This window comes from Molossus molossus, unplaced genomic scaffold (genome assembly GCF_014108415.1).
Source record: "Molossus molossus isolate mMolMol1 unplaced genomic scaffold, mMolMol1.p scaffold_m16_p_13, whole genome shotgun sequence".
Taxonomy (NCBI): domain Eukaryota; kingdom Metazoa; phylum Chordata; class Mammalia; order Chiroptera; family Molossidae; genus Molossus; species Molossus molossus.
In genome coordinates this window covers 70,478,440-70,622,618 of record NW_023425348.1, presented here as the reverse complement: position 1 = coordinate 70,622,618, position 144,179 = coordinate 70,478,440, and the positions used below count along the sequence as shown (strand labels likewise).

The 144,179-nt window shown below is 37.2% G+C and overlaps 2 protein-coding genes and 1 long non-coding RNA gene across 4 annotated transcripts in view; 1 reads left to right on the top strand and 2 right to left on the bottom strand.

Moving 5' to 3' along the window:
* The window catches only part of DNAJC24 (DnaJ heat shock protein family (Hsp40) member C24), a 52,360-nt gene extending 10,978 nt beyond the window's left edge, over nt 1-41,382 (bottom strand). The window contains exons 1-3 of the mRNA XM_036259400.1: nt 41,315-41,382; nt 39,992-40,135; nt 11,236-11,374 (exon numbers count right to left, since the gene is read on the bottom strand). Coding sequence (XP_036115293.1) covers nt 11,236-11,374; nt 39,992-40,102 — 250 coding nt within the window. The 5' untranslated portion in view covers nt 40,103-40,135; nt 41,315-41,382. The remainder of the gene's footprint in view (nt 1-11,235; nt 11,375-39,991; nt 40,136-41,314) is intronic.
* Nucleotides 41,383-62,975: 21,593 nt separating this feature from the next.
* LOC118628250 lies at nt 62,976-81,170 on the bottom strand. Its single transcript, XR_004959271.1, has 5 exons — nt 81,081-81,170; nt 78,931-79,196; nt 76,007-76,158; nt 70,979-71,086; nt 62,976-63,143 (listed from the first exon to the last, which is right to left on the bottom strand). It is a non-coding gene; the product is annotated as an uncharacterized LOC118628250 (long non-coding RNA).
* LOC118628249 (doublecortin domain-containing protein 1-like) lies at nt 65,528-140,207 on the top strand. Of its 2 annotated transcripts, none has more exons than XM_036259087.1 (7): nt 65,528-65,696; nt 78,689-78,958; nt 80,468-80,624; nt 81,098-81,260; nt 100,009-100,214; nt 116,840-116,933; nt 121,362-121,809. In XM_036259087.1, the coding sequence occupies exons 1-7, from the start codon at nt 65,533-65,535 to the stop codon at nt 121,370-121,372; spliced, it is 1,065 nt and encodes a 354-aa protein (XP_036114980.1). In that variant the 5' UTR covers nt 65,528-65,532; the 3' UTR covers nt 121,373-121,809. The 2 variants fall into 2 exon arrangements, with proteins under 2 accessions (XP_036114980.1, XP_036114979.1); XM_036259086.1 differs by lacking the exon at nt 121,362-121,809 and adding an exon at nt 139,987-140,207 and having other exon boundaries at nt 65,533-65,696.
* Nucleotides 140,208-144,179: the final 3,972 nt, after the last annotated feature.

The window sequence follows — 144,179 nt, the reverse complement described above, 5'->3', positions numbered from 1 at the left end:
GGTCATCTCTTTTTGTTGATGAGTCTGGTTAAAATTTTGTCAATCTTGTTTATCATCAAAGAACCAGCTCTTGGTTTCATTTATCTTTTCTATTGCCTTTTTTTTTTTTAAGACTATTTTAGTATTTCTGCTCTGATCTTTATTACTTCCTTTCTTCTACTCACTTTGGGTTCTGTTTGTTTTTCATTTTCAAGTTCCTTTAAGTGTAAAGTTAGATCTGAGATAAAAGTTAGATAAAGTTAGATTCTTGTTTCTTGAGATAAGCCTATAATGCCATGAATTTCCCTTTAGAGTGTTTTCACCGTGTCCTCTAGATTTTGGGTTGTTGTGTTCTCATTTTCACTTGTTTCAAGGTACCTTTTGATTTCTTCCTTGATTTCCTTGTTACCCAATTCATTGTTTAGTAACATTATTTAGCCTCCATGTCTTTGTGTGTTTATCAGTGTTTTTCTTGTGACTGATGTCTAGTTTCATACCATTATGGTCAAAGAAGATACTTGCCTCCACTTCATTTAGCTCTTTTTTCCTGGGGATTTCTCTAGTTCTTTCATTTGGGGAATGTTTCTTTGTATCCCATTTGGCTGCCTCTGTTTGTTTCTAGGTATTAGGTGGATCAGCTATGACTCCCTGTCTTGTAGGGTGGCCTTATGTAGTATATGTCCCATGGGATCCAGTGGCACCGTTTCCTTGATCACTTGAACTGGGTGCTCCAAGAATGTCCCTTGGTTGGGTTATGTGGGCCTCCTGTTGTAAGAGTCTTGATTGCTATTGGCCCATTCGTGCATGGGGTCGACCCTTAGCCTGGCTGAATGTGAGAATCAACCCAATCACAGTAAGAGCTGCTGGGCAGGTGCTGAGCACACAAAGCAGCATTCCCCTCAGCAGGGTCTGGTGCCTGCCGAGACCGCTCTTTGGACATGCTGCTTGTGAAAGCAATTGGATCCTGCTCTGGTGTGGCCTGAAGATGTCCACTGGGTGTGTTGGTTCTGGGGCCTCTTGCAGGCCAGTGTCAGATAGTGCCTGTGACTGGCTCTGGGCAACCAGTTTGGAGCTACAGAGTTTGGATCTTCTGGGCCTGTGTGTTTGCGCCAAGGACCAAGCTGTACATCACAACTGGCTCTTACCAGAACAGCACCCGGGGGCCAGTCAGCTCAAGTCCCAAGGCACCTCGAGATCTGCCTCTGCCTACTGGCTGCCTGTTAGGCTTAGTCACTGAAAGAGCCTCTGGTGGTACTTGAGTAGCATGAGGTAAATTCTCAGTGAGTCACCAGGTAGGAGTGAGTGGTGTTTACCAGACTGATAAAGATTTAACCTCACTGCCAGTGTGGGTCTGAGGCCACTCAGCAAATGTCCCAGGGTATACCCAGGCTAGCTGCCACCTCTGGGTGCTCACACACCCGCTGAGGCAGGGTCTCAGGAAGTCATCAGGGTGAGGCCCCAGAGTTTATCGGCCCAAACAGACCAAGATTTGACTAAGTGAAGGTAGGGCTCTGTACCAGTGTGAGGGGAAATGCCCCCTTCTAGAGCCACATGACTCAGTCTGTCCCAGATTCTGCCAGGAGCTGGATCTTATCAGGGCACAGTTGCCAAGAGTTGGGCGGGTGGGGCTGGTGAGTCTCCAATGAGGGGGAGACGCCAGTCAGGCTTGGGGTAAGGTAGGTGGAGTGGCCCTCACCCCAGAGCCACAAAAGTCAGTCTGTCTGAGATTCTGCCCAGACCTAGGCAGGCAGAGCCACCAGGAGTTGAGAGGGTAGGGAAACTCAAGAGTGGGGCTAGCAGATCTCCTATGAGGGGGAGGTGTTAGTCAGTTTTGGGGGGAAAGTGGGAAGAGTAGCCTCTGCCCCAAAGCTATACCACTCAGTCACTGAGACCCCCGAGTCTTCCCAGACTTCAGCCCAGGCAGCTGTTTCCTCAGCAGGGTGCAAGTTCCATGTGGTGGGGCCAGGGAGTCCAGAGGATGAGGCTCCACATTCCCCCAGGCTCATGCCATATAAAGGGAGTACGCCCCCCAGCAAAGATGGCATCTGCAGTGTGGGAACAGAATTCAGCTCAGGGATCCTGGTGGCTGTCCCTTCAACCGCCTCCCCAGAGCCACAAATCCCAGTCTCTCCTTACGTAACTCAAGCCCACTCTGCCCTCCCTCCGAGGAGCCCAGAGTACATGGCTGTGAACGAGATTCTGTGTGCTGCGCTCTAAGGGGGCACCTGTGTTTCTTGCAGACTTCCCTCTCTCCCTGGTGGACAGAACTCGCACTGATTCCCACAGCCAAATATTGTGTGGCCACCTCTTCTCAGCTCTGGTGCTCTGGGCTGGGGAGCCTTGGTGGAGACCGCGCTCTTCTAGGGGGATCTTTGCAGCTGAGACATCCCTCTGGAATCTCAGCTGCCACGCGTGGGAGTGGGGCCAGTCCTTTCACTTCACCCTTCCTATCAGTCTCACTACGTGGCTGCTTCTGTAAACCACTGGTTATAAGACTTCTATGCAGCTAGTCCTCAGTTGCTTATTCAGGTTGATTGATCTGTATTTTAGTTGTAATTCCAGTTTGATCTCTGTTTGTCCACCACTGTAGCTATAGTTAGAACATTTAATTCACCCCAGTCCCTTAAAGTAACTCACAGGAACCCTGTGATAATTACCTATAATTAGGTAATTACCTATATTGATAGGTAATGATTATTACCTATAAGGAATGGCATTTGCAAAACAATTCTTTTTGGTATTACATGTTATAATATTTTTGCTTGTTATAATGAAATATTTTAAGTCTGAAAATATAAATCCTATCTCAAAGATCTCCTGTTAACATGACACTACTAAAAGTATTGAGAAAACATAAACTGACTTAGAAAGTAATTTAATTAAAGAAACAGAGCATTAGATTTAAGTCTAGAATCTTGGCTACAGAATGGTAATAATACAAACAAACAAACAAAAAACCCAGCCATTGGAAAGAAAATGCATTGCCTGGCATTTGGCCTACTCTATATCGAGACCAATGACATTACATGATTCGTAATTCTTTTGAAGTGAACAGATTCATCTTTTTCTAAGGTATCAAGGAACATTTAAGGTCTGTTCACCCCTGTGCAATGTGACATGCTTAACCAAATATGGGGACAAGAAAAACTTCCAAATTTATTTACATATAGAAAGCAATGTACTATGATTAAAGAGAGATTCCCGAGGAATATAATAATAAAATCAAATAATTTATGTGGTTACTTGAAAAAGAATCTTTAAACCTTTAGAAGCATAGGCCCTTCTGACCCTGTGTTCTATTGGATTTGTCTGACAACAAGAGGTGAAAGAATTCTGTGGCTCCATTGTCTCAACAGTGGGATCTAAGAAAACACTGGCAGGACTCATCAGAGAGGTTTATGAGCCTGCAATTCAAAGAGATTAAAAGGAAAATCTACGGAGATTCTTTCACACTGAAGAATAACATTAAATAACTATTAGCAGCTTGGTTCAGTAAAGCTTACTAGAGCTCTCGCTGGGTCATTCACAACTTTCTAAAAGAGGAAAGGTTTTTTTTCAGCTCCATTTGGGAATCAATAAATATTTCTTACTTCTTATAAGACAATGGAATTCCAGTCTTTTTAAACTTCCTCCTAATGATACTAAAATTTCTAAAACAACTCTTTGTTTGCTGCCTAAATAATTACACATCCTACTCCCAGGAAACTTTCTAACTGTTAGATGTAGTTACAATTTAAATAAATAAATATAAATAAATAAATATCAGCAACAAAAAGCTACAGAGGAATTCATTATGGTTGAGGTAGCTAAGTCTCTATCAATCCAATATTGGCCAAAAGATTGAATCCATCTGCCGTTCCGTCCCAACTATTCATGTGTAGCAATGTCATGTTACTCAAGTGACCAAGTCCCCAAAATGCTTTCAATTGGCAGTAGTCCACTGTATTTATCTTTATGCAATTTACAATCTTTAAAGTTCATTTCAAACTTAAAGAAGTAATCTGTGTATGTTAAAGCAAATAGTAGTATTTTCCTTTAGGTCTTAGTAGCTTTCTGTTTTAAAACTAAGTAATTTAATTCTAAACAATCACTTTAGTCTTAAAAATCATTTCACTATACATAATTATAATTTTCATATAGGAAATGACTTTGAAGGAAATCAGTGTCCTTGTCCTTAACAATCTCTGTACCTGGAATAGCCTCTACCTTGATAAGAGATTCAGAATCAGCCCACGTTCAACTTGAAGCCTGCTAATTAAATTATAAAGCTCTGTAATCCTTTCCCAGATAGAACTACAGAATCACAATTGCAAGGCTTTCTGTATCAAAGAAAAACGACGAAATGTGGAGTTTAACTATGGACTTGAAGAACTGCAGAGCTTTTATAAACTAAGCCTAAAGCTAGTGCTAAAAGCCTGAAACTGGATTTCATGTTTCACTACAGAACAGGTAGAACAGCAGCAGATGTAGGCCTGGCCTCCCATTCTGACCCTCAAATATGCCTCATTCTTGACTATTTGGAACTAAAAAGAGTAGGTGATACACACCTATTCAAAACTTGGCAGCCAGCACAATGATTACGAGTCACAGGATGGCTTTGAATTCCCCCTCTATCAATTACTAGCTACGTAACCTTAGTCAAATTAGTTAACCCCTCTGAGCTGCAGATGCTGTCTTTGGAAAATATTATTTAAAAGACAATTATCATAGTTCTGGGGCTCAATAAATGGCAGTTATTTTAACTCTTACTATTTCATAATGTTTGTGTTGACCTATCTATACCAAGACCACAACAAAATGACTAAACACCCATCATTACTGAGGAGGTGTGGGGGTGTCTTGGTGTAGGAAGGCAGTACCTGTTGACTGTGTCTGGATTTGTAAGTGTTAAGAAGTTCGATGTACTTTGCTATTGTCAGTCCCATTAAATTCGACCCATTATTATCAAAGCCGCATCCATATCATTATTTAGTTCTTCTGAAGTATCAAACAGAACTGAAAGATGGGAAACAGAAAAAAATTCAAAATAATTAATTTGTGGATTAAATTCCGAGGTTAGAAGTGACAGTGGATTAGAACGTCAGAGAAGCTTTTATTGGCAGGTGGGGAGGGAGACAGGAGGACCTGAGTTGGAACTTGAATAAAGAATACTGTGAAGAATCAGAATTGGGAGGGTGTTCGGAGTAATGAAAAACAGCATAAGCAGATGTGTCTGGACGCCCCTAAATCACCTAGGGGAGAATATTCACATTAGGTTTCTGATTGGTGATAAGGTTAGAAAATGTAATTAGGGACAAATGTAAACTCTCCTGTCCCATTTAAAGTCCAGGTGAACCGGTAAATGTTTAATTGGGGAGGGGTGGTTATAAAAGTTCTTAGAGGAGTTAAGAATAAAGAAAACTAGACCAATCAAAATGTAAAAGGCCAGTCAGCAGCTATGGCAATGATCTGGGTATGCGTTACAATCTGGGTATGGTCTACTGTGGTAGCTGTGAGAATAAGATCACATAGGAAAAAAATTTCAAAGAAGTGTCAACACGCTCATTTCTAATTCACTGGCTGTGTAGTGAGCAAAGCAGAAGTAATCAGAGTGTAATACGAACCAGTTTTAAGCCTGGGAAAGAACAAGCAATGAGAAAGGTGACCTAACCTTGGTTTTGGACCCACTGGTTTCAATGGGGTCAAGTACCCAAGGAGAAATTGGAAGACAGGTTAAAGTTGGAAACACAAACTTCCTACTAAAATCCTACATTTTCTCTGTTATTAAATCAGAACCCCCAATTATGTCCAAGTATACCAGAATTATGACTATAATATTGCCCATGGGTTTCCAAAGCCAAATTTTACTCAAAATCATTGGAAAATGATCTTAAAATATGTTTTCATTGGAAAAAAAACCCCCATTTATCTGCATTTATGTAAAAGTAACAAATAATGTGAGTAGTCACCTTCTCGTGACAAATAAAATGGAGTGGGAGGATCCTCATAGAAAGTTTTATCTACACTCTCTTCTCCCTCTGAAGAAAATGCCAATCTCTGTCTGGATGGATTTTCTGCATCGTTTCACATACTTTTCCCAGAAACAATCACCAAAAAAAAAAGCCCCATGCCCCTTGATGCTTATCTTCAACTTTTACCTCAAGCACATTTTTATAGTCAATTTTCAAATTCCTAAAATCAAGTGGAAATACTGATATGACCATAAATGGAAACCCTAATCTAACTACAATAAAATAAGGATTTTGTAAGGGTCAGTTTTAGCACATAATTTACACAAATATCATTCCTAACAGCTAACCCAAATACATATTATTTACAACTACAAGTATTATTTCCCTTCTTATGAAGTTAATCCATCTCTAGCATTAACTTGGTTTTCAGGAAGAATTTTTATTTTGAGCTTAAGAAATTACATATTGATTCAGTTATCTGACATAAATGTTGTTGGGATTTTAAGATCTGTTCCTATTTGGCCAAGATTTATTTGCTTACCTTCCATTCTCAGATATTGACCCTATTACAGAGATGGGGTGAACTGTATAATACAGCACCAGAAACGACCTTTTATATCTCGCTAAGGAGGGGCAGCTGATCAGCCCCGAGTAATCTAGCCCAATCTCCTTCTGAGCCAGGCTGTTTTTGGTATCCAAGTACTTGGCCAATTGTATAGAGTAAAAGCTCCACATTATCATAATAATTCACTAACAGAAAACCAAGATACATCTTAATACAAAATAATATACCACCAAGGGTTCCAAACACAATTCCTTAGTTGTTTAAAATATTTAATTTGAATGATTTCGGGTGAAGATTTGTTCTTCTTCAGGTCGCAGAGAAGTAACCTAACTCATAAACTGTGTCACTCTATAGAGCCACCGAGACGTCAGAGATCTGTGTGACTGTCACATTACAAAGCTACTGAATCAGGATCCCTATTATTTTACTATGATATACTTCTGATGTGTTTTAATGTGCTTAACATATACGAAAACTCTCCATAAGATTTATAAAGGCACCAAAATCTATTCAACAGATATTATTCATGTGAACATTTTATAAATATTGAAAAGATTTTCCAAAAGTGTTCATCTGGTTGTCTAAAATGCAAAGCCTAATCTTGAATAACTACATGCCTTTCAAGGGAACATGGGAAACATCCTTAGAAACAATACGGTAAATATGCCAACTGGAACTAATTGATTAAATTCACTAGTTAACACTGCTTTCAAAATGTATATTATCTGGGAACTGGATATTACTCATCCTATTTTAGATCTGCTATTCTTCAGCCTGGCCAACATTGCCCTAAAATGTCAACTAGGAACATAGAAGTGGAAATAAAGGAGAAAAAAATATATATTTTACTTTAGGTTATCTACCCTGGACTTCTTCCTTTATTAGAACTCATTTTGTAATTTCTTTTGTGAAGCAAAGAAATATGGATGTCAAGGGTTCCTTTAAATGATCTTTTAGAGAAATAAATGATTGTGGGCAATATTGATGAGGCTTTCCTTACAACAGAGCACCATGAACTGTGAAATATGAGAACGTATTCAAGATCAGCCAATAAAACATCTCCTGTCTCCTTTCCAAGTATTACTAAGCTCAAATTTATTTTATGCTCCCAGTTAATGAGGGCAGGAAACAAACATATTTAAAGCACACCCTAAGAAAAGAAAGTTCTACAATGAACTATCACCACATGCAAAAAGAGTTCTGTATAACAAAGCTATTTCCATGTCCTCAGGGGGTGACCCAGGGAAAAAAGAGTGCTCTGACCTGGTTATAACAAATTCTCTCTCTCTTGGTAACCTATCCTGGTCTTTAACAAATTATCACTCTCAAAGGTTTTCCTTCTATCAAGTCTAAATCCTCACTGTTAGAAGTTCAAGTTCATTTCCTTGAGAAGCCACAATGAAAATGGGTCAGGGAGGAAAAATTGATGCCAAAAGAAATGACAGTACAAAACTAGGTTTATTATGAGATTTTAAAAAATAGCTCTAGTATGAAACTTCAAAACAGCAAGTTATATTTGGGTAAGATACTATTCTATTTCTTATCTAAATTTCAATTTGAAAATGAAATAAAGCATTCTCATTATTTGGAACCTCTGGTAACAAAGAAAATATTTAGTACTTAGATCTAAGGTATTTATACTGTTCTTCTAGAACAGTTCAATTCTGCCTGAAAAACTTGCAAAGTAAACTGGCATTATATAAATTCCAAACAGAAGATCTGCTTATTTATCTGAATAATGAATCATGCCCAACTCTCACTTGGATTTGATTTGTATAAACTTTACTGTGACCTTACCAATGACCTAGTCCCCTATGATAGAGCAGGCCACAGTTGCTCCCATTAAAAACTCAAAGCCAAGGACTCAAAGCTCAAAACAAATCCACATTTCCAAGGACTTCTCAGAGGCAATGAGAAAGGCCTAAAGATGTTATTTGTTCTTCCAACATCTCTTTAAGTCTTTCTTCATGCAATTCTATTACCCCTTTAAACTCGTTTCCTATTTCTCTCCATTTCCGGTCTACCCCACCCTATACTATAGTAATAGAAAATATTTCTTGATTCTTGATCTCTCTCTACCTTTTTTCTTCTAAGACAGCAAGCATCTAGTCAGTTTTATTAATAGGTTCTTAGTAGAATATAGGCAGTGAGTGGCAAAGATGCAGAGTGACTATGCCAGTACACACCCCTCACGCCTTAAGGAACAGTTTTGTGGATTATCCTTCTCTTAAGCAAATAAGCACCCCACAGAGTAAAAGACTGATAAAGATGTGCAAAAGCATCCTGAGAGAATAATCACATCCAGTACAGCTTGGCTGCTTTAGGAACACAGGTAACTTCTCACACATAACACCTTCATGTGTATTAGTTTCAACACTTTCATAGAAATTGTACCATGTGAGCCACGGTTAAAAAGATGTATGTATGGATAGAATTCATCCTTGCCCTGGCCAGTTTGGCTCAGCGGTTAGAGTGTCGGCCTGCGGTCCTGAGAGACCCGGGTTCGGTTCCTGCTAAGGGCGCGTACCTCGGTTGCAGTTTGTCCCCGGCCCTGGACAGTCGTGCGGGTGGCAGCTACTCGATGTGTTCCTTTCACATCGATGTTTCTCTCTCTCTCTCTGTTCCTCTCTCTCCCTCCCACTCTACCTGAACAAAAAAATGGGAAAATGTCCTCGGGTGAGGATTAAAAAAAAAAAAAGAAAAAAAGAATTCATCCTTAAAAGGAGCACCTGTGCATTCTTTTGCCAGAAGTGTTACCTGTGTTGAGGTTCTTGGGTTCCTGGCCACCTGGTATTTTCTATTACCAGGCCCAAGTCCCTGTGCTGTCTCAAAAGTACAACACATCTACAAAAGAAATACAATATTTGAAAGCTGCCTACATATGTAGGCACAGAAACAGGACAAAATATCCAAGCCATATTTTAAAATTAATCTTAGTTCGTTGCAAAGATATAGTCATAAATTTCTTTTTTTCATCCTCACCCAAGGACATTTTTCCATTTTTTGTTCAGATAGAGTGGGAGGGAGAGAGAGGAAGAAAGAGAGAGAGACAGAAACATTGACGTGAAAGAGACACATCGAGTGGCTGCCACCCGCACGCCCTAATCAGGGCAAGGGACAAACTGCAACCGAGGTACGTGCCCTTAGTGAGAACCAAACCTGGGTCTCTCTGGACCGCAGGCCAACACTCTTAACCTCTGAACCAAACCAGCCAGGGCTAGTCATCAATTTCTTAACATTAAGAAAAATAAGCTTATCAGTCTTAAAAAAGGCAGAAGGGCCTTAGAGTTAGTATTATGAAAGTCACTATTAAAAACAAATTGCCCCAGCCCTGGCCGGTTTGGCCCAGCGGTTGGAGTGCCGGCCTGCGGTACAGAGAGACCCGGGTTCGGTTCTCGCTAAGGGCACGTACCTCGGTTGCAGTTTGTCCCCGGCCCTGGTTGGTCGTGCGGGTGGCAGCCACTCGATGTGTCCCTTCACATCAATGTTTCACTCTCTCTCTCTTCCTTTCTCTCCCTCCCGCTCTATCTGAACAAAAAATGGAAAAATGTCCTCGGGTGAGGATAAAAAAAAATAAAAAATAAAAAAAAAATAAAAAAATAAATAAATAAATAAAAACAAATTGCCCCAATACATAAACGAATAGCTCATGGAGTCTTTATACACAAAGGTATCACACACTATAAGAAATACTTAATTTTATTGGGACAGCTCCCTCTGGAAATAAATATGGATAGTCTATACTTATTTCATACTGGCTTTATCCTATAATGATGTGTTTTAGCAGTACAGCCTTCGTTTTCTGATCAAATTTTCAAAAACCATAGTCATATACATCTTAAAATCACTTTGTAAGGTCTGATGGTGTGCCAGTGTAGGACATGGAAGGGGATTCAATAATCAACTACGGAGTCAGTGAGCTTTTATCAACACGGCGAGTCAATGCTGAGCCTGGTACACTATTGCAGAGTGCAACTGAGTGTTTTCCCCACAGGCTGTAACTGATTATTGACTCCCCCCATTAACATGTAGGATGTATACTGAAGGTTCAAAGAGAAGGCTGAGGGACTCCTGTCCCAAGGCCAGTGCTGAAAGACCGCCTATCACTTTGTGTAACTGCATTCCATGTGTGACAAATCTGACCTACATTTCTCCCTTTCTTTCTCACAAGAGCTTGTCACTGTTTTAAGAAGCTATTTTCTAAAATGCATAAAAGAAATGACTTTTAAAACTGCTTGGGAAATGTTCATTCCCAAAATATCATTTATAGCAATCTTATAAGGAATCGTTTATCCAAGAGAAAATCATGAAACCTAGCCTAAAACAAGCTCAGGGACTGCTTTATGTGACCTCATACAGTATCTTCTTTGAGACTGTCATTTATACAGTTTACAGTCTTAAAAGTACTATAATTAAAATTTTCATCAGTACATAATTAAATTTAATAAAAGTAAGTTTTTAAACATATAGAACGTATTAATTAGGAATGTGTAAACATTTTTTGTTGTTATAAAAAGTAGCTTTCACAGATTCACAAGAAGCCACATCTTAGTAGTTTTGTTAAGTTCTCAGTGGATGCACGATAATCACTACTAAGAATAGGACATCCTTACAAACCATGATAAGGGAGTAAAAAGGCAATAATCACTTGGCACGTGCTGGCGAGCGCTCCCTGGAATGGCTGCAGACTGTGCCCCAGAGAGGTGCCATGTGCTGTGGCTCCGCACTGCAAGTACCTACCATGCCGCTGCAGGTCATACTCTTTCTTTGTCTCTTCGTTCCCTAGGATTTTCCATGCCTGGTCAATTTCGATGAACTTCTGTATACATTCCTCCAATGTTCCTGCTGGCACATCTGCACTTTGTTTATCTGGATGATACTGTCAATCAAAAATAAAGAGGGTGGTGAATAGAGAGGGTTAGCAGGGGTAAGTTAAAAAAAAAAGTAAATCTGAGCTTTAGTTAAGAGAGAAGGTAATGAGAAGATGAAACGAAGATGCCAAGGCAACGGGACAACAGTGTTGGGCACAGGAGACAACTTGCCAGGGTAATTAGACCACTGGAGTAGCTATAAATCCACCAGTGACATGACCTGTCACAACGTGCAAAGACAGCATTTTCTGGCTAATTTGCTGATGGATGGAATCACTGGTCTCATGGACAGTTTACCTAGAGAGGATGACTAACACAAACAGAAATAGGTACATGCAGCCGAACAGGACATGGCAAAGGAAGAACACAAACCATGCAGAGAATAAACCTTCCTTATACAATGTGCATGGCTATACATACCAACAAGAATGGAGAATTAGCTTTTTCTCATGAAATTAGATTGTACAATCATACTGTAAAGTAAAACACTTTCATCTTCCAACTCAGTTCTGAAGATTTTAGTTATAAATCCCCATACATACTTTTTATTGAAAAATGATTATTCTAGGGCAGATTTATAAGAAACTTTAAAGAACTCAATAAAACACTTGAATATGAATTAATTCATTAGTAAATGTTTCTAACGTGTGTTTTCTAAGAAAGTTTTAAGAGTGTTTTCAATATGCAGTAATTTCTTTACTCAATTTGGTAAAAAACAGAACGTTTTATGTCAATTCAATTCTGAAATGATAATGTAAATGTGGCTCACTGGATACCTCACTTATATCATCCCCTTTTTCCTATGCTCTCTGTGGTTATCCCTTCTCTTTTTATCTATCAGTTCTTCTGAAAGAATAAATATGTCATTTGCTTTTTGGCAATCTCTCGACAAACAAGTAAGGAAAACTTATCTAAATTTAGAGACATCTCACTTGAATAATCTGAGAATAGCAGCAGCAGATATTGAGATATGTAATTTTTCACTCTCAAGTAAATAAGGAACCACGTGGTAGTATTCATCCAGAATTTTCAGCCAGCAATTACTCTTAATGTTTTATCAAATATATTACAGAACAAATTTTAATTTTAAAAATTCTCTTAAGAATTTCCTTTGAGCCCTGGCCGGTTTGGCTCAGCAGTTAGAGCGTTGGCCTGCGGTCCAGAGAAACCCGGGTTCGGTTCCTGCTAGGGGTGCGTACCTCGGTTGCAGTTTGTCCCTGGCCCTGTTTGGTCGTGCGTGTAGCAGCCACTTGATGTGTCCCTTTCACATCGATGTTCCTCTCTCTCTTCCTCTCTTCCCTCCCACTCTGTCAGAACAAAAAATGGAAAAAAAAAAATGTCCTCGGGTGAGGATAAAAAAAAAAAAAAATTTCCTTTGAACTAACAGATTTACAGATTTTTTCCCTTTAGTTCTTACTTTTTCTTATCCTTTTTTATAATAAAATAGGCAAATGGACATATTCACATTTCATGACACTAATGTGATTAGTTCACATGCTCATCAATTAATGATATAGTCATTTAAATTCTTTCATTAACTGCTTTACAGACACTGAGAGAACATGAAAAACTTACACGTACCATGTCATTAGTTATCCAAATCACTAAAGCCAAAGCCACTCAGTGAGTTGTGACAAATAACATGAAGTCAAATGACTTCAATCCTCAATGCAGAATTCAGAAAGTATGTAAGTTTTCAATCATAATGTTGACTATTGGCTTTTACAGTCAATTTGTCTTCATGCTGAACTTCTTCACACTGCTAATGTCCTCAACTAGCAGGGCAAAAGCAGTAGTGATATTTGGTTGCACAGAAGAACTAATGAACATCAAGCACGCTAGGAAAGATTATAGAACAAAGAGAATTAGGATTCCATTTTCCCTTTGGCAATTATTTCACCTCCTATGCCAAATCTATCAGTTATCAACATTTAAATATTCAAGCTAATTAATATAATGACTGAAGACAAGGAAAGTACAACTTTATTGTTTAATCTTTTTTTGGCCATGATTTATCAAATGCTCACAGAAGTTATTCCCATACTGAGGTTAAGGCAACCCCTAAAGGTAGAATATTTAAGTAATATTCCAAAGCCAAAATAGAATTGGCTACATTAGAGTGCTCTAGCTGACCCATTCGTCTAACACTATGTGAAAAAGATTTGTGTAGCATGCTTAGTGTGATTCACTATTATTACATGCAACATGGTCAAATATGCCACTAGTACACATTAAGATATACTTACATGCGAAAACTCAATCTCAATATGCTAAAAGCATTAAGGCCCCAGAGGAATCATTCTGAACTAGTGGCTATAATAAAAAAGTACAATAAAAGATAGGTAATTTCGCCCTGGCCGGTTTGGCTCAGTGGTTAGAGTGTCGGCCTACGGTCCTGAGAGACCCAGGTTCGGTTCCCGCTAAGGGCGCGTACCTCGGTTGCAGTTTGTCCCCGGCCCTGGTCGGTCGTGCGGGTGGCAGCCACTCAATGTGTTCCTTTCACATCGATGTTTCTCTCTCTCTCTCTGTTCCCCTTTCTACCTCCCACTCTACCTGAACAAAAAAAAATGGGAAAATGTCCTCGGGTGAGGATAAAAAAAAAAAAAAGATAGGTAATTTCTGCCCTGGCTGGTTTGGCTCAGTGGTTGGAGTGTCGGCCTGCGGACCAGAGAGTCCCGGGTTCGGTTCCCGCTAAGGGCACGTGCCAAAAAAAAAAAAAAAAAGATAGGTAATTTCTAATAGGCCCCCATAGAAGACCTGGTGGTACAATAAAAGAGCAGATGGGACGTGATCATGCACCAACCTGACCAAGCAAGCCCTACAAAACCAAGGCTGCCTCAAACTAAAAGCTATCATTAAATTTTATTGAATTATATGTAAGTTTCATGAGAGTCAAAGAACAATTCAATCCATCTCTTTCACCAATTTGGTATTTTCCTGATTGCTACTTTAACTCACCATCTTAGGCTTTTAAAGTCTATTCTATTGTGCTATTAGAATGCAATACATTTTAGTCCACGATAAAGGGTTCAATTGAAAAATGGTAGTTATAGCAAGAAAATAAGTATGTTATTTGGGGTGCTAAAAGCCTCAGTCCACTCTGTTCTGACATTAAGTTCTGGAACAAAATAAAGGTCTGAAAAACAAACAAAAAATACATTCTGTGGTAGGCTGATAATGGCCCCCAAAAATACTGGGTCCTAATTTTTGGTACCTGTAAATCTTACCTCATTTGGGATGGGGGGAAGGTCTTTGCAAATATGATTAAATATCTTGAAATAGAAAAATTATCCAGGTGGGATAAATACAAAGTATTCGTATACGAAAGAGGCAGAGGGAGATTTGACACACAGAGAAGGTGATATGAAGACTGTACAGAGAGATTTGAAAGACTGATCTTAAAGCCTGGAGTGATCAGGCCACAAGCCAAGGGACACTGGCAGCTACCAGAAGCTGGAAGAGACAAGAAATGGACTCTCCCCCCATAGCTTCTAGACTCTAGAATCTAGAGGAAGCGCAGCTAGGCCAACACCTTGATTTCAGCCCAGTTATACTGATTTTGAACTTCTGGCCTCCAGAATTATGAAAGAATAAGTTTCTGTTGCTTTAAGCCACTCAGTTTGTGGTCATTTATTTCAGCAGCCATCATAGTCTAATGATGTCTATAGTTTAAAACTGCAATACAACAGACACTACAAGTTTTTAAGATGTTTCATTTACAAGGTCTATTAATAAAATGGTGTCATTATTGTACACATTCTTAACTTTAAAATCTGTGGTGATTCCTTACTGGACACGAGAATCCAAACCCCTAATACTAAGTTTCAAGATTTTCTGATCCCAAGGTGAATGCTAATTACTTTCTTGCTATTTCTATATCTAATGGGAGCGCTCACCATCACTCTAAGAGACCAAAGTCACTTTCCTCTTGTCAAAGCTTATTTCAATCTTTGCCCTTCTTCTTCTTTGATCCCCACTAACCAAACCTTCTCACTACTGAGAGCTCTAAGCTATTCCTACTTTGTTCATCCACGGATCAAATAAAAGATAAAATCTAAAGCACCCTGTGTTCTAGGAACAGCCACAAAAAGATAGCATGGACTTCCTTATATTAGAAAAATGCTGGCAAAATCATACAAACAACAGAGTTCTGAGAAAAACACTCACTAGTCAAATAGAGAACATACTGATAGCTTTAACAGAATAGGTATGTACTAAAATTGGTGTTGCAAAGTTCATTTATTTTAACTAACTTCTATTTGTTTTCATTGAAAATTGAAATGAATATTCCTGGAACTGGAAGAACTTAGTCACCTGGAAGCAAAGAACTCAAAATGAAGAAATCAGCAAATCTTGTACAAATAAATGGAAATGAAAGTTTAGGAACTTACCAATGACAACAGCATTAAGAAAAAATAATGGAAATACTATGAAATAAACCAAATTGACAATGTGTAAGACTTCTACACTAAAAACTACAAAATGCCACTCATAGAAATCAAAGACCTAAACAAATAGAAAGAAATAATATGTTCATGGAGGGGAAGATCATGCCAATTTTCCCTGAACCAATATACAAATTTAATGCTCCTATCAAAATTTCAATGAACTTCTTTGATGTAGACAAGATTATTATAATATTTATATAAATCTAGAACAGGCAAAAGAATCTTGAAAAAGAACAAAGTTAAAGAACTTACATTACCTATTTCAAGACTTATTATAGCTATCATAATCAACACTGTATACTGACATAAATATATACAAATAGATCAGTGGAATAAAGAGTCTAGAAATAGACCATACATATACGGTCAATTCATTTTCAAAAAAGTGCCAAAACAATTCAATATGGAAAGAATAGTCTACAACAAAAGATGTTGATAGTTCAACTGGAAAAAAAATTAACCTCAATCCCTATCTCCAGGCAATTATTATGCCTGCTCAAGTCTGAGAAGCACACTGTTAGACTCTACTATTTAAAACATGGAATTAGTGGCAAATCAGAAAATTAGTGTTTCATAAAAATTTCCTCCTGACAGATGCACTCCTCCAAGGATGTATCCTACCCCCCCCAAAAAATGCCGAATGACATTCCTCCATTTTTAACCTATTACACCACAGTGAAATTTACATTTAGTGTTCTGAGTCAGAAATTTTTTGTTGATACCTTTTGTTCCCTAATCATAAATGCCAACCTCTTTATTTCATTGTTTGCACAATTGCCAACTTAATTCAGTAATAAAGAAGCTAATGAAATCTGAACAATATGCCAGTGGTATTTTAACCTGTTATTTTTTTAAAGAGGGGGGTTATAATTTGTATCAGACTTCAGCTGTTGAATACTACAATAGTTTCCACCAATAGGTTTAACACAGAGACAAATGTTTTTCCACTAGAAAAAAAAAAAAAAAATTGAAGCATGTGTAAGCTGTGAAAAGAGCATAATATGTAATACATGTTTAAAATTCTAGCAATTTCTAAAAGTTTTTAGTGAAAATTTATATATTCATTAGTTCCAAATGACCCTTTGTATTGGCTCACCAACATATAAAATTGAAATGAAATGGTATTTATTCAAAGCAAATGCCAAGACAGTTTTATGGTAAATTGCCTACTATACAATAAATAATATTTCAGATCACCTAAATAGAGGTTCATCTGCTTTCATGCCTTTCTTACCTGCCATTTAAAACAAATATATATTGCTTTATTTACTAGTAGCTTGCAACTTAAATCTTAAATCAAATAAAGAGTTAGGAAGGTCACACATTAATCCTTTACTACACATCTGTGATTATTCAGTTTTGATTTACAAAATATTAACTGCAAATAGGAAGTAACAATCAACTATGAAAAGGACTCTGGGCAAATTTGATTAAACAAAAATTCCCAAATTGTTATGCTGATATTATTTTATATACCAGTGTGGTCCCTGAGGATATAGCACTTTGTTTTTTCTCTATCTACTAATAGTTGAGTTTAGTGGCTTTAATAGGATACTAGCTCTCTATCTCTAGCTTCAAACCTCCTTGAATTCTAGAATCAAAATTTAAAATACCTTCTAAAAACTATCTTATCAGCATTACAAGTTCATCCACCTGCTTCCAAATGCACTTGGTTTAACTTACCACCCTATCATTCTCCAGCTGAACATTTTAATTGGCAACCTAATGCATACTAATTTGCAGTTGTATTCCAAGGAAAAGGGGTAAAAGAGGAGGAGAAAAAGAAAGAAGAGGAAGGAGGAAGAGGGACATAGGAGGTTGGGAGAAGATAGTGAAAGAGAAAAAGGAGACTACAAGAGAAGGTGGACAGCGAACAGAAGAGAAACAGGAGGAACAGGAAGAAGAAAAGGAAGGGTAAAGAAAAGTGAAGGAAGAGAACTAAAAAACATTGCAGGCAAACAAAGCCATGCAATATTTATGGTAGGTATTGATCTTTTTCAAATAATTAAAAGGTATATTATATGTTGGACTCAAGAAAATGAAGAAATATAAAAAGTAAAAGAAATGTGGCTGAGTAATCCAATCTGTGGCAAAACCTTTTCAAAACCAGGACCGACCTCTGTAATATACTTTGAACTGTGAGATTTACTAACTCTAAAATATAATCTTGCACCAATTCCTTTTGCTAGTCACATGCTTTTTCTTTGTTGTTGACTATAGGCAAGTATAACACAACCTCTGCTTCTTTGATTGTACATAAACTATGAAAAAAATTAAATCTTAAATTGGGTTACCTTATATCCAATTTAAGGGTAAATTCAGACTCCTCTCCCACCCCCACATCATATCTAACAAGTCTCTGATGACATTCTCAACATGAACTACACAGAGAACTCCAAGATCAACATTCTGCCTCTGCTATCCCCCAGTGATAATTAGCAGCAGTGCACTGGCTAACTTCTCCTACTCTCTGAGTTCAGGGAAGACATGGTTTTGTATAATTAAAGACTTTTAAAGTTATCCCTGCTGAACAAGGGTGGTGATGTACATCTAATCCTACAGGGCTGCTCTCCTGCAGCAACTCTGAGCTCTTCTCTGTGGCCATCAAGGCCATCAGGTACTAATTAGGTAGTATGTTCTGTCAACACTTTCATGCTCTTCCTTTATTAATTGATCATTCTGCCACATTAATGATACCTAGTACACTGGCTTTGAATTCCCTCAAGTGCTTTATCCCTGAGACAGAAAAAAAAGAAGACATGAGAAAGAGAATGTGCCAGATTTACGTTATCTACATCATATTTAAATCAACACTAATACTGTTTCCTCTAAAAGTTACTTATCTCTTTTATTTGCAGGAATGCCCCCGTGGACCTTAAATATATACACCTAACCTAAATAAAATGCAAATGCTATCAAATTAACTTTAAAAACCACAGAGAACTACAATGGGATGAAATTTATACTAAAAGCATTTTCATATGAGTGTTCAAAAACTAACGGTGGGACTAAAGGCATAATGCTGGAGAGGTGGTCGCAATGTTGCTTCATTCCAACTACCTAATGATGAGGGAAATTCACCTGAAATGAAACTCAATAAACCAGAGAAGTGACCTTAGTACTGAGAGAAATTGAGTAAAATGCAAAGCATTTAATAACTGTAGTTAAAATCAATGAACTCAGTACACTATTTTTGAGATAAAGACTGAAGTAAGCTTCTTTGGATGCTGTGAAAACACAGATCCTCTGCGATAATTTTTGGTTTTCCTTATTGCAAATCACTGTTATCATAAACCAGCCGTTAAATGGTCGGTGAGGAGGTGCAGTTAAGATGGTGCAGTAGTAATTCTCCGATGACTCTGAGCACAACTTGGGTAGACAGGGAAAGATCCACACTGGCTGACACTGCTAGGTTTTATTGTTGTTTTGTTTCATTTTCTGTCAGATGCCTACTAGCTTAAACAAGATCGTGTTACAAAAAGTTAGGTATAAAAGACCACAACTGTGTCCTTTACACTTGGACACCACATTAAGATTATGAAAGCTTGAAAAAAAAATTCCAAAGGTAAAGTCAAGTACAACACACTACTGCCACCTAATGCTTAGGAAAATATTGCCCAAAGAGGAAGTGAACAACTCATGTATTGTTTCATGCAACAGCTAACAGTGGAAACATGATTTTTAAAATATACTTGAACATTTTTAAGGTTTTCTGATTCATAAAGAAAAACATAACTCATATGCAAGAATGGTAGTCCAAACGTGTGTTTATCCATTCAAAAAGGCATATTAACTACCTTACTACAAGTCATATGTGCTAGCCAATGAGCACCCAATGATGAATAAAACAGGATCCCTGCTCTTGAGGGACTCAGTCTTCTGGGGGAGATCAGACATATGAACAATTAATTATAATACATAGGGAAGGTTGAGGGAGTTAGAAAAGATGACATCGTAAAAAAGCGGTTAACTTAGAATAAATTAAGGAAGGTTTCTTAATAAAGGTGACATCTGACTGGGTTTTGAAGGATGAAGAGGAGTCAACCTATGGAGACTGTGGAAGGGTGAGAGGGGAAAAGGTATTCCAGACAGTGAGAAATGGCAAATACAAGACAGGAAAGTACCAAGATGGATATCAGAGTTATAAACAGTAGAACTGCAAGCTATACTGGAAATGAGTAAAAGTAATAAAAGATGAAGTTGAAAAGCAAGGCGGGGTTTGAACGGAAAGAAACTTTTTAGCATGTTAAGAAACATGGACTTACCCCTACTGAAAACTCCACATTATTTGCATGATAGAAACATAATCATATTTTTGTCTCAAAGACCAAAAAAAAAAGTGACCTGGTAGTCGGATGGAATGCATAGGGAAGACAGGTAGAGGGACTAGCAATAGGAAAACTACTGCTCTCCCGAGGAACTATGGTAGGGATGGAGGATCAAAGGCAGGAGGAGTCATCAGACAGGGGAAGGTGGGAGGCTGGGGACATGAATTTGGGAGTCACCTGTGAAGCAGATAAAACTACAGGAATATACAGAAAGCAGTCCACCACAACTTGTCTGAGCTATGAACACCTCCAAGATTATGATAAAGAGCTGGAGGAAGAAGATACACACAATTTTGCAAACAACTGAGAGATTAACAGACTTACAAAAGCACCAGGGCCTCCGATTAAGAGTCTGACTTGGTGACAAGTGGAGAAAGGCAAAGATAAAACTCTGAAGGACAGTAATATTTACATCAGATAGAGAGAAAGATGCTAGAAAAGAAAACAGAGCAGTGCGCACCAAGATAATCAGGAAACAGGATCCGCAGAAGCCGTAGGAGGAAAGTTGCAAGGCAGAAGGAAGATCTGTGACAGTAGCAAATGTCACATTAAATCCACTGAATGTGACAAGTAGGGGACACTGGTCACTTTAGTAGGCACTATTTAGAAGAATGGCAGTAATGAAAGAGGGTGGGTTGAGAAGCAAATGGATGGTAATCAAGTAATGTTTGGCAAGAAGAGAGGAGTGATGGCCATAGTAACCAAAGCCAAAGGAGAATGACTTCGAAAGACATTTCACTGGGTGAGGGGGGTAGGCTAATGGAAAAGGAAAATTCAAGATAGAGAGGAGAAGAGAGAACTGGAGCAGCACTGACCATAAAACATGAAAAATTAAGTTTTTATTCTGGCTCGGTTATGATTCGTTATGTGACCCTAGAAAAGTTCTTCAACTGTACAAAATTTCCTCACCTGAAAAACAGAAAGAATACTGGCTAAACTATAAGGTACTCATGAAATTAAGGACCTTTATCCTTCATATTACCACTAACTACATCCCCAGCACCCAACACAATGCCGGCACATCCAAGACAACACATACTTAACTAATGAATACATTACCTATCTATAAAGCTCAGTGTTTTGTAAAAATCAAATGATATAATGTGGATAAACATATTCTGATACAATTTAATTTTTTTAAATGGGTATGGCAGGAGAGGCGGGCCATAGCAAGCTGTAACATAAAGATAGTATAAATACAATAGATCTTCTTTATTCACACATTCTATATTTGCAAATTCACCTACTTGCTAAAATTATTTGTAACCCAAGTCATCACCTGTGATTACTTTGCAGTGACTCACAGACATACACAGTGGCATGTTCCCAGGTGAGGTCAAACAAGGCTTTTATGCTTTAGCTTTATTCTACATGTAAGGAAGTGACCTTTTCAGTCTATTGAGTGCCATGTTTTCCTCATTTTGTGTTCTGCTGTAATTTTGCTGTTTAAAAAGTTCCCCACACATAGTGCACTAACTGCAATGTAGGGTTCCTAAGCAAAAACAGCCCGTGATATGCCTTTTAAGGGAAAACCAGTTTTAAATAAGGTTCTCCCTTCAGGCATGAGTTACAGTGCTGTTGACCCTGAGTTCCATGTTAATAAATTAACAATATATATTAAAGTATCTTTCAACAGAAACACATAAAACAAGGTTATGTACTAATCACTTAATGAAAATGTTGTGACCAGAGGCTCATAGGAGTCTAACCCTCTATTTCCCCCAGGAGCCATGGTTCAGAATTTGCTAATTCAGTATTTGTGGCAACTTTATAGGAGATGACTACAGCAAATAATAAGAATCGACTATATAATAATATACATACACGTACACACACATATATAAAACAATTAGTTTATGCCATATCCCCTTTACAGAGCTCCATGTCCCTTCTCTCCTGCCACCCCATGATCTGCCCATGAAGATCCGATGCTTCTCTTCCAACCATGCCCTACCCCCTTTGTTTCAAGGGAGCAGGACAATGAATTCCCTGAGCAAACAGCCTCAAGTCAGGGGACGCTTACACTACAGCGAGGCCTCTGGCTGAGGCTGGAAGAGAAGGAAAGCAGGACAAGTGGTGGTTTTCTCTGTCCTGCTGCATTCCGGCACAAAACTCCAAGGACTCGAAACTTGATCCTGGATTTCCAGGTCAACATAAAGGTGTATTTGTCATGAAAATATATTTTTTAAGACAACATTAAATAACATATATTCTGTTTGTTAGTTTGATTTACTACTCTTAAATACTTAAGCACCTGGTACGTATTTGTATTCTTTCTCAGAGCCTAAAAATATTAGGTGTGGGCATTATTAATAATACATTATTATTAGTGTTTTTTCAAAGTCTTATCAAAAGAGGGAGGAATAAAAAAATTCAAGAAACTAGCTCAGGTCTTAAGTGACCTCAGCGGTAGTTTATTTAACTTGGAAAAGGAAGAGCTCTTTCCATGGTAATTAAACTTACAAGATGTACCTTACTTAGCTCCCAGGGAAATCTAAACCATGAGTGATTTAACTTTTACATGTCTAACACCTTCATACATTTAACACAAAACAAACCAACAGTTATCTTTAAGATATAATATATTTCAGATTCTTTTTTGGTATATTCGTTCAGTATGCGCATAAAATGGCATTCAGGGAACATCTAGAGACATTGAGATAGTCATCAGAGTTTGAGGGAGTTCTATTTATTTTATTTTTTTATCATCCTCACCCGAGGACATTTTTCCATTCTTTGTTCAGATAGAGTGGGAGGGAGAGAGAGGAAGAGAGAGAGAGAGAAACATCGACATGAAAGGGACACATCGAGTGGTCGCCACCCGCACAACCAACCAGGGCCGGGGACAAACTGCAACCGAGGTACATGCCCTTAGCGGGAACCGAACCCGGGTCTCTCCGGACCGCAGGCCAATGCTCTAACCGCTGAGCCGAACCGGCCAGGGCATTGAGGGAGTTCTAGATGGTTCTAGATCATAGCTCTTACAAAACATGATTAAATAACCAGCTTTTCCTGCCATTTTTATTATACAACAATAAACTGCTCCAGCTGAGTACTTCACCATCTGAAGCTCATTTTATTATTATTTTGTTGCTGTTGTTAATCCTCATTCAAGGATATTTTTCCATTAATTTTTTTTCCTTTATTTATTTTTAGAGAGAAAGGGAGAGGGAGAGAGAGATATAAACATCGATGAGAGAGAACATTGATTGGCTGTCTCCTGCATGTCCATTACTGGGGGTTTGGCCCACAACCTGGGCACGTGCCCTGACTGGGAATCGAACTGGCAACCTCTTGGTCAATGCTCAACCACTGAGCCACATTGGCCGGGCGGCAGGGGTGACCTTATTTTGACTAGCTAAAGGAAAGCTTCAGGAAGGAGTCACTGAGTATACCTCAGTGAGAAGTTAAAAACTCCAGGAAGGAGTTACTGAGTTGTACCTAAATGGAAAGTGGACTTCCTTCCATTGAATGGAAAGGAATGGGGTGAATAGGAAGAGGACTTCCTGTTTCTAATGGTGGTGAGGCCAGGTTATTCAAACTAACCTTCCCATTGAAAACGACTAAAAAACCTGAATAAAGTATGTGTTTTAAAACTTGTGAAAGCATCAATGACAAGACAGTAAAGAATCCCAGGCCAAAACTAAAGGGAAAACATAATCAAGAACAAAGGATGACAGGTGCTTTTGCTCCAAGGGTATTTCATCTATTCTAGAGAGTATCCTGGAAATGAACTTTCATTTTGATAACCCCACTTGGCTTAAGGTGGTTACACACATCAGAGAGGGGCTGACTAGAAGAAGAAAGAACAGGTTATTAGAACGAACATGAAAGCTGAAACTAAGTCTAATATCTAGCTGTGCTGAGAGACCAATTCTGTTACATTACAATGAGAAGCTAAATCCACTGTGGGCAGGGTATGTTCCCACACTTACTGGCCCTTGTCCTTTATAGCAACCCAGGGAGTATTTCTCTTCCACAAACTACAAGCAAAGTTTGCTATGCAACCTAGCTCTTCCATTCCTGCAAGCCAGTAACACTGATTTCCCATCTGACACTAATATCCCTAAATGAACACTTATAGAGGAGGATGAGTTTTCATAGGTGTCAAGGTCCAAAAGCAATGTGAAAATACCATTTAATCAAAACTACTCTTGAAAATCATTAATTTTTTCATTAAGTATAGTACTTGAAGTTTCATGAATACAACTCTAAACAGCAATATGTGTATATAAATGTATAAAGCATACAGCAATAAATACCCAATACATCTGAAATATAATTTTATCATTTTAACTTTTTTTTTGCTCAACACACAATTTTGCATAATACCACTATGTGTATTTTTATATGGCCCTGCATAATTTTCTAACTGCATCTTATGCATAATTTCTAGTGGTGATGATCAATTGTAATAAGGTACCACATGCAAGACATTGGCCCAAATGCTTCCCATTCATTATTTCATTTAATCTTTATGAAAAAAATCAAAGAATAAAAAAAATATTTATCTGCATTTTTCCATGTAAAGAAACAGGCACAGAGAGGTTAAGTCACTCCTGCTGAATCACATAGATCATAAATGACACAGGTGAGATTCAAAACCAGGGCAAAGTAATACAAAGTCAGGACTTTTTTTTTTTATCCTCACCCAAGGACATTTTTCCATTTTTTGTTCAGATAGAGTGGGAGGGAGAGAGAGGAACAGAGAGAGAGAGAAACATCGACATGAAATGTACACATCAAGTGGTTGCCATCCGCATGACCCAACCAGGGCCGGGGACAAACTGCAACCGAGATACATGCCCTTAGCGGGACCCAAACCCGGGTCTCTCTGGACCGCAGGCCGACACTCTAACCGCTGAGCCAAACCGGCCAGGGCCAAAGTCAGGATTTTTAATCACTATGCTATACATAGGCTTCCCTATGAAACCACATGTTAGAGTTTATTTGATGTATACACAATAATGTTTATTACACTAGATACTAGAATTTAAACATCTGTGTCTTCCCCCTAACAATAAACTCCGTTATATCCACAGCATCCAGAACAGTGTCTAGAAATATAGTAGGTACTAACCCTAACAGATGTTGAGTGAATAACTGAAGACAAACTCAGATTGTTTTAATTTCCATAAATAGATCTGAGTCCACACATTTAACTAATTTAAAGATTATCATTCTCAAACACAAAGTTTCGAATGACCTTCAAGGATTTTAAGAATTGTATCGTTTTGAGATAGCTAAAAGGTAATGGCTAGTTTAAGTTGCTTCAGGAAAGAAGACACATCTTTTCTGAGCTATCTTATCCCATACACTGAACCAAGGATAAATGCTCATTTTACAATCAATACTTCAAAAAGCCTAACAGAATGAGAAGGGGTTTTATTTTTCATTACTGAGTGTAAGAATCTATTCAATCTTTAATTAGAAGATAATATGGGCACAATAGAATGTATTTTATTTGTGATATAGAAAATAATTCAAGGATACACATATGTAATATAAAGTATTCTAATTAAGAATAAATTAATTTAAAAATAATGAAAAAATAAGTCAAAACACAAATAACCTTAACAAGCAAAATGTGATTAATGAGCAAAAGTCTATGATGTACTTGAAGGTAAATTTTAAAGTTGTTTTATATTACAGATGGCACAGTTTTATGAATACCTTGCAAATTGATCATTACTTTTTTTTTATCCTGACCCGAGGACATTTTTCCGTTTTTTGTTCAGATAAAGTGGGAGGGAGGGAGAGAGGGAGGTGGGACAGGGAGAGAGAGAGAGAGAAACGTGGATGTGAAAGGGACACATCGAGTGGCTGCCACCCCCACGACCCAACCAGGGCTGGGGACAAACTACAACCGAGGTACATGCCCTTAGCGGGAACCAAACCCGGGTCTCTTCTGGACCGCAGGCCGACGCTCTAACCGCTGAGCCAAACCAGCCAGGGCAATAATTACTATCTTTAAATCATGTAAAATCATGCAATTCATTTATAATATTCACAAAATATGCTAACTAGACATCTTATATAACATTATTGTTGAAAGCATATTATGTAAAAACAAGGTTTACTCTTCAGGAATAGGTAAAGGAATAAACTCATCTCTCTTTAAAAATCATAACTAATTCATTAAAGGCCACATAAAACATCAAGAAATTTTTAGAGTTTAAATCCACGACTAAAGGAATTCACAGTGACAGTGAAAGAAGATCCATGGTTGCCCAGGGAAGAAGGCAGAGCATGTATCTTGAAATCGTGGTGGTTATACATGCACATTCAATCAAAACTTGTCAAAATGACTAAAATAAGTGCATTTTATTGTATATAAATTATTCAATAGGGTTAATGTAAAAAAAAAAAAATACCTAAGAGAAATATATCCTAAGAAACACAATAAAGTTCTAGCTCTTATATATCGATTTTTAAAAAAGTGGAACAATACTCTAGTGAAGTCCAACACTTAACAAAAGTGTGATATTAATTCCTCTGGGAAGCACTGGGCAAAATGTCTTTTTGTTTTTGTTCTTTTGAATCTTGGCATACTAAAAATAATGTGCACCAAATCATAAGAAAATTCGAAATGTAAATGTACCTTAAAACAAAACATTCACTTTTCCCATTTCAATTATTATTTAGCATTATTATTTTACACAAGTTATTTTAAAACTTTTAAAATATTTTATTCTTATAGTAAATGTATTGGAGTGATATTGGCTAATAAGATTATATAGTTTCAAGTGTACATTTCTACAATACATGACCTGTATACTGCATTGTGTGCCCACCACCCAAAGTCAAATCATCTGCCACCATAGACAAGCTTTTAAGATGATTTCCGGTCTATAACTTCATCATATTATTTGATTTTGACTATTTTGTATGTATCTTTGGTCCACCTGTCTGTGCTTGATAATTTCATTACCCAATTTAACAGTCTTCTGCAATAAAGGTTCCTTTATGTTCTTCCATTCTATAATTCTTTTAGTTACAGGCTCTGAAATTCTGATTCTTTTAAGCCAGACTATGAGATAAATATAACAATGCTTTAAATCACCCCTTCATGGATTTTCTATCAGCTTAGCCATAATTAGATCATAATTAGAAAGTCATGCTGAGATTTCTTTCTTTCACTTTCTGCAAAAGCAAATTGTGAGGCATTTGTACCCAGATGAAACTGTAAAAAGAACTGTCAGTGATGGAATTTTAGGAAAGCCCCTGAAGGGAATAATCTTTGTCTTAAACACATGGCACACTGGAGAGGGACTACCATGGCAGCCTCAATCAGCACAATTCGTTCTGTCCAGAGCACACGCACTGAGTCAACCAATCCTGTATCACCAAAAGAGAGTTACTTCCAGTATGGTAAACTAAGAAAAACATTTCAGATTTGGGGAGTCAACTAGATGATATCTGAAGACATAAATAAGAGAGGGGAAAATAGGAGAAACACATTCTAGACCTGGCTTTAGAAAGTAACACAGTATAAGCATCTCATTTTTACAGATGAAACTCAGGCCTATAGAGTTTATGTGACTTAACACAAATCATAGTTGGTCCAGCACAATGTTAGTAGAAATGCGGAGGGTGAAAGATGAACATCTTTTTCTCCCAGTTTTATTGAGATATAATTGACATATAACATTGTGTAAGTTGAAGATGTACATGATTTATGTATAAACTGTGAAATGATTACCAGAATACGATAGTTAACACTTCCATTACTTCACATCATAACCTTTTTTGTGTGTATATGGTTAAGAACTTTTATAATCTAATCTCTTAGCAATTTTCAAGTATGCAATCCACTGCTGTTAACTGTCACCACACATTGCATCCCAGAACTTACTCATCATCTAAGTCTGTACCCTCTGACCACCTTCACCAGTTTTGCTCCCCCCTCCCCTTACCTCTAGCAACCATCAATCTACTGTCTGTTTCTATGACTATGAGTTTTGGGGGGTTTTATATGCTTTTTTTTAGATTCCACAATAAACTTCTTAAATATCTTATTTTTACATTTCTTGAAAACTAGGGTAAGTATATGTCATTTATTAATAAATGTGGAAACCCAGGTTTCCACAGTGCCACAGTGCCATCTTTTACACCTTCCACCAAGTTTCTGGGGTAATTTTCACTTATTTCTACTGATAACAATATACTGAGTCATACTATGTACTCTTCTAAACAATGGAGTTAATTCAATCAATTTTCAGTTTTTAAGACATTCAGCCAAGGCTGTTAATCAAATCACAGATTCCAAGGGTTGCAGGTGGTTAATACCTGATTTGCTCTGTTCTGTGTTGCTTAGCTCTCCAGGGCTGCAAATGTTTCCGGTTACTAAATCCAATGCCTCTGTTTTTGTCAGCAGCCTTTGTGGTCCCTCTAACAATATGTGCAATTGTTGGCCACACCGTCTCTTTTCCTTCAGTTTACTAACACCTCACTCTGCTGGGCGGACTCCTTTTCAGTTTTTTAGTGAAGAGGTGTCCCCCAAGGTTCTGTCCTATACCCCCACGTCTTTGGCCCAAGGTAATCTTACAGAGGCAATGACCAATGTATGGCTTTTAGCTCTGACCTCTCTCAAATTCTAGCTGCCCTTCCATCCCATCTGTCAACTGGTAATCTTCACGTGGCTCTTCCACAGACACATCACACCCAACCTGCTCTTTAGTGAACCAAACATTCCCCAGAAACCTCCTCCTCCCCTCTGTTTCTCATCTTAGTTAAGAATATAACCTACTGATTTTTACTTACAATACTGCCAGATTTCTTCACAAAATGTTCAATGCCTAAATTTCTTTCCTATAATCAAGATTATATCGTTTTGTAATATAGTCAAAAGAACTGTTTAAAGAATTGTTCTTAGCTCTCTTCTTTTCCCATGTGGTAATTTTCCTCCAACATTAGCACAGTATTCTTTTTACTTTCTTTTCCAGGATTCTAAAATATATTATATAATTAGCTTAATCCTAATCTACACATAACCACTTATAATCAAAACAGAACCACTGAATGCCCAGATAAGTATTAAGTGGCATTTTATACCTTCAAATTACATGGATTTTCTTTAAGATTATGGAACATACTGTAACAGCAGCATATAATTTTCCCACACAATAATTCATTTCCAGTTGAAAGGTATCCTATAATATTATCAGCATCACTGGGAAAAGACCCCCAATTTTCAGTTTGAAAAAGCTTTTGGGGGGTATTTTTATTCTCAGTAAATAGCAATTATTGTATATGCATAACTGCAAAAAGTATGGGAATAATATGACTAATCATCCTTTTTAAAAAAAATTGATTTCTTAGAGAGAGGGAAAGGAAAAGAGAGATAGAAACATCGATGAGAGAGAAATACATCAATCAGCTGCCTCCTGTATGCCCCCTACTGGGGATTGAGCCTGCAACCAGGTCATGCACCCTGACCAGGAGTCGAACTGGGACCTCTCAGTCCATGGGACGACGCTCAATCCACTGAGCCACACCAGCTGAGCATGACTAATCATTCTTGGCCTTAGACTATTTCAAAGCAATGATTATTCAACTTGCATTAGTAGAAAACTAAAAATATATTTTAAAAATTGATTCATAAAGTCCGGCCGGTGTGGCTCAGTGGTTGAGCGTCAACCCATGCAACAAGAGGTCGCAGGTTCGATTCTCAGTCAGGACACATGCCCAGGTTGTGGGCCCAATCCCCAGTGGGGGGCATACAGGAGGTGGCCAATCGATGTTCTCTCTCAACGATGTTTCTATCTCTCTCCCTCTCTCTCTAAAATCAATAAAGAAAAAAAATTTTTTTTAAAAAATTGATTCATAAGGAGAAAAAAGCAATGCACCTTTATTAATAGGTAAAATCCCTATAAATGCGGCTAGAAAACATTGAGTCAATTATCTTTATTTTTATATAGTAAATTATTAAGCAATAAACAATGGTGTGTGAAATATGTTCTTCAAATTCTGCACTTAACATTTATATGTATCTTTGAGCAATTTAAAATATCTCAATGAGAATTTTTTCAGAAATGGGACCTTGAATAAACACTACATTTACAAAAATTGAAATAAGGAAACAGTATTTACTAAATCAACATGTACTGTAAACTTAGCAGCCTGTGATTTAGCAATATTTTATCCCAACAACTAATTATGTAGGAGGTGTTAAATTCAAAGTCTTCTGAACTTGAAAAAATACACAAAATAAATGTGCCTTTTTACAAAATTAGATAGAAAATGGTATTTGTCAAATGTAATTTTGTTCTCCAAATGTTTGAGACATTGTTGAAAATCAGACAGACAGAGAAAATGTGGTAATTCAAATTAGAAAGCAAGAATATAAATGAAAAGTCCGTTTTTGAAAAAAGAATCTGATAAACAAATTAAATAGTATTGTTTTTCCCTTATAGTTTTCTGCTTCATAACTCTATTAGAAACTCTAAACATATACACACAAAAAAAGAATAAAGAAAATAACTTTTATTCCATAAACCATATATAATCCAATTCCTTCAAATTAAAATAGAGAGTAGTAATTATGTCTAACCTTCCATAATACTTCATTAATTGTATGTGAATGAGGTGTTCCATGGAAATCCAGAAAACTGAAAATTATGCCTTTAAAACCCTTTGGATGGCAATTATGAAACGTCTGATACAATGGGAGAGAGTCTAGAGGCACAGAATATGTGATCAAGCCTAGATTTTACCCTTAACTAACTGTGTTTGAGACAAACCAATTAACTATAACTAAGCCTTGGTTTTCTCAGCTGCAAACATGGGGATAATATTTCCTGCCTTACAGGACTGCTGAGGGGATAAAACTAGATAAGATGGGAAAGCATTTGTAAACTGTAAAGAACAATACACATGAAGCATAATACACATGCTAGAAATTATGTACTGACTACTGCATGCTTCCTTACCTTCTTAAAAAGAATAACAGAATATGCTGAATGTAATTTAACCCATGGCCATACTTTATAAATATAAATTATTGTGCTAAGCTGTAATACAGGGACCAAAGACACTGCAATCCAAGCAAAAAAAGGACAAGATGTTAGGCTGATTGTTATGGTGGCTCTTTATAGCTCTGGTTGCCTGCTGTACAATCAGTTGTTAGCTGAGACTTCTTGCTCCTACAAGTACACATAGCTGCCTACAGGGAGCCTTGGCAGAATAACGCTTGTTAGAATTCTCTCTCCTATAAATTGTTGTTCATTCCCTCTCTCACCTTCTCTCAAAAGATAGCTCTGGCCCAGCCAGTGTGGCTCAGTGGTTGAGCGTTGACCCATGCACCAAGAGGTCGCTGGTTTGATTCCCAGTCAGGGCACATGCCCAGGTTGTGGGCCTGATCCCCAGTGGGGGGTGTGCAGGAGGCAGCCACTCGATGTTCTCTCTCATGGATGTTTCTATCTCTCTCTCCCTCTCCCTTCCTCTCTCTCTTAAAATAATAAGAAGATTAACTCTGTCTTTATTTTCACAGAGAAAAAATGAAGCCACCAAATGAGAGATCATCAACTTCCTGCCACCAAAATGACAAATGAACCAGCTCTTGCATCCATCCTTTCCTTCTTCTCTTCTATAAAAACAGAGATCATTCCCTCCTTTCTATTTCCCTCCTACCTATGCTTCAGATCCTATCCCCTTCTGCCTTCTGTCAGTTATTCTCTCTCCCCTAAACTTCAATCCCAAGGTTTCTTTGGCTACTTCTCATGAAACTTAAACATGCTCAAGTCTCTCCTTATCTTTTAAAAGGAAAGGTAGAAAAAACCTTTTACCACACTCTAGCTACCCTCAGTCTCCTGGCCTGCCAGCTATGCCTCTCCTGTCCTAGAGATATAAAACTAAATACACTTCTCCTGGGGGAGGGTACCCATAAGGAAGGGAAATGCGGCAGGGATCAGGGGAGGCAGGGGTTACAACTAAGATCATTTTAAAACAGCCAGTAAGAGTTAATGCGGTGAGGTAGGGGAAAGGGCACCAGGCGGAGATAGCAGCAAATGCAGTCCTCTGGCCAAGGAAGGGTATCTGGCTCCTAACGGGAAATGAGAATAGTTCAGGGCTTCTAAATAGCAAATTCATATGCACAATTAACCCTGCTCCCTCCCAAAACTCCACTAAAATAATAGAAAAAGAATAACAAATGGTACCTATTCAGTCTATCTAAGAAAACTGAAACCTAAGCCTGAAGCAAGAGATAAAAAGAGGTGAGCTCACTCATGTGGAGGCCAGAAAAACTCGGGAACAGAGGCATTAAGTATCTTTGAAAGTGGGGCTGAGGGGCATGACTAAACAGCAGGAAGACTGGTTGAGACTTTAGAAAAAATACTCATACCTCTAGCTCTCCTCCTCATCATAAAGCCAGGTATCTACTTTCTCCGGCCGTAGCAGAAAACCATACGTTTACTGTGTGAAGAGATAGACCAGAGAAGGTTCTGGACTTGGGAATACCAGGTTGAGAGGTAGGATGCAATTTTGCACTGAAAACCAAAGGAAAAAGTTGACACAAAGAGTGATATGAGTCCAAGTTCTCATCTTCCCAGGCAGACAATCCGAGGATTCCCCTTTCAGATATGAATTCAGATGCTACACCTTTGGGTTCATCCAACAAAATGATTTACCCTACCTAACGAAAGCCCCTAGTTATGCATAGAAACCTCCAAATAAGCTTGCAACATTTCAATCTTAAATATGAACAGACAACAAAGGATCACCAAATATATGAAAAGAGACTCTGTAACAAAAGAGAAAAAACAAAGAGAACTCAAAAGAAGACAAGAGGGACTGAGCTTGCCATACAAACTGCCTTACAAAAGCGGCATTTCCATTCCGATGAATATAGATATCATTTACCTCTGTCTCTATTTTTCATTTACAAACAACTTTTGGCATTTAATAAAAAATAAGAGGTGCAAAGAGGCAAGAAAATGCGATCGATCTAATGAAAGGTTATAGAATCAGACCCCGAGTAGGCTTAGATGTAAGAATTATAAGATAGAAACTTTAAAATTACTGTAAGTACAGCAGAGGATCAAGTGAAAATGGTGCACAACGTACCTAAAAATTTGACAGAGGAAAGAGAATACTTAATTCTTGAAAAAAAAAACAACTTGATTCACCCAAATGATTTGGTAAGAAAGGCAAAATAGAGGAACAAAGAGCAAATAGAACAAATCTAAAAACTAAAAAATTACAGATTTAAACTCAAATATTGTCATTACAGAAAATGAACTAGGGGGTGGAGATGATGGTATGTTGGTCAAAGAATACAAACTTCCAGTTATAAGATGAATATGGAGATCTAGTGTATAGTGCAAGTGACTACAGTTATCAATATTGTATTGTATACCTGAAAGCTGGTAAGAGAGTAAATATCAAAGGTTCTCATCACACATACACACATTCACACACACACACACAAACGCTAACTATGTGAGGTGACAGATGCATTAACTAACCTTACTGTGGTTATGTGCATCAATCATTACATACACCTTAAACTTCTAGAATGTTATATGCCAATTATATTGCAATAAAGCTGGGGAGGGGTATGTAAATGGACTAAAGACTCCCAATAAAAAGGCAGACACAAACAGATTGGAATTTTTTAACCCTAATTACCTACTATATACAAGAAAACACACTTTAAACATAAGAGACAGAGTGAAAGGGACAGACTGAAAGAATGGTAAAAAATAAATAATACAAACACAGTACATGAGAGTTGGTGTGGTTATATTAATATCAAAGTAGACTCCAAGAAGAGTACTATAAGAAATAGAGAGGGGAATTTTATAATGATCAAAGGTTCAAATTCATGGAGACAACAATTTTAAAACACATACACCTAATAAAATATACCAAGTATATAAAACAAAAATTAATAGAATTAAAGAATAGAAAAATCTATAATCATAAATAAAAAAGTCAATAATATAGAATATTTGAACATATCAACATAACCTAAAGATATTAACAGAACATTATATTCAATAATAGCAGAGTACACATTTTTCAAGTGATTGGGAACATTCACCAAGACAGACCATATGCTGGGCCATAAAAAAAGTTTAATATGCATTAAATTTGTAGATTGCTTTGAGTAGAATAGGTATTTTAAAGATGTTGATTTTTTTCAATCCATGAACATGGTATGTTTCCACTTTTTCTTTAATCCTCACCCGAAGACATTTTTCCATTTTTTATTCAGATAGAGTGGGAGAGAGAGAGAGGAGGAGAGAGACAGAAACATCCACGTGAAAGGGACACACTGAGTGGCTGCCACCCACACGACCAACCAGGGCCGGGGACAAACTGCAACCGAGGTACATGCCCTTAGCGGGAACCGAACCTGGGTCTCTCTGGACCGCAGGTGAATGCTCTAACTGCTGAGCCAAACCGGCCAGGGCTCCACTTTTTTATATCTTCCTCTATTTCTTTTTTTAACGCCCTGTTCTGAGAACAGGTCTTTTACATCCTTGTTTAAGTTTATTCCTAGGTATTTTATTTGTTGTTGTTATAATAGTAAATGGGATTGTTAATTTAGTTTCCTTTTCTGAGTGTTCATTATTTGTGTATGAGAATGCCACCAAATTCTGGATGTTAATTTTGTATCCTGCTACTTAGACAAATTCATTTATTAAGTTTAGTAGATTTCTGATGGAGTCTTTAGGGTTTTCTATGTACAATATCATGTCATCTTCAAATAGTGACAGTTTCACTTCCTCCTTTCCAATTTGGATCCCTTTTTTCTTCTTGTCTAGTTGTTAGACTTCTAGTACTATGTTAAATAAATGTGGCAAAAGTGGGCATCCCTGTCTGTTCCTGTTATTAAGGGAAATGCTTTTAGTTTTTGCCCAATGAATATGATGTTGGCTGTAGGTTTTTCATATATGATCTTTATTATGTTGAGATATGATCCCTCTATTCCCACTTTGCTAAGGGTTTTTATCAGAAATGGGTGCTGAATTTTGTCAAATGCTTTTTCAGCATCTATAAATATGATCATATGGTTTTTATCTTCTTTTTTTTTCTATATCCTCACCCAAAGATATTTTTCCATTTATCTTCAGATAGAGTGTAAGGTGGGGAGAGAGAGAGACAGAATGAGAAACATTAACATGAGAAAGACACATCAACTGATTGCCTCCCGTAAGACCCCAAACAGGGCTGGAGACCGAACCACAACCAAGGTACATGCCCTGGACTGGAATCAAACCTGAGACTCTTTGGTCTGTGAGCCAACACTCTAACCACTGAGCCAAACCGGCTGGGGCTACCTTTCATTTTGTTTATATGGGGTATCACATTTATTGATTTGCAAATATTGTACAAGCCTTGCATCCTTGGGATGAATCCCACTTGGTCATGGTGAATAATATTTTTAATATATTGCTGGATCCTATTTGCTAATATTTTGTTTAGGATTTTGACATGTATGTTCATCAGGGATATTGGCCTGCAGTTTCCTTTCTCTGTAGTTTTGGAATGAGGATAATGCTGGCCTCATAGAAAGAACTTGGAAATCTTCCTTCTTCTTGAATTTTCTGAAATAGTTTGAGAAAAATGGGTGGTTAGTTCTTCTTTGACTGCTCGGTAAAACTCCCCTGTGAAACCATCTGGACCTGGGCTTTTGTTTGCTGAGAGTTTATTGATTACAGCTTTAATTTCCTTAGTTGTTATTGGTCTCTTCATGTTTTCTGTCTCTTCCCAGTTCAGTTTTGGGAGACTGTGATTCTAGAAATGTGTCCATCTCACCTAGGTTGTCCAATTTGTTGCTATATAATTGTTCATAGTATTTTTTAACAAGCTTTTGTATTTCTGTGGTGTCAGCTGTTACTTCTCCTCTTTTGTTTCTGATTTTGTTTATTTGGGTCCTCTCTCTTTGTTTCTTGGTGAGTCTGGCTAAAGGTTCATCAATCTTGTTTATCTCTTCAAAGACCAGCTCTTTGTTTCATTGATCTTTTGCATTGTTCTTTTCTAGTCTCTGTGTCATTTATATCTGCTCTGATCTTTACTATTTCTTTCCTTCTACTTGATCTAGGTTTTTCTTTTTATTTACTTTCCAGTTCTTTAAGTTTTAGGGTTATTTCACAGATCTAGAACAAATACTTCAAAAGTTTATATGAAACCATAAAAGACCCCGAATAGACACAGCAATCTTAAAAAAGAACAAAATAGAAGGGATCACAATACCAGATATCAAGTTATACTACAAAGCCATTGTAATCAAAACAGCCTGGTACTGGCACAAGAACAGGCATATAAATCAATGGAACAAAAGAGAGAACCCAGAAATCGACCCAACACAGCATGCATAATTAATATTTGACGAAGGAAGCAAGAGCATACAATGGAGAAAAGACAGTCTCTTCAATAAATGGTGTTGGGAAAATTAGACAGCTACATGTAAAAAATAAAATCAGACCACCACTTATACCATACACAACAATAAACTCAAAATGGATAAAAGACTTAAATGTAACTCATGAAACCATAAAATTCCTAAAAGAAAATGTAGGCAGAAAAATCTCAGACATCATACATAGTGGAATTTTCACTGATACACTGCCTAGGGCAAGAAAAACAAAGGGAAAAATTAATAAATGGGATTGCATCAAACTAAAAAGCTTCTACATAGCAAAAAAAAAAAAGCAGCATCAAAATGAAAAGGAAACCCACTCTCTGGGAGAACATATTTGCCAATGATACATCGAATAAGGCGTTAATATCCAAAATATTTAGAGTAGTCATACAGGTCAACAAAAGGAAGACAAATAATTCAATTAAAAAATGGGCAGAGGACCTGAATAGATACTTCTCCAAACAGAACATACAAATGGCCAGGAGACATATGAAAAAATCTCTAATCATCAGAGAGATGCAAATTAAAACTACTATGAGATATCATCACCTAACCACTGCCAAAATAGCAGCCATCAACAAATTCTCAAACAAGTACTGGAGAGGATGTGGAGAAAAGGGGACTCTAGTACACTGCTGGTGGGAATGCAGACTGGTGCAGCGACTATGAAAAACAATACCGTGTTTCCTCCAAAAATTAAAAATGGAACTTCCATTTGACCCATGATCCTACTTCTTGGAATATATCCTAAGAAGCCTGAAACACCAATCAGGAAGAATATATGCGCCCCTACGTTCATAGCAGCGCTATTTACAATAGCTAAGATCTGGAAACAGCCCAAGTGCCCATCAGTAGATGAGTGGATAAAAAAGCTGTGGTAAATTTACACAATGGAGCACTATGCCATTTTGAGAAAGATCTTTTACCCTTTGAGACGACATGGAGGGACCTGGAGAGTAATATGCTGAACGAAATAACCAGTCAGAAAGAGAGTAAGTACTACATGATCTCTCTTATTTATGGAACATAATGAACAAAATAAGCTGTCGACCAAAAGAGACCCAGAATCATGGAAGTAGGGAACATACTAACAAATCTCAGAGGGATGAGGGGAGGGGAAGGAGGGAGGGGTGGAAAGAGATAAACCAAAACACTTATATGTATATATGCACAACCAATGGACACAGATATTAGGTTGGAGAAAGCAGGAGAGGGGGTTGGGAGTGGGAAGAATGGAGTCAACAGGCAAAAAGGGGGACATCTGTTATACTTCCAAAAATAAAAAATAAAAAGGTTTAATAATAAATTTCAAAGGACTGAAATCCTACCAAGTATATTCTCTAACCACAACAGAATTAAATTAGAAATCAGTAACAGAAAGATCTGAACTTTTCCCAACATTTTGGAGTTAAATAATGTAGTTAAATAATGAAGTAATCCACAAAACAAAGAAAACTATTACAGGATAAATTTTAAAATATTTTGAACTAAATAATAATGAAAATACATATAAAAATGTGTGGGATGCAGCTAAACCAGTGCTTCTGGCTTAGAGAGAAATTTACAGCTTCAAATGGCTATATGAAGAGAGGTGTACAATCAATAATAATAAAAATTTCTACATTAATAAGCTGGAAAAAGAAAAGCAAGGAAGTAGAAGAAAGGATATTATAAAGTTAAAAGCAGAAATCAAGTGAAAAAAAAGGAAAACAATACAAAAACAATCAACAAAGTAAAAGTTGGTTCTTGACAATTATTAAAAAAAGGGCTAAACCTCTAGCAAGACTGATCAGGGAAATAATAAATAAAAAAATAAACTGCCAATGTAAAGAATAAAAGGGAAAACATAACTATATACCTTACATCAATTAAAGAATAAGAAGAAGATAATATGAACATTAAGACAATAAATTTGACTCCATAAAGGTATGAACAAATTCTTGAAAACTGCAACAGAAAATAGAAAATCTGAATAGTTCTATAGCTTCTAAAAAAATTAAATTCATAATTACAATATTTCCCAGAAAGGAAGTGTGATCCCCAGATGAATTCCCTAGTAGATTCTATTAAACATCTAAATAAAAAATAAAGGCAATCTCATACAATCTTTTAGAAAAGAACAAAAAAATTGAATAACTCCCCAATTATTTTATGGGACCAGAATAACTATGATACCAAATTTAGGCACACACATTAAAAAAATAAAATAAAGTTATACTAATATACATCATAAATCTAGACATAAAAATCCTTAACAAAATAACAGCAATAAGCCCTGGCTGGTTTGGCTCAGCAGTTGGAGCGGCAGCCCGAGGATCAAAGAGTCACGGGTTCCATTCTGGTCAAGGGCAGGTACCTCGGTTGCAATTCGGTCCCCAGCTCTGGGAGGGGTCATGTGGGAGGCAGCCAGTCTATGCGTCTCCCTCACATCTATGTTTCTCGTTCTCTCTCTCTCTTTATCTCTGTCTCTCCTGCTCTATCTGAAGATAAATGGAAGAATATCCTTGGGTGAGAATTTTTTTAAAAATAAGTAAATAGCAGCAATAAAAATCCTGCAATATATAAAAAGCATAATACTTCATGAACAAGTGAAGTATTTTTTTATCCTATCAATGCAAAATAGATTTAACACTAAGAAAAATAAATGGAACTCACAAATTAAAGGTGGAAACTAATATATGCAAACTTCAATAAATGTAAAAAAAAGTCTAACAAAGTTCAATATCCATTCATTCCAATATGTAATACAATTATGCCACTTGCCAGTAAAGATACCTTTCATTCTTTCTAATCTGTATACCTATATTTTTTCCTTGCCTTAATGTACTATGTATGTATCCTGTCTTTGTGATTTTAGGAAGGAACTTTTAGTATTTTACCATTACATATAATGTTAGCTGTATGTTTTTAAGATGTCCTTTACCAAGTTGGAACAATTCTTCCTATTCCTAGTCTGCTAGTAATCAACAAAAAATTTGCATGGGAATTTTAGATTATTATATATATATATATATTGTGTACTAAGTCTTTGAAATCCAATTTGTATTTCATATTTAAGTCAGTATATCTGAATTTGGACTAAGCTACATGTTAAGTGCTTAGGAGCCACGTTGTTAGTGGCTGCTGGATGCTAATGCTGCATGACACATTTCTACGCATTTTACATGGATTACTTCATTATACCTCACAGAGGCACATACAGGGGAAAGTAACTTGTCCAGGTTCTCAGTTAGTGGTAGAATCAGGATTCTAACTCAAACAGCATGACTCAGATCTTCTTTGCCAAACCACCATACTATCCCACCTCAAATCAACCTTTTTTTTTTTTTTTTTTACAATATGATTGAAAGTTTCAATTCACCAAATTAATGCCATAATTCCTGCTTGAATATCATATATGCATTTTATGGAAACAAATTTCAGTCACATAAAACTGATTTTCCCCCCATAATTTAAAATCTGAAAGAACAGACTTACCATTAATATGAGTTTTTGATACTTTTGTTTTAGGTCTGCCATACTTGCAGATGAGTTTGCCCCCAGAATGCTGTACCAATCCTTTTTCGGTATCCGCTCAAATGCCATCATCCACTGAACAAGAAGTGAGCCTTCACAGATCAGCTGAATAAAAATATTGATGATAATTAAATTCAGTACAGTTTGCATGTATCTAAGAAATAAGTACTGCTTTAATCAGTTATTTAATATTTAACGATTTAGCTGAGTAAATTGCGATTATAATGCAAATCTGATGAAGCGTATACTTTTGTTTAAAACACCCACAGCCCTGGCCTAGAAGCTCCGTTGGTTAGTGCCAATACGCCAAGGTTGTGATTCCATCCCATCTAGGGCGCATACAAGAAAGAATCAACCACCCTGGCTGGTTTGGCTCAGTGGTTAGAGTGTCCGCCTGTGATCCAGAAAGACCTGGGTTCGGTTCCTGCTAAGGGCACGAACCTTCTTTGTGGTTTGTCCCCGGCCCTGGTTGGGTAGTACAGGTGGCAATCACTCGATGTGTCCCTTTCACGGCAATGTTTCTCTCTTTCTTTCTCTCCCTCCCACTCTATCTGATCTAATCCCACTCTGTCCTCAGGTGAGGATTAAAAATAAATACAAATAAAAACTTACATTAAAAAAAAAAAAGAATCCACCAACCAATGAATGCATAAATAAATGGAACAAGTATGGAAAACCTGTTAGATGTTCCCTGGTATACGTTATACTGTCAGGGTTAATTGAATATACAATAGCATTTTAAAAAACTGAATTCGATAATGAACCCGAGTGATGGATGAACCTCTAAGAAGATATTTTTGCTGGTCTTATGGTAAATGCGGCACACACTAAGTACTCACTAAATACATAGAAGAAGCTTAATAAACGTGTACAAAACAAATTAATATTTTTAAAACAAAGCAAAAGACCAAAGAATTCTGATGAATGTGGGAGCATTCCTCTTAAGTTTTCCAGTTCACTTTTCTTCCAAATTACCTTGAAAGAATGAGAAACAGCCAGTCACAGTGGAGGTAGCGAGCAGGAGACTGTTAACGGCCAGGCGTTCAGACCTCGCAAAGAGCCCCCAACACTGTCCTTTCGAGGATACTGTCCGTAGGCTCCAGGATACAGAAGACACCCCGCCAGGAGCCCCTGAAACCAGGCAACCTCTGCCCACAGCTGTCAACTTGAGGCAGCCAGGGCCTCCTCAAAAATGAGACTTGGGAATCCACTGGATTCCCGGGGGGCTCTATCGTCAGCCACAGGCGAGTACCCTCCCCTGGCTTCACTCGAAATCAAACTTACCAAACTTCAGGCATTGGGGACGGACTACCTGCAAGTGATCGGCCAAACCTCGGAACCGGCTTCTTCTTCCGCCGGAAGTTATTGCTCTGGCGTGACTACGTTTCTAGTCGTGGCGTGCAGGCCGAGACAACAGGAAGCGTCGCTCCGCCCACCGGGACGCCGTCGCTATGGTAACCAGTCGCCGCTTCCAAGGGGTTGACTAGCAGCGGTCAGCGCTAGAGCTGTGGAAAAAGACGACCTTCTCCTCGTTCTAAACTCCGTCCTGTCCCTGCTCCGTTACCGCCGCTTCTGTCTCCTGCCTTGGGGAGCACCCCATCCCTTCCCCAGAGCTTCCTCCGCTCGCCCGACCCAGCGCTGCTCCCCGTTCCGCGGTTGGTGAAGGTTGTGGCCGGGGTGGGGGCAGTGAGAAGGATGAGCACTGAGTCCTCTCTTGTCCCTGTGCTTCCCTTACAGTGTTCTCGTTCGAAAAGTTAAGAGAACTAAAACTTGGGCCGAATAGTTTTTTCGGTTACCCTTTTTTTTCTGGTAAAGGTGTTCAACCAAAGTATTTCCTTTAGATCTTAGCAACCAGCTTAAAAGATAAAAAATGTCTAAGTCCCTTCATAGTTACTGTCTCGCTTCACTTTCACTTCAACCCAGTGAAGCAAGTGAGTCCCGGGTTGTTTTCTCACTTTGTAGTAGAGGAAACACACCAAGGATCAAGTCCAAATGGCTAATTAGGAGGGCAGCAGAACAGGGCTCCTAGCACGTCTGCATACCCCCAGGGCAGCCATACCAACTTTGAAGCTCACAGAAACAGCAGAATCAGCTGCTCCACTTTGAGGTGGTTGCTGGGTATTCCGAATGGGCACAGTTAACTCTTTGGTTAGGTTTTTCACTCTTCCCTTTCCCCTTTTTTCCATTCTGCTTTTACCTTTTATCTTCTCCTTGCTGCTTACCTTACATTGACCTTTCTTCCTTGCATATGGTGGCAGCATGATTTAATTTCACTTGGAGATGTTAAGGTTGTTTTGTTGTTGTTACTGCTTAGATTTGCTTTCCTTTTTAAAAAAAAATTTTTTTAAATTCTCACCTGAGGACACTTTTTTTTTGTCCATTTATCTTCAGAGAGAGTGGGAGGAAGAGTGGGAAGGAGAGAGGGAGGAAGAGAGAGAGAGAAACATAGCTGTGAGAGAGACACATCCAGTGGTTGCCACCCACACGACCCCAACCGGTTTGGGGACAAACTGCAATCGCAGTAGGTGCCCTTAGTGGAACCAAGGCCTCTCTGGTTTGTGGGCGGACGCTCTAACCGCTGGCCCAAACCAGCCAGGGTGCTTTCTTTTTTATCTTTCTTCTACCAAATCTCAGTTTGAGGAGCAGTCAGGATAAAACTAAGCACATTCAATAAAATATTTTAATTTGGCCAACTATGTATTTAATGATGGTATAAGCTATAAAGAATAACTGAATGACACAGGAAAGTTAAAAGAAAATCTCAAACTGTAAGTATAGATTAGGTTCTCCTAATACTAAGTCAAAGGATCTGTTTTAATCCTGATTCCAACATGCCTTCTGTGTGACCCTAAGGAAATAAATTTTAATAATATATTTAATTTAACCCAATATGCCCAGAGTACAGTCATTTCAAAATGTAATCAATATACAAATTATTGAGATATGGTACATTTTTTTTCACACTAAGTCTTCAAAGCTGGTGTATATTTTAACTGTACAGTGCATCTTAATTTGGACTAGCCACATTCAAATGATCAATAGCCACATCTAACTAGTGACTACTGTACTGAACAGGGCAGGTAATCAAGAGGATAAAATCCTAACCCCTTGCCCTGGCCGGTTTGGCTCAGCTGTTAGAGTGTTGGCCTGCAGTCCTGAGAGACCCGGGTTTGGTTCCTGCTAAGGGCGCGTACCTCGGTTGCAGTTTGTCCCCGGCTCTGGTCAGTCGTGCGGGTGGCAGCCACTCAATGTGTTCCACTCTACCTGAACAAAAAATGGAAAAATGTCTTCGGGTGAGGATTAAAAAAACAAATCCTAACTCCTTAATCTGACATTCAGTTACTTCCCCAATATGATCCTTAGTTTTCCAGCCTCATCACCTATTACCTACATACATGAAACATAAACAAGTGGATCTTTTCTTTGTACTTCATCCATGATTTTGTTCAGATGGTTTCCCTTGCTTGTAGTACCCTAGCTCTTTTCTTCCTCCTATGAGTTTTATCCCTTCTTTAAGACCTATCTCTTTTATCAAACCTTTTATGATGGCCCAGTCCTTGGAAATTACTTTCTTCCTCTCAACTTTCATAGCAAGTCTGGTGTATACTACTCACTTGCACTCATCCTGTCCCACGTGGTATTGTTATACACTTCAAATGGGTGTTCTGACTTTCTAATTGGATTGTGAGATCTCTGAGGGTAGGAACACCTCAGAGAAACTAATCCCCAGCTATTTTGCCACATTCTCTAGAGTTCTAATGATGTGAATCTATAATAGGTTTGTTTCTCACTATCTTTTAAGAAAGTAATTTATCCATTTTATGTAAGAATTAATATTGTAGAAATATCAACTATGTTAGCATTGTGGTTAAGAGCATAAACTCTGGTATCAGACTGCATAGGGTTGAATCCAGACTCTGCCTCTTACTGGTTGTGTGAACAGTTTACATTAATTAATCTTTGTGCCTTGATTCCTTCCTTTGCAAAATACGAATAACAGTATCTCCTTCATAGATTCATTGTGAAGATTAAATGAGGTAATAGTGCCTGAAAACAGTAAGTACTCAGTAATGATTAGCTGTTGTTATTAATAGTGAAATAATTGTTTTGATATTCATAGCAGTATTTTAGGAATTTCCAAACAGAGCAATTGAAAGCCACCAACTACTGAATTGGAAAAATGAAACCAAATCCAAATGCTTGTTCAACTGTAGCTTGCAGGATAAATTAAAAGCATGGGCAAAAAATTCTCCATCCCTGTCACTAGTATAAACATAAGCAAGGTAGACATACATTAAATGTTTTATTTCAAGATGATTGTTCAAGTACTATATCTATAGGTAGACATACATTAAATGTTTGATTTTGAGGTGATTGATCAAGTACTGTATCGAAAGGTAGCTATAGATATGTACACAGAGATATAGCAGGGGTTTAAAACCCTTGGTTGTAGTATTAGTAAAAAAATCACATTTAATTTGTCGTTTTAGTATTTGCCTGTCCATAAACTAACAGAAGACCACCACACATTAACAAATTCTTAATTTGAGATTATGTTAGTAAATTGTGCTTCTTAATGGTGGATAATATTTACAATAGCTACAGTATACTTTTGCTACTTTTTCTTATGCTAGGATTATATTTACTTGGCTCTTTTACGGTTTCTTTGCCAACTCTTTTTTAAAATTAAATTTATTGGGGTGACATTGGTTAATAGGATCATATAGGTTTCAGGTGTAGATTTCTGTGATACAAGGTCTATATATTATACTGTGTGCCCACCACCCAAAGTCAAATCTTCTTCCATCACCATGTATTAGGTCTCTTTCACCCGCCCTCACCCCACCCTGTTCCCTCTGGTAACCTGCTGTTTGTGTCCAAGAGGTTCAGGTTTTTTTTTTGTTTTTTTTTTTATCCTCACCCGAGGACATTTTTCCATTTTTTGTTCAGGTAGAGTGGGAGGGAGAGAGAGGAATATATATAGAGAGAGAAACATCGACGTGAAAGGAACACATCGAGTGGCTGCCTCCCGCTCGACCGACCAGGGCCGGGGACAAACTGCAACCGAGGTACATGCCCGTAGCGGGAACCGAACCCGGGTCTCTCTGGACCGCAGGCAGACGCTCTAACCGCTGAGCCAAACTGGCCAGGGCGAGGTTCAGTTTTATATCTCACATATGAGTGAAATCTTATATGGCTGAGTAGTATTCCACTGTGTATGTGGACTGCTGCTTCTTTATCCAGCCCTCTTTCACAGAACACTTTGTTTGTCTCCATGCCTTGGCCACTGAGTATAATGCTGCAATGAACATAGGGGTGCACCTATCTTTGCGAATACATATTTTAAAGATTTCTGGTATATACCCAGGAGAGGGATTGCTGGGTCATATGGTAACTCTATTCTTAATTTTTTGAGGAATCCCCAGACTGTTTATTTTTTCCATCACCATTTATCCCCTCAATGCCCTCTTCCAGCTCCACCCATCCTTTCCACCCCTGCAATCCCTACACCATTGTCTGTGTCCATGAGTTCCCTCTCTCTTTTTTCTTTTTTGCTTAATCCTTCCACCCTACCACCCCACCAGAGCTGTCTGCCTGCTCTCTATCTATGAGTCTGTCTCTATTTTTCTTGGTAGTTAAGTTTGTTCCTTACGTTCCACATATGAGTGAAATCATATGGTACTTGTCTTTCTCTGACTGGCTTATTTCATTTAGCATAGTGTTCTCCAAGTCCATTCATGGTGTCACAAAGGGTAAAATTTTCTTCCTTTTTTATGGCAGAGTAGTATTCCTTTGTGTAAATGTACCACAGCTTTTTATCCACTCATCTACTGATGGACACTTGGGCTGCTTCTAAGTCTTGGCTATTGTAAATAATGCTGCAATGAACATAGGGGTATGTATATTGTTTCAAATTAGTGTTTTGGATTTCTTCAGATAAATTCCCAGAAGAGGAATCACTGGGACATAAGGCAGTTTCATTTTTAACTTTCTGAAAAAATTCCATACTGTTTTCCATTGTGGCTATACCAGTCTACATTCCCACCAGCAGTGAATGAGGGTTCCCTTTTCTTCACAACCTCTCCAACACTTATTATTATTTGTCTTGTTGATAACAGCCATTCTAACAGTTGTAAGGTGGTATCTCATTGTAGTTTTGATTTGCATTTCCCTAATTGCTAGTGAGGTTGAACATCCTTTCATATATTTTTTGGCCATTTGTATGTCTTCTTTGGAGAGGTGTCTGTTCAGGTCCTCTGCCCATTTGGGGGGGGGGGGTTGTTTATTTCGCCAACTCTTTTTTAATTTACTTGATCTTCTTTATCTCTGAATTTTTAGGATTTTCATATTAATGACCTAAGATACATTTAAGTACCACAGAATATTATGGTTATGTTCTAAGGTTAAATTATTGCCCCTAGAGAAATTTAGAATCAACTGGGAAGATAGAAAAACCACCAAGAACTAGCTATGATGAGATAATACACACACAGATATAGTACATAAATAGCTTTCATCACTTATTCATTCAATCAACAAATATTTATTGAATGTTTATTGTGTGTCCCACACTCTGTTACAAGAGACATAAGACAGAGTTGGCTGTAGCCCTCTCAAAAGCTTAGAGTTTATCTGGGTAGACAGACAATTAAATAAGCAACTGAAATATTTATAGGAAGGAAATAAGAGGGACTATGACAGTTAATAATTTATAGGAATAGAATAAAGCAGATTACTTAAATAATTTCAATCCTTGATTCAAAATTAGGCTAATCCAGGAAGATGTGTGGAAAAGTTGTTTAAATAATGCTTTGACTGAGGGGAGAGAAACTTCTTTTTTCTTGTTCTTGGCAGATTATAAAGCTTTAGGCAGTGTTGAGAATCAGCTCTGATGAACAAACTGCCTTATCTTTTAGAAATGGTTTTTCATTTTTGCCTTTTTGCCCCTTGCTAGTTGTCTTCATTTGATCTTGTCTCTCTTTTACCTTTTCAGCAGTATCATCACTGACCATTCCTTGAGTTTGAGTAAGGCAATACACTAAGCAAGAGAGTCAAAGAGGTAAATGGCTTTTGCTGTAACCTGTTGCTGTGTTTTCCATGTTTGTTTAGCTTCAGTTGTGTCAGTGTTCTTTCAGCTTGTTTCTGACATCTTAAAGGTCTTTATCTTATCTGAGAATTTTTTTCCCGTCTTCCTAACTTCTTCACATCTGATGTTTTAATTTTTTCATGAACCTGTTAAAGATACTCTATAAAATCCATTTTCTGTTTCTCTTTAGTAATACCAACTTATTATTTATAAATGCCAACTGATTAGTTTCCCTATTCAGTTCTTTACCCCTTTTTCTTTGTTCTTATGACTACTGTGGCTTTTCTGTGAGCTTTCCTGTTACCTCCAAACTTGAAACCCTGTGATGGTCTCTTCTGACCATATAGTGATATGCATTTATATGCTTTTTTTTTTTTTTTTTTTTTTTTAAGTATTCTCCCTTCTCCATTTTAGTTTTTTAAATCTGAATATTTTTTTAAGTTTATTTTATTTTTGTCATGTAATTGACTCACAGAAGAAAGGTTAATCTGAATGATCAAAGGGTGTTAATTTGTGGGTTAAAATGTGTTAAGTTGTTGATATGAAGTCTGTTTAAGTCAATTAGAGAGTATAATGATGTTTCCAGAGTGTTATGGAACCTCTTGAAGTTAGCTTGAAATTCACTGGTATATATCATGGCACCAGTCTAACCATGCCATTGCATTTTGGTTTATAAATTTGTGTGTATTATAAATTTGTGTGTATTCCAATAGACATGAATAGGTCTATATATTTTTAAAAAGCTTGACTTTATTACTAAGATTATTGTTTTTTTATAGGATATAAACACATGATTTAATTCATCATTAACAAAATGGAAAACTATTACCCTCATAAAATTTCTAAAGTAAAATGCAATTGAACTATATAACTAACAAAACATTTGTGGATTGTTTGTTTATATGTTTATTTGTTTTTAAAACTAGATTAGTGTCATTGTCACAGATTTTTTAATACAGTACTAAGTACCTCATACAGGACAGTAGCATTGATAAGATATAAATTTTGTGTAGATATTTAAAGAAATTATTTATCTTCCTCTTTAAAATTATTTGAGGTAATATTATGAAATATTTTAGTGTTGGTTAATATCTGCAAAAATTTCAAAATAGTGTTATTATGCAGAGTTTAACGTTTTGCTCAATTTCAGTAGTTGGATACAATATTTGTATAATGATAGCATTACTTAAGATGAATGAAGCGTTGCCACTTCAGCAGTTCAAATGCACAGAGATATGAGGATAAATATCAAAGTTTAAAATATCTTCTTCATTTAGCATCAGGGTTAGTGTAGCACTATTTTTTATTACTTGAGTCAGTTTACTAGTAATAAACACATTTAGCATTTCAGCTTCTTCTAGCAACCTTTCGATTTAATTATTTAGAGACTGATGAAAAGCAAGCCTTATATGCTAAAGGGATTTTCGCAATGATGGATAAGATGCCAAAATAATGAAACCACACAGCTTTAAAAATATACTGAAAAATAGATTTTCTCTGATGAATTTCCACAAAAATATTATTTTGAAACTATGTTAAGCAGTTCATAGTATTACTTTTTAATCTATTGTAGAAGCACCATGAGTATAGTCTTTTGTAGCTCATTAGCAATTTCTTTAATGAGTTTTTTTGTGTGATAGATAGTTAAAGTAACAGACAAATGACAGATTGTTTGCCTTTAATGATTTCCCTGTTTCAAGCCCATTACAAAGCAATTAGAAATCTGACAGCATTTTCACTCTGCATTACTGATCATCTAAAGTGATGAGGAATGAGAGGTGATGAATATTAATTGTATATTTTCATATGATTATCATAAATTATTACCTTGTCTGATGTGCTGCAGGTGAAGCAGGAGCATTAGAGAAAGACAGTAAGATATATTAATTTGAAAGACTATATGATTTTTTAATCTTTGTACTATAAATCCTATTCTGCAATGCTAGTCTCCATGAATATTAAATTAATTTTATTTAGTTTCTACCTATATTTGGGGTACTTTAAATATGTTTTCTTATTTCAGTACAAGAAAATGAAAAATTATTCCATAGTACAATGTACATATGTGTATTTAAGTTTAGAATTTAAAAAATCTATTTAGAAAGTGAGATAGTGAATTTTGTTATATATATGTATATACACTATGCAGATATGTCAATACAGAGAAAGATATAAATAGATCTCACATCTTAGGTTAAAGTCAAGTAATCCTGCAAAAGAAGAAGTAAGCCCTGCCCTGACCAGTTTGGCTCAGCAGTTGGAGCGTCGCCTACAGACTAGAGAGTCCCGGGTTCAGTTCCCGCTAGGTGCACGTACAAAAAAAAAAAAAAGTAAGCCCTGCGGATGTGGCTCAGTTGGTCGGGCATTGTCCCAAGCATAAAAATGTTGCTGGTTTGATTCCTGGTCAGGCTCATGCCCAGATTGTGGACTCGATCCCCAGTAGGGGGCATGGAGGAGGCCGATGTTTCTCTCTCACATTGATGTTTCCCTCTCTCTTTCCCTGTACCTTCTTCTCTCTCTCTCTAAAAATCAATACAAAATAATTTTTTAAAAAAAGGAACTTGCAGACATAGAGTCAGTGATATGGAAAAAAAGTCTCCATGACATATAAAAAAGAAAAAAGAAGACAAGAAAGTTTAACCAGCCGTAAAAGATTTTTCTAGGTCCTTTGTAACAGTTCTTTTGGTCTTAGTCCACAATATACCTGTTTTCCCAATTTCTTGCTCTAGATAGATGAGGCTTAGCCTGTTGTCATCAGGACTCAAGTGCTGTTTTTACTTGGTTCCCAGCCTTGGACTTACAGTAAAGGTTGGTCCAGAAACTTGATAATAGTTTTCAGTACAAGGAGAATTGGCAAACTTAAAGCATTTGAAAAGATTAGAAATATATTTGGTAAATTAACTTACATTTTGATATCTCTTAATTATAGGTATTAGTTGGAAATCAATACATACTTAATGAATTGAGTTGAATTTCATTGCACGAATGAGACTATGTCTTGCTTCTGTTCTGTCTATTGGACCTTTTTGCTAAGGTTTGCTCTGTGGTATACCATCTCTTACAGAAGAATGCCATCCTGAATCCATGTGTATTTTTGAAGGTCATAATCTATATGATAGTATGATTATAAATCAGTAAAAATGGATTGTTTGCATGCCTCTTAGAAATAATTTTTCTTATTTTATATTCATATATATACATACACATATGTATATATATGTGTGTACACATATATGTGTGTGTATATGTATATATATATATATATATATATATGTATATGTATATATAGTGTAAAATTGGCAGGTCTTCACAAATGAATTTTTATGTTCTGAAAAGTTGTGGAGAGCCATCTAAAATTCTTTACATATTTAGGGAAAACTCAGATATCATAATGATAAAAGCAAAGTATCAGTAAAAAGGGTCAAGACCCAGCAGTTAGTAGTCCAGTTTAATAATATTTTTAATGGCTAAGCTTTTTGAATATATTATTCTTTATGTCTCATGACCACCTAAGATTTTGTGTCACAGGGACCTCCTTCATCTATGGACAGTTTCAACTAGCACACTTTACAGATTCAGATTGGTGAGTCCCAGTGCTCTCAACTCCTTTCTTCTCTTTCTCCTCTTCTCTTTCCACTTTTAACATGCCACCAACCAACATAGCTTCCTGACTTTGAACAAAGTCCCCACTTTTGCCTTGAGAGAGATTGGTTTAGAAATCTTACACAGTTTTCCTGTGACTGAGATCAGCTACCCATGCCTGAGTTCAGAACTTGGGCAGTTGGACCACGGCACCATTAAAGTAGTCCCACTTTCTCTCTCAACATTTCTACCTAAAATGGGTTTACATCTTGTCTCAGCATAGCACCACTTATTTAAAGCAACACATCATTTAAGAGCCCCAAGGACAACAAAGAAAGGTCAACAAGTTGGACAGAAAACTAAGGAAATAAACTTTTTAAAATTTCAGAGGGCTCAGGGATATGATGTGATGAAGCTAAAGCCTATAAAGGAGGCCAAGATGCCTGACTAGTTAGCAACAAAGATATTGACTCAGTTCTGAAACAGGTCCTCAATAAAGAAATGTGTCAGCAGCAACCATTGGTTTAGCACTGAAGCCAGTTTTTAAATACTTTTCTTCTCAAACCATTTTTTTTTTTTCTATCCTCAGTGGTGAATAGAATAAAAAGGCTTACAACATTAAAATAGATTATACTGTTCACTTTTTACTTGATGATATACCCTGTCATTCAATCAGAAAAAGATACTAAGATCATGTGGCATATTTGGTCCTTCAAATACTATGTTGGTTGTTTTCTAGTAGTTTATGAGCTTCTAGGTGTTACTAATTGATTGTTTAATTTTTTATTGTATGTCCCCAGGTTAAACTAAGCTGTCTAATTACCAAAATAATTTTCCCCTGTTTTAAAGATGGGTATGTTTTTTTTCCTTTTTGCAATCTCCAGGGACATTTTTCCATAACTTTAAAATGGTGAAAGGAGAAGGAAATAGTTCAGAGGTTTGTGAGAGAACAGAAATAAAGATGATATTCTTTTATCTTTCGTAGTAGTCACATCATTCATGTGACCTGTTTTATTCCATTTTGATAGTCATAAATATTTGACTATACTTTAGTTCATTCTCTGGCGTTCTTATAATTTAAATTTAGTGTCTCCCCCAGTTTGGGGAAAACACCTGATTTCCCTTCATTGAAAGTCAGGATCACGTACATGCTTGATGAGGATGTTCCTGCTGCAGGCTACTTCATTTCAGTGCATGGTGTCTTTATCAAGGTGTGAATTCAAGGTGAGCCATAGAGCAGTGTTTTGTCACCTCATATTTGGCACCCTGCCAAGATGGTGATCTTTTTTTAAATTTTTTTATTTGAGAGAGAGAGAGAGAATCAATTTGTTGTTCCATGCATTCATTGGTTGATTCTTATATGTGCCCTGACCGGGGATAGAACCCGCAACCTTGGTATATCAGGGTGATGCTCCAACCAACTAGAGCTACCTGGCCAGGACTAGACAGTGATCTCTTAAAAGTTTTAAATTCTCATTTCAGGAGGATACTGTTATTGAAACAATTGTAAGTCCAAATTTATGTAAACAGATTTGAAGGCTTTTTTCCAGTAATAGTTGAGCAACTTCCCTGTTCTGTTTTGGTTGACTTACCAGTACCTTACCAGTAGATTTGAAACTTCATTCACATCCCCTCTTGTAGAACTGCTTCTCTATCCAGCCTTATAAAATGTATATTAAGCCCTCTTAAGTTATACATATAAAATTTAGATCACTTGATCAATACATATTCTGTCTTCTAGAATACTACCTGTAAACAGGAAGATTGTATTTTAGTAAAGGGAGAGGAGAAAGAAAAGAACTTTTGAACTCCACATTTAACACATTGGTATAATGCTTTTTCGGATCATTTATTCAAGTTGTAGCTCATGGTTAGCATTACATTTCTTGGGCTTCTTTGTAATCAAAAGGGCTTTCAGCTTTCCAGTCAAGTATTACTTTCAATGCATGGGAATAATAAACTTACGCAAAATAAAAGGGAATTTAATGCTTGAGGAGACAAGTTTATGCATTTTTTACCCTTCCTAAAGAAGTTACCATTAAAGTAATATAGAATGAAAGTTTTCTTATTTTCTTGTCTTCATTTTGGAAAACTGAAATAAAAACCTTAAGATCTTCCATAGAGCATTTTAAAACTTTTTGAGCCTGCTCCATTGCTATGTGATAATCTTTTTTTTTCTTTTCCTAATTCTCACCCGATATGTTTTTATCAATTTTAGAGAGGAAAGGAGAGGGAGACAAAAAGAGAGAAACATCGATCAGTTGCCCCCTCCTCAAGCATGCCCCGACTGGGGATCAAACCCGAAACCTAGGTATGTGCCCTGACAAGGAATTGAATCCATGACCTTTCCGTGCATGGGACAAGGACAACACTCCAGCCACACTGGCCAGGCGATAATATTTTATTTCTAAAGAATTAGGTGTTTTTTTGCCCTGGCCGGTTTGGCTCAGCGATGGGAGCGTCGGCCTGCGGTCCTGAGAGACCCGGGTTCAGTTCCCGCTAAGGGCACGTACCTCGGCTGCAGTTTGTCCCCGGCCCTGGTCGGTTGTGCGGGTGGCAGCCACTCGATGTGTCCCTTTCACATCGATGTTTCTCTCTCTCGCTGTTCCTCTCTCTCCCTCTCACTCTACCTGAACAAAAAATGGAAAAATGTCCTCGGTGAGGATAAAAAAAAAAAAAAAGAATTAGGTGTTTTTTTGCCCTGGCCGGTGTGGCTCAGTGGTTAGAGCATCGGCCTGCGGTCCAGAGACCCAGGTTCAGTTCCCGCTAGGGGCACGTACCTCGGTTGCAGTTTGTCCCTGGCCCTGGTTGGGTTGTGTAGGTGGCAACCACTCGATGTGTCCCTTTCATGTCGATGTTTCTCTCTCTCTCTCTCTCCCTCCCACTCTATCTGAACAAAAAACGAAAAAATGTCCTTGGGTGAGGATAAAAAAAAAAAACAGAAGAATTAGGTGGTTTTCTTTCTCTAAAAGGGAAGCTAAAGCAAGGGTTGAATAATCTTTTACCTATAAAATATGCATATTTATGAAAAAAGTGTATACACTTGAAAAATTACATGTATTTTTATGCTCCTATTTACTTGTTACTATGGCGACCACCACACTGCCTAGTATTTATGTTGTCTAAGATTCAGAGCACCTTTTCAAAAAAAATAAATATGCCAGAACCATGTATTATATATACTTTGGTATTTAGAAAAATATTTATTCTAATGCATATTTTTAAAGAAAAATAGCAACAAATAATGTAAACTTCAGCTTGGCTTCAATGGTACCTTTTCCTGTAGTAACTTTTTAAAATAAAAATAATTACATTTTTTTTTCTTTTCCTTGTTATAAAAATCAGAATAAAGTATAGAAATAACGAATTTCTAAAGCTCATGAGTCATTCTTGATAGGTATCTCTTGATTTCTTTTATTTTAATGACAATATTTTGATTCATAACACATTTCTGAAAATATAAAACAAGCACAAGAACAATACTTAATGCTAGTTACATAAATCAAAAAAATGTAAATAGTTTGCATTTCTGTTTACAGTTGGTTCTTTAATGTGTATGAACAAAAGATTTATATTTTGTATTTGAAATGAAAGGTATGGTTGCTATTATTTTTCTTAGTTTAATTATTTAAATTGTTTTCTGACATGCGTGATACATAAATATAATTTCTTAATGTTTAACATTAGACTGGAAATCATGAAGCATAAAATCAGACATGTTTCATGTCACATATTACCTGTTAAGAAAAACTGCAATGCAACATTTAAGTACAACAGAATAGTGAGCATATTGTCCCTGATACTTGTAAACAAGATGGATCTACAGTTTCACAGTTTATGTTGACAGTATCTTTGTGGGAAATGTAATTATCAAATAAATTATAACATGTCCTAGTATTAGGATTATTAATAGTAATTTTAATTGCTTTTTTCAAGATAATTGGATATCTTCTCATAAGTATATGGGAAAGGTGGCATTGGGCTAATTAGATATTTTGAACTTGGTTATGTGTAAAATATCTAGAAGTTCAACCTATATGTTCTATATTGTAGGGATTCCATTTTTTGATTTAATGATTTTATAAGTCAAATTAAAATAATTTATAGTCCATAAAATCTCACTAATTATTCCTTGATAATCCTCCCTGAATATTGATATGATGAAAAAAATTAAACCATGGTAAAGTGAAAAATTAAATTTATGCTACCAGTTAGAAAATTATTCTAAAATTAGTAAGGTTAAGAATAATATTTTATTTTATTTAAAAAATTTTTTTTTACTTTTAATTTTTAATTTTTTTTATTTTTTAAACCTTTATTGTTGAATGTAGAATGTATTACAGATGTTCCTCATTTTCCCCCCTCCCGCCCCCCTCCCGTCTTTTCCCACACTATTGTCTGTGTCCATTGGTTATGCATATAAGTTCTTTGGTTTATTTCTTCCCACCCCCCAACCCCTTTCCCTTTGAGGTTTGTCAGTCTAGCAATGAATTTGTACTTCTTAATCCCTTCACCTTTTTCACCCATTCCCCCAAATCCCCTCCCATCTGGCAACCAACAAAATGTTCTCTGTATCTATGAGAATGTTTCTGTTCTGCCTGTTCATTTTGTTTGTAGATCCATTGTCCATAGATATGTATTCATTGCCATTTTGTTTGTTCATATATTTTATCTTTTTCTTCAAGAAGACTCTTCATCATTTCATATAATAACGGTTTGGTGGTGATGAACTCCTTTAACTTTTTCTTGTCTGGGAAACTCTTTATATGGCCATCGATTCTAAATGACAGCTTTGCAGGATAGAGTAATCTTGGTTGTAGGTTCTTGCTTTTCATCACTCTGAATATTTCTTGCCACTCCCTTCTGGCCTGCAAAATTTCTTTTGAGAAATCAGCCGACAGCCTAATGGGAACTCCCTTGTAGGTAACTTGCTGCCTTTCTCTTGATGCTTTTAAGATTCTCTCTTTGTCTTGAACCTTTTGCATTTTGATGATGATGTGTCTTGGTGTGGGCCTCTTGGGGTTCATCTTATTTGGGACTCTCTGTGCTTCCTGGACTTGTATGTCTGTTTCCTTCACCAAGTTAGGAAAGTTTTCTGCCATTATTGTTTCAAACAGGTTTTCGATTTCTTGTTCTCTCTCTTCTCCTTCTGGCACCCCCAATATGTGAATGTTGGCATGCTTGAAGTTGTCCTAGAGGCTCCTTACACTATCCTCATTTTTTTGGATTCTTTTTTCTTTTTGCTGTTCTGATTGGGCATTTTTTGCTTCCTTATATTCCAAATCGATGGTTTGCTTCTTGGATTTACATACTCTACTATTGAATCTGTGTAAATTATTCTTTATTTCAGTTAATGCCTCCTTCATTTCTGACTGGTCCTTTTTTATGCTCTTGAGGCCCTCACTAAGTTCACTGAGGTTCTCACTAAGTTCATTGAGCATCCTTATAAGCAGTATTTTGAACTCAGCATCTGTTAGGTTGCTTATCTCCATTTCGCTTAGTTCTTTTCTTGGGGTTTTGTTCTGTTCTTTCATTTGGGACCTGTTTCTTTGTCTCCTCATTTTGGCTGCCTCCCTGTGTTTGTTTCTGTGTATTACTTAACAAGAAGTATGGGGCTAGCTGAGACCAGATGCTGCTTGTTTGAAAGAATTTAGGAAAAACCTGAAGCAGGATCCAAGACGGGCCAATCCTATGGTTAAGCAAGTGGCAACAGCTTGGGTGGGCCTGAAAGTTGGGTGGGGCGGGGCCTCAGGGAGTCACCAGGGCGGGGCTACCAGTGTGAGCCAGGTTGCTGGAGTCCCAGATATGGCAACTGTCTGCCGCCCCAGGGAAGGGCTCACCAAAGGAACAAAGGCCTCTGGCAGCACGTTTGTCCCGGAGAAAGCCCCCTCTCCAGCCCTCACTCCAGTGCCAAACAGCTCAGTTCTTCCCTGTATGTCTCTGGCGCCCCTCAAGCTGCCTCCCCTCCAAGCTTAGAGGGAGAGAGTTTGATAAGTCCGTGCGGGGGCCCTTTAAGGAGCTGCCTGGGGCTCCAGCCGCTTCAGCTTCCCTGAGCCTCAGTTCCTGCTGGTTTTTCCAGCCAGAAGTTATGGGGATTCTCTTCCTGTCACTGGAACCCTGCGCGGGGCACCTGGTGTGGAACGGGGACCCCTCAGTCCTCAGGGAGGACCTTCCCAGCCGAGGTGTCCTCCTGATTTTTATCCGCCACACGTGGGTGTGGGCCCAGCCCGTCCCCTCCGCCCTCCTACCAGTCTGGATGTGGCTGCTGCTTTAATTCCGTAGTTGTAGGACTTCCATTCAGCTTGATTTCAGGCGGTTTTGAATGATGGTTGTTCTGTAGTTTAGTTGTAACTTTGATGTGGTTGTGGGAGGACACGATACCGCGTTTACCTACCCGCTGTCTTGACCGCAAGTCTCAAGAATAATATTTTATTTTAGTAACGGCTGCTCTTAGATGAGATTTCATATATTATTTCTGATAGTTTTAAAAATTAGTACAAATTCTTTAAAAACTATTCAATTTTGAAATACATATCATCAGCCTTAAAATCAAAGTCTTCATACACTTTGTTCTGGGAATTGAACTTCTACAGCTTTTTGAAGAACTATTCAATGGTTTGTCAAAGATGTGTGTAAGAACTGCTGCCAGCCCTGGTTGGTTTGTTTCAGCCATTTGAGTGTTGTCCTGTGGTCCAAAGAGACCGGGGTTCAGTCCCTGCTAAGGGCACGTACCGCAGTTGCAGTTTGTCCCTGGCCCTGGTTGGATTGTGCGGGAGGCAGCCACTTGATATGTCCCTTTTACTTCAATGTTTCTCTCTTCCTCTCTCTCCCTCCCACTCTATCTGAACAAAAAATAGAAAAAATGTGCTTGGGTAAGGATTTAAAAAAATAATAAAAAAAAAAGAACTGCTGCTAGTGGAAATAGAGCTCTTTCGTGGAGTTGCAAAGAAAGCATTTCAGAGACCCACGCATTGGACATTGAGGTGTCTTGGTGAGATTTAATGGAGCTGGAGCAAATACAAAGGACTGTCTCTAGGTACCTAACGTCTCATTCACAACCAGGTGGCTTAGCTCTTTCTGCTGTGGAGTAAGTCCTGTGCCCATCCTGTGGAGTAAGTCCTGTGAACATGAGTGCCCATCAGGAGAGGCAGGGTCCAGAACTGGAAGAACTCTGGTCTTCCAGCATAGTCTATGCTCCCTGTGCGCTTGGGCCAGAGCTGCACTGCGACACCCAGGCCTGCAGAGTTGCACTCGGACTCGCAGGGCTTCCAGGCCTACAGGGCTGCTATGGAGGAAGAGTCTGCAAACTAACAGGTGAACCAGTGCTTGCTACCAAAACAGGGCTTTGGTAAGCTTTGATTATATTACCCAGGGCTTGGGAAGGGATAAGCTTCCTTTCAAACCAATCTCTTCCCTAGTTCTTGGTGAGCCTGTTCTGGGCCCTCTCCCTATCCAATCCTTTTCCCAGTCTACATTCCTCTCCTTTATTATGGTTGTCATCTTGGCTCCTACCGCACAAATGCCTAGCAAAGGAATTTTCATTATTTCTCCTAATGACCCAATGTCCCCCCAAGAGATTGAAAAGCTGATCATCTGAGGATTAAGTCCCCTTTGGTGGTGGATGTGGCTTTCCTTTAGGGTGTCTGAAGCTGTAACTTCCAGACTTAATGAGGCTCTACCAGTCTAGCTCCCTTCTGTTTTGTTAACTCTTAGCTGCCTATGCAAATAGTACCCCAGCTTTATTTATATTTGGAAGTATTTGAAACAAGTAGCTGGGGTATTGAAAATAAGTAATAAGCCTGGCTGGTGTGGCTCAGTGGTTGAGCATTGACCCATGCACCAAGAGGTCGCTGGTTGGATTCCAGTCAGGGCACATGCCCAGGTTGTGGGCTGGATCCCCAGTGGGGGGCATGCAGGAGATGGCCATTCATTGTTCTCTCTCATTGATGTTTCTCTCTCTCTCTCCCTCTCCCTTTCTCTCTAAAATCGAAAAAGGGGAAAAAAACTTATTAAAAAAAGAAAATAAGTAATAAAAAAATATGTTCTCAACAAATATTTAATAACAATATTTTCATTAAGAATGCATATGTATATAAACTGTATTTAATATGGTCCACTTTTAAAAAAATTTTTTCCTTTATTGATTTCAGAGAGAGATGAAGGGAGAGGGAGATAGAAATATTGATGAAAGAGAACATCGATTGGCCACCTCCTGCATGCCCCCCTCTGGGGATCTGGCCCACAACCTGGGCATGTGCCCTGACCAGGAATTGACCTGGTGACCTCTTGGTGCATGGGTCGATGCTCAACCACTGAGCCACACCAGCCAGACATATGGTCCACTTTTATTTGAAGAAAAGACTATATCTCTATAAAATCATAGATGAAAGTCTGAAACAAATATTCAGAAATTATAATGATGGCTAACTTCAAGGAAAGGAGATTATAAGGATTTTTTAATGCTTTTTTTTTTCTAATCTTAATATGGGAATTTACAATAACTTCAGTTATTATCAATCAAACTGTTTTTAGTGAGATAAATTAATTAAATTTGTTGCTACATTGATTGTATTAAAAATTCAACTAGTGGAGGAACCATGTTGTCTTGTTCAACATTGAATCCAATGTCTTTTTTAAAGTCTGGAAATCATTGTAAATAAATATTTGATGAATGTGTGGATGATAGGATCAGGATTAGCAAAGTAGTTTAGGGATAGCAAGTTTGGAGGGCCACAAAGATGCCTTTTATATGTTTGGGTAAACTTGATTTCTTTATTAGAACAATGGGTGACAGGATAATAAAGTGATGAGAATATGCAAGAACTGCTCTGCTAGCCATAGCTCTGGTAGCTCAGAATAAGGCAAAAGGGACATGGCTAGGTTTACCCTAGTACATTTAGTTTGTATAGTTGTATAATTATAGCTATTAAAACAAAACAATAAAAAATCTTTATCATTGAAATTTCAATAGGAAAAATAAAACATTAACAGGTTATTCTTTAATAGTTGCGAATTGTACATTCTTTTTCTTCAACTTCTATTTCTACTTTATTTCTTCCATTAAATTGTATCTTTTATGCTTGAGAGTCTCTCTTTTTTTAAATATATTTTTATTGATTTTTTAGAGAGAGAGGAAGGGAGAGAATCATCAGTGTGAGAGAGACACATCAATCGGCTGTCTCATGCACGCCCCCTACTGGGGATCAAGCCTGAAACCACAGCATGTGCCCTGACTGGGAATGGAACTGGGACCTCTCAGTCCATAGGATGCTGCTAAATCCACTGAGCCACACTTGCCAGGCAATGCTTGAAAGTCTTTTACAGGCCATTCTATCATACAGTAACTATACATTTTTAAGTGTCCTGTCACAATAAGGTTGTAAGTATTGAAAAACTTCCTCAGGATTGAATTTTTATTATAATTATGTTAGTACACAATTATTCGAAGCAGCATGAATATATTATCATTTTCTGATATTCACTAAATATATACAAAGTGCCCTGGCTGGTTTGGCTCAGCGGTTAGAGTGTCGGCCTGTGGTCCAGAGAGACCCGGGTTTGGTTCCCGCTAGGGGCACGTGCCTCGGTTGCAGTTTGTCCCCGGCCCTGGTTGGGTCGTGTGGGTGGCGGCCACTTGATGTGTCCCTTTCACGACAATGTCTCTCACTCTCTCTCCCCCTCCCACTCTATCTGAGCAAAAAATGGAAAAAATGTCCTCGGGTGAGGATAAAAAAATATATATATATACAAAGTAAAATTTACTGGAAATGTATATATTAGTGGTATAGATTGATGAGGACACTTAAAATTTTTTAATTAAAGAAATAGTGAAGTTGTCTCTTGGTTTGAGACCCTGGGATGGGCATAAAATGCCTCTCTGTTATAAAATGACAGAATAGAGACTTTTCAAGGACAAACTCTAGTTGGGACAGGCAGCTTCTTGGACAGATGCATTTTAGGAAATCGTGTGTGTGTGTGTGTGTGTGTGTGTGTGTGTGTATGGCAGGCATCTGGAAATTGACTTGCTTAAAACTGTCCACATTCACAGGCGCCTTGGAAAGTCTCCAGGTACTGTAATTGGTTCTTTAGTGCCCCAACGTGAAGATCACCAAGCCTCTCCTCTTCAGTCGCTGACACATGGCACCTACTGTGTGCTTCGCACATCAACTTTATGAAGTGGCTACTATTCTTAACCTTATTATACAAGTAGAGAAACCAATGCGTAAAGAGGTTATGTGACTTGTCTACGCATTACAGCTAGTAAGCGGGCAGTGGGGATGTGAACCCAGACACAGCAGCTCCAGAGTCCAGGCTCCTAACCACTGTGTACTTGAAAAAAGGGTCAAAGAAGAGATCCAAGTGTGGGCATGAGAGGAGAGCTTGTATCCATGTAAGATTGTTAAGAGATGAGAAGAAAAATGGTGCTTTTCCAATGTGTTGGTGAAAAGACTCTGTGTGAGTTAATAAAACATAAGGCAGTGCCTTTTTCTGTACTCCACTAGAGTTTCATAGTATTTAGTGTCAGTCAAGTTAAAATGAACACTTTTTACTTCTTTAATTTCTATTTAACAATAGTTCTCATTTAATTAATAATGTGCAGGAATATTATCTGAAAACCTATTGTATTCTGCGTTTCTGCTTAACCTGTTAATATGTTCTACTTTTAGTGAGGATGACACTGTTTTTATAGTAACATTACAGAAGAAATATTGCATTTAATTATGGCAATGATTTCACACTTACATAGCTCATTTCACCTAAAAGCATCCTGAAACTATTTTACATGGAGAAATGATTACCCCCTTCGGTGAAGATTAGGATTATAATCATGCATAAGTAAAAATTAAAACTATTGCAATATATCAAGAGATATTTTGAAATAGTTCGGAGCAGACTTTATTTTGGGATTTTAAATAAGTGGATTATATAATAAACACACCAGGACAGTCAAGGGATTTTGTTCTTCAAGGTGATTTACTCTCTAATCGTATAATTTTGCCTTGCTATACACAGCTGGATTTCTTACCGATAAGCATTCCCCAATTAGAAAGGACTTGACCTATGAAAGAATTGGACATTCGGTGGTTGTTATGGAAGCCTGGGAAGAGAACCTCGGACGTCCTACTGGGAGAAGCTTGAGGGGGGAGGGGGAGTTAGAGGCCAACAGCCCTTGGGTCTCCAGTTGGAATACCATGGAGTGCTGGGTAGACAAAAGTACTTTCTCTTATTAAACTATGTAGAAATACCTTTTTTTATTTTGATATAGATTCAGATTCATCTAACATTTTAAAAACATCTACCATGTGCCAAGCACTGTGCCACATACTTTCACGTTGACCATTTTATTTATTTATTTTATTATTATTATTATTTTTTTTTGTGGTATGTGCCCCTAGCAGGAACTGAACCCGGGACTCTCTGGTCTGCAGGCTGATGCTAAACCGCAGAGCCAAACTGGCCAGGGCTGACCATTTTATTTAATCCTCATAACCATGTGGATTACCTAGTTTTGTAAATGAAAGGACTAAAGCTCAGAAAGGTAATAGTATCCAAGGTTTAATAGCTAGTAAGTGGCAGAGAAAGACATGATTTTTTTCTTATGTGTTATAGGTGTGTATTCCTCCATTACACTTGTGAGTATAAATTATATTATAGTTCTTTAGCAGCAAGTCTAGTATCATACTCTTTGAGCTTCCTAGACTCTTGTAGATTTTCTAAGAACCTTAGGGGTTAATCACAGTTCAAAAGGGAAATCCTCCAGATGCCCTGGTGGTGGTCTATTTTTCTGTTGCTGCTGGTGGTATTGGTAGTGTTGCTGTGGTTGCTATAGCTTCGTACTGACCCACGTCACCACTGATGGCTCTACTGGTCTGTACTTACGGAAAGTCTTTGTGGCCCCAGTCCTCAGTTCCGCCTTGCAGGCTGACATGATCTTTGAAAGAGAAATATTAGGGTTCTAGGGAGAGACAGAACCAACTACACAAAGAGACACAGAGAGAGAGAGAGAGATTAACTGAATTACTTAAGGGATTGGCTCATGGTGATTGTGGAAGCTTGGGGAGTCCAAAAGGCCCAAAGCCCCAAATTACCGGACTCTCAGTTAAATTTAGATTCCTAGCCATTCTAGTGTCCCTCCCACTTCCTTGCTCTAAGCCAATACCATATATTTTAGATACTTGAAAGCAATTTAGTTCAAGGGCTAGCAGGAATTTCCAGAATAGGTTTGACTACACACAACAAAGATCCAAATTAACAGTGTTTTGAACAAGCCACAATTTTATTCCTTATGTAAAAGTCTGAAGGTAGGTAGTCCAGGGTTCACCTGGTACTCTGTGTTGTCAGACATTCAGACTCCTACTGTCCTCCTTGGGGCAAGGCTTTTATTCCTAGCATCATATCAAAGTTAAAGATGACCCATCTGGGGCCAGCCTTCATGTCTTCATTCTAGGTAGCAAAAAGGAGGAAAAAGAAAAGTAAACTCATTTGCACGGATCATGTCCACTAACATTTCATTGACCAGACTAGCTGGCCCTACCTAGCTGCAAGGAAGACCAGAAAATAGCCTTTATTTTGGACAGCCATATGCCTCAGTTAAAAGTCAGGGATTCCAGTGTCATAGAAGTGTCATAGAAGAATATAGCATAGAAGAATGGATATTGGCAGACAGTTGGCCATCTCTACCACAAAGAATTTACACAAGTATTAGAAGACATTAATATATGGACAAATCAGGACATTGAAATGCAGGTATTTTGATACATTTGATGTATTCTTAACACAGCAGCCAAAATTACCTTTAAAAACAAAAATCATATGACTCCCTTGCTCTGAACACTCCATAGACTCTCTGCTTCACTCGAAGTCGTAACAGCATCTTACAAGGCCCAATGTTATCTCTGTCCTATCCATTGCCTACGTATCCTCATCTCAACTACATTCCCTCTTACCCATCTATTTGTGCTGTTCCTTCCACCTGCAGGGCGTACCCCACCTTAGGCTTTCTCGCTCTGGATATTATATGGCTTACTCCCTTGTCTCTTTTAAGTGTTTGTCCAGATAGCACCACCTCACTGAGGCCTCTGCTGACAAACCTGTTTCAAATCGTAATTCCCTCCATCTCCATAACCCCAGTCTACCCGCCCTTGATCAATTTTTTTCCATAGCATGTATCACCTAATATCTTAACAATTTACTTATTCTTTTTTATTTATTTTTTTCTCTATTGATTTTAGAGAGGAAGGGAGAGGGAGAGAGAGAAACATCGATGAGAGAGAACATCGATTGGCCGCCTCCTGCATGTCCCCCACTGGGAATTTGGCCCACAACCTGGGCATGTGCCCTGACCAGGAATCGAACTGGTGACCTCTTGGTGCCTGGGTCAGTGCTCAACCACTGAGCTACACTGGCTGGGCAACAATTTACTTATTCTTTATATTTATTATTTATTATCTGCCTCCACTAGAATATAAGTTCCAAAAGGGCATAATTTTTTTTTCTACTTTGTTCAATAAAAAATTCTAAGTGCCTCAACATTGCCAAATACATTGTAGGTGCTCAATAAATAATCCATGGATGCAAGAATGCTTTTATTTCAGAATAGTGGTTGAAAGGTAGAAGTATTTTTTTTATTTTATTATCTTACAAGTCACATGCTTCCCTTAGTAGTGGTATGGCATGTTACCTTGGGACTCCAGAGATGAGGCTTTGTAGCCATTTGTATCAGCATTGTGAGAGGAAGCTATAACATAGAAAGGAACCTATAACATTCTTTTTGTTGTTGTTGTTGTTAATCCTCACCTGAGGATATTTTTCCATTGACTTTTAGATTGAGTGGAAGGGAAGGAGGGAAAGAGAGAGAGAGAGAGAGAGAGAGAGAGAGAGAGACCGATGTGAGAGAGAGATTTTGATTGGTTGCCTCCCACACAACCCTGACCAGGGCTGGGTACGTGGCCTTGACTGGGAATCGAACCCAAGATCCTTTAGTACGCAGGCCATCACTCTCACTGCTGAGCCAAACCAGCCAAGGCTATAACATTCTTTGATATTATTTCCTGTGTATGTTACTCAAGCTTTCTAGGTTGCAAATAAGAGAATCCCAGCCTTTAACTTAAGCAAAACAAAGGAGTCTGTTGGCTCACATACCCAGTTACCCAGGAAACAAGAGATGTGGTTGTTGTTGACAGCTAGTTTCAGGGATTCAAATGTTTTCATCAAGAATCTCTCTCCCTTTTTAATCTCTCTTTATCTCTCACTTTTGCTTTCATCTGTTTTGGTTTCACACATTGCTCTTGAAGCTAGCATTCCCGGAGAACAGGGCACTCACTGCTTTGTTTTCTTTATGGGGACTCTGATGTAGCAATTCCTGTGTCTGGGGAAGGCAGTTTGATTGGCTAGCCTTGGACACACTCCGCTGCTTGGGAAGCAAGGCCACAGAACTTACAGTCCCAGTAAAAGCAGGTGGAAGGTAGTTTCCAAAAGGGAAAGATGAAGGACAGACCAGAAAATAAGCATTTTCAGTAACATACTCCTCATGTTAAGTTTGTTTGAATAATAAGTGATTTTCTAGCAAACAACAAAAATTGAAATACTTTGCAACCAATTATCTTTTTTTTTCTTTCTCAAGGATGATTATAATAATGACTTAGATCTATAATCTTGTCTTCCTTGGGGCTGTCATCTCTGTTCATTTCTAATGAGATTTCACATTTAGCAACTGCTGTATAGTCTAGAACGTGATAAGGAGTAAATTGTAATTAATGCCTAGCCTCAATTTATAAACCAGGAGGATTTTATATTTTACATAAACATCATTCTTCCTTATTCTTAGCTGAAAATGGCAAACATAGAAACAGAAGATCACAGAGCAGCATTTTCTCAGTCTTCTTCATCACCCTTGACTAAGGCCATGAAGGTATCACAGCAAAACAACTCTGAAGTCACCTTCAATGGGGATACCATTCACTCAATTTACAAATATGTTTCAAATGATTTACCAAGGTAACAATATTATTTCAGCGGCTTAAACTGAATTCTGAGGGGGATAAAAGTGCTTCTCAAAAGTTGTCTGTGTAAGTGTCCAAGATTTGGTGGAGATTATGATGTCAGTAATAACTTAGAGCCAAGTTATGGGCTATGAAGGTTGTTGTCTGGGTTAGTCCTTCAATTTTTTTCTATTTTAAAAGATAGATGATGTAATTAACATACCTTACCTCTGGAGTCTGACTTGCCCTGTAGCATAATGATAGTAACAAGAATGGCAGGGAAGATAAGATTCACTATGTGCTAGGTAAGCTGAATTATACCTATTTAGTTCTCAAAGCAACCCTGGGAGAAATATAAGAGAGATAATATTTTAAATATCTCCATTTTACCTGTGAGGAAACAAAGACCTAGAGAAGTTCATGAACTTTACCAAGATCACACAGCTGGTAAGTAGAGAAGGTACAGTTTGAATCCACAGAGATCTAGCAGCCAGAACTCTTAACTATTATGTTCCACCACACTTGTCAGAAATATAAAGCAGATGAGACAAAAGTAGTTTTCCTCTATTGAAAAAGTGTCAGTCAGGTATTGATAACCCTATTGTTTAGCTAAATGTTATTAAATAGTCTTCACGTTAAACAGAAAACATGAACTATAAAAGCATTGAAGAAAATATTCATGAAATAGGGTGATGTTAATCTCTTTATAGAAATGCTAGGTCATATTTATATCTTAGAACAATTTGATTGTTTCTGTGTTTGTCAGCAAGTTTAGATGAAAATGAAATCTAGACTTTCAGCTAATCTTTGTTTTGCCTTATTCCTCTGAGTTCTGATGAATATTTGCAGTGGAAGAGATCATTTGTACAGTGTATAGCTAGATAATTTTGTAGAAAATTATTATCCAGTAGTTACAGAGACAAGCTACTCATGATAATTTTTTTCCCGATAAAATAATGGGAAAAAATTTAAATAGGATTTTTGAGTATTCCTTTATACAAGTGCCAATGCTAATAAAATGTGTATTTGCACATTTTATTGCCTGTAGAATTATTTTCCTTTCCAGTACTTACTATATTCACTTTTTGTTCCAACTGTCATTTGTGTATTTCTAGAAGCTTTATTTTTTTTTTTTTGTTAGAGCTAACTGTAATTTCATTTATTCTGTTTTTTTCTTTTCTTTTCTTTTTTCCCCTAATTTTCTATCTTTGATTCTGGGTCTCTTTAAGTGGCTTTCTAAATATATCTATATCTATATCTATATCTATATCTATATCTATATCTATCTATCTATCTATTTTTTAATATGCCAGTCTTTTTTTCATGCAACACTTTCCTACCACCTGTTTTGTTGTTGTTGTTGTTCAGATAGAGTGGGAGGGAGAGAGAGGAAGAGAGAGAGAGAGAAACATCGATGCGAAAGGGACACATCGAGTGGCTGCCACCCGCACGACCAACCAGGGCCGGGGACCAACTGCAACCGAGGTACCTGCCCTCAGCGGGAACCGAACCCGGGTCTCTCTGGACTGCAGGCCGACGCTCTAACCACTGAGCAAAACCAGCCAGGGCTCTACCACCTGTTTTTTACAGTTTGTTTTAATGTGCTTCTATTTCTTTGTCTGAATCCAGACTCCTTTTCTGTCACTATTGCCTGTTACCATCAACTTTGATTATGGTGTACCCAGAAAATGAAGTAAACCTCTTCTTAGCAATCGAATGGAAAGTCAAAAACAATGACCAGAGGTCTTTTATTTTAATGAAAATAAAATGATGAATTTTGAAAAAGGTCAAGTTGACAAAGACTAATGGAGATCTAAGATTCATGTACTAACATGATTATCAGAGAGAGGCAATTTTCTCGGTGAGTAAAGACATTTTCCCCTGATTGAGGTTAAAACTTTTCTTGTCTCATTCTTGTTTTCCTTGCCACTTTTCTTCCACCATCTTTGTGATCTCTTTATGAGAAACAGTTATGAAAATGTAGTCAACCTGTTCCTTATATCACAGAGATTTGCTTTTCTTCACTAATTAACACATTATACATTTTATAAAATATGCCTACATATATTAAATCCATTCATATGGTGATCAGTCCCTTTATTCTCATGTTATTATCTGATGTTATTAATTTGCTCTGTATTATATTCACATCACCCACTCCTCTCTTTCTTGTATTCTTTCATTGTTTTTCCTGTATCACTCTCTGCTACATTTATTTGTAACAGATTGAAAACTGTTGTGCCAGGATCCTTCCCTAAGAAAATGAATCACAACAGAATAAATGAGGTGAACACATTGTGCCAAAGGTCTGATCTTCCCATTTCATGACTTACCACTAACAGGTCAGATGACTGGAAGAGTCTAGTCTCATTCTTGTGGCAACTTCCAGGAAAGTAGCACAATAGGAAGCTTGTTCTATCCAGCTGTAGTCTAATGTATCATAGGGGACATAGATGAAAACATCGATTCCTGTATTTATTGGTCACAAGTATCTAGGAGCAGTTCTGCCATATTTATAGAAGGGGTCTCCAAATGCTGAGTAGATTTTAAAATAAAGTTGCATTTTAAAATTAAGAGAACATTGTAAAAAATATCTCTTTCTATCTCACATATAAAATATTTTGTTTAATGATTTTTAGCTGATGATCATCTAAGGATGCAATTTCATGGATTTTTTTTTTATCCATTATATCCTTTCAATCTTGCTTTCAAGGAGACTAACTGCACCTAATTCTTCACTCACTTTTTTATGTCCTTTTAGTTATCTTGGATATTTTTCATTGGAATTAGCCTGAGTCTTTTTTGAAATATAAACACTTGGCTAGATTGCCTGATTTCAGTATTCCAAAGAGGAGTTGTCGGTCCCCCCACGGAATGGGTAGCAGAAGACAGTGAAGGGGAGACAGCAATAGTGGAGGGAGCCAGGCAGCACCTCCGCTGTTTTCAGCCTCCATTGCCCAACAAGTCACACTTTCCCTAGTTCATATAGTTTCCATTTTTTTCTGTTAGTTAAAAAAAAAATCTCTCTAGATCTAAACATTCATATATTATTTCCTCAATGTCAAAAGACTGTTTCTTTTTAAAAATTTAAATTTCCTCTGGAAAAGTGATACATAATATCTATAACCTCCCCCAGTTTTAGATTTCAGATATAGCTTGTTTTTATTCCATTGCACTTTTGCACAAACAGAAGAATTCTTTTTTTCCTGTGGGGGGATGATTTACGTCCTGATATATCAATTGGGATACCCTTACCAACGTTTCTAGGCCAAACTAGAATTATAGTTTCTTCTGGTGTTGAAAATAAAATATGGACGAATTATTCATGTTTATTATTAACTTTCTATGATGTTTAAAACACATTTTATCTAACAACTGTAGGAAGTTATTTATATCTTTAGAGGTTATTTATTTCATCAAGTTTGGGGAAGGGTAGGATGAAGTTTTATAAGATGTGTATGCTTTATATACTCCAAAGATTTTTATACACGTTTACATTCACCAAACGTATGTGGGGTTATTTCTCTTATTGGTTGTATTCCAGTATTTTAAGGTGATGATTTATTATTGAATGTACTTAGGGTTATTTTTCTTTACATTTACATTTTCTTATTTGTATTTATTCCAATTAGAGAGTTTAATTACCATTAAAATGGTAATAGGATAAAGATAAGTTCTACAAATGACAATATTAAAAAAAAAGAAACATAACTCTTCAGGAAGGTTTAAATGCCATAAGAATATAAAGCGAGAAATATATGCTTGTCAAATATACAGTATAAATAAATAATTTAGATGAAAATGGTTGACTACATTTAACAAAGAGAGTACCAAATAATGACGAGCTAAAGAGTGGTTGTTAGATTTGATGTACTTCATAGTATATTGTAAGTAATTGCTATCCATAAAAATTCTATGGCTTCTGTATGAGAAAGAGAGACATTTTGACAGGCCACACTGGTATGAAGCGACAGCAAGTACAAATCCTTGGCAGCTGTCATTATCCTGCTGTTGCATTCACATCCAGACAGTGTGATAACTTGGACTTGCATGCTTGTTACTGAGCCATGTTCTGTCAAAGTAGCCACACTTTCTACTTGTGAATAGAATGATTGGCCACATGCAGATTACTGTCGCAGAAATCTGAACTCACCAAGATGCACTGTGTCTCCAAAAGGAAGAAAATTTTTAAAGGTCTATGTCATGTTATGCTTATGCTGACATTTCTGGTGAAATAGTTCTTATTAAGTAAGGTAGACTTTTTAGGAAATACCATATTAGTTTATATTTTATAACTCATTATAAAATTATTCAAAATTCGTAAATTTTCTGAATAAAGCTAAAAGTAAAGCAAGCATGATTAAAATGTTGATTGTGTAAGTTAGGCTACTACTAGGAAGTAACAGAAAACTCAACTGCAAGTAACTTTAAAAATGAGGAATAAATAGTCATTATCTCACATGACAAGAACTTCACAGGCAAGACAATTCTAGGGTTAAATTTAGTGGTTCTGCAGTGCTGTTCAAGAGCATGGCTCTTTGGCCCAGGCTGGTTTGGCTCAGCAGTTAGAGCATCAGCCTGAGGTCCAGAGAGACCCGGGTTCGGGTTCGTTCCGCTAAGGGCGTGTACCTCGGTTGCAGTGCCCCCCGCCCCCCCGGCCCTGGTTGGGTCATGTGGGTGGCAGCCACTCGATGTGTCCCTTTCACTGCGATGTTTCTCTCTCTCTCTCTCTCTCTCTCTCTCTCTCTCTCTCTCTCCCTCCCTCCCTCCCACTCTATCTGAACAAAATATCAAAAAATGTCCTCAGATGAGGATAAAAAAATAAAAAAGAGCATGGCTCTTTGTGTCTTTCCCACTGCCATCCTCAGAATATTAGTTAGAATTCAGCAGTTCTCAACCTGTGGGTCACGACCCCTATGGGGTCACCTAAGACCATCGGAAAACACATATTTCCGATGGCGATTAATAACAGTAGCAAAATTACAGTTATGAAGTAGCAACAAAAATAATTTTATGGTTGGGGTCACCACAACATGGGGAACTGTATTAAAGGGTCGCGGCATTAGGAAGGTTGAGAACCACTGGGTTAGATCCTTGGGTTTGACTCTTCCTACTCACAAGATGGCTCACCACAGTTTCACTCAACAATGTTTAATGAAAAATAATGTGATCACTTACCTCTCTTTTTCATTATGGAAAAAAAACTTTCCCCAGAAGACTTCTCCTCATGCCCCATTGGTCCAAATGGAATCACAAGCTAATAGCATAACTGGCAAGGTGTAAGGGAAATGGAATTACCGTCATTGGTGTTAGACCACTGAGGATTCCTCCCTGGAGCTGATCGGGGGCTACCTTCCATGGGAATATAAAGTGGTTGAATCCTCAAATGTAATCAACTGTTTTCATCTAAGGAAAAATCAGGGAAATGACTTAGATAAAATGAACATTACCTGACATAACTCTTGGCTTGAACTTTATTATATTTTATTTCTTAAATTGTGCTTGTTTTTTGTCAGTAGCATTTTTGTAACATTTTTGCATGATGTCATAATTATCAAAGAATAATTCCTGCATACCAATCTGGTTGAGTTCCCCTGAAAGTGTAAAATATGTAAAACAAGCCCTGGCCAGTTTGGCTCAGCAGTTAGAGTGTCGGCCCTCAGACCAAAGAGTCATGGATTTGATTCCAGTCAAGGTCATGTACCTCAGTTGCAGTTTGGTCCCCAGCCCTGGTCATGGTCCTGCGGGAGGCAACCAGTTGATGTGTCCCTCTCATGTCAGTGTTTCTCTCTTTCTCTCCCTCCCTCCCACTTCATCTGAAGATAAATAGAAAAATCTTTAATCCTCTGGTGAGGATTAAAAAAATATATATGTAAAACAAGGATCTTACCTTTGTAGAATGGTATTTTAAATCATAAAGCAAACATATCAGTATGCAAAACAGTGTCAATTCACACACACACACGCACGCACGCACGCACGCATGGGACCTGGGGGGAGAATGATTTAGAATAAGGATTGACTAGGATCTGGTGGGGTTAACTCCTCTTTTGTGTTTTGTCAGCTTGAACAGTTTTGTTGAGGCCTTCTCTATACCCCTAGCCTCTGTATTTCTCTTTTATAGTAACCAGGACTTCCTTCACAGTAATTGCAAATTTCTTTGTGTGACTATTTATTTAACGTGTATCTCTTCTACTAGACAGTTATTATGGAAGAGGTTTCTAGAAATCATAAGCACCGAGTTCAGGTTAACACTTATTAAATATGTATTTATTGAAAGATGTACAGTAATGGGTATAGATACACTGAGTGAACACCACTGGCAAAAAGGTATACAGATAAGAATTATGGAAGGCAATGAGGTGCAGTTATAGGTCAATATATTACAAGGGGCAATGAGCAGCATCAGTTGGTAGAATTCCTAGAATATGAGTTCAACAAATATGACTTTATTAGTTTTCCCCAAATTGCTATAAAAAGCCATTAAGTAAGATTCACTAGTGCTATTTAGGCAAAGGAAATGAGAAGAAAAATTGCTCTTGTCAAAATTAGAGTCATACACTTAAATCTAATCTTCTGCTTTTCTCTACTCCTCCCTGAATATATTTTCTTATACTTTTAGATCTCACATCTTAACTTGGTTATTGCTTTGTGAAACAAAAATTGTAAAATAGATTAAGTGGAAATCAATGAGAGTAAAGCATAATTAAACACTAGCCTGGGTTATCAAGGGGCTTGTAAATTCCATAATATATAAGATCTGTCCCTGATAATCTGTTTGGTTATAGTAGAAAGCTGACATGCAGTTGAGTTATAGTACTGTTTGAAAAAGAGATAAATGCTTAGATAACTTATTAATATGACTTTGTAATTCTGTGATTTATCATATCCATTGTATCATATGTAGAAGTTGTCTAAACGATGTATTCACCTGAAGTTCAATAATTTTTAATTAACTGATAGCTTTAATTCATACTTATTTAAGGTTAAATTTTGACATTTTAATTCGTCTTCCTAAGCACACATAAAATTATTTATATAGTTTATATGCATATTAACACACATAACCACATTTGTTCTTTGGTTTCTTTTATGACCTAATTTTTAATAAATTATTCAGATTGCTAAAATAAATAATCTTTTTTTCAATAATTGACTATAAACTAACTCAGCGATAATGTAACTGTTGTTTTTTTAGAAGAAACATACCAGAACATTTACATCCAAGTGAATACCTCCCCTAATCTCCCCACCACCTTAAAATAATACATTATCATCTCAAAGCATTTTTTAAGTTCTACTTTGGATTTTCCTGACAGCGTCTGTGACACATTCTTTTAAATATCTTGAATTATGTCAAAACTTAATCTTAAGTAATTATATTAGAATTTTCCAGAAAATAAAATATGTGGATCTAAATTTTATTATCCATTATCTAAAAAAATGAATAATAAAACCTGGGTAATTATATAGCTAGTATGGTAAGCAGAAATTTAATATGGTTCCCAAGATTCCCACCCTCTGGTATATATATGCCTGGTATAATTCCCTCTTCTTGGGTGTGGGTGGAATTGTGAATATGGTAGGATGTCACTCCCATGATCAGGTTACATTAAATGACAAAGGACAGTTTTGCAGATGTGGTTCAGGTACATAATAGTTCTTTCTAGTTAACCAAATGGGAGATTATCCTGGATGGGCCTGACCTAATCAAATCAACTCTTAAATGAGAGTTTAGAGAGATCAGAGTTAGAAAAGTCAGAGAGGTGAGTGAGTCTACTGTCTTCAGAGATAATAGTCACTGTGAGTTCTGTAGCTGTAAAGAACCAAATTCTGGCAAAACCTGAATGAGCTTGGAAGAAGACCCTGAGCATCAGATGAGGCTGTAGCCCCAGCTGGCACCTTGATTTCAGCATTTTGAGATCCCGAGTAGAGGGTCCAGCTAAGCATTGCCTAGACTCCTGATACATGAAAACTGTGTAGTAATAAATAGGTGCTGTTCTAAGCCACTATGTTTGTGGTAATTCATTGCACAACCATAGAAAACTGATATAGATAGATAGATAGATAGATTGATAGATAATTGATTGATTGATAGATAAATCGATATTTTTTAAAGCTATGTTTTTGAAGTAATATGGTTGATGTTCTTGTGTCAATCTAATTAATATATAGTGGCTTTTAGTTTTCAGCCTGAAAAAAAAAAAAATGCTTTTATACCAGTGGTAAAAGAAATAATACAATGACAGATTAGAACATTTGAAAGAAAGTGAGGTCTAGCATTTTAGATAGTAGGAAAGAATTAATGAGATATAATGATCCCAGCTATCAAATCTACCAGAGCTGATGTCAGTGCATAGGAAGGAAGTACATTCCTATATACAAAAGTAGCATAGAAATCCTACTGAAAAAGGAACTACTTGAAGTCTGTGTATATATGAATTATTTGCACATTTAATAAAAGATTTACAATAGAGACATAGCATAGACTTCCAGGACAAGATAATAATACTGACATAGAATATTAAAAATAAAATCTGTATTATAAAATTAGCTCAAGTTCCAGAATGTGGTAGAAAGTGTCATCATTAAGTGAGGTTATTCATTTTTTTTTTTTTTTTTTAAGATAAAGGACCATTTCCTAGAATAATTGGTTGTAGGAATTAATATGGAATTCTTACACCCATCCATGGGGACTTCAGATGAGCCAATAAATAAATGTAACCATAGCACTAAACTTAATTTAGTATTAGTTGAAAAAGACAAAGTTCAAGAAAACTATCATATAACATATAATTTTATAAAAGACAGCTACAACAAAATATAGATCTTAAAATAAAATATAAAGTAAAATCTATATAATTAATAAGTCATAGAAAATATAGGAAAGACAGGATGCAAAGCCTTAAGGATGGCCATGCAGGGCAGAATTTTGGAGCTGAGCTTCTAGCATAAAACCAGCAGCTGTTAAAGACAAGTACAATAAATGAATATGATGTGTTCTAAGGTTCTTGCATTGAATTTATATTGTAACATCTAGCGTTTCGACTAAAAGTAAGGTTAAACAATATAGTGTAACAACCTAAGTAAAATGAAATAACATAAAATTATTATTTAACCCTAGGGAAAAAAAGGAACAAAAAGGGACATAGAACAGATAGGAAAAATAAAAAACAAATAATAAGATTACAGGCTGAGTTCTCAATTAAAAGACAAAGACTGTCTTAGTGAAGTAGATAACTGTGAATACATATTCAATGTAAACAAGCTATGCAGCCGGAGTGGCTCAGTGATTGAGCATTGACCGATGCACCAACTGATCACTGGTTTGATTCCTGCTCAGGGCACATGCCCAGGTTGTGGGCCAAATCCAAAGTGGGGGTCATGCAGGAAGTGGCCAATCAATGTTCTCTCTCATCAGTGTTCTCTCTCTCTCTCTCTCTCTCTCTCTCTCTCTCTCTCTCTCCCTTCCTTTTTCTCTAAAAAATAAAGAAAACAAAAATTTTTTAAATGTAAACAAGCTAAGTTCTCAATTAAAAGACAAAATAGTCTTGGTGAAGGAGACTACTGTGTGAATATCTACTACATGTAAATAGACTAAATTCTCAAAAGGCAAAAAGTGTCTTTGAGAAGAAGATAACTCTGAAGTTAATATATATAAATCTGGAGATAGAGGGAAATTCACTTTAATAAAGCTGAGTGACATGGGATTTCCAAGAGATTTTTGCAGAGGGCTAAAAAAGGATTTTTGAAAGAAAAATCTTGGGAGACACAAAAGAAAGAAAGAAAAACGGGGAGAATACAACTATGGTGACTTCAATACATATAGCTATGAAAGCTGTATTAACTGAAGAGCACTACTGGTTTACCACTGCTAATGTACGTCTAAGTCCTTTGCCCACCTCCCTTTGCCCTACCATATTCTAAATTTCAGCTCCCCTTCTTGTAGCTCTCCTTTTTTCCTAAACTCTTACTTACTATTTCTAACTAATAGTAAGTAAGGATGTTTTAGTGTTAATGAAAATAACATTATAGGATGATGGCTAAGTGTGGAGATTGTGGAGCCAAACTGCCTGGATTTGAATCATGCCTCTGACACCTGGCTGCTGTGTGACCTTTGGCAAGTTACTTAAGCCCTCAGTTTACTCATCTGTAAAATGGGGAAAATAATACAGGGCTGTTTGAGGATTAAATGAAACTATAAGTAAAGTGCTTAGAATAGTAGCTGTCACTCTAAGTGCTATGTAAATATTAGCTATTAATATTGTTATTATTAATATCAATACCATTTATTCTTTGTCGGGCCTGTGGGCTGGATTAGAGTACCTGTAACTGGTCAAGTAAGGGCTAAAATCTGGTGGAGCTGTTCAAGGAAGACTCTTCGGAACTCTGCCTACAGCTTGAGCGGCGGCACGGTCCAGGTGACTTCATATAGTAGGGTTGAGAGGTATTTCTTCTCCCCACACCTGCACTGGAATCTGTGGGAACACAACAAGCAGCACCTTCACCTGACCCTCATTGTTCCCGTGATGGGCAGTGACGCAGTGGAGTGGTGAGATGACACAGCCGTGACTCCCACCAACAGAGTTTTATAGGAACTTGGGGACACTTTTAGGAGTTATAAGGTACCATTTTGGGGACTCAGAAAATAAATTGGGAGGATTTTGAGCGGGGGACAAAGTCCTGTATTACAATGATGGGAATATCATGCTGGCAGTTTATTTGCTCACCCTGAAGGTTGACATTAAGAAGAACAGTCCTTCCTTGTAGTCCACATCCCTTTGGATCAACACTGACAACAAACTATTGGGCCAAGATGGTTCAGGACTAGGCTTATAAGCAATATTACATTCTTCTGTTTATGATTAGAAGTGAATGGCTAATATTAAAATAATCAGAAGTGTCAGAATAGCCTTTGAGTAGTTGTTAAATGAAAAAAACGTGGTAGTTAAATGGTGTGATGTATTTTAGTGAGTAATTCTTCAATCAATCAGTGGACAGAGTTTCTGCTTATCTCAGTGTGCTATCTAGGCACGCAAGCCCCTGCCAGGTATGCTTTCCTCCTTTGGGAGGCATCGAGAGCCCTTCTTCCTCTAACTCCTCTGTTCCTTATTATCCTGCGGTCCTACCCACAGTATTTTGGGTGAGTGATGGTTAGTTTCCTATCCACAGTCTTGCCAGTGGTTTATGAGGTCATCTAGCTTGAGAGTTCTACCCAACAGGAGTGTCCTTTACTGGCTATTGATGAAATTAAACTTTTTGGGGAATTAAATGTGAGACATGCCGAGAGAGTCTGCAGAAAGTAATGCGTAGACAATGGAGTACTATGCAGCTGTAAGAAAGAGAGATCTCTTATCCTTTGAGATGACATGGAGGGACCTGGAAAGTATTATCCTAAGCAAAATAAACCAAACAGAGAAAAACAAGTATCATATGATCTCACTTATTTGTGGAATATAATGAACATAACAGTCTGAGGAATGGGGTAGTCCCAGCGATGTGGAAGTGGGATACAAACTGACAATCCCCAGAAGAGGGGGTGGGGGGAGGGAGATAAACCACAGAACTTATATGCATGTATGCATGAACAATGGACATGGACAACAAAGCTGGGGACAGGGCAGGGAGGGTGGGGGAGGGGGTATCAGTGGGGAAAAAGGAGAAACATTTGTAACAAAAATAAATTAATTAAATAAAATAGAAAAAAATAAATAATAGCAAAAAAATAAAATAAAAATGTGGTTGAATGTAAAAAAAGAAAGTAATGTGTAGAATTGGGGAGACACATAGGGGGAGTTAGAATTTCCATGAGAAGTGAGGAGGAAGACAGAGGTAGGTTAGGTGATAATGATACAGGAAGAGGAAGCAGATAGACACAAGAGGAAGCAGGAGAGATGAGGTTGCTGAGTCAAAAAAGTGGCAGTCTAGCCCTGGCTGGTTTGGCTCAGTGGTTAGAGTGTCGGCCTGCAGACCAAAGGGTCATGGGTTCAATTCCAGTCAAGGGCACATACCTGGGTTACAGGTTCAATCCTGGCTCCGGTCGGGGGCGGGGGGGCGGGGGGCAACCTATGTGCTTCTCGCACATCAATGTTTCTCTCTCTCTCTCTCCTCTACTCTCTCTAAAAATCAATGGGAAAAGATCCTTGAGTGAGGAATAACAACAAAAAAAGTGGCAGTCTACTAGAGTTGTTCTTACGTGACTAGTGTTATCTCACAGAGTAGTGAATGGCTTTCTAATTCTCTCTGTGCCTTCCTGGAGTGGCTTTACTTTCCTAACGTTCTGTGTATTCTGGTAGTAAGCTGTATTACCTGAAACCCTCAGGCTGTGTGAATTTCGGTGCCAAAGCCGGGACAGTCCTGAACAAACCAGGGTGAGTTAGTCACCCTAATCTCAGGTCTGCTCTGAAGCCTTTACCAACGTTATTCCAGCCTACATACATTTGCCTTCAAGGAGTTCTCTTTCGCATTTAAAGTTAATACACACCCACAATTCTAAGCAGTTTATCTAACATATATATATTCTCTCTGTATTAGAGGTTAGTTTGCAAGTTTCTCAAGGGTAGGAAACACATCTGTTTAACTTCTGTATTTCTTAATATTTTGCAGAGTACTAGTGTTTAATAAATTAATCTAAGAATTTAAAATTTTTACTTACATTGTTTCAAAGGTTACACAGCTTTATTCTTTAAGAAAGTAATTAAATTTAATGGTTATGAATTTGGGTATTATCCTAGGAGAGGCTTGAGTTCAATTCCTCCTTGCCAAATAACTGATTATTTGAGCTCGGGCAAGTTAATTAGCCTGTCTGAGCCACAGTTTCTTAAATCTGGAAAATGGGAATAAAAATAGTACCCACTTCCCAAGGTTATTGTAAGGATTAAACAAAATAATGGCTAAGTGTGTAGTGTTTTGTCTAGCACACAGCACAAAACTGGTTATTATGTAGTAGTTGTTAATAAGTGATGACAAATCAATTCACTGTATTCTTCCATGCATTGTTTCTTCCAGGGAGGATATGTCATCCCAGGCAAAAGCAGTTATTAAAACTACTGAGAATTATTTGCAGCCTCAGTTTGGCCCCAACAGACTGTTGCTTTCAGCAGCAATATCAGAAGGGTCAGGACTTCAAGATTGCTCCCCACATCAAACAGCATCAGATCATAGCCATGAGGATATATCAGACCCAGATAGCTACAAATCAAACAGTGAAAACAATTCTGGTTTCATATCAGCATCCAAGAGAAACAGACCTGTCAGTGCTCCAGCGGGTCAACTGAGGTAATCAAAGCTGTCCTCTGTTCTTTTTAACCAACTGTTGAAGCTGTTTCCTTTGAGCAGAACTTATAATGATTCGGTTGACTATTTCAGTCATCTGTAACACATCTCCATCTCTAGGGTTTTGTTTCTGTTTTTGTTTATTTTATTTATGTTTTTCTTTGAAAGCACAGAAGTAGAATGTTGTTAATTACACTTATGGAAAACATGAGGTGCACTTCAACCTGGATAACATAAAACTCTGAAAAAAAATAGTGGAAGCAGAATTAGTCTCGGACCATGAAATATCTTTGCTTATGAGATATTTGTTTAAAAATAGAAATGCAGCCCTGGCCAGTTTGGCTCAGCGGTTAGAGCGTCCGCCTGCGGTCCGGAGAGACCCGGGTTCGGTTCCCGCTAAGGGCACGTACCTCGGTTGCAGTTTGTCCCCGGCCCTGGTTGGTCGTGCGGGTGGCAGCCACTCGATGTGTCCCTTTCACATCGATGTTTCCCTCTCTCTCCCTTCCTCTCTCTCCCTCCCACTCTATCTGTACAAAAAATGGAAAAATGTCCTCGGGTGAGGATAAAAAAAAAAAAAAAAAAATAGAAATGCATACTGTTGGTATTTAAGCAATATTTCAAAGTAAAATTAAATTATAATGAACTTATTGTAAAACTGTTTTATGTATTTTTCGCATCAGGGTTGTTATTAACTAATAACCTAAGAGTGTGTGGATAAGATAAAATGTTTGTGAAACAAAATCAAGTCAAGGAGCTGCTACTCCCATTATTTTCATATGTTGGAATCGGTGGATATATTGTGACTTTTATTTCCCTAAAATGTTTATTTTAAAATGTTTATTTTGCCTTCTGTAGCATTAAGAATGAACAGGATGAGTTAGAGAAGTCTGCAGTAAAACACTGGACATGATAGTCATTTGCATGCAATTTTGCCGAGAAAATAATTGGGATTGACACTGGTTCTGACTGAAGACACAACTCAGAGAAGACAAAACTTCTCTTACTGCCTCCAAAATCAGAACTAATCTAAAATTACAGTTTAGAATAAAAAAGTTAGTTATAATCTAGTTGAATTTGAAATCTTTAAAAAAAAATCAAAGAACTTTGATCAACATGAAAACTTAAAGGAAAATTTTTGCCATTTACTATTCTATGATGTTAAGAACATATTGCTATTTTTTTTTTTTTTTGGCTTTCTATCAGAACATAATATATAAATTTAATTTTTTAAAATGAGTGTTGTGATGTTTTTATAAGTAAAACGATAAATGATTAAAAGGATTTATCCTAAGATATGTGTTTTACATGCAAACTTATCCTGTATTAAGTGTTTTTAAATATTTAAGTAGTTATATACAATTATACCCTATAAAAAGTTTTTTTTGTTTTTTTTTTAAGAATACTTACAAATAGCCATTAGGGCTATATCTCTAAAAAATATCCAGGATAATATCTTTTTTAATGTTTTAGCTAATTAACATGCACCAATTTTTGCTTTTTTTTTCTCTTCAGAGTTGCAGAGTTCTCTTCGTTAAAATTTCAGTCGGCCCAGAATTGGCACAGACTCTCTCAAAGATATAAACTTCAGCCCAGAGTGATTAGAGTAACAGCTTACAAAAATGGATCTAGAACGATCTTTGCCAAAGTGACTGTACCAACCATCACCTTGGTAACTAGTGTTCACAGTTTTCAGTGCTTCATGTCTTCTCTAACTCTCTTTATACCATAAAAGATGAGAAAAATGACGTTATGTTAAGATTTTCTCCTTAGTAATATGAATCTATAAATTGCTTATATATACATAGCACTCATAGGCATTTCTTTCCTTTTTCACTAATATACAAATAGTATATTTAGTTAAACACATACAATGGCTTTATATCTTGTAGGATTATAAAAACCTTTAACTGACAGGACATTTAAGGACTGAAATTAGACAATCATTAGATATTCTTAGTGCTGTGATTTACCTTTTATTTGTATATTTTCAACTGCTAGAAAATAACTCTATTAGTAGAGTTACTCAAGTTAACTCTGGCAATTGACTCAAGTTTCTAGTTTGTTGTTAGCACCTTTTGTGTCCTGGAAATGTGTTTCTCTCCTTTTGTGAATCACGTTCTCTTACCTCTTGCTGTCTTCCAGTTGCTAGATCAGTGCACGGAGAAGCTGAATCTGAACATGGCCGCACGACGAGTGTTCTTGGCAGACGGCAACGAAGCCCTCGAACCTGAAGATATACCCCATGAAGCCGATGTTTACATTTCAATGGGAGAGCCCTTTTCAGATCCATTCAAAAAAATTAAAGGTAAAAAAAGAAAAAAAAATTCTACCCCCACATACAGTAAATTGCTTGAGGGATGCAATTAAAAAATGATCTTCATCCTGTCTTTTTTGCATGGTTTAACAAAACTAATGTTTACGCATTTACAGCTCAGTAAGAGGATAATGTGGTTAATGAAAGAAAAATCCACTGACAGCCACGTTTATTGCCCTTCATTAGCATTGGTGCTTAATTTAATATAGATCTGAATAGACATTAGGGAGCCTGCAGGAGGTTAAATGGTGAAAATATAATAAATTAAATCAGAGATTATTGAATTTACTGTTTAGTTTCTGTGACACCCAACAGACATAATTCATTAGACTTACTGTCTCAGAAAATAGTTCAAAGTTTCAAGTATCATTTATTCTTTCACACTCTTGGTCTTTTTTCAGATGGCATTAACATAATTATAAAAATGTGGCCAGAAATGAACACATAATTTTTATATACATGTAATTTTTCTAATAAAATTTTTCATAAGGTAAATGCTACAGCTTGACTTTTTTTTTTAACCTTGACATGTATATTTACTTATATGCATAATAAAAATGATAATAATATAAATTATATATGAAATATAAACATATTTTAGAGATATTTGCAGGTAAGATCTCTTTTTTAAAAGTGCATTTAAATTTTCTAAAATAGAAAACATTTTTCTTTCTTTAGTGGTAAAGAATACATTTTAAGGGATAAATAAAAGTACTGCTATCTAAGAATATTCTTCCAAGCATGTCATATCCAGAGTCTTGTTATCAGTCCTATATATGGTAATCACATTTAAATGACACAACTTTGCCATACAAATTTAGTGTTCCTAATTGCTGTACTCCCTTATGCTTTTTATACCTTATTAGAAGTATTTTTTTCCTGCAACTGCTATAAATCTGGTGAACCAAAGGCAAGTCTAGGCAGTAATTGCATAAGTAGAAGAAAAGTAATTCTGGAGTTCATTACAGATGAGGTGATGAAAATTCTTTCTCTATTAATGTTATTATATAAAATAATACTAAGATTTCTATCTCTTTCATAATGCTTGATCGTCAGGAAATAATTTATTGAATTCAATAGAAATTCAAGGTAATTTGGTCCTTGGAAAGAAACTTGTTGCTGTAATACTCAGTAAAAATTACCTATACAATAGAGTAGACCCATATAATTTTCAAATTTTGCTTTAACTTTAAATATGGCTGCTTTTATTTTGTATTCATTAATCATCTGCTTGCATGTAAGCATGTGTTTTTGTGGGTAAATATTTCTGAGTGTTTTTTAAAAATATTCAGATATTTATATAATTAGTGCTTTGTTAAGATCCTTGATTTATTTTTATTAATAAGAAATACTTGCCTTTCGCATGATAATGGTATTATGGAAGATATATATAAAGATTATTTACAGCTAAGCTTCCTCGAAAATTTCCTGGACATGTATGCCTAAAATACCAATGTTACACACATGACTAAGCTTGGTGGATGATTTTTCAATGTACAAACTAATTTCCTCCTACTTTTTGTTTTCTCTTTTATCCTTTTGAAAGCCAAGTCCCGAACAAAAACTTCTCTGCTTTGTCTGCATATCTTTGGCTGTGTTTCACTGTGACATGCACTGCTGTTCTTTTAGCACCAAAATGTTGGCACACACTCCTGAAAATTTCACACCATCTCTTGCTGGATCAGCAAGCTTAACCCACCAAAATCTGGTGTTGTGCAATGGTTTTTGACTGATAATCAATCTTTATGCTGCTCGACAGTTGTTGCTGGGACACGGAGTAGAGCAGGTGGCAGATGTGCCTTGTCTTTTGAGAAAAGAAATTGTAGGTGAGCTTGGACACAGACTAGCATATCTCATGTCCATTAAAAAGACTTAGGCTAAGTATAATGGGGGAAAAGCCACTCATCTAAGTTAAGCTCGTAGATAAGCTTGAAGACCTGTATTTGATTTCTTTCAGAACATTAAGAATATAAATATAAATAAATATTATACATATGTGTATATACATGTATGATAATGTATGTGTATAACTTGATTTAGATAATTTGAGAGGGATGCAGGAAGATTTCATGTATATGTATGTATGACATATATATGTCACATACACGTTCTCAAATTAAGTTAAAACTACCTTTCTTGCATTTGTCTTGTATAGAAATCAATAATTTGCCAGCTTGTTGTCCTGAATGTACCATAAAAATATAACATGCCTGAATAGCTTTGAAGGTGGTAGATAAATTTAGGGTAAGGGGCCATTCTCAGAAGTTGGAAAATCAAACATTCTAAAGGTAAATAGGGGTAAAACAGTTGGCTGAATTAGGTGTTACTATTATCTTTCTAATTGAGCATGAACATTTTATATGTAATTAACCAACAAGCATTAGGGTCAGCAAATGGTCATTATTTCTATACACTGATTTTCATTCAGTAAACATTCATTGAGAGCATACTGTGTGCCAGGTACTAGGATATATCAGAGACAGGTGAAAAAAAGGGCTCATAATCTAATTTATTTCCTATCATTATTCTTTTAGCTCCAATTTAAAATTCAATTTAATCTAAATTTAAGCCAATAAATATTTATTCAGTATCTACTGTATGGGTAGTCCTGGCACAGGGACAGAAGTCCTGGTCTTTAAGGACCATAAACTGGGTAAATAAGTTATAAATCCTTAAAAACTGAGAACATTGTTCAACAATGTAAATCAAATGGGTCCTTCAAAGGAAAATTTACTTCATTTCTTGCACAAGAAGGCCAAATAAGCCAGTGTATGTTTTGCTAATTATATTTGCATGCTTCATTGTTTTCTTATTATTTGGTAAAGCAGTATAGATAGTAAAAATTGCCTTCCTATAGTTACTATAACTATTTCCAGATTTGCTATGGTAGAAAAATATGTACAGAACATCTCTGATTTTTTTTCTAGATGTAATATTTAATTAACTAATTTAGAGAACAATGCTGATTTTTAAACTACTTTACTACCCCTTCTGAGCATCACTGTTGACAACCAGTAGCACTGGATTTAATAGAAAGCCACAGAGCTATTCATCACATACCTCAAAACACAAAGCTTTTATATAGAGGTCAGGCCAAGGTCAAAACTGACATGAGGCATTCTCTGTTGAAATGCAATATTAGAATAATTCTTGCATTTTGAAGTTGAATACTTAAGCAGAAAGATTAATTGTGTATGGAGAAAAATAGAAATATTTTTATAAAGAATGTTGATGATAATCAACTGTCCTGTTAGGTCTTATAATTCTGGCATTTGGAGATTTGAAAATTTATTAATGATTCTGCTAGAATTATGAAGATGCAGTTAATGAATTGTTTGAAAGGCATTTAAAAGTTTTCAGATTTATGGACATGCAGTTTAGGTATTCAGTTTCCTAAATCTTCTGCTTAATGGTGCACAGTGAAAATTCCTGCATCAGATTCATGGAGTTTGTAAGAGTTCAGCTCCTTTATAACTGCTAGGCAAAGCAAACCTAGCATAAGAAGTGGTTCATGCCCTGAAGTTGCTTAAATGTCTTAAAGAAGATGAGGAGAAAGACCTGTTTGGGCCAAATTCATTAGGTCTAATTTCCAATGTATGGAACTCTGTCTTTTTTTTTTTTTTTTAGTTTTATATTTTCATTCTTTCTTCTCTGGTCCTATCCTACCATTTGGCTTTTAGAGTTATCATTTACAGTGATTCATTTAAGTCTTGAGTTTTGTTAACCAGAAATGTAACTGAGTATTATGAATAAGATTTTACATCTTTTACATACTGCATTGTGAAGATGTAGTCACAGAAAAAAAAATCCATCAAGAGAGTTCTTGATATTACCCCTAGATCTAAATTTAAACCTAGAGATTTTCTTCTGTCATGTGATCTACAAAATGAAATAATTTGCTGTGACAGCTTGTGATTGACAAGAATATGTGTGAGCACATGTAAAATAGGCTCCTTTTCATGTAGAAGTAAATGTCAGTGAAATGATGGATTCTAATCATTTTAATTATTGATGATTTGGAAATATTTTAATTTCATGACACACAAGACACATTATAAATAGCAGCATAACACTTTTTCTCGTATCTGCGTCAATAATGAAATATTCTGTCATAATTTGTTTTTCAAAAAAATGCATTAGTTTAATGAACCTGCATTCATGCATTATATCCTCTCCTATTATATGTCTCCTGAATTTGTTGATATTTAAATAGTTGTGTTAAAAGCACAAGTTTCACCCTAGCCAGTTTTGCTGCTCAGTGGTTAGAGTGTTGCCCTGCGGACCAAGCAGTTGCAGGTTCGATTCCGGTCAAGGGCACATACCTCGGGTTGTGGTTCATCCCCCACCCTGGTCGGGGTCGTGCAGGAGGCAACAGGTCGATATGTCTCTCTTACATTGTTGTTTCTCCCTCTCCCTCTCACTCTATCTGGAGATAAATAGAAAAATGTCCTTGGGTGAGGATTTATTTATAAAGCACAAGTTTCAGTAAGTGCCACTGTCCACATTACATCGCACCTTGCTATTCTTGCTACTGGTCTCAAGATGCTACCGAACTGCAGACACCAATGGCTGCTTTGGTCCTGTTAAAGCTGATACCAGTCTTCTTGCTGCTCACCTCTGAATTGATGACTACTTAATTCAAGCAGATACAGCAGAAGTTAGAGAGGACTATTCCAAATTCTTGGTTATCATATTATTTGAATAGTATATGTAGTAGGTGAGATTATTTGTCAGTCCATCTTATCTCCCACTCAGCTGCATATACACAACAGCAGGAAAATGACATTATATAAAGAAAACACTCACTTTCTTCTGAGATAGTACGTGCTTCTATTATTTCTACAAATGAGGGTAAAACTCTAGGTGTATATTTTTGTGTTTTCTGACTCCAAAAGTTTTAGATCTGTAAATAAGTATGTAGAGTATCCACACTATAATAGATGTGGATCCAAAGATAATTGCAAGAGATAGACACACCACCCCCTTAAAAAATGTCCTTAGTTAATAGGAAAGTCTAGAACATGCATGTGGCAGTATCTCCTTATATTGTTAAAATATCCAGTCATTGAGAAACATCTAAGTTTTTGACATGTTCATGTGTTTGATTATGGGCTGCTACCCTGGACCTTGCTGGGCGTATAGTATATGATATAGGCACCATTCCAATATAGGCACCATATGAACTTTTTTGAAATCCAAAAACTTCTATTCATAGAATCACATCAGACTTAAGGATTTTCGATAAGGTCTTCTGTCATAGCTGGAAAAATATCTGATAAATTTTAATTCTCATTAGTATATTAACTCAGAAGGAATATAAATGCTGTCTTTCTTACTTTGAATTGTTTGCTGTGTGGATAAAAGTGAACAGAGAGAATATCTCTCTGACTAGAGCTGAAAGAATGTGTGGGGGATTAAAAAAAAAATTGCTTCCATGTCCAAGGAAGCAGAAGAAGAGTTAAAAAGAGATTATTTATTTATTCAATCATTTTCTCAACAAACATTTATTGAGTCCGTACAATGTGCCAGACATTGCACCAAGCCTTAGGTCTCTTGGAGCTTAGCTTCTAGCGAGGTGGAAGGAGCAGTGGACAATAAGTATATAAAGAACTAAGTAAGGTACTTATTGACCGTGGTAAGTGTTATAAAGGAAATAAAAAAGTTGGTACTAGCCCTGGCTGGTTTGGTTCAGCGGTTAGAGTGTCGGCCTGCGGTCCTGAGAGACCCGGGTTCGGTTCCCGCTAAGGGCACGTACCTCGGTTGCAGTTTGTCCCCAGCCCTGGTCGGTTGTGTGGGTGGCAGCCACTCGATGTGTTCCTTTCACATCAATGTTTCTCTCTCTCTCTCTCTGTTCCTCTCTCTCCCTCCCACTCTACCTGAACAAAAAATGGAAAAATGTCCTTGGGTGAGGATAAAAGAAAAAAAAGAAAAAAAAAACAACAAAACAAAACAAAAAAAAAGTTGGTACTATAAGAACAAGTAATGGCATGGAAACAAGGAGGAAATGTTAAAAATGAAGCAGGCATGAGCAGTAGCCTTTAAATCAAATTTTTTAGGCTGTTGTCTGTCTAACCTGCTTGTCATTTTATCTGAGAATTCATTTATATATTTTACAGTTATTGTTTCAGAGCATTTTGCCTTTCAAACCATTTGTTTTTGACGTTTTCAGACATCTGTTAGGAGAGACATGAGAAATGCATTATTATTTGGTGGACAAAACACTAGACTGGAAATCAGATGATCTTGCAAGATTCCAGTGTCTGTTACATGACCTTGGACGGATTGGTCTGTGCTTTAATGTCCTTACCTGTAAAATGGGGGTAATTAAAGGATTATTGGATATTGTCTTGTTTTTCTAAAAAAAATTAATTATTTGAAAATGTCTATAAATCCCTAGTCTAAAGAGTATAGTAACAATAGCATGTTATGAGCATAACTAAGACTCCAAATGCTATTAAGATCCCAAGGCTATTAATCAGAATTTTGTGTTCACTCCTACCTTCCCACAATAGCTAGTGGGGTTTAGGAAAACAACAATGATAAGCATTTGCCTCTGCTTTCTTCATCACTACCAAGGAAGCAAAACACAAGCTGGGCAATTCTTATAACTTCTCCAAGCCTCAGTTTCCTCATCCATAGATTGAGCCTGATACTACACACCTCACTGCATTATTGTGAGATCATGTATGTCAAAGCCTACTATTTATAATAGGTGTCTACAACATTGTATTTTCACCAGCTTTTCATACAGGTTGTTATAAGTACCTGTTTTGACTACCCGAGGTATTTGGTATGTCTGAGATTTTTAAAATACATTCAACCCAATTAAAATGCCTGCCAAACACTTGTGTGTATACAGCATTGTATGAAAATCTGATTTAGAGCCTTTGAACTCTTACTATATTGTGCTTTTTCTGGGGTGTAAGTAAAAATGAAGTCCTTTTATAAAAGGAACCCCAAATGCCCTTGCTCTGGTCTATTCTAAGTTTGTTTGTTTTTTTTAATCCTCACCTGAGGATGTTTATTGATTTGAGAGAGGGGGAGAGAGAGAGAGAGAGAGAGAGAAAGAGAAAGAAAAAGAAAGAGAAACATCCATCGGATGTCTCCCAGATGTGCCACGACCAAGGATTGAACCGGCAACCTAGGTATGTGCACTGACAGGGAATCAAACCCACAACCTTTTTGGTGTACAGGACAATGATCCTACCAACCGAGCCACCCAACCGGAGCTCCAAGAGTTGTATTTTAAAATATGTGTATGACCCAAGGCTAGCCTTAACTTTAAGCTGCCATAACTTATTTCAAGAAAGTTCATAGAAAAGTTCAGGGCAAGAGTGGCGACATTTTGATTGACACAATAGATGGAACGTTTGTAATTTTAATCAAACTTAAATTGAAGACATACTTCAAATGATATGTCAGACTAGTGTTACTGAGTTAAAATCTAATGACAACCACTGTCATTATTAGTTAAATATAGCCATCATGCCTATAGCAATAAATGATGACACTTAAGAACATGCAGAAACAAAGAACACGAGTGTTTAGAGAAAAGGGAGTGACTAGAAACTCAGTTGAACACAGGAATGTGACCTGGATTTAATCTATTTACCAAACATAGAAGCAATTGTATTTTGAGCAGATGATATAATTAAATATAGCAGTATGTTTTCTTACTGTCAGAGCATTTATATTTTATAAGTTCATCCTGCACCCATGAGATGACGTGTTTGTTCATATTTAATGTCATTATACCTACTTGACAGTCAGCATTAATATGTCTTTAAGTGTATTACCAACTACAGGAGAATGCATTTAAACAAAAAAAGATTTTTAATAAGCTTGTGCATTTAGAGTTGCAAGTTTGCTGCTTTTATTCTGGTGACAGAAGGCAGCAATATTCTTTTTTTGCCTGATACATACAAAATAGAAAATAACAAATCAAGGAGCACCGGATTTATTTAATTTTATGAGAGGCATTGGTTTTTTTTTTTTTTTGAAGTAGACTAAGGAAATGTAATGATATTTTAATAGACTTAACACAGAAGCAAGTTAGAAAGTGCTTTATCTTTTCCATGATTCGGTTATAAACAAAATCATGACAATAAAGTGGGATGTGAATTTTTCACAATAAAATAGAAGCTATGGTTGGAGCACGACGTTTTCTAAGTGCTGCAGGAGAGTAACAGTATGAACAGTCCAGGGGACTTGGCAGTCGCTGAGGAGCTGGGATATGACCCTTTGGGGAAGCATTTTCCAAGGTTTTGTTAAGTCTTAGAACGTCACTAGATTGTAACCCCCAGTCCCATCTTCACCCAGTGGGCTCTTAACTTTCTAAAGAGAAGTGCCCGAGAGAGGAAAACCGGGATAGATCAAGTCCTTATTGCTTTGGAACCCACGAGGTGTGGCCGGCAAATTTAAAGGCGGGGATGTGGTGATCCGCTGAGACTAGGACCCCTTCTTTGGCAGTTGGGTGTGTAAATGTTATCAAAGAAAAGCCTGGGTGGTCTTTCTCCATTGCTAGTGGGAGGGGGTTCTTGGAGTACCGCTGGAATAAGCATTTCCAGGGGCCCCCACGGGAGGATGAGATATGGTGGAAAGCTTTATTCCCTGGAATTATATCCCTTCAGTAAAGCTAGAAGCAGAACCAGTGTTTAAAGTTTCCTTTCCATGGTGGAGTTGGGGCTGGCACAGCATCAGGCTAGTTGCAGCCCTTTAGTCCATTGTGTGCAGTCCACATGGCTTACGGCATATGCAAGGGAACCAAGAGAGGGCCAGGAGCCCAGAGTGCAAGAGCATGACTTGCTTTGTCGAGGGAATTAAATATCTCAATCTTCCCACACTTGCAGTGGCCACACCTACTCTGGCCAATGACCTAATCCTAGGTGTGACTGACAGGCAAGTACCTTCCCTGTGTCACCCAGACTTTACTGGGCATGTGTCTGTTCTCCACCCTGTTCAGTCCCTTCCCCCAGTGATCTGCAGAGAAGAGACCTGGGAGTGTTAAACTGCAACTTCCGGGCAAAGCTGCACAAGTGGCATGCCTATATTATCTGGGCTTACTTTTGTGCCTTTCCTGTTATTAATAACCAGGTTAATTACAATAGTACCATAAGGACAGAGACTTTGCTTAGAGTAGAGATTCCAGAATTCTCCAAAGGGGAACTCCAAGGCTCCTGTTGTTGAGATTCATGCGCAGGTAGGCATCGGAGCCGGTCCCATTGTCTGTGGAAGCTCCCACTAGAATGGATAAGCACCCACTGCGTTCTCAGTGTCCCTTTTTGCAATCAGATTTGTAATTGCTGGTGAAATAAATGTCTCTTGTTTCCTCTAGACCAAGTTTGCTTAAGAAAGAAACCATAGCTGCCTTATTGACGATCATTTTCCAGGCTCAGGGCCTGACAGTTAATAGACACTCAACAAATGTTATTCAATGGGTGAATGAAGAACCAAATGAAATAGGTACCATGGTGAACCATGCATATCCCAAGGAGCTGGTGGTGAGAGGGGAGGGAATAGACCTCATTAGAGCAGCCTGCTAGCCAGCAAACAGTGAGTGGACTTTTAGGAGTATATTAAAAATCCCCTACTCCAAATTCATATGTAGATTTGTGAATGTTTCCCTCTGGCAGGGGGCCAGAGTAAGCCAGCCCAAGAATAATTACATTGCAGAGAGGCTAATGGTTATGCTAATGCTTGTCTGAGACCAGACAATGGTCAGAAGTAGAGTGCTGGAATAAATGATTCTCCCAGGAACCTATAGATCTGGGATTTCTAGCCTTCCCACAAACTCTCAGGAATGCCCTTTCTTGCCCATTCTCTCCCCTCAATCTATGTATTACTTATAGTACCTTGCATATAGTAGGTGCTTATTAACTGTTATTGAAAGCAAGGACATAAGAAAGGAGATCCTGTGACCTTTGGGAAGGCTCAGGGCACTGATCACTGTTATACACAGCTGAGGGACTGTGGAGCTAATTTCACCATGGGGGGCGGGTGGGGAGGCTGTTTTCTAATTCTTACAAAGGTACCAGATAGTTTCAGCCCAGGGAGGGATGCTAGGGTTTTGAGATTTGAAAGTTAATGAAAGACAAGGGTGTAGAAAGCATTTGTTAGCTATCTATCGTTAGTTGTTTTCCTAGAAATTCAAAGTGGGTTAGATGGCGCTAAATTTCTTTTTTAGTACTCAGCCCGCCTCCCTGCCCCACATACCCTACAATCCCCACATACTTTGATTACTCCACGTTCCATCCTCTCCCAGCCTCTGAGATTACTCTTCCTCACCAGGGCTAAAACCTACTCAGGTCTTTACTGAGCATCCTCAGGTTCTTTCTCAGTGTTGGCATGGAAGTATCAGATTTTGTTTTCCTTCTCACCCCTGGATTTGATAATGCTTACCCTTGTTGTCTGCCCTCAACTACATTTATTCATATGAACCTGTATGTCCCTAGAGCTGTGATGTACCCAAGACCCACCTGGTGTCCCTGCTTCTCCAGCAGGTTCTCATACAGGAGACCCATTGCCCACACTTTGAAATATGCTGCTATAGTACACCTGTCCTTTTTCTCACTTATCCCAGTAGCTTTGTTTCATAAGGAAATGGATTTTGCCATAACATAAGGAAGATTTTCGCCATAGTCTCACCTGTCTAAAAGATGTAATGGCCTGATTTGGGAGGTGTGGGACTTCTCAGTGTTGTACACAAGGCTCTGACCTGGCTACTTTCTGCTTTCCTTGTTTCATGACCTCTGTGGAGAAGGGGGGGAATTCCCTTTCCCTCCTCTGCCTCCTTTTGGCTGGCTGAATGATTAAATCAACAGATTGAAGGAGAAAATAAAATGTAATATTGTGCACACAGGAAGCCCACCTATATGAGAGAGTCAGAGACCCTGCATGCATGAGAGGTTCCGAGACAGAAAGGAGGATTGAGGTCTATAAGACATCCTGAGCTAGGGATGAGGTAAGGCACCTTGGGGGCTTCAAAGAGTCATCGCAGGATGATAACAGACATTTAGTAAATAGAAGTTTGCCCTGCTCTATAAATAGGTTTTGACTTACAGAAGTTATTTCTGATCATCTCTTATTATGAGCAAGGCCTTTGATTCAAATTCTTCTAGGTAGTTAAGGTCAGGGCACAGAAATTTCTCTGGTGCCTGAAGCTAAAATTGCCTTTCACTCAAAGTAATCTGCATACCACTGAGGTACATTCTTGGGGTGGTTTATTCTGGACCCTCCACACCACTCTGTACTCAGTCTCCTCTCAATGTTCCATCATACTTCATCTGCATTGTTTCCTCTACCTGGGTGATGGTCTCTCTCTTTTGCCCACTCTGTGTATCCTTCAAGTTCTCCTTCACGTTCCTCCTCTAGAGAGTCTTTCTCCATCACCTCAAGCTGTGGCAGGTGTCCTTGCTTCATGCTCCCCCATTCCTGGGGCACACCTCTGATTTAGCACATGCTACATCGTGTGTTGTTTTCCTCCCTTGTCTTCCCAAACAGACCCAGAACTCTTTGAGATCCTTTCTGTGCAGCGAATCTAGGAGGGAACATGTGGTAGGCATTCAGAGCTTGTGTGCTGAATGAACAAACTGAGTAAATGAAATGGATGGTTAGAGTCAATAATTTTAAAGGTCTTTTTCAATTCCAAGTTTCTGCAATTCTGAAGCCAATGCATAGTAATGCACTAAGCCTATACCTTTTTTGCTTCTTCCCTCTCCGAGCTGTCCACCATGACACCTGGTTTCAGAGTAAATTCATCGAGGGACATGGTAATGAAAAAGCTAATTAATCATGAATATAAAAATATAGTCTTTTTCCAAAATACAGAGAAACCATAAGTCAAGTTAATACCTACCTAATGAAAATATTACCCACTATCTACCTGATGAAGTAATAGTGATGTTCTCATCTGACATGTTTGACAAATATTCTACAAAGATTTATTGAGCATCTACTATGTAACAAATACTATTTGAGGTGCTGACTATACAGTAGGGAATAGACACTTATATTGAAGATGTATGATTAACTGTTATTATTTTGTTAAACCTCCAATAAGCACACTTGTTTACAGTGTACCAGATACTGGAGGCTCACATTTCATGCCCTTGAATTGCCAAGCCTAATGGGTCACAGATGTAAAATAGAGAAGTTCAATAAAATGAAGGGTACAGAGATAAAGCTGTGAAGCTTAAAGAGGGATAGATCAAAGAAAGCTTCCTGGAGGAGGTGGCACTGAGTTGCGAAGGAAAGGAGATAGCCTAGCAGAGAGGGAGGGGGAAAGGCATGATAAAAGTTGGGAGTTAGAAAAGAACACAGTGTGTGTCAATAGCTTATTTTAGCTCCCTGCACATCGGCAGATGGGGATGTGTCAAACTCCTTTACTGTAACGATTCTCAACTGGGGGTAATTTTAACTCCTGGGGAACATTTGACAATGTCTGGAGACATCTTTGGTTGCCCCAACTGGGAAAATGCTGCTGGTATCTAGTGGGTAGAGGCCAAGGATGCTGCTAAACATTCCACGATATCCAGGACAGTCCCACAACAAAGAATAAGGACCTTTAGACCAAATATAGGCACTAAGAGCAGCTGCTTTTTAGATGGTGCAAAGGTAGGACTATGGTGGAATGTGGGACAGTATTAAGAAGCTTGGACTATCCAGTCATTTTAAGTTAGAGAAGTTTTGTGTTGCTTTTTAGGCACATGAGGGATCTTACAGTGTCATGGTTAAGAAAACTGGCTCTGGAATCATTCAGCCTGGATCTTGTCTCTGATCTACCTAATGGATGCATGATAGAGATGTAATCGCTTCATTTCTCCAGCTCTCCTTTTCCTCATCAATAAAATGGAGATGATAATGTGACAAAATCCCCAAGGTTGTGAAGATAAAATGAATTAGTGTATATAAAGCTCTTAGCACACTGCTTTCTATGGTCTGTGGGCTGACGCTCCACCCACTGACTGAGCCAAACCAGCCAGGGCAGCACACTGCTTTCTATATGCTAGGTTCTTGATGAAAATCATGAGGATAATCATGTCACCAATATCACTGTGATTCATATTTACACATAAGTGTTTTATTTGTGCAAATCCCTTTTTTCCATACAACAAATAAGGGAGTTACTATTATTGTTCCCACTTCTAAGATCAGAAAACTGAGGCAAATGAGACTGACTTAATTTTCCAAGATGGCAGAGCTATTAAAAAGCAAAGTTAAGATTCGGATCTAGAGAGTTTGGGTTCAGAGCCTAAGCTCTTAACCACTAGGCTATGCTGCCTCTCTAGTGTATTAATCAACACATCTTAGTCATCATTAGTATTACTTTATTAGGCTGCTTTGCTAATTGGTTAAAAGTCTTTATTTATATAAAAGGTTTTATATATATTTTAATCGCCTTTCCATGTTTATCAATATCAACAAAGATTTGGAAAGCAGGAGCACCTTTTAAAAAACTATATATAATTTATGTTATAAATGTTTTCAGATTTGTTTTAAAATTTATAATGTGCTTTTACTAGGTTCATGTAGAGTTCTTTCAGAAAACCTATTTGGAACTTCAGAAAATGATTTATTTTTATTTTATTTTATTATTTTAAGTTGATAATTTTTTAAAAATTAATTTATTTTTGTTACAGATGTTTAGATTGCATATTTTTAAGTGAGTTAAGTGTCTTTAAATGTTATCAGGTAATCCTTTTATCAGAGTAAAGTTTTATTGGAATGAAGGTAGTATTATTCATTAATTCATTCAGCACTAATTGAGCACCTACACCATGTACTGGGGAAGCACTGCAATGTTTAGCCAAGTGTACACACAGTGATGGTACAGTAGGATAAGTTCAATGGTAGGTGTGTTCACAAAGAGCAGAAAGAAGGTGTCTAACCTGGAAAAAGCTTCCTAGGAGAGATGGTCTTCAAACAAAGTCTTCAGAAATATATAAGCATTTATCTTAAATATATTTTTAGTTTATTCTAGTCTACTTTACTCCTTCTAGACCTTCATTTGCCAAGAATTTCTCCTTGGCAAGGTTTCTTCTTGTTCTGAAGAAATTCTATGCTGTTGTGGTCATCAATGAACATTAACCTGGAAGATCAATCATATTTAAGTTTATACTGGGGAGAGGTAGGAAATAATGATGGTAGGCATATACACCTAACAATAAAGTTTATTTTTCCCAATTGGTATGTTATGAAAACAGAAATAAAATTAAATTGCTACAATTGAGCATTTAAATGCAAAGGAAAAGTTAACATCTAATTATATTATGTGTAGTGAACTTTCTCATACCCTGGAGAAAAATAATAAGAAATACCGGCTTGATTTCTACCTTCTAAAGGTTTAAGTATGGAAACAGAGATAGGATATATACTTATACAACACTTACATAAAATTCCGGGTACTTTATGTTCTTTCCTTATCACCTAGCACAGTGCCTGGCATGTGGGAGGTTCTCAAACATTATTGAGAAAATGAAAATAATGATGGTTGGAACAGGCTCTAAGGATTCAGAGAAATGACAGGTCATTGTGGGCTGGGACAAGAAGGGAAGATAAATTACGGTAAGATAAAATCAGGAAGTTTGGATATTGTCAGATGGTTGGCAAACTCTTCTGTTAGACATAAGTTTAAGGAAAGAGACTGTGTATTTTTCGTATTCCTTGCACAGGATCTGGCACAAAGGATGGGCTCAAATAAGTATTTGATGACTATCTGCCAGACACAGAAAGACAGGCTAACTGATTGACTGACTAGTGGAAAGCTTCAAAAGCTAGCTCCAATATCTTTCTCTTCAGGCAATGATAAAATTGATGCTTTAGGAAAATTCAGCTGTAATTGGAGTATAGAATGTCAGATGTAACAGAAGAGGATCGAATGCAATTTGGAAATCCTTACAGCTGATACGAGGCTGAGAGAGAAATGGGCCAGTGGGACCAGCTGGGACCGGAAAGGAGCGATGCTTTCAGTAGTACTGTGAAGAACGAACAACTGAGAGTTGGCTTTGCCTTATTTAACTCTGTATGGGGTCAGGTTTCCTAGAAGCAGAGCCTGAGGTGGGCGGTTTTGTGCAAAAGACTTAGGAAGTGCTCTTAGGTGAAACCTGGAAGTGAGTGAGGGAAGCAGCGTACAGTAGAAGGTTTTGATCTGAGGTCTAGCCCCAATCTGGAGTGGGAAACACACTCCTAAGAGTTGCCCCTCCTTGAGGCAAGGAGATTGGTCATTGTGTCCCCTGGTCTGTCAGTCATTGGCTGTCATCTGCACCTCTAGGTAGGAAAGAAGAGGTCATCACCTCACAGGTGTTTCCTGGCTAGGTGGCTGCTTCTTTTCAGCCAAAGGTAGTTCTCAGGAGAAGGGTGCAGCTGTGAGGTGTCAGTGGCTAGGACTCATCGCAGCTGGAGTTTGGGTATATTAGCGCAAGGCAAAGGAATACGAGGGGTGAAGGGCACCACCAGTGTCATCTACACTTTGCTATGGTCTCTTCTTCATACAGTGCCCTGCTGAGAACCGTCTGATAGCTTCCCATCACTTCCAGCATAAAATCCAAACCCTGTATGCTGGCCTCCACAATCTGGCCTCATACAAATTCACTTTGGCTCTATCCACATACGAACTTTATTTTTCTTTCTCAAACACACCAAGTCTCATTTTTATCCCTGAGACTTTGTGCTTGATTTCACTCTACCTGGAATGATCTCCCCCCAGATTTTCATGATTAACTTCTCATCACAGAGGTCTTTCTACTCAGATATCACCTCTTTAGAGACGCCTTTTATGGTCTATCTCACCCCAACAGGCTGTGATCTGCACAAGCTATTCTGTCCTATTCACAGCTGTCGCCCTGGTACACTGATGAGTGGACACCCAATAAACATCATTGAATGAATAAGCAATTGCTGAAGAGAAATGAATAGGAGGTTAAGGGTTCAAGACTCTCTGAGCTAGTGGATAACACTGATAGAAATAAGAAATGTGAGTGTGCATAAATTTGTGTGGAAAGGTGTGAAATTTTGTTTTAGGTATATTGAATTTGAGATAATGGCGGAAAATATGTGGCGGAGATGGAATAGTGTAGAGACTAGGGGCACGTCTCTAGAACTAAATTCACTGTCCACTGCTACCACGTCCCAGCTGCAGCATCTTGGGCAAGTTATTTAACTTCTCTGTGACTCAATGTTCTCACCTGTAAATAAAAATAAAGATATTATCTACCCCATAAAATTGTTGAGAGAACTACATGAGTCAATACCTATAAATCATATAAAACAGCATCTGGCTAATAGTAAGTATTAATATTTTAATGGAATTTAAGGAGCTTTACGTATAAAAGAGAGAGTCAACACCAGGGCTCGGATGAGGGTGAGAGAGTGAAGCACCAAAGGGCCAGAATTTAAGGAGTTGCGCACTCTGAGGGTTGTGTCATTGCACCGCCCTGTGTGTGCACCCTTACATGTTGCGGTTTTGTTTCTTCACTTGCCTCATTCTAACCCGGGCCCTTTTCTAAGCAATCAAAGGAGAAAATCTTTTAGTGTTAAGATTCTCTAAATCTGGGCACTTGTATGACCTCCTCCCTCTGGCCTGGGTTTCTTGCTGTTGCTAATCTCTGGGTTGCCTCACTGTCCATTGCTTGCTTCTTGGTCTTTTCCATCACTTGCATAACCAGTTCTCTGCGGCGAGTCCCCTCTGCTCAAATGCTCTGAGTAGTTTCTGTATTTCTGGTTGGACCCTGACTGATGTAATGATTAATATACTCTAATGCTCCGTGATAAGCATAGGATTTCAGGGACATGGGGGAAGAAACGAATGTTTATAGAGTAAGTTCAATGTTTTGGTACTTTAACATATAAAATATTTAAGCCTCATAAGGTGGTGGAATAGTACTAACTAGATACTTTGTAGATGAGAAATCAGAGATGCGGGGTGGGATAACTCATGTAGGATCACTAAGTAACAGAGCTGAGTTTCAAACCTAGTTTTTTTCTCTATCCTCACCCGAGGACATTTTTTCATTTCTTTTTGTTCAGGTAGAGTGGGAGTGAGAGAGAGGAAGAGACAGAGAGAGAGAAACATCAATGTGAAAGGGACACATCGAGTGGCTGCCACCCGCACGACCAACCAGGGCCGGGGACAAACTGCAACCGAGGTACGCGCCCCTAGCGGGAACCGAACCCAGGTCTCTCTGGACCGCAGGCTGATGCTCTAACCGCTGAGCCAAATTGGCCAGGGCTCAAACCTAGTTTTAAGGCTTTTATAACCTTTCCACCTTTCAAAGCATCTGGGGGGTATTCAGATTATGGGTAAAGTATCAAACTACAAGACTTTATTAACTTTATACCCCAGTGAGAGAGATTTTTAAATTTTATTTTTAGAGATACTATTAGTTTTCTGTAAAAATATTTTTTCTGTTCTTGAACGCTTAAGCATATCTATAATTTAGTTTAACTTATTCTGCAAATTTTGCTCATAATTCTGCCTACAGGGTATGTCTGTATGCCTGTGTGTGTGTGTGTGTGTGTGTGTGTGAGAGAGAGAGAGAGAGAGAGAGAGAGAGAGAGAGAGAGAAATCAAAAGAGATTGAGAGAGAAATCAAGGAAGAGGTATAAAAAGACAAGTGTTTTTGTTTTTGAATATTCAATGTAGCCATTCTGGGACTTGAAGATTATTTACAATGACTTGCTCATATTTCATATCAATACTAGATTTTATGTAAACTACTACTTCTAGGTCAAAGAGGCCATGTTGCTTTCAAGGCAGGTGGTAAGACAAAAGTGTTATTTGGAAATTTGGGCAAACAAATGCAGCTATTTTCAGTTATATGCAAATAAATTTTATTTCTCTCATTAGGACATATAAAGAGCAGATGAAAGAGGGGTCATTGCATTTTCGTATTTATGTGAAAATAAACTATAATCTAAAATAAATTGAATGCACAAATAAATAACTCAGGTGCAAATTATTTATTTATGAAATGAAGCTTCCTGAAAGAAAGGAATGGTAGCAGCAATTTAGTAGGCAATATACCACCCTTCTGTTTTCACCCTTACTTTTTCAAAGTCTTACATAGTAATTTAGTTGCACTCCCATTAATATTAGGGGGAGTTTTGAAACTTAAATTCCTGCATACACATCTTTGAAAATGTATAGGTCAGAGTAAACTGTTCATGCAAAACTGGTTTTCATTTTTAGTGAAATAGTTTGAATCTCTCCCCAAAAATGTCCTAAAAGTCACCTTCATTCTAGTCACAAGGGAAGAATGATGATTAAGGTTACTGTTTGGAGGCCATCATCTTTAAAGCAACATGGATAATAAATCATATTAAAGAGAAAAAGTGTTTTCTCAACCCTAAAGAACACGAAAGTTCAGGACCCGAGTTGTTGAATAGTAAGCGAAGGACCTTGGGCCATTTCAGTGGACCGGTTCAGCCCAGTGCATCTGATCAGTGATAGAAGCATGCTAAGGTGAATTTTAATTAGGACTAAATTGTGGTATTACTCTTTCATACCCTGAACATCTGTTCCCTTCAGAAATGATGATTTATGCAGGCTATCAGAGCAGACAGCTTGCTACAGCTTATGTCACGGTTTGTGGGAAGCTGGTGGTAGCATTTCAGAAAACCAGCATCTAAATGGAGACTGGCCAGTGTATGTGATATAGGTAATAGGGGGAGGGGAAGCATGATGTGTCCATTTTCAAGTTTGAAGCCAAATATTGACTTGACTTAAAAAAAAATTCTCTTCTAGACCATCTGTTGTTAATGAAGAAAGTAACTTGGACAATGAATGGGCTGATGCTTCCTACTGAAGTCAAAAGACCGAAAACCAAGCCTGTTCTTTCTATTAGAATGAAGAAACTTACTGGACAGACCTCAGTCCGAATTCTGCTCTTTAAGAATGGCATGGGGCAAAATGGGCATGAGATTACAGTGGGAAAAGAAACAATGAAAAAGGTAATTTTGTATCAAATATTGAAGTATGAATTAAATTCCAAAGGTTTTATGGCTTTTGAAATGTGTTGTTCTTTTCCATCTAAATATCACTGTCAACTAATAAAATGAATACCAAGAAGGCATTATATAGAATGCAAAAATGCAGCTGTTTAGAAGTATGCTTGTTGTACTAACAACATAAATTACCTTGGTAAAGCAACACTATTTCAGGAAATTATTTGGCTAATGTAGTTGGTCATTTACCTAGTAAAAGTTATATATACATTTGGTGAAACATTCTAGTGGGTTACAATATTTCATAGAATATTTAGATTGAAACCAATCTAAACTAACTTCAAAATCCAAATCGCCATCTTTGCATTTAGTATAGAAATAAGACCTAGAAGCATCTATGGTCCTCAAAGGAATAAGTAAAGTCCAAAATAAATAAGATTCAGTTAAAGTATCCATATATATTTTTAAAAGCAAATCTGACGGTCCTAAGACAAATCATGTAACAACAATTCAGCAAACTTTAAAAGACAAATATTAAAGTATTATTTGTTAGATAAGTATATTTTTTAGAAGGTGCTTATACCTTCCAGATCACCTTTTATATTTAAAAAAGATATGGAGGGCGCTGGCAGGTTTGGCTCAGCAGTTAGATCATCGGCCTGTGCTCCAGAGAGACCGGGTTTGGTTCCTGCTAAGGGCATGTACCTTGATTGCAGTTTGTCCCTGGCTCTGGTTGGGTCGTGCGGGTGGCAGCCACTCGATGTGTCCCTTTCACCTCTCTCTCTCTCTCTTTCTCTCTCTCTCTCTCCCCCTCCCACTCTATCTGAACAAAAAATGGAAAAATGTCCTCGGGTGAGGTGAGGATAAAAAAAAATAAAATATGGAAGAACTAATGGTATTTGAAAATAACTTTTTTTATAGATAAGAATTTTTCAACCAACCTTGAAGCAGCCTAATAATAATAGTTATTATTATTAAATATATATTCAAGATTAAAATACAACAAACTGGTTTTAATCCTGTCTTCATCATTCACAATCTGTGAGACCTTGGACAACTTACCTTCTCTGAGCCTTAATTTCTTCATCTAAAAAATAGGGTAACAATAATGCCTACCTATAGAATTGGTATGAGGAGTCACTGTGATATTATTCCTGGATACAATGCCTGGCACGCCAAGGGTTTCCAGTAAATATTTGTCATTCTTATCTTTAGGACTAATAAATACACATCTAATAGTTAGAAATCATTTTTTTATTTATTATGAAATCAAGATAGATGTAAATCACTTTATTATACCAGATTATTTTTAAAATAGTTATTGCTTGAAGCAGGTGAATCGTTGACTAGATGTTGGAAATTTTTGTCATCAAAATATCTTTATTCCTCATCTACTTATTTTTGTGGTTGTGTTATAACCCCAACTGGGCAAGAACATTTATGAGAAGCTGGGAAACCAGGTTCTATCTCCTTCTTGCTGCAGATTTGGATTATGAGTGAAGCAAGTGATCTGGCACACCAGAGCAAATTGCTAAGGCAAGTTGGAACATCTTCCCTGGAGATTTTGAAAAATAGAGAAGATGGACACATCTCTTGGATTGTTAAAGTGCAGTCATTCTTGGAGACAGATGATAGATTAGATAACCTCTTGAGTTCACTTCAGTTCAGTCTCTGTAATTCTATGCCTTGGTGGTAAAATTGGGGTAATGGTCATAGATTACATGTTCTTAGATGAAAGGTGGAGTGTAAATAAAAATGTCACTGCTATTTTGCTTTTTGGCCCTAGAGAGCAATTTATTTAAAACTGTATGATCAAGAAATTCTTCAGCTTTTTAATTTTTTTTTTACAATTTGTTGAATTTTAAGAATGTTTACAATTTATAAACTCAGGGAATGATTCAGTAATAACTGTATCTGTAAATATTTGTCTAATTATCACTTTAGAAAATAAGATAAAGGAGAGGAGGCAACAGAATGTTGGCCTTGGGTGTCAATACAACCTTTTGGAGGGGAAAAAATAATGGTAGTTAATTATTTGGTAAATACAATTTAAATTTTGAAAGCTTTGTTGAAAATTACAGGATAATGCCCCATTTATAGATTAAATACCAAGTCAGTAATAGGAAAAAAAAGTTGGCATACTCATAGGAGAAACACAAATTATTGTCTCTTTTATGATAGCACATTAAGAATGTTGGGATTAATGGCTGTTTTTAGATTACTAAAATTTTTAAACAGTAATTTCGATTACTTAGTAATTTTATATTACTAGTTATAGTAAAATGAAGTAGACTGTAAAGGACTCTGCTATGGTGAAAGCTATTACAGTGGAATAAGGAGAGAATTGTTGAAGATGGTTGGTGAAATAAGGTAGCGAGAATAGAGAAGTCTCCTCTAAACTCAGAATGAAGCCAAGGGGAAATGACTGTATTTCAATTATAACTGCAAAATAAAAAAGAAATCAGTTTGTTTTAGGAGGTTAATTAAGAAGTTTGAAATAAAGGCCAAAGTGACATAATTCCTTAGCAAACTTTGGAATACCAGAACTATGGGACATTCCTTTGCAACTTGAATCAGATAGTTTTAGAATTCCTTGGTATGGTTTTAGTAATCATACAGCAACAGCCACTGTGGGGTGTAGGCTAAACATATATATCTATGGGTCACAAAAGGTATTAATAAAAATTCAAGAGCACACTGTAGAAAGTAAATGGAAAATGAAAATATCTGTTCTCAATGCATAACTTTTTAAGGTGAGCATTGTAGTGGATTAGTTGTATTTTCTTTCAAGTGTCTCTTAGAATCATTGTCAGAGAAGTGGTATTAAACTGTGTGGATTTTTGTATTATCCAGAATAGCATCTCTTTTATGAGAAATGTTTATTTTTTCTTAGCATTTAATAATTACATTTACTTATTTTGTGGTAAAATTTTCTATGCACTATAACTAATGGCATGTGATTACAATGGTGAAGAAAACAATGAGAAAGATAATGAAATGAATGAAAAAAATGAAGAGGACCCCTGTCCTCTTGCTCCAGTTTGAACTCTTTGTTCTGTGACCTCTATCCTGGGATCTCCCTTCACTATCATCAGCTTGGGGATTGATCAACACCCCTCCCCCAGCCCCCCATTGGATACTTTTCTCCCAGTTTCCTAGTCTTCCTTCTTCTCATTTACTCTGTTGCACACATTCCAGTGGTTTTTAAAAAAAATTGTTTTCCCCTTTATTGATTTTAGAGAGAGAGGAAGGAAGAGGGAGAGAGAGAGAGAAACATTGATGAGAGAGAACATTGATTGGCCTCCTCACTGGGGGTTTGGCCCACAACCTGGGCATGTGTCCTGACCGGGAATCAAACTGGCAGCCTCTTGGTGCATGGGTCAATGTTCAACCACTGAGCCACACCAGCCAGACTCCAGTGGTTTTTTTAGAAAGAGAACATAGCAGATAGGTGTTTTGAGATGTTTGGAAACTAATTCTTCCTCTAAAGATGAAAGATACTGCTCCATTGCTTCTTGTTCATTTCCAGTGTTGCTGTTGAGAAGTCTGGCATACTGATTCCTCATCTTTTGTAGATGACCTGCATTTAATTTTTTCCCCTCTGAAAACATTTAAAATAATCTTTTTGTTCTCAGAGTTCAAAAATTTTTCCAAGATGTGCTAGATACTCAGACTGAAAAGTCTTATACTTCTCTTAGAATTATTTTGTTGAATTTTTTTTGACAGTTTTTCTTTTTCTCTTTATCTTACAATCCAATGACTTTTTTTTTTTTTTTTTACTTCTACTCCTTGGGCTGTCTCTGTTTTCTCTAACTACTTGGTTGTTTGTTTTTGGTTTTTCCTATTATAGGCTTTTCTTACAGATGAGTTAATCCTCCATTAATATTTAAAGGTAAGGGCTAAACCCTGGCTGGTTTGGTTGAGTGATTGGAGCGTAGGCCTGTAGACCAGATTCATGGGTTCCATTCCAGTCAAGGGCATGTACCTTGGTTGCCGTTCGGTCCCTGGCCCTGGTCCGGGTCATGCAGGAGGCAACCAATCAATGTGTCTCTCACACATCAACGTTTCTCTCTCTCTCGTTCTCCCCCTCTCCCTCGCTCCCCCTCACACACACACTATCTGAAAATCAGTGGAAAAATGTCCTCCAGTGAGCATTAAAATTTAACAATAATAAAAAAGTAATAATAAAGGTAAGCGTTAAAAGCTGATTGAAAAGCTCTTGAGCACAGGTGTGCTTATGGAGGGATGGGTTTCACTGGAGAGTGTTTTGACTAGGCCTTTTCTTGGAGATTGGGAAGGTCCCTAATTGTCAGTGTTTGTAGATCTTTTCTCTGGAGCTTATGAGTTTCACCACATGGAATCTGCCAATTTGAGAGTTAGTAGCCAAGTGGAGAAGGGGGATAATAGTTGCGCTTTCAGTATGTAGATTTGCACTTAATTTTCCAAGTAAGCTACCCTCACACTCTGGTCTGCTGGTGCTTCTAGTTCCAGAACTGCTTTAGCCTCTCTCTAGAAAAAATCCCGTGTCTTCTCTTCTGATGGCAGAAGTATAGTTGCCTTGAATGTTTGTTTTTGGGGAAGGCTTCTGGGGGTTTAACTGCTTTTTATAGAAATAGTCAACTTGTTTTCAGCCCTACTTGTTAGAAGAAATGGAGGCTCAACTTTCAGAGCCTTTTGGGGGTTCTGAAATACAAAGCAAGTTTACTTCTGCTAGCTTAAGTTTTAACATTTCTGGTTTGTTAAATCATTTATCACTTAATTATCTCTCCTCTGGCTTCCAGAATTTTTATTATTGGTGTCTCCTTTCTAATTCATTCTCTCTCTCTCTCTCTCTCTCTCCCTCTCTCCCCACCCCCTCTCATGCATGTGCCAAGTGTCCATCCTTTTTTTAATCCTCACTCAAGGATATTTTTCCATTGATTTTCAGAAAGAGTGGGAGGTAGGGAGAGAGAGAGAGAAAGAGAAACATCGATGTGAGAGAGACACACCGATTGGTTGCCTCCCTCACTAACCCAACTAGGGCTGGGAATCGAACCACAACTGAGGCTTGTGTCCTTGACTGGAATTGAACCCGCGATTCTTCGGTCTGAGGGCTGCCACTCTAACCACTGAGACAAACTGGCCAGGACAAATGTTCATCTTTTATTTAACATTGATAAAGTGGTTTTTTTAAAGATGAAAAGGTAATTATAATATTCTCTTCCCTCTCAGTGGGTTGTTTTGCCCAGTCTCTTTGGGGTTTGTATACCCCACTTTGTAAAACATAGTTTTGAGCCACTTGAATGAGAACAGAATACTTTCTTTTGTCACCTGAAGGCAACATATATTTATTGCAGGCAAAGGTCTGCAGTGTTTCTCAAGGTATGGTCCACAGACTACCTGCAACAGAATCATCTGGGCTCTGTGCTAAACATTCAGGCTTCTGGGTCCCACTCCAGGCTACTGAATTAAGAATGTCTTGAGTATGGGGCCTGAGAATTTGAATTTCAACAAATGTCTCCAGATGGTTTCTAATTCAACTAAAGTTTGAGAACTCTTGTTCTGATGTTCTAAAATCTTCAAGCTTACTAATTCAAGACTTCATAGATTTCTTGTTTGTTCTCCTATACTATTCATGTGGTTTAAGAAAAAGATAGTTGTGTGACAGAGAAAACAGGTTATGGGAAATTAGATCACTGATTGCTAGATTAGAACTAGTGCAGGGAGTTCAGAAATCAGAAAGAAGAAAATGTCTACAAGTTAGCAGGAAGGGAGTAGTCTGTGTGTAGCAAGTCTCAGAAAAAAACAGGTATTCCCTTAGTATTTGTATATAAGCATATTTTGTTATAATGACTTTTTTCTGTTATTTCTGAAAAATCACATAAATGTTAAAGGAATTACTCATGTATGACTGTCAAGGTATAAATAAATAATAGACTTTTTCAGATGTCTTTAAACCAGAGGAAAGTCTGGACATAGAAATTGGCAATAAGCACATAAAAAGATGCTCAACATTACTGATCATCAAAGAATGCAAATTAAACCCACACTGAATTACCACACACATACATTAGAATGGCTAAAATTAAAAAAGATTGACAAGCCCTGGCCAGTTTGGTTCAGCCGTTGAGTGTTGGCCTGCGGACCAGAGAGTCCTGGGTTCAGTTCCCACCAGGAAAACGTACCACACACACACACACACACAAAAAAGGACTGACAATAGTAAATACTGTAAATTTAGATATTGTCAGTATAGTAGATAGTGAAAATCTGGAGCTACTGGAGGTCTCACATATAGCTAATGAGAATGCAAAATGGTATAGCCACTTTGCAAACCAGTCCGGCAATTTTTTATAAAAAAACATACACTTACCACTCATTCTAGCAACCCTTTCCAAGGTACAGTAAATCCTCACTTAATGTTGTTGATCGATCCTGCAACTTGAAGCAAAACGACCTACAGTGAAACCAATTTTACCATCAGCTGATTGATAGAAACAAGAGTTAAGTTCTTAGGGCATCTCATCAATTTTATAATGTTGAATAAAATTGTGTATTTGAGGACCTGTTGTAGTTACCCAGGAGAAATAATACATGTCACACAAAGACTTCTAGGTGAATGTTCTAACTAGTTTTATTCATAATAGTCCCAAACTAGAAACAATCCAAAAATGTCCATCAATAAAGTGAATGGATAAACACTTTGTAATATATATCCATACCAAAAAATACTCTTCAGGAATAAAAAGAAACAAACATTGTGATAAATAAAAGAAGCCAGATATAAAATACCATTTATATGAAACTGTAGGACAGACAAAACAGTGGTTGCCTGGGGCCAAGGGTACTGAATCGTGATTGAGAAAGAGCACGAGGAATTTTGGGGAGTAATGGAAATATTCTATATCTTGACTGTGGGGGTGGTTACACAGAAACCTTTTTTCTACCTGCATTGAATGGTGCACTTAGAATAGATAGAGTTTATTTCTTGTAAATTATACATTAAATAAAAGATTTAAAAAGCAACAAAAATAACAAGATTAGAATTATGAAAATGTAAACGTAATCTGGGCTACTTAATTATTCTTAAGAAGAGGTCAGTTAAGTATAAAATATCCAAGGAGTATATATTAGTAGATTATTTAGAAAATCTCCTCTGGTTATCTACTTCTCATTCACATTTTATTAATAAAATGCCAGAATACCTACATTTCAAATTCATAGGAAATAAATTGCTTTTACAAGTCATAGTCATGTTCATTACCAGTAAGAGCAAGTAACTGGATTTGGTGTGCATTCTATAATCTACTTTTATGAGAATATGATAAATAACAGGCCAGTAAATTTATCTCCAGGATTTATTCAGAAAAGTACCTTTAAGCTACTTAATAAGATGGGTATAAATTCAGCCCAATCTCCTGGCATCTTCAGGTTAAACTAATGATCATAACTTTTATTGTTAGACATTTTTAAATGATGGTCTTAGCAGAGACTTATGCCAAGTACCTTTTGTTACATTTTAATTTTTTGAAAATTCATGATGTATTTGGCTGTCTTTCAGTTAGCAAAAAAAACAAACAAAAAAACACAAAGAAAGAAAAGTGTGTAAAAAAACCAGATTCCCTTTCTCAATATATTCATGATAAATTGTAGTTAGCTTTTAATGGACAAGTAATGATGAAATATTTTTAGTAATACAAAGAGTTAAAGAATTTATTTCATAATTATCTATTTGTTTTCATAGTTTTCAGCTTGCTAAATTTCTTCTAAAATTCTTCTGTAGGTTCTAAATGAAATGGTTTGCTTCTTGGGTTTATATACTGAATACTGTCATATTTTCTGAACAATTATTAAGTTAGCTGAAGAAATTTTTCTCATTTGAGGAACTTGGGCCAAAAAGTATTTTCCCCCTTCTATCAGTAAAAATGACTTCATTTGTAAATAACAGAAAAATTCTGATTTAAAAAACTTAAGTAAAAAGAAAGCAAGAAATTCAAAAGTAGGGCAATTCCATGCGTAATCCAACAGGATTCCAGTTATAGTCTCAATAATGTTTTAGATTTCATGCTCTTTCATACATTGCTTACAGGATGGCTGCTACACAGCCAGGTATCACTTTGTCCAGAGGCAGAAAAGGATCATTTCTTCCATGTCACTGAAGAAGCGTTTAGAAGCCCCTTCTCATGTCTCATTGACCAGAACTTACATCATGTGTCCACCCCCAAACTGACAAGGGACATGGGACCACCATAATTAACTTAGATCAGTCAAGAAGATTGTAGCCCTTCTTGAGTCGAAAGGGGCAAGGGTGAACCTTTAAATTCAGGAGAGCAAGGATGAGGTAGAGAATGGGTATTAGGAAGACAACCAAGATAATTGCTATAAATGTGAAGAGGTTTTTAAATTTTATTTCCTAAGGGCACTACTTGGTGAGTGCTCTGGTACTAAAATAAATTAGTTTTATTTGAAAAAACATTTTTTCTAGAATCACACATACTTTAGTTATAGCATAATTTTATAAAATCAGAATTTTATTTGCTAGGTTTATCACAAATCTTATTTGCTAGGTTTATTAGACTGTTAACAATAGAAAATTTATGGTGAAATGAATGTAAATTAGATATAATATGTATTAACTTTCACTCATTCATTCATTAATAATATTTTCTTGACTACTTATGTCTGTCAAAACACTGGATAAAGTAGTGAGTGAAATGAGCCATAGTCCTCCATGTTCTCATGGAACATTTTGTCTAGTGGTAGAAAAAGACATTTGTAAAATAGTGACATAATTAAATGGGGAATAGGGGGCACAAGGAAGTCTTCTGAGAGGAGATACGCAGGACTTATCTGGGTACATATGGGAGATATTGAGGATGCTAACCTTTTCAAGCAGAGAGTTCAGTGTATGAAAATACTCAATGACAGCGTGAGCAGGACAAATTTCATTAATTGAAAGGTGAGTATATGATGGAGAGAATATTCTTATAGGACAGTTTAGAGGTTTTTACCTTTTTTCTTCACCAAAGAGCAGTGAGAAGTGTAATGGGTTTTAGTTAGGATTGGAAGGAGATGGCAAACCAGATTTATGTTTTTAAAAAATCACTTTGGTACTCAGTGAAGAACGAATTGGTTGGGCCAGATAGATGCAAGGAGACTATTAGTTAACTGCTGCGGGAGTCCTGGCAACAGATGATAATAGCTTGGATGAGAGTGTGGTAGTAGAAATGGAGAAAGTGGATTGATTTCTAAGATTTTTTTTTTCCAGAAGATAAAATCAACAGGCCCTGATAATAACTTGGATATATGAGGTGAGGGGCACTGAAGTGTTAAGGATATTAAGGATGACTTTTAAGTTTCTGGTTTCTACTTCTGGGTGGATGGAGGTACTTTCCCTAAGATACAAGAGAAAAAGACTGGGCTTGAAGGAGAAGAGCAGGTATTCAGGGATTCAGTCTTGGACATGCTGATTTTGAGGGATCTTTGAGCTGTTTTAAGTGGAGATATTGACATATCAATCTGCAAGTTGTAGGTATGTAGATGGAAGATAAAACATTGGGGCATTGCTTAGATTGCTTTAAGAAAGAATTTAGAAGAGAAATAAAGGAAATAATGAACACATGGGACTACATCAAATTAAAAAGCTTCTGTACAGCAAAAGAAACAACCATCAAAATGGAAAGGGAATCCACTATATGGGAGAGCATAATTGCCGATGATGCATCAGATAAGGGGTTAATTTCCAAAATATATAGAGTACTTGTACAATTCAATAAAAGGAAGACAAAGAACCCAATTAAAAAATGGGCAGAGGACCTAAATAGACACCTCTCCAAACAGGACATACAAATGGCCAAGAGAGATATGAAAAAAATGTTCAACGTGACTAATCATCAGAGAGATGCAAATTAAAACAACAATGAGGTATCATCTCACACCTGTCAGAATGGCCGCCATCAACAAATCATCAAACAAGTGTTGGCGAGGGTGTGGAGAAAAGGGGACTCTAGTAAACACTGCTGGTAGGAATGCAGACTAGTGCAGCCACTATCGAAAACACTATGATGTTACCTCAAAAAGTTAAAAATTGAACTGCCATTTGACCCAGTGATCCCACTTCTAGGAATATACCCTAAAAAGCCTGAAACACCAATCAGAAAGACTATATGTACCCCTGTGTTCATAGCAGCACTATTTACAATAGCTAAGATCTGGAAACAACCCAAGTGTCCATCAGTAGATGAGTGGATAAAAAAGCAGTGGTACATGTACACAAAGGAATACTATGCAGCTGTCAGAAAGAAAGATCTCTTATCTTTTGAGATGACATGGAGGGACCTGGAGAGTATTATGCTAAGCGAAACAAGCCAAGCAGAGAAAGACAAATATTACATGATCTCACTTATTTGTGGAATATAATGAACTAAACAAACTGATGAAAAAAAATGACCTAGAGACATAGAGGTAGGGTACAGACTGACAAACCTCAGAAGAGGAGTTATTGGGGGGGGGAGATAAACCACAGAACTTATATGCATGTATGCATAACCAATGGACATAGACAACAAAGCTGTGGATGAGGCGGGGGGATGGGGAGGAGGATGTCAATGGGGGAAAAAAGGAGAAACATCTGTAACAAAAATAAATTAATAAAAATAATTTAAAAAAAGAATTTAGGGTAAGGCAGGAAGAGGGGTAGGACTGATGTTGAAGAACTTAAGTGAATGAATAGAGAAAGATGAGCTTTTGAAGAAGACAGAGAAATCAGGAGAATAATTGCTTGATTATCATATTTCAGAATTCAAGGGAAAAGAGGGTTTAAAGAAAGAGGAAGTGGTCAAATTTTATTCAGAGACCAAAATAAGTGAGAATTAAGAACACGTCCTTTGGATTTGTCAACGTGGTTGTCTTTGGTAATTTTTGTGAGAGTTATTTCAGTAAAATGATCCTGTAAACCAGACTGGGGTGGCCTGAGAATGAACGGGAAGAAAGGAAGTGGAAACAAAGACCATGCACAAATCTTTTAGGAGACTTCATTGTGAAGGGGGGAAGTAGCTAGAGGGAGATATGGGGTATGGGAAGATTAACATTTAATATAGGAAAGACTTGATCGTGTTTAAGTGTTGGGGGGTGGGGGGGACTAGTTAAGAAAGAGTAGTTGAATATACATATGAGAAAAAAAATGATGGATAATGTATACTGCTGTAAAAGCTGAAAGCAAATGTAATCAAATGTATAGGTTGAATATTGGCCTTAGAGAGCAACTGGAACTCTGGTAATTATAACTAGAGGGTAAAAGAAGAGGATGGGTGCAGGAGTAGGTAGGCTTGTAGCTGTGGTAGCTTGAAGACAATGAGTCAGTTTTCTCTCTGATGTTGGAGATCATGCCATCTGCTAAATATAAGGAGGGAAGTAGGGGAGAGGAGGCTGGATGGGGGCAAATAGAGCTGAGATAGTTTGAAATATTCATTATGGTGAGTGCAAGAGAGACTTGACAAAATAAGTGAAATAGAGTGACTGGGCTGTACTGAGGCAACACGGAGCTTGGTGACCTTGAATAATAGTAATGCTGCTCCGGCAGGTTTGGCTCAGCGGTTAGAGCGTCAGCCCGTGGACCAATGAGTCGCAGGTTCGACTCCGGTCAAGGGCACGTACCTTGGTTTTAGTTCTTCCCTGGCCCGTGTCCCTCTCTCTTCCTTTCTCTCTCTATCTCCCTCCCACTCTACCTGCAGATAAATAGGAAAAAAAAATCCTCGGGTAAGGATTAAAAAAAAAAAGGTAATGCTGATGTGTTCATCCGTGCAACTCTCTTCAGGAGCACCAGGTTCTTGGTGTGTGAGGGAAGATGGTACACTTGAACGGCAGGATCCCCAGGGAGACAGGGTTGTTGGTTTGCTTTGTTTGTTCAACAAGAGGGTTGAGGAGACATTCTCTTGAAATACTATTGTAAGTAATGCCACTTTCCGAACTTGAGATTGTGTGATATGAGAGAATAAAATCACACCACTTGAGAGGGCTTTGGGAAAAATGACCAAACTCAGGGGAAAGCCTGGTTTCTTTTTTTTTTTATCCTCACCCTAGGACATTTTTCCATTTTTTGTTCAGATAGAGTGGGAGGGAGAGAGAGAGAGAGAGAGAGAGAAACATTGACGTGACAGGGACACATTGAGTGGCTGCCACCCACACGACCAACCAGGGCCGGGGACAAACTGCAACCGAGGTACGTGCCCTTAGCAGGAAATGAACCTGGGTCTCTCTGGACCGCAGGCCGGCACTCTAAGCTCTAACCACTGAGCCAAACCAGCCAGGGCAAGCCTGGTTTCTTTTAAAAGAGGTTGAGTGTCTAGTCAATTTTGTCAACCAGGACAAGCATTTTCAGAGGGCACAATGAAAAGGGTTTAGACATGGGTGGAGGAGTTGAGGCTAATGTATAAAGGACAAGAAAACAGAGAATTTTATGTGAACAGTGATGCAGTAGACCAGGAGTAGCCAAACTTCCTGTAAAAGGCCAGGCAGTAAGATCTCTAGCAACTACTCTACTCTGTAGCTGTGGCGTGAACATAGCTGTAGAAAATATATAAATAAACAGTGTGGCTGTTTTTCAAGAAATCTATTTTTGTGGGCTCTGAAATTTGAATTTTATATTTTGACAGTGCAACAAAAAATTATTTTTCTTTTGATCATTTCTTAACAATAAAAAATGTACAAAGGATCCTCAGCCCACAGGCCATGTGGAAAAGGGCTGTGGCCAGAATTAGCCTGGGATGTGTGGTTTCCTGACCCTTGCTGAAGAGAGCGTGTGGGGAGGTGTAGATCAGGGCTTCCACTTCTGGACATTGCTTCATAAAAATATCTTAGCAGACATCAAGGTTCTCTGTCTTTGAGGAGGACATCATTGTTGAATCTGATGGCTTGTTGATGTGGCTCGCTTGGCCTTCAGCGATGCTGAGCTAAGCATGCTCTCTCACTTGGACTGGTCATGGCAAACCAGAGGCTGGAGATTGTGTAACCACACCACCTCCTCGGTGGCCATTCCAGAAACTGCAAACTATGTCATATGTGCCTGGGGGTGGAGGTGGTTCCCAGCACGGGAACCAAATAGAGTAAACTAAAAAGAGTTTGTGGACAATCTCTTCCCAGGTGTTTATCAAGAAGAGCCTGGTTTTGCAGCATGATGATTTTGAATTTCACTACCAGAAGGGTTCTTTGCAACCTAAATACTAAGAAATTAATGGAATGTGAATTTGTAAAAGTAATATTTTAACAAGTTTAACAGTTACAGATGAGTGGAAATGGTATTTTAATTAACCTTAATATTACAGCAAGATGGCATCATTAAATATTTTTCAATTGTTAAACATAAGAACGACCTTGCAAGTAGAGGCTTCATTCCAGGGCTTCTGACAGACATTTATGCTGATACTAATTCATACCACTGATAATTTACTGTGCGGAAATGACTGCTGAAGGTTGGCATTGCTTAAACACTGCAAGGACCTTACATTCTGAAAACGGGAGAGAGTGACAGTGTGGCTGATACATTGTTAATTTCTACTATCTGGTTTCCTAATGCCAGTTTTTAAGCTCATTTAACTCTTAAAACTTGGCTTGTACAAACATTTTTACTGGTGTGTTAGCACAATGAAAAGAGGAGACTTTGAGTTAGAAAGCCATGTGATTTTACTTGACTGACTTTAAGACCTAAAAGCAACAATATTTGAAATAATTTTTTTTAAACCCTTGAGATTTTAATTGAAGTAAATGGGACAATCTTTAAATAGCTCATATCTTACTTAGTTTAATTGGTAAATGATAACCTTGGAGAATATTTAAATGTTTGAAACTTCACTAGTAACTAGGGAATATAATTTGTATAAAAGGGCTGTGTTAGATTTTTAAAAAAATGTATCTTTATTTTTGAAAGTATTACAGATGTTCCCCCCCACACACACTGACACCCTCCTTTCCTCCCCCAGCCCGCTCCACCTGCACCTTCACTGCCCTGTCTGGTCCACTGGTTATGCATGTATGCATACAAATTCTTTGGTTTATCTTTCTCCCGCCCCCTTCCCTCTGAGGTTTGTCAGCACTTTTAAATAATCGATTTGTAGAATGAAGAGAGAACTAAACACAAAGAATGAGAAGATCAAGAATGTGGGAAACTTAAGAAGAGGCTGCATCTGTTTAGAGTCTATGGGACCAACTGTAGATTCTCCACAGTATTCAGAGATGGTTGGCTAAGGGAGGATGTGTGATGAATTATCTCCCGTGAGTATTTCTGTCAGTGAGGGTGGTAGTGGTGAGGGTGGTGAAAGGACAGTCTTTGGGCACAAAGTCACATGGAAGAAAGTGACCAACAGGAGAATTTTGCTAGTTAGAGGCCAACTGTGTTAATTACTTAAAGTATTAAAAAAACAAAGAAACTATAAGGGTGTATCCTATGCCAATGTCGGTCAATATGTTCCACTCTCCTTTCTGTCTCAAGTCGCAGACAAAACACCAGTTCATTTTCTGATACCTTCTCCTGTGTATTTTGCATATTCTTTTCAGGCATCTTAGGTGAACTTGCATGTAGCAGTCACTAAAGAAATTTACCCAAGAGAGTGGGAGGGAAGGCCGGAAGACTAACGTTTAATATTTAGAGAGTCACCAGGGTTATTACATTTGTTAACTGGGTAGCAAGGACCAATCCCAGCCATGGGCAAGTGGGCTAAGGGGTGGTAGGGGCAGTGATACCAGAGGGGCTGTTTCAAGTTAAGGAGCATCATGTCTGACTTTGAGGAGACATGGCATTGGCCAGGAAATGAACTGTAGTGGTACACTCCAGGTGGACAGATTAGAGGTCAATGGATTTTCTCCACATAACAGCATGTACAGTCATGTGTGAAGCACATTGCAAGTATGTGGTTATTTAACAAGGTAGAGCACCGATATTGCGAATATTTCCTTCATAAATTAAAGGGTGCAAGATAATTCCAATACCTTTGAAAGAAACAGCAGCAATACACAGTTTCTGAAGACTTGCCCAAAGCTCTGGATTGCAGCTAGTGTGCAAGAAATGCACAATCCGCCCTGGCCAGTTTGGCTCATTGGTTAGAGCGTCGGCCTGCGGTCCGGAGAGACCCGGGTTCGGTTCCCGCTAGGGGCACGTACTTCGGTTGCAGTTTGTCCCCGGCCCTGGTTGGTCGTGCGGGTGGCAGCCACTCGATGTGTCCCTTCATGTCGATGTTTCTCTCTCTCTCTCTCCCTTCCTCTCTCTCTATCTGTACAAAAATGGAAAAATATCCTCGGGTGAGGATAAAAAAAAAAGAAATGCACAATCCAGTGATGCCTATGAGAGTGTGTGGCACATGGGAACATTACTGGTCATGTTTAAGGTTAGAATAAAGGCTGAGAACATCTGATATAGTAAAGGCTGATATAATCCAGGAAAGGCCAATTTGTCAAATTAAATTTGTCAGTTAAATACTTGCCATTTAATTGCAGCATAGCACTCGAGGAAGATCAGAGCACTTGATAAACCAGATTAATCAGTCTTTGAAAGTTGTTCTCCAAACTGAAAAGAAAGTACAACTTGCCTCAAAGTACACGTTAAACTCCTTAAATAAGTCCATTGCCACAAAGAAAATGACTTGGTTTGGCTAGGACTAGGATTGCAGGCTTCAATTTTAAAGAAGTGATTCAAGGGGCCGAAATGGAGGTGGTGGTATCAGCAATGGAAAAATGTTCTTCTTACCATATGATCATATAACAAACATTGTCCTTCAGTAGTTCTTGGTTATGTATGCAAAACCAATAATATATTATAGCAATGAATAGTAAAAATGGAAGACAAAATACTTTCAATTCGGATTTGGAATATATTATGTACTTTTAAGTAAGATGAATTTCACGTTTTGGGAGTCACTTCCAAAAGACTAATAGAACCTGCCCCAGGTTACCTGATACTCTTCACCCTTCCTGTCACTTTAATTTTTCTCACCTTGTGAGTAAAACTTTCACTCCCACTGATGCTTGTGTAAGTCTTCCCTGATGTTGGAAAGGTGATTCTTACACCTTAACAAGGGCTACATCAAGAGCAGGTGGAGACATTACAATATTAAGAAAAGAGCTTGAGCATATTAGAAACTTATGAAAGTGAAGTTCTTGTGACTCAGGCTCGTGGAAAACCTTGAAATGTGGTTTATTACTTCCATGTTTTAGTACCTCAATAATAGAAATTGTCAAGGTGAACTGTGATCCGACTTTATTTGTACTTTAAGACACTTGGAAAGAATTTAAGCTAAAGAGAGTACCTTAAAATCTAATTGAAAAAGTAATGTCCTCTCATTGTAAAATAAATGGAAAAGATAGAAAATAGCAAGAATAATATAAAAATCCCCCAGACTTCTGCCATTTATTAAATAGTGTGTAACCACTTTTTAATACTTGTTGCATCTCTTTTCTCTTTTTTATTAATGTTTGTGTGTTTTTAAAATACAATTTTAACTGCCTTTTTTCATGTTAGAAACATTTTATAAATCGTTACATTTCATTTTATAATATAATTGTTAATTGCGATGTTGTATCGAAAGGATTCTAAATGTGTATATAATTTAGCCAGAGCTCACTCTGATAAATTATTTATAGGTTTGATTTTTTTTTCTGTGTAGGTTTTAGATACTTGCACAATGAGATTGAACCTAAATTCACCAGCCAGATATCTTTTTGATTTGTATGGCAGAAAAATTAAAGATATTTCAAAAGGTAAGTGGCAAAGATTTTGTAGACTAGATGATAATATCATGAAAGGCATTTCTATAATTTTGTTTTTACTTTATACATTTAAAAGGAAAACATATAATGAAACAGTTTAATTATAAAATTATAACATGAATAATATATCTTTCTTATACAAAGGGAAATCATGAAAGGGCATTAAGATATTTTGGAATCTTTTATTTCGACATGTTTTAGTCCATTTGTGCTGCTATAGTAAAGATACCATAGACCAGGTGGCTTCAACAATAAACGTTTATTTCTCACAGTTACCAAGGCTGGTACCAAGATCAAGGTACCAGAAGATTCAGTGTCTGTTTAGGGCCCGTTTTCTGATTCTTCTCACTGTGCCTTTCTGTGGTAGAAGGGGCAAGGGTGATTTCTGGGGTCTCTTGTATAATGACACTAATTGCATTCAGGCGGGCCCCACCCTCATGGCCCAATCATCTCCAAATACCATCTCCTTCGGGATTAGGTTTTAACATATGGATTTGTGTGTGTGTGTGTGTGGGGGGCACAAACATTCACACTATAGCACAGAACAAGCTTAAATTAAAAAAAAAAAAAAATGATGGGTATTTTAACCTTGGTAAACCATAACCTAGTAAACAAAACCAATTGCTAAATTTTCATAATTTAACACTTTCTTTGGTATAAACTTTCAAAGGAAAAATGAGAAAGTGTGCTACTGTATGCACAGAGATTTTTAAAATGTTTAGGTTACCCTCTACAGGTTCTTTAGAAGTTGTGATATGCGCTTTAAAACAATTTTATTCTATATTTTTGTGAAAACATGAGACCTCCATCTTTATTTCTAAAGGCACTGATTTGCTAGTCTCTGAAAGCAAAAATTACTATGAATTCCACATCTGTACTACTATTAAATTACCATTAGTAGTAATTACCACTATTAGTTTATTTTTTTAGAATTTACTTTTTTTTTTGTTCAGGTAGAGTGGGAGGGAGAGAGAGGAACAGAGAGAGAGAAACATCGATGTGAAGGGACACATCGAGTGGTTGCCACCTGCACAACCAACCAGGGCCGGGGACAAACTGCAACCGAGGTACATGCCCTTAGCGGGAACCGAACCCGGGTCTCTCAGGACCGCAGGCCGACGCTTTAACCGCTGAGCCAAACCAGCCAGGGCTAGAATTTACTTTTTATTACTTTAATAGCAATTACTATTTTTTTTAATAGTGCTACTACCAGCACTATTAAATGTGCTGTTGTTACAGGCCTATCATTTAATCTAAACCTTAATTCCATATACCAGAAGAGGGCCAAATATGAAGTGGCATAGTCTGCCTGCAAGGCCACTGTTAGTGATTTTAGGATATGACTATATGGAATACTACCCTTTGTTTCTAATATCTTTTCTATCATGTATCACCGAGGTACGTGCCCTTAGCGGGAACCGAACCCGGGACTCTTGGGTCTGCGGGCCAACGCTCTAACCGCTGAGCTAAACCGGCCAGGGCTAAACTTATCTTTATTGTTGCATGTATTACAGATGTTCCTTATTTTTCCCCTATTGATCCCCTCCTCCTGCCTTTCCCCACACTGTTATCTGTATCCATTGGTTATGCATATATACATATAAGATCTTTGGTTTATTTCTTCTCACTCCCACCCCCCTTCCCTTTGAGGTTTGTCAGTCTAACAACCAGTTTGTACTTCTTACTCCCTTCACCTTTTTCACCCATTTCCCCAACCCTCCTCCCATCTGGCAACCAACACAATGTTCTCTGTATCTATGAGAATGTTTCTGTTCTGCTTGTTCATTTTGTTTGTAGATTCAATTGTCAATAGATATGTATTCATTGCCATTTTGTTTGTTCATATTTTTTATCTTTTACTTTAAGAAGACCCTTCAACATTTCGTATAATAATGGTTTGGTGGTGATGAACTCCTTTAGCTTTTTCTTGTCTGGGAAACTCTTTATATGGCCATCAATTCTAAATGACAGCATGGCAGGATAGAGTAATCTTGGTTGTAGGTTCTTGCTTTTCATCACTCTGAATATTTCTTGCCACTTTCTTCTGGCCTGCAAAGTTTCTTTTGAGAAATCAGCTGACAATCTTATGGGACCTCCCTTGTAGGTAACTAACCGCTTTTTTTTTTTTTATCCTCACCCGAGGATATTTTTCCATTTTTTGTACAGATAGAAACTGGCCAGGGCCTAACCGCTTTTCTCTTGCTGCTTTTAAGATGCTCTCTTTGGCCCTGACTGGTTTGGCTCAGTGGTTAGAGCATCGGCCTGCGATCCAGAGAGACCCGGGTTTGGTTCCCGCTAAGGGCACGTACCTCAGTTGCAGTCTGTCCCCGGCCCTGGTTAGGTCATGCAGTTGGCAGCCACTCGATGTGTCCCTTTCAGGTCAATGTCTCTCTCTCTCTCTCTCTCTCTCTCTCTCTCTTTCTCCCTCCCTCTTGGGGTTCATCTTGTTTGGGACTCTCTGTGTTTCCTGGACTTGTATGTCTATTTCCTTCATCAAGTTAGGGAAGTTTTCTGCCATTATTGTTTCAAATAGGTTTTCAATTTCTTGTTCTCTCTCTTCTCCTTCTGGCACCCCCAAGGTGCAAATGTTGGCATGCTTGAAGTTGTCCCAGAGGCTCCTTATGCTATCTTCATTTTTTTTTATTCTTTTTGCTGTTCTGATTGGGTGTTTTTTGCTTCCTTATATTCCAAATCGATGGTTTGCTTCTTGGCTTTACCTACTCTGCTATTGATTCCCTTTAAATTATTCTTTATTTCAGTTAGTGCCTCCTTCATTTCTGACTGTGCATTCTTCATTTCTGACTGGTCCTTTTTTATGCTCTTGAGGCCCTCACTAAATTCATTTAAGTTCTCACTAAGTTCATTAAGCATCCTTATAAGCAGTATTTTGAACTCTGCATCTGTTAGGTTGCTTATTCCCATTTTGCTTACTTCTTTTCCTGGAGTTTTGTTCTGTTTTTTAATTTGGGACCTGTTTCTTTGTCTTCTCATTTTGGCTGCCTCCCAGTGTTTGTTTCTGTGTTTTACTTAACAAGAGGTATGGGGCTAGCTGAGACCAGATACTGCTTGTTTGAAAGAATTTAGGAAAACCTGAAGCAGGATCCAAGCCAGGCCAATCCTATGGTTAATCAAGTGGCAACAGCTTGGGTGGGCCTGAAAGTTGGGTGGGGCGGGGCCTCAGGGAATTACCAGGGCGGGGCTACCAGTGTGAGCCAGGTTGCTGGAGTCCCAGATATGGTGACTGTCTGCCGCCCCAGGGAAGGGCTCACCAAAGGAACAAAGGCCCTGACAGCAGTTTGTCCCAGAGAAAGCCCCCTCTCCAGTCCTTACTCCAATGCCAAACAGCTCAGTTCTTCCCCATATGTCTCTGCCTCCCCTTCAGCTTAGAGGGAACAAGTCCAAGTAAGTCCATGTGTAGGTCTCTTAAGAGGAACTGCCTGGGGCTCCAGCCGCCTCAGCCTCCCTGAGCCTCAGTTCCTGCTGGTTTTTCCAGCCAGAAGTTATGGGGACTTCTGTTCCTGGCACTGAAACCCTGAGTGGGGCACCTGGTGTGGGATGGGGAGCCCCTCACTCCTCAGGGAGGACATTCCCAGCCAAGGTGTTTTCCTGATTTTTATCAGCCACACGTGGGTGTGGGACCAGCCCGTCCGCCTCCGCCCCTCCTACCAGTCTCTATGTGGCTGCCTCTTTAATTCCGTAGTTGTAGGACTTCCATTCAGCTTGATTTCAGGTGATTTTGAATGATGGTTGTTCTGTAGTTTAGTTGTAACTTTGATGTGGTTGTGGGAGGAAGGGATACTGCATTTACCTACTCTGCCATCTTGACTGGAAGTCATTTATTTATAACTCTTAAACAATAAGGTTGCTAAGGATTATATATGTGTGTGCATTCAGAAAATAAATCTATTTTTTTGGTTATTTTAAATATTTGTATTAGATAATTATTTTTAATTAGGAGTTTTCATCTGAAGATTTCAAAGTACTTGTAGAAACTTACCCATTATCTAGAAGCATTAGATAGTTATTTTCTTGTAAGATGTATGTAACACAGGAAATCCTTCTTTATGATTTTTTCTTTCTTTGAGGGGTGGGGAGAGTATCACTATTAAAGTTGACTTCTTGTTTGTTTGTGTTTTTGCATTTTTATCTCCTCCCCCCCATCAGGCTGGCTAAAATTTTTTTTGTGATCAACAATATCATATAATCATTCTTAAACTTTCATTACTAAAATAAATAACTTATTTTGTTAAGACCCTATCTAGCTTTCAGTTACTTCCAGCTCACCTAAAATTTTAGATTTGAGTTCATTGCTAGGATTGAAACTATAAGGAACCCTGGTTAAGATGAAAGATTTATATTTAGAAAGTTGATTTTCCCCCCATTCCAAATGTGGTATAACAAAATTACTTATCAAAACAGAAAATCTCTAACTCTGAGGTGTGATACTTCATGGATGCCAGAGGCATTCAGATTCATGCCTCATGCTTCACGTGTCCCAGAAGTGTGCTATTATCACATTTTAATGCATGCCTTGCCCTGTGTTTTTGCATACTTATAAAAGCTTATGCCAGCTGAAATTAGCCTATGCAACTACTAACATGTGGAAGCATAACAGATTCTCTGGACTTAAAATACTTAAAGAAGCTAATCCTTTTGGAGGAACTTCCAGTCTGTAGCACCCTAGTCACTTAACGTTAGGTTTTTGCATTTCTTTTTTCTTTGTTAATATGATTTTGTGCATCAAATGATTGAGTTCCCTAAACTTTTATGTTTGATGGTCTTCTGAATTTCAACTTGGAAAAGGTCAAGTGTTATGTGAAAGTTATCTCTTAATTTAAAAAAATAAATGCTAGTACTCTTATTTGATATCAAACTTTTTTTTTTTTGCTTGCTTGCTTTGTGTTTCAGATCAGAAAAGTCATTTAATAACATAATGTTAAGATCATAGCAATTACTTTTTTGTTGATAAGCATAGATTGGACCAAGGGCTAAAAGTAACCCGATACACACACACAAAATATCTTGTCTGTTACTTCTGTCTTAGAATTCAATATACTTTCAAGTTTTCTTTGAATGCTATGAGAAATGAGCACATTTGATATGACATTAAACTACTTTTACTTTATCAAGTCTAGTAAAACCTTTAACAGCTTATAGGATTTGGACATTTCTTCTGCTTTTAGATTTCTAAATAGAAGATTTTAACAAAGAAATTTATTTTGTTACACGTGGAAAAATTCTTTGATTATGGCTCCTGTATAGATCTATTCTTTCAATAGTAGAAGACAGCTGCCATTGTGTAAAGATGCCATGTTCCTATATATGGTCAACATGCTAGTATAACATCTCTACTAGGATACAATCTATGCATGAAAAATGCATTCTGCAAGATCACTCCCTCCAAAATCATAGGGGGTGGGGAAAATGGAGTTGAGGAAGACCATTAAAAATCTATGCACCTTGCCCTGGCTGGTTTGGCTCAGCGGTTAGAGCATCGGCCTGTGGTCCTGTGAGACCCGGGTTCGGTTCCCGCTAAGGGCGCGTACCTCGCTTGCAGTTTGGCCCCGGCCCCGGTCGGTTGTGCGGGTGGCAGCCACTCGATGTGTTCCTTTCACATCAATGTTTCTCTCTCTCTCTCTGTTCTTCTCTCTCCCTCCCACTCTACCTGAACAAAAAATGGAAAAATGTCCTCGGGTGAGGATAAAAAAAAAAAAAAAAAAATCTATGCACCTTTTGTCTGGCCGGTGTGGCTCAGTTCTTGAGTGTCAACCACTGCACCAAGAGGTCACGGGTTGGATTCCCAGTCAAGACATTGGCCCAGGTTGTGGACCTGATCCCCAGTGGGGAGCATACAGGAGGCGGCCAATCGATGTTTTCTCTCATCGATGTTTCTATCTCTTTCTCCCTCTCACTTCCTCTCTCTCTAAAATCAGTAAAGGAAAAAAAAAATCTGTGCATCTTTAAGACTAGAATGATAACTAAAAGTAATTGTTAACTTAGATAATGTAAACAGCCTGGGTAGGCATCTCGCAGTGCGGCTTCTGAGGATATTAAAGCTGCACAAAAGCAATACTGGAATGTGAGACCACACAGATGGAAATCTGCTTGGATGTTTGAGCCACTGGGGCTCCCTTTAAGGAAGGAAGTGAAACTCCCACAGAGTCACGCGAGGCCAGGAGTGCACCTTTCTGGGAAGAGAGCCCCAGAACAGCATTCAGACGAAGGTCTTTTTTTCTTTCCTGCTCAAGTATAAAATTCTACTCCTACTCTCTTGGCATCCTTTGCCAAGGAAACTTCCATATTGTACTGACATTACTCCCCTGGTTACCAATCATATTCGAGCTGTTAGGTGTTATTGAAACACACTGACAGTGGCAGGACACCTGTAGATGGTGTCGGATTTTGATGGAGTTGTGTAATAACACTCTCATCATCCCTGACATCACCCCACTTCTTGTTTTCATAACTTGTTTGGCTTAATTATTACATATGACGAACCAGAGAAGTCACTCCCCCACTTGAGGAAGAAGATCTCAGTGTCTTAGGAATTTGAAGAGGCTGCTATTTTAATAACCAAACCCTGCTCCTTTGTGGCCCCTTCTCGATCATGGAGGGTAATATGAAGTTTACCCTAGAAGATACTGAGTTAGAATAGTACGTTAATTAACTTGGTGCCAAGGTCATTCTATCACACACTGAACATCCATTTCTTATTCCATTCCTCCCCCAAATTATTCCCAGCAACAGGGTACAAAGTAGCTCTATCCATTCTCTGACCAGTTCTTCAGAGATTCTGCAATGAGAGCAATGACAGGATCAGCATGTTTCAATCACAAAATTTCGATAACATAGAGTTTCCCTGAATCTGAACATTAATGCTTGCCTATTATATATTTATTCTGAAGAAATTAAATTCAAAGAATAAAAATTCCCAAGAAATGAAAATGCACATTTTAAAAGTCTACACGGAAGTGGATTCCAAAATCAAATAATCTTACATTTGTAAGTTAAAACGAATTCAAAGAAATTAAGGTCCTATGTGATTTCTATTCTTCCCAGTGTCAGCCAGATGGCTTCTGGATGCCTGGTTTGAGCTGGAATTTCTCCAGTAGCTACCGTCTGGGCTCCTGCTGTGGGTGTCATCCCTCCGGACCTCAGAAGTTGAGTTGGGTCTACACCAACTTTTCCATGTGCCCTACTTCCAACTGAATGGAAAGATAATCACAGCATCAGCTCCACACCCAGCACATTCAGAGCAGCAGACAATCCTCAGTTTCTAATGTGGCCATTCCTAGCAAAAGGATGTTTCCAGGACCCTGCGTCTGGCATGAGCCAGATCCATGAGACTATCAGTAAAGACCATAGCAGAGACTAAGGGAAGGAAGGCAAAGAAGAGAAAACATCTTTATTTCACTCTTTTCATGAAGCTAATTGATTTATGCTGTTGAGCAGGGCCTGTGACCTGTGACATAACTCACTGGGAAGCAATTTCCCATCAAAACATTAATTGTAGTATTAGGTATTTATAATATCTTGAGGGGAAAATTGACCAGTTCACCCTGTCTCTTCTCTCCAAGAGGCTGCATAAAGTGTTGGTTAAGTGCTCTGAGTCCGGAGCCAGAGTTCATGTTCCACTTATGCCACTTATGGTCTGACCTTGGGCAGATTCTTCACTTTTTCTGAGAGTCAGTTTTCTCATCTGTAAATTAGAGATTATAGTACTTATCTTAATAGGTTGTTGTATGGGTTAAGTGAATTATATGTGATGTCCTTAGAACAAATGCCTGACACTTGGTTAGCATTATATAACATCATTATTATTGCTGGTAATATTATTATTATTATTCTCAAAGAGGGCACTGAGAATGTGGCATCCTTGCAACTTTGGAAGTTTACATTGGTGGCAGACCCAGTCATAAAGACTTGTTTGAGGTACTGGCCTTTCCCTTTGTAAAGTATTCTGAACATCCTCTGTTCTTTCCCTCTGTGTCCCTTGTTTCTGGACCCCGTGCTGAACTGACAGTGGGCTCTGTCTGTGGCACAGCGTCCACTCTGTCTTGGGAGCCCTGTCTGCAGGCCCCGGTCACAGAGGCTGCTACTGTAACAGCCTGTGGTTAGAGAAGTAGTTGAGCCTAAGACACATACTTCACGGGCTCAACTTTCCCCTCCTCTCCGCATCAGTGTCAATTGGAGAACAGCTTTTGCTGAATTTCTGAATTGAATTAGCTGTTCATGTTGAGGCTCCTTAGGTGCCCAGTGAGGACCAATGCCACTGCCATTTCCTCCCGAAGACTTGGTTTTCCTCAGTTCTGAATGCCCCTGACCTTGAGTTCATGCTCTGTCCTCTTTTGCTGCAGCATGTAGGATGTGCCTCTGGGGTTTGTACTCCCCGGAGTTTCCTTCCCGGGCAGGCTGGGGCTGCTCTGTTCGCTGCAGTGGAGTTCTTTCTTTCTTTTTTTTTTTTTTTTACTTTCCCTTTGCTTTCTGGTCCACGCTTGTGTTTTTCTAACATCTTCCTCTAGATATGTTTCTTGTAGGGACTCTCATAGTGAGAGATATGAAGTCAATAAGTTCCTAGTTTGTCAATAGCATCCTTTGTTCAAACCAGTCTTATCCATTTTCACCTCCCTGAGTTAAATAATCGTACCCAGGATGTATTTTCCCACCATCTAACATCTAATTTAGATCTGGCTCTTTGATCTATTATTGTTTTTGCCCAGATCCCTGCAATATAATTTATCTTCCCAAAGCCTTTTCTTAATCTTAGGCCCATACATTTTGAAGATTACTAAATAATTTTTTTTTAGTGTTATGCTAATCTTCCTAGTATCCCATCTCCAATTTGTTCAGATTTTATGTGCATTCTCTATAATTGTCCCGTCCTCAAAAGAGATTCTCCAGTTGTTCTAAGTAAATGTATTCGTAACACAAGTACCACCTCTTTACAGTATTTGGATTCTGGGTGATTGTTGGGAATTTGTTCTCTAAGCCCTTATTTTTATTCTTGCTAGGTTTCACTGGGCCCCAGTTACTGTTTTTGATTTTGTAAGAATTAAAACACTTCCTCTTTTTGTAATAACCTCTTTAAGAGTAGATTTGGATGTGCCTCCGTCACTCTCGCACCTGGCCTTCAGGATCTCAGGGTCTCTTTTTTGTATCTGTCGAGTGTGTAGGCTAAGGTCAGATTGTACCTTCCTTCCAAGGCAATCCCGTTCCTCCCCCAGCTAAATTAGCCCGTCTTTTATTTGTTTTCAAGCATACACTGCTGTATTCTCATCATAAGACTGAAACATATTTTAATTTATTTTTAAATCAGTTTTTAAATTATAGTTGACATACAATGTTATGTGAGTTTTAGTTGTTCAACAGTAACATGTATGTGACTAATGAAGTGATCACCGTGATATATCTAGCAATCTTCATCACCATACTAAGTAATTACAATACCCTTGAGTACTTTCCCTACGCTGTACATTATCCCCGGGGATTAGGGATTTCATAGCTGGAAGTTTGTACCTCTTATTCCCCTTCACCTTTTTCACCCATGTCCCCTCTGGCAACATCAGTTTGTTTTCCGTATCTGCGGGTCTGTAGGATTGAAATGTATTTTTTAACCACTTTACTTTCTTCTTGATTCCTGTAGCAAATCTTATTCCTAGATTTGTAATACTTTCATCAAGTTATTTCTCTACTTAACTGAAGAAGATGGAGAGTTCTCTTTATAATAAATCCACTACCTTTTGGTGGGTGAAGCTGAAGTTGGTGGGTTTCTGAAATTTAGAACCATGATCAAAATGTATGTGTGATAAATAAATTTAGAGTCAACTTGGGTTGGTAGGGGTTACTCTAAAAGCCTGTGGACAGGCTGTAGGCAGCTGGGGTGAGCTCATCCACAGTTCCTTTTTAGCCCAGATGCAGTTCTAAATAACAGAGCAAAGACGAGTTTGAGGGGGAATCTAGTGCTGCCTGCCCGGTCTGGCACTGACAGTCTGCAGACAGGAGCTCACAGCAGCACAGGCAGAACTCAGCTGCCGTCATACTTTAAAGTCCTATCTGCAGATTGGGCTATAAAACACAGAGAAGCAGCAGATATTGTTCCATCATCCAGTGCCGAAAATGATCTAATCTTAGTCTCATATTTACCGTCAGTAACAGGTGAAATTCCCTGAGTGGTTTAAGAGTGAGTTGCAGCCGCTTTCACAGGAAGACAAGCACGGCCAGCCAGGGGTGCTGGGCTTCCACGCCCTCCTCAGTGTACTGAAGCCCTCGTCCACTCCTCCCTGGTTGGCGTTTTCTGAAGGACAAGGCTATCGGAAAACAATCCAGGGACATTTAGCTGCTATGACCCACCAAGCTTAAAATTCTACATAGCCCTTGCCTGTTATAACATTTCTGGCCAACTTCCCCATTTTCCAAGTACGAGCCCTCTGGTAAAAATCCAATGATAACATGGAAAACTCACATAGTCCTTGTGTATGAAATCACCATCAAAGTATAAAGCCACTTAGTCAAGGCCCCTCCACAAGTCTCAGTCTTTTTGTGTTATTTGCTCTCCAAAATTACTTGTATATTGCCTGTGGAAATGTAAAATGGTGCAGCCACTTTGGAAAACAAATTTGGTGGTTCTTCCAAAAGATAAACACAGATAAACATAGATAAAAATAAATGCATGGCCCTGTAATTCAAATCCTAGGTGTATACCCCCAAAGAATTGAAAACGGATCATCAAGCAGGCATATGTACATATGTAATTATAATAGCATTATAGGTAGAAAAGGGTAGAAAAAGGATGTCTGTAAAAGGATGAAAGTGGAAACACATGTGGCATACACATACAATGGGATATTATTCAGCCATGAAAAGGAATGAAGGACTGACAGTGCTTTAATGAGTTCCATCCAGACAGAATGTAGACTGGTGTTTGCCAGGGCCTGGGTGGAAAGGGGAATGAGGAGACATTGCTTAATGTGTAAGGGGTTTTACTTTGGAATGATGGAAATATTTTGGAACAGGATAGAGGTGCTGGTTATTCATTTGGAATGCCACTGAGTTGATCACTTTAAAATGGTTGGCTTTGTGTTATGTGAATTTCACCTCAATAAATTGTTTTAAAAAGAAGTGGAGCAGAACCAATTCACCCCAGTTATTCCACCCAAGGTCATCCTAGATCCGCCGACAGCCAGCTGATTCCGAGACATGTGAACAAGCCCTGCCAGGACCAGCAGAACCACCCAGCTAATTTGCAGACTCATGAACTAAATAAATGCATATTGTTTTATGCCACTGAGTTTTGAGGTTGTTTGTTATGCAGCATTGTTGTAGAGATACCAAATACAGTTAGCTGTTTATATTAATAAATATTATTACATTATCTCTATTCACTGGTTAGCTAAATTCTATTCCTACATCTTAATCTTTTATGTTGCCAAAGGGTAATCTTCCTGATATATGCTGTATTTTTTTTTTTTTTTTTTGCTCATAACTTTATATATCCAGACAATCTACACACTCTGTGTCCTGACATTCAAGCACCTTCATCATGTAGCCTTGCCCTACCCATTCAACTTAACCACCCACATCTCACAACTTCCCAGCATGCACCTTCAGTTTCAGCTAGTGCAGATCCTTCAATGTCTCAGACAGTGCAAAGACTCATGTGGTGCCCAGCTTCCTTCCCTTCGCTAATGCTGTTTTATGCCCACTCAATACTCTTTCTATTCTTCTCAATCTATTCAAAGTTCAGCAGCTTGCATCAGGCAGGATTTATATTATTTTATGGTAACAAATGATGCTAAAACTCTCAGTGGTTCCTACAGAGGTCTATTTTCACTCATTCTACATGTCACCGTGGGTAGACTGCACCTGCTCTAGTTATGGCAAAGCAAGTCCCATGCCATCTCCTCAGAAGGAGATGTATAATCCTTCCCCAGCGAAGAACATTGCAAGCCACATAGCTAAGCCTGACATGAATAAGAGGGGAAGTATAATTTTCCTCTAGGGAAGGGCAGCAAATATTTTGAATAATAATGGAATAAACTACACGACCTACTATCCAAAATCTGTATTTGTTATCAATTGCGGTGCAACAAATGACCCCAGATTGTAGCAACTTTAGGCAACACATATATTATTTCACAATTTTTGTGGGTCAGGAATTCAGCCGTGGCTTAGCTGGACACTCCAACTCTGGGTCTCTCACGAAGCTTTAAACAGGTGTTAGCATGGAAATTTTAAATCTTAATCAAATCCTACTTTTTAATAACTTTTTTTGATACCACATGTCTTTGCCAGATATCATACATTTGTTTATATAGTATCTCTGTTTTGTGTATAAGGCTTATCTCTCTAATTGAAGGGAGATTTTGTTCTTATATTAAAAACAAAACAAACAAACAAACAAAATCACTTCAGAAATCTCCTAATATCTACCATGGGACTGGGCATATAATGGACCCTCAAAAAATAATATTGAAATAAACAGTTGTTAAGCATAACCTTTGTTAAGTGGCTGAAACATTAAGTGATGAAAAATACTTTTGAAATGAATGAATGAATTAAAACAAAATTCTTTGTTGAATCAAATTTGCAGGGCATTACCCTCTGTAACTACTGTCACTGATGCCACTTGGTTCTCCGACCATTCGGAGTAAGGAGGATTTTGCCATGGAACTTTAAAAGTTTGAAAATTCTCACTAGATACAGAGGGTAGTATAAAAATAAATAATAATGACTCTCTTTTTGACATCTACTTCAGAATAGTGTTGTTAATTGATTTATTTAGGATCTAGCATCACAATGGTCTTTGGTCATCACCAAAATCACCCCAACCTATGTTCATCCAGTCATTGCTTGTTTTATTTCTGACATCTATAATTTCCTTTTTTTTAAAAAAAGTATCTTATAGCTAACTGAAATCTGTTCTTTTAAATATTTATTATTTGTCTCTACTTTGCTTTCAGGAGTTACATAATACAAATTAATTCTGAGTCTGTGACTGCTTTTCAAATATTTGAACAAGTATGATTTAAATCTTTTTCAGGTTAAATATCTCTAGTCTCTCCAGCTCTTTCTCTGGAGCCTCATCTACCTGGTCCCTCTTTTCTATTCTGTCTGGTTGTTTTGGTATCCCTCTTCAGAAGACCTCACATTGCACGTGAGACCTCCCTCACATTGCACGTTATCCTCCAAGCCAATCAATGACCAGTAAAGTAGCCCACTTCCTCTTTTATTCAGGCCATCATATAATCTACGATCGCATCATTATTTCTATTAAACACATAATATTGTTGACCTGTATTGAACTTAGAGTCAACAAAAGTCCCCCCATTTTTGCTCATAATTTGCTTTTAAGCTGCTACTTCTTCCTTAATCTTGTATTTGTACTGCCGATTTTATTTATATGTGTGACTAGAACTTATACATCAATTCCTACTAAATTTCTAATTATAAGGTTTTTATTTAGTAGTTTAGCCTGCCTAGATCTCTCAGATACTTAATATGTCATCCAGAGATGAACAGTATCTAAAAATAGAGTTGATTTTATAAAATAGTATGAAAATTAGGGATGCTGCCCTTCTTGGGGAAAATTGTACTTAGATTCCTTTTGATGTTAGTGGAAAGTTCAGAACACTGAGAATGAGCATTTAATCAAAATGTTTTCCCCTCCTTATATGTCCTAAAAATGCCTAGTACTATTCTTGTATTTCTAGCACAGCTTCTGCTCTGCTAAGTGTGGAATTCTGTAATGGTCCAGATAGGTTGGGCCCTGGAAATGGCATTGCTTTCTTAGCTAAGGGCAGGTAACTCAGAAGCCTGTATAGCCTATGACCCACAATTTAGCCTCATAGAGGGACAACTGTGTGTGTGTGTGTGTGTGTGTGTGTGTGTGTGTGTGTTCATTCTGATTCCTTTTATTACTTTCTCCAGGGCAGCATCCGGTCGTAACTTTCTTTTGCCTTGTTTTGGTTTTTAAGTGACATATTTCTTATCATTTCTAAATGGAAACATTTAAAAACAAACAATCATAAATTCTATGGTACTTAACCAGGAGGTTTGCAGACCCGAGATTTTCTCCTATTTTTTTTGCAGATATACCCATTTACCTGGGAAAAGGCATACAGGTTTAGCAGTACCTTGTTTGAGGACAATAGATGTTAGCCACTATTGGGAACTGCTTCCCACTGGAAGAAATAATAGTTATATTCTGGTGTTAGAGATCTCAAGACCCATGTAGGGAATTTTCCCAAGAGTTTCCCTCCATGGTCATTAAATATTCCTTTAATATGTAAATTACCCCATGTTGGGTCCCAGTGATTACTGTTTATTTTTCTAAGGGTTCACAAACCATTCATTTTATAATCTGTTCTAGAGCCCTTCAGGGAATAAGATCAAATTTATGGATAAATATCTTCTTTAAAATTAACTATATTTACCTCCCTTCAATCCTTTGGTCTCTTTCCCATATACCTTTATTTCTCAAATTTTACAAAATGTAAAAAAACTATGTCTCTTGCTGAAGAAGGATGCCAAGTGCTTATGGTTATTAATCAGCCCTTAAATCTCCTTAGGACGGATTGGTATATACAAAGGCAGCCAGTTAAGAGCAGTTTTGTGTAGAAAAGATGCCGTTCAGAAGTCTTTAGACCCTCCCTGGGACTGTGTTCCCTGTGACCTTGCCTTGGTCTGTAGACATGGACCCCAATGTCTCTTAGTGATTTCCAGGCATCAGACTTGAGGTACCCTTGTTGCTTGGACAGAAAAAGAAAGTGTGAAGTAATCACTGATTTCTATTTCTACTATTTGATCTATAGAGAATACTAATACTTTTGTTAAGGCTGATTTAAAAGATTTTTTCTTTTTTTAGTGGTAGTTAGAGAATCCATTATAATTGGATCACTGTCATCTTTTATTAAATATGTGAAAGCAGAATTGTGTGATATGAACATTCACAAAACAGTCTAATCTGCTCATAGACTCTTTAATATCTGTTAGAAATCCCCTTTTGAAGTCTTGAACACATAGATTCTCTTTCGTATTCATGAAGATATGATCATCACGCTAGGTTTTGTTGGGCTAAACTTGCTTCAGGATTTATGTAATTTTTTTTTTTTTTAAAACCAAATTGTTGCTGTTTTCTTCTCCTTGAGTTTGTCTTTCTAGTTTCTGGTTTTACATCTCTTATTTTTTAGTCTTTGACCACTAACACTGAAAATTTTACTCTGATTCTGATTACTTCTCTATGGTCCTAGAAGTTTATTATAAAAAACATTAAAATAAACATAACTGCCTGTGAAAACAAATAACCTAATTGTTACTACCTGTTAATAAACAATTTTTCTTTTTTTACAAAGTTCTCCATCTAAAAGAACATGATTCAGCAGAGATTGTTTTTCTTCCTCCTAAAAGTTTTTAGAAGAAAGATGGAATCATAGACAAAAATATAACCTGGCTGGTGTAGCTCAGTGGTGTGGCACCAAGAAGTCACCAGTTTGATTCCTGGTCAGGGCACATGCCCAGGTTGTGGGCCCAATCCCCAGTGGGGGGCATGCAGGAGGCGGCCAATCAATGTTCTCTCTCATCAATGTTTTTATCTCTCTTTCTCTCCCCCTCTCTCTAAAAATCAATAAATAAAAAAATATCTAAAATGCTAATTGTAGAAGATTCTATTTTTGTGAAACATGGAGAAGTAAATGTCAAAAAGACCCTCTATTGTAATTGTTGGAATTCTTAAGACTTTTTTAGTTTATTACATTTCAGATACAAATTTTTATGACATATATATTTTATATCCTAAATAAAATGTTTAAATGTAAGTAATTTGCTTCCTTAACATTTGCATTCAAGGAGACCAAAACAGCTTTATCTACATTATCCTAGGTGTCTCTGAATTGGGTATGTGTGTACTAGGTATTATCATTATTCCTGCTTTTGAGACTGGGGGAAAAAAAAAAAAAAGGTAAGAAAAGAAGAGAAAGAAAGTGATCTAGCTATATTTTTTAGATTAGTGTTGGTTGTGACTTTATAGCATAGCAGTAGAATTTTGAGACATTTTACAAGTAGCTTGCTTTTGAATGTTACATATGTAAGTGTTGTGTATATTTGATTTTGTTCCTGTTTTACTATGTTTTCTATTACATCATTTCCTAAAGGGTCAAAAGTTAATTGATGCTTCAGTTAATACCATTTGGGTTAAGATTTTTTGAATAGTAATAAAAATAAATAATAATAGTCTAAAAAAAGTGTCATTTGTTATAGCAAGCAATTATATAATGACATTTCCAAAGGTCTTTACTTCTAATTTTTGTTGGTTTTATTTATTAAGTTTCATGCATTATACCTTTTAAAACTAACTCTAAGACAATACTTTACATTTTAAGAGTTGTAAATTTTCCAAAAGCCGGTCATATATTTAATTATTAGATATTGGTATAGACCAGAGACACATAAAAACAGATTAGATATAGTTAATTCTCAACATTCCTTTAAGTAACCTTAAGGTTATACATATACCAATTCAAATAAGTTATTTTACATTATTATTACATTTCAAATATCCTAAGATATAAATGCCCAAGAGATTGAGTTCTCAAGACACTTATATTTTCAAAGGCACACATACATTATTATTTTTGTGGAGGGGAAAGGCAAAACTTAGACAATAGAATCCCAGCTCATTTCTATTTGTAAAAATCAAGTTATTTAAATAAATGAATTGTGTATGCTGACCTGTTCCACCAATGTGCTACTGGGGGGTGCATGAAAAAAAGATGTGCATGGTGGTGGAAGTAGAAAGAGGCATAAAGCGTATTGGAAAACTACCAAATGTCCCCTGCAAATGGGCCCTATTCAGAATCAGTAAGCGTATGATGAGTGAAGTGGTTTTGAATATCGCCTTTAGATTCCATGCTGTTACAAGGCCAGCCCTGAACATGGCAACTCTTATTTCCACACACAGTACCTCTTCACTCTCAATTTAACCCCAAAATCTGATGAACCCATTACTCCATACTTGATTTCATGGAACAAGGAGTAGATATAGTTACAAATGATCAATCACAAGCCGTGAACCAAAGCAGCAAGGCATTAACAATTCACACCATTTCGGTCCACTTGCTCAAGCAGAAGATGTGCCAGCATATTTAATGCACAGCTACTTCGTTCAGTTGAAGAAAAGACATGACTCGGGCTGCATTTTCAAAGCAGAGGAGACTTCCTAAGATTTCATACTTCCTAAACCCCAAAGTCAGCATGCACCCATATATCAGCAATGAAAATAACCAGGTGTTCTGTAAAGGTCACAATGTCTAAACTAAATTTTACTCAGGTAAAAACAATGTGACCTATGAAATTCTTCTCGCCAATGCACCCCTGTTCTTGTTTGATCCTATCATACAAATCAATGTCCCTTACAGCAGTATTATAACACTGTAGACCCCACAGGCAATATGCCGTCAGTTTAATAGGATCACTGAAAAACCAAAGCAGCTGTGAAAGATTGCTCTAAGTGTAGCCATCGTGTGCTTGTCATTTTGTTCAGTGGAGGAAAAATCCAAATTTGGGTAGGCAATTGTATTTAAGAAAGCGACTGCTAAATCTTCTCTCATAAGTACTTCAGGGACAATAAGATTTGACATATAGCATGTAAACAAAAGTACACAGCAGCTGTTTAGTTTTGTTTGAATGAAAATATACTGATATAAATCAAGCAACCTAGGAGACAGTATGCTCTCCAACCCTCAATCTTCCCAGCAGACATGCTTTTGAGTGGCATCTGTTGGTTACTCTGGGACCCAGAGTTTTTTTAACTATTACCTGAAGCTGGGTAAGGAGCATGAAAACACACATACACCTTGACACGAGCTCCTATTCCCTCTAGGCATACTTTCCAGTGAGAGGCACTCAAAGTTTAATCTCTCCTAAAAACTCACATGGTTACATTAAAAAAAAAACTTTTTAGATAAACTTTATTTAAAAAATAAATTCCAATCGGATTGGTGGGAAACTTCCAAATGACATCCTGCTTACAATAGCCGTGTATTTTTGAGATTGAGATCTAAAACTTGCTGTCAAAAAGCATATAGAAGTTTCTTTGTAGATGATTATGCTCTGAACAGTGCTCTTTTATTTTTTTTTCCCCAGAGTCTCATGTATCTGACTGAAATGTGAAAATTACAATATTATGTAAATTATGATTCTGGATGTTTAATTGGCATGGATTTTCATTTATAATTGGAAGCAGGTTTTTAAAACCTTTGATAATTTCTAATGCTTTTTGAAACTATATTAGTAAAAAAAATCATCTTTTTAGCTTTTCATAGTAAATTCAAATGCAATGTATAAAGTGTCTCTTCTAAAGTGAGATGTTGGAGAGAGCTATATATTCCCTAGGTGTAGAATTTGACAGATCATTCCAGTCTATATCTATTTGGTAAGTACCATTAGCTTTGTGGTTTTTCTTTAGAGGGATTTTTGGCTCCTTGTCAAAAATCCTTGTTCTGTTCCCATTATAAATCCAAATAAATTCAAGCTTCTTATCAGTGATGAGTAGTTTTAATATAAGGTCCTCTAGAAGGCTGAACAGTTTATTTTCTTATGAATAGCATTTAAACTCATTGTGTTTGGAGTTCTTAGAGGGAATTTCCTTTATTATTTAAAATAGCTATTTTGACCTTAATCTAATATTAATTCTATGTTATTTAAGTTTCATTGTGTGTCTTTCCCATAGTAGCATGATTTGTGACAGGGTAGGATAAAGCACATGAGGATTTCCCAAGGACTTTTTAAACACCCACCTCTGGCCTTCTCCTGTCTATTTAATACTTCATTACCAAATCATTTTCCTTTCTTCTTATATTTATTTTCCTCCTAGTCTTCATAATAATTTTATATGGAAAATTAAAGTAAAACAATTTTACATACCCTATATTTGCTTAAAAATTCTATTATATTTACATTTATTTATCAAATTGTGATTATATTTTTATTAGGTATTAGAAAGTTACACATTTGAAGTGATCCTTTATATAGTTGGTTTCATGGTACCCAAACCTCCATAAAAGACTGTCCACAGTATATCTAAAGTATACTTATTCATTCCAGCAATCATTTGTGGAGCACTGCTCTTACCAAACTGAAAAATACCATCACCTCAAACCCCAAAAGGTTTATGATTTCCCAGAGGATGGAAGTGGAAGGGGAGCAGTAAGGATGAATACAGATCAATAGGGAAAAATAAAAGTATAAACAAAACTCTAGAAACATAGAGGAGGTAGCAATTAATTGAGCCTAAAATACTTGGGACATTTTCCCAGAGGACATAACATTTGGTATGAGCCTTAAAGGACAAGAATATATTAACGGGTATTAGAAAAGGAGGAAGAAGTGCAAAGGAAATGGAAAAGCATGAGTGAGAAAAGTATCAGTTGATGGTTATGAAACTGATAAAGCTACTACTTTTAATCATCTGGTCTATTTACCCAATATGTTCAGTACTAACTCTATCTAGTCAAGTTACTCCTTTTGGTCACATGATATGTTTACCCAGCATCCTCAATCTTAACTCCAAACCCATTGGAACTATTGGGTTAATTTCTATTTGCTCCATAGTCATAACTTGAGAACAAGCAAAATGGATAAAAAGTGATTATCCAAACAACAACAAAAAGTCATCATCCATATATCTTTTCACCTTTCCAGTGGTGGAAATGATTTCAGTGTAATGATCACATCTGACTGACCGATGCATGTTGATAAATTTAACGAATGATTGATTTCCAAACCTTTATCTACAAAAAATGTTGGGGACTTGCTAAAAGAAAATAGTGAAATTACCGAAAAGCAAAGTTTTTGTTGCCATCATGTAAATAGGAGAAAATGGGTAGAACACCCAGGAGAAAGACCTCAAACATAAGGGGAAATGCTGTGTGTAGCTATGCACACAAATATTAAAGGATCATAGGATAATAGGAGCCAGCTAACCCTCTTGAATGAAGCATTATTTCTGATAGCAGTTTGAAGGAGAAGCTCATGGGTTGGAAGGACACACAAAATAATATCTTGCAGTTCATGCTCAGGGGAAAATATGTTTTGTTTTGTTTTTTCATCATGTATATATTGTGGGTTTTGCTAGCTCATATGAGCTCCTTCCAGGGTTGAAAAATATCTGTTATCCTTTCTAAATCATTGCCCTTATTTCTTGCCAATCTTTATGCAATAGTCTTCTTCAACAGAATGAAAATTTTACTATAGAAACAGAGAAAAGGAGAGAAAACCATTGGTTAAGACCACTTATGAGTCGTCTTTGGTATAGAATATTATGAATATTCACAAAAATAAACCATACCTTAAAATCTATAATTGGGGTTAAAAAGTAAAGTAATTTTTTAAAATCAATTTTTTTTATTATGTCTTATAATTATCATGTTAGGCCAATGCTTTTCTATGGAGAGTTCTTTAACTGGTTAATAAATGTTATTTTTTCAAAATTTTTAGTATATTAAGATGATTTATACTTCCTTTCTAAGTATTTAGGCATATCATTTTCTTATGTTTTCTGTACCTTCCTAGTTAGTGGAAACATTGTTTGTCCTTGGAGTGTGCTTTGTCTTCCTTTTCAAGAAGATCATCAAAGTTACTAGTTTTCAGCTTCCATAAAGAAAGAGCCTTCTAATCCCTAGTTCAGAGGCTAACCTTTATTAGCACTCTCGGGGTTATAATGAGGACCTTGCTTCCAGCAGGGAGATTCTGGAAGACTGAACAGATTATTCAACAAGTTCAGAGCAGATTCTGAAGTCCCTTATAAAACCTGCTTGTGAATACTGCTTTCTTTGCTTTGCTGTTTCTGGTTTCCATAGGATTCCTAATTACATAAATCATGTGGAGCATGGGAGCTATTTCCCATCCAATATCAATTCTGACACAGCTTGCATTTTGATATAATTTGTGTTTTTTTCCCTAAGCTGTACTTAAAAAAAAAAAAATTCTTATGGAAGGTACAAACTGTGAAAAAAGTAGTTTTGTGTTAGAAGATCTATGAAATTTTTGTTTGGAATCCCTTGGACTGACATACAGAATTTGAAAGTTATTTTGTTACAAGCCTAGATGAATAAGGCTATAAATCTGGAGAATCTGATAAAATTTTGTCAGGTTTACATTCAAGATTAAATCTAGGATGTAAATTATGCAACTTTATTGCCTATTTCTTAATTTATTTAACTTAATTTAACAGCTATTTATGTATGCCTTTCCATGTTCAAAACTGTGATAGATTCATTGAATATACCAATAAAAAGTGTACAAATTAAAATCTACTAATACACAGTAATATATGAATGATATAGCAGTTAACTAAAAGCACCAATAATTCTGAGGCTAGGTTTCTTTAGGAAAAATTGTAATCAAGATTGATTCATAATATATGTTTCTTGAAAGATTGAATAATTATAGTTCTGAAAATAAGTTTCTCTTTTAACTTTTTATTTCTTTTATAATATATGTAATCTTATATTTTAAAAAAATATTTACGTCATTTGTTTTGATAAAATTTATACAGAAATGCAGCTGTTGCAAGAGTATAAAAGTGGTTTCAATAAGTGGATTTTAGAAATTTATTTTTAGGCTGGGTGAGTGAATTTTGTGCTCATATCTGAAAATGTCTAAATAGACATTGGGTTATAATTTCCTTTTAACTTTATTTATAGTAGTTTTAGAAAATCTTAAACTCTATTTCCAAAATTGTCCTTAGTGTTGAATATATTAGAAAGAATTTAAATTGTGCTTTGGTAGAGAGCTGCAGAACTTAGTCCATAAAATGGAGAACTTTTTTACTAAGAGCAAAATTCAGCAGAATACCAGTAGCAAAGGCCATTAGCATAACTCAGTTGCTCAGCAGCTCAGCTGAACCTAATTGTAATTCAATTTCCAGATTGCTACACTAGGCCTCTCTGCATAAAATATGCAACATATAACATAACCAATGGCACGGACCTGTCTTCTTTGCTGATGATCTTTTTTTTTTTTTTTTTTTTAGTAAAAACATATATCAGAATAAAGAAGCCCAGCCATATCGTTATTTTATATGTTTATGTTGTATCCACTTCAGTAGAGATCAATTAAAAAAAGAAAAGAAAGAAAGAAACACACACACACACACACACACACACAAACACATCTCCTTTAATTTCTCTGGGTTCCTAAGTGTGTCTAAAATATATTTTTATTTCTTTATTTCTGGTTTTCCAGAGGGAAATTAAATCTTGAAAAATGTTAGCTAGCTGCCATGTTATTTGACTATTTTACACTAGAAAGACTTCATAAGCTAATCGTGTGAAAAAGTGTATAAACATGTCTGTCAAGTCCATATGGATGTTGCAATACAGGCTCACAAGTAAATATCTTCTGTTTACAAAGTGCATATTGGAATAGCTTTCCTAAATCTTTGACTAGCTTATATCCCCCAAACTTAAAAACAAAAAGGTATGATAAAATGCTTGCTTAAGATTCTCCCCTTAACTTTTAAACAGCCTTGCCACCCTGTTTTAGGGGTTATTTAAGCAATAGCAATGAAGAGCTGAGTGGGATGGCTTATAAAAGGTATGGATTCTATTTTATGAATAATTTCCAGATGTGATATTTTAGGTATATAGACTCCTCTACGGGAAGCTATACACAGAAACAACATGGATCTTACAATTTTATCAGGACAATGCAAGTAGATTTCAGCAAGGTTGGTTCCAACTCATCTGTGATAAATGAGAAGATAAGGCAATCAGTGCACACCATGACACTCTGTGCAGCTAGTTAGGCACACTTCAGAACTATTCAGGTGTGCTCACAACGCTCATGAGTCTTGCATGGGGGGTGTCTCAATATAAATACATCCTTCATGGTGGCCACTAGTAATGCAGGAATTGCCTCTCTAAGACTTAACCTAGGTCAGATATAAATAATAGATGTTAAGAATTAGCTCTGGTATTGGGGCTGTGTTCCAGGCAGTGCATTTCCGTTGGGTCAAAAGAATTTATTTTCCCTTATTTTTTTTGCATAGTTCCTCTGCTTGAAAAATGCCTGCAAAATTCCATCACACCTTTGCGGGGACCAGTTTGGGTCTCTAAGGGAGAAGGTTTCAGCCCCTCAGGAGCTAAGATGTACATCCAAGGAGTTCTTTTGGCCTTGTACCAACGTTTAAAGTCTGCAAAACAATATTATAAACAGGTGAGTCATTCCTCTTTAAAAACTGTTTTATTATGTGTTTTAAAATGTACTTGATTGTATAGAAGCAATGATTGGCATCATGTCATAAAAGAACTGTGACATGTATTTTGTGAACTCAGTGCCCGTTAGGGAGCCAAAATGCTTCTTCTGTAATCTCAAAGCCAACAATAATGGGGCTAATTGTATCTGTCTTTTGGTATGGGATGTCATATGTCTCATCTTTTCTTGCTACATACTGTGCAAAGCAAAGGCAACTTCTTATGTGGAAATTCTATAGACAGTTACTTTAAATAAGAAAATGAATAGCTCTTAAGACATTTAAAGGTTTACATTTTCAGCCTTTTTTTTTTTTTTCCTGTATGAAATTAGAATTGCAATTGTAACATGGGGCTAAAATATAACTCAATATATTCTGGGAAATAAAATTGAAAATTAACTTCATGTCAAGAGTAACTTAACCCATTTATGCTTATTTAATTTGTATGTTTCTGAACTTGAAACTATAGAAATAGAATTAATGTATTTGAATTCTGTTAAAGTAAACTTTGTTCTGTAATCTCTAAATATTCATTCCATAATTGTGAGTATGTGTGAAGATTTTGATATTGTTATAACTACTTATGGGGACTTTGACTTATTTTAAAGTAGAATTCATGTGACAAAGCAGAATGATTGATGCCATTTAAAAAGTAAAAATGGAGTTGCCACAGTTTTAGAATCCTCTGCGTTTGGTCTTAAGTTAAGCATACATTTTACCAGGTTAAATAGGATCTAAGTTTTACATTTCTAACTGGGAGGTTTCAGTTTAGAACTGGACTCATTCTCTCAGGTCACAGGCTGCTGAGAAATGAATATTTTGAAAGCATCATGCTGTTATTCTCTGTGTACAGGGGGAGGGGAGGCGGGAGTGGGATCCAGTCTCAGTGTTCACACAGCACCTCCTGCTGTCTGGTTTGGAAAAGAACAACTTTTATTGACGAGGAAATTGAACTTAGGTATCCAGAACTAGCAAGAAAGCTTCCCGTGAGAAACTTTTAGTCTAAAAATTCAGCTGGTTAGCCCAGTTAATACATTTTAGTGAATCCACAAATGGAATGACTAATTATCATAGATAAGGCTGTTTATAATAATAACAGGAAAAAATAAAAATCCAGTCTTATTTTTAATACTTTGTTAAGCTGATGTATATGAAAACTAGTGTAAATATATTTTATTGTATTTAGATTAAATTACTTTAACTGAAATGTTATTTAACCTTTACAGTACAATAATATTATAAAAAGAATTGTGACCACTTAAATTACAATAATTTATTTAGTATTAAATGGTTTGATTCCACTAATTAGTCAGTTTAAAATTATTTAATGTTAAAGAAAATATGAGGCCATTCTCCAATGCAAGAAGAGCACTGTTTACATCGAGTCTACAAAAAATGTAAACATTTTCTAAATTTTATTAAAAGTGAGGGTGTTAAGGAAAAAAAAAAAAAAGCTCAGAAAGTAGTTATGGTATCTTTTTTTCTTCCATTGTCCTAAACATTTAAAATTTAAATAGAGATAAACACTTGTATGAGATTGAAAAGTGTGCTGTGTATTGTGAGAAAAGAAAATGCTTCAAGAATTACTCTTTTGAATGTAAAAATTTCTTTATGACTCAAAATTAATGAAAAATACTTATTAAAATAAATATTACATGTAAATATGAACACAATTAACATTTTTAGCATCTCTGAAACTTAGAAGTATTAAAAAAACCTAGATTCTTCACCATCCCTAAATAAACCTTTGTTCTTTTGCTAAGTTGTTATAACTTAAAGCTTTGCACTCAATAGTTTTAATGATACTTTTTAAAGTTTTATTTTAAAATATAAAAATGGAGAAAAAGAAATAGATATTTGCATAGTATGCATTTCATGAAATTTCTTTTTTAAAAATATTCATAATTATATGTATTCTTGAGTCTCTTTTCTCTTGTATCGTAACATTATGACTCAGTTTAAAATTTTGCAATGTTTAGAAAAGTCGCTGTAGTGGTGCTATTATCAGGTCATCAGTGGTGAAGTGGGAAGCCACGCCACAGCTTTATTTGTCAGGACTTCTTAGCAAATATTCCTCTCAGCATTAATGAACTTTATTTGAACTGCATTTACTTCATTTGACCTTAGGGACAGCCTTTTCTATTTAGCTTTATAGAAGATTGTGTTGAGGAATCATTGGGTAGGAAAAATGGAGATAGATGAGGTTCCTGTTTTCTTAATGAATCTAAGTTTATAAATTGCAGGGTTATATGAACTGTTAATATTGTTTCCATTTATTTCACTTCTGATCATATGTAAAAACAACAATATGTTTTGCTTGGATTCTGTCAAAAGATTGTAGACTTTAAATTACTGTTTTGGAATCAGGAAATTTCTGTTAAGTAAACTGTGATAATATAGTTTTAAAAGAAAAGTCAGAGCTACTGGATTTATGTTTATGAACTTATTCACTTTTTAGCTTTTAACTTTATCTTGGCGATTATAGCATGCAGCAGAGTTAAGCCCTCTACATTTGTGTGGTCTTAAATATATACTGATTCGTGTATATGAACTGCAATATATCTAGGACAGCAGAAGGTCACTTACTCTTCCATTTTCACATTTATTTTCTTAAAAGTGGAAATATCTTAGAAATTGCTCAGAGCTAAGCAGAATCTATTTAATTGGTAATTTTTGAAGTAGCATAAACGAGTTCATATAAAATGCAGTTAACACTTTCGGAGACAGGGCCTGTTCCGTCTCATTAGCATTCTTGTTATGTGGTGGTGCTGTTGGTGGGGGTGTTGCAGTAGGAATGCCATTGTGTGGAGTTCCAGTGTTTGGGGACAAACACTGCTGTGGAAGGAACGTGTGAAAAGGCCACAGTCCTGTCAGTGAATGAGGAAGGCTGTGCTTTCTGTGTGCTTCAAGCAGGGAAGCTGTCATTCATAGGCCTAACACAGCTCAACAGAGGCCAAAACACAAGCCTGCACTACCTTTTAAAATGATATTAGTGATTTTTAAACATGATCTTCTTTATTTATGATCCTACATAGAGCTTTTAGTTGCTGTCAGTAAACAAAATATATGTCAGTCTGTTCAGAAACACTGTAGTGATGCATAAAAGTACATGGAACTGTGCCAGGAGGCTAGATAAATAATGATTCAGAATGGCTGATCTTTAGTACCAACGTGATTTGGGGAAACATTCATTTCTGGAAATGTCTACCCAATTTTGATACTGCTTTGATTCCCCCCCCCCCAAACCAACAAAATTCTTGGAGACTTGGACGTAATGAAAGCATAGTACCCTCCTTTTAAAATAACAGTTTTTACAAGAGCTTCTAAACATTAATAATTTAAAGTGTTTACAGGATAGCCTAACAGTTGTTACAGATTGCATAGTAATTTCTGAAATTCAGAGAGAAACAAAGGATATCTAACTCTAATATCTAACAACCACCATCTTAATTATGAAAAAAACAAAAAAAACAAAGCCATAGTCCCCTTTGATAGCTAAGACATGAAAAAAATAAATAAATAAACTTGAAGGAATTTTTAATCCTACGTCTAATTTTCAGCTCTTTGGAAAGAAATGATCAACTTTGAAATTAAGTTTTAGCTTGTTTGATTACTTAAAAAAAATAAACAAACAGTAAAATACCCTCAAATATTTTTTACAATCTTAGGGCATTTTCTAAACTTTGGCATTGTATAGAAAAAAAACTGACAATTTCTAATTTTATCCAGAGCTTCAGTTGTATTTTTATAATTTTAATTTGGAAATATGTACCTGGGTGATTTCTAATAGATCATAACTTAATGAAGTTTCTTAAAAAATCTAATTTTCTGCCTAAGTGATTTAAGTTTTTGTGGTATGTGGTCCTTTTTGTTTATTAATTTAAGTAATGCACTTTTTTTTAATGCTATTATGCACTAGTTCTAAATTCTCCATATTTGGTGCTTTGAGTTTAAAAATCTCAGGCAATAAATCTATTTCAAAATAGGTT

Coding starts and splice junctions, on each gene's coding strand:
- LOC118628249 (XM_036259086.1), top strand. CDS start 65,533: ATGGCAAACATAGAAACAGAAGATCACAGAGCAGCATTTTCTCAGTCT. Junction 78,959..80,467: donor GCTCCAGCGGGTCAACTGAG/GTAATCAAAGCT, acceptor TTTTCTCTTCAG/AGTTGCAGAGTTCTCTTCGT. Junction 100,215..116,839: donor GAAAAGAAACAATGAAAAAG/GTAATTTTGTAT, acceptor TTTTCTGTGTAG/GTTTTAGATACTTGCACAAT.